Below are 144,179 nucleotides of genomic sequence, written 5' to 3'. Positions count from 1 at the left end.
AGGTTGGACTTTATGAATGAGATCTCCAGAAAATCAGTTTTTCTCTGACATGTTTGTTATTTTTCTTTCTTTCTTTTTCTTTCTTCTTCACACATGCCAAAATCTGTTCGTGATTTTAAATTGCTTTTCATCTTCTTCTTCTAGTGATCGACAAGAAGATCTTCTTCCTCTGCATTCATGAGCTGAAACTCCCACATTCACTCGTGTTTTTTTATTGCTTTTAACTTTGCATTCGTTTGTTTTTATGCCATTCTTCTTCATTGTTTTATGTGTATTTTGTGTGCAGGAGGTGAACAATCATTTGTTGGCCAACTTGACAGAGCTGGGTAAAAAATCCGGATTGTCATCTTTGGAAATTGTGAGTTGGGTTTTTAGTTTTTCACTCTTTCATTCAAACACGGTTTCATTTTTGTGTTTGACTGGTTTATGTTCGAATCAGTAATAAGAATGTTGAACAACAAATACAGAATAAACTGTCTTTGAAATCTGAGACAAATGAGGCTCTGGTGAGAAAACAGGAAAAGAAGTATCCAAAAAATAATAATAAAAAACAGAAGGACAATTCAGTTGACTTCAAAACTGCTCACTTCATACCCTCGTCTCTTGTTATTCATAAAAAGTGTTCGGCATCAAGCTCTGGGGACCCGCTACCGAACTGCTGAAGACTGCAGACTTCATGGCAGCCACCGATATGACGGCCATAAATATCGAACGCAGAAGAAGAAGAAATAAAAAGTGTTCAACCAGTTGACCAAACATCTTTGCCATTGTCTTTGCATTTTATGACAAAATGTAAACAATTTGCCTAAATGAAATATTTTGAAGAAAAAAAACATCTCCCACTATCACTCCTTCACAGAGAAGCCGATAGATTTACTGACAGATACAAACAAACGGATCGACAAGTCAGAAACTTAACAGACTGACACATGTAAAAGCTCTCTGATTTTGCTTTCCCTTGGTTTAAACAAGATTTTATTCAGTTGAAACATGATGCAATGATAACAAGAAAAACAACAGGGGCACAAACTCCAGCAGATGTTTATACTACGTGACCCCCTCCTCCTTGACAATCCCCAATCTATTTTTCTCTCTCATTCAAACTTGACCTTTCTGTATGCAGGTGAAGGCCATCCACGTATACCCTGAGCTGTTTTCTGTGGAGAATGGCCTCCTCACGCCCACCTTCAAGTCCAAGCGACAGGAGATGGCCAAATTCTTCCGGCCGCAGATTGAAGAAATGTACAGCAAGCTGGGATAATGATCCGCAATGCGCTGGCATTGACATGAACTTTTAGGCACTGCAGTGAGAAACACTGATAGTGATAGTTCAGATTGTGAAAAATGTGCGCTCAGTCGGACTGTGTGGTTGGGAAATTGTGGATACAGACCTATGCTCCTTTGTTGTGAAAGAGGGAGTGAGTGAGAGGGGGAGATAAAGAGAGACAGTGAGTAAGGGTGTGTGTGTGTGCATGCGTGTGTGTGTTTGTTTGGGTGTTGGTTATCCACATTCAAATATATTTGTACTTGTTGATGTATGCTGTGAATAGACTGGAATGTGCTTTACCAGTGTTGAGTGTTTATTTACTGGCTAAAGAGTGCATGTATCAGAATCCATGTGAATGTGTGGCATGCCAGCTGGAGCATATGTACAAATGTTTGCAAGATTTGACTGGATGAGTGACAGTGGTAATTTTGTACCAACGTACATGATGAATAATGTCATTGGTCTAGTTGAGTTCTTATGAAAAGGTTCAGAGACTAGCAGAAAGCAGGCATATCTAAAATAAAATGTGTCACTGTTTTCATTTGTGTGCGTGTGAGGGTCAGTATTTACTTGTTTGTACGGACACAGTTAAACCTGTATTCCAAGAAATAATTTAATCAAAGACATACAAATCATTATGTTTCTGTTGCTTATTTATTGTTCAAGATCATTATAGAATGTCAATTGTAAGAGTTGCAGCAATAGAAAACGAAACTGGTTGCACTACAACCACAGAGCTTGAAATACACACCAAGAGGTTATTTTTGATTAAGATGACCACAGAACTGAAATGTACAGGAACACAGAGTGCTGTTTTAGGTCATATCTTGAAAATTGCAGTGTGGAGTTAACACTGCGGCCAAAACATTTAAGGACATTGTACTGGTACAGTCATGTTAGGTTAGCTTTGTTTCCATTAAACATTAATTTTGACAAAATGTATTCGGGCGGGGATGTAGCTCAGTCGGTAGCGCGCTGGATTTGTATCCAGTTGGCCGCTATCAGCGTGAGTTCGTCCCCACGTTCGGCGAGAGATTTATTTCTCAGTCAACTTTGTGTGCAGACTCCCCTCGGTGTCCGAACACCCCCGTGTGTACACGCAAGCACAAGACCAAGTGCGCACGAAAAAGATCCTGTAATCCATGTCAGAGTTCGGTGGGTTATAGAAACACGAAAATACCCAGCATGCTTCCTCCGAAAGCGGCGTATGGCTGCCTAAATGGCGGGTAAAAACGGTCATACACGTAAAAGCCGTGGGAGTTTCAGCCCATGAACGAACAAACAACAAACAAACAAAATGTATTTATGAAACAACCTACCTTTCTTGTTTTTTGACTCACATGCGAAGCAAAAGTGAGTCTATGTACTCACCCGAGTCGTCCGTCCGTCCGTCCGGCCGTCCGGAAAACTTTAACGTTGGATATTTCTTGGACACTATTCAGTCTATCAGTACCAAATTTGGCAAGATGGTGTATGATGACAAGGCCCCCAAAAACATACATAGCATCTTGACCTTGCTTCAAGGTCAAGGTCGCAGGGGCCATAAATGTTGTCTAAAAAACAGCTATTTTTCACATTTTTCCCATTTTCTCTGAAGTTTTTGAGATTGAATACCTCACCTATATATGATATATAGGGCAAAGTAAGCCCCATCTTTTGATACCAGTTTGGTTTACCTTGCTTCAAGGTCAAGGTCACAGGAGCTCTTCAAAGTTGGATTGTATACATATTTTGAAGTGACCTTGACCCTGAACTATGGAAGATAACTGTTTCAAACTTAAAAATTATGTGGGGCACATGTTATGCTTTCATCATGAGACACATTTGGTCACATATGGTCAAGGTCACTTTGACCCTTATGAAATGTGACCAAAATAAGGTAGTGAACCACTAAAAGTGACCATATCTCATGGTAGAAAGAGCCAATAAGCACCATTGTACTTCCTATGTCTTGAATTAACAGCTTTGTGTTGCATGACCTTGGATGACCTTGACCTTGGGTCAAGGTCACATGTATTTTGGTAGGAAAAATGTGTAAAGCATGTGAGTCGTATGGGCTTTGCCCTTCTTGTTTATTCTGAATTTTGGAACGTTAGCAGTCTCTTTGTTTTTGTATTTTTTTGGTATTTATGAAAGGAATGCAGATCAGGGATATGTAGTTGTCTGATAGAGTGCTTATTTTGTTGAATATTTGAGTGAACTTGAATGAATGAGTTTAGAATTAGCTGTGTGCTATTTTTTAGTCGTCAAACGTTGCACTTGGGTTCTAGTCTTGAAAGCTTTAAAGCAAAATTGTAAAAAGTCTTTATTTAGCAGACCATGTTGTTCTCTCCTGTTTGCAGTTAGTTGTCTCCTAGTGATCAGGAATATTGTTATTGCGTGACAAGTTTCTTTTTTTGTGGAAGATAATACTGGATGTGACAACTTAGTCCAGCGACTTTTTACATTAACTTTTTTTTTTATTAGACTTCTTCCCTTTCCTGGGTAATTACGGTACACATTTAAAACTCTGCCATGCTTGATGGAATACAGATAAATCATATGTATTTTAATGTATCCAGCCAGGCAAGACAGTCAAGTAAGAGTTAATCATGTTTCTGTCTTGTTTATTCGTTAGCACCTTGTAGATATTTTCTCCCACACATTGACTTTGTTGAAGCTTTTACAATTTTATGACAAGACATACAGGTTTCTTTGATGGCAGATTAAGATTTTGTTTCCAAATAATAAACCACTAAATCACCATCGCACGGATATTGAAACGCCACTGTGGGACAACAGATGTAGCAGACCATATCTATTTAGCTGCAAGAAATGGCTTCTTCTACCTAAGTGGATGCATATGTGTGTAGTTTTTATTTTGTGTTTTATTCCTGTTAGCATTGAACTGCACATTTTGAGGCATTACAATTCTTTTACAGCAATGTAAAGATTTGACTTTGGAATACCTCTGACATTTGTTGCTTTCGCTCAGTTCATTTCTGCAATTAATTGTAATGAAGAAGCAGGAGAAAAATACGACTGCTCTTGAATCAACTGAAACCACACACATCATGATGACTTTGAGCAATTGGTAAAATCATCGAAATGTATTAATGTCGCAAGCCACAGTTTGAAGTACTTTATATTCCACATTGGATACTTTACACAAGAGCATGCAAAAGAAACTTTGGATTACTTTCCTGTGTGCCAGTTCTATCTCCTTGTTTTTGCCAAAATTTGTTTTTGTGAGCTCTTTTTTTTCTACAATAAATGGTACTGTTATAATGTTTTATTTTTCATGTTTGTTCTATACGAATGTGTCTACCCGGTTTTTTGTATCTTTCTGTTAGGTATGATTCTGACGTTTTGTTTAATGATGATTTTGTGAACAGTTTGTAGACGTGGTTTTGTCTTGAATTTATTTTGTGACTAGGTTTTAATTGTTAAGGTTAATAAAATGACAAGAGTGTTTTTTGTTTTTTTTATGAATGAAATTCCATGTAACACTGAAGAGGTTATAACTTGATTAAGTGTGGTTGTATTGCAACTAAAGGGAACCCCAGGCCATATATATTTATTCAGCTTAAAAGCATGCATACAAGTTGCTTCTAAGGGTACTGTAGTAGTCGTCTCTCTAGAATGTTGTCTCCTTTATCAAAACCCAAAAGGTATGTTCGGTACTAATTTTTTTTATGGCACGTGAAAAGTCAGCTCAAAAACCAGATTTACCATCCTTGCATATGTGTGTTTGTCGGTCTGTCAGTCTATGTGTGTGTGTGTATATGAGTGTGTGCGTGCGTGTGTGTGTCTATTGGCATTGTAAATTACATTAATTGTCAGTGTGTGTACATGTATAGTTTAAATGCAATGGTAGGACTATATGGTACATTTACTGAATTAGATTTTATGTAGTCAAGGCACACATAAGAGACAAAGGAATCAACATTATAGAGTATGTGGAACTGTTAACAAAAAAATAGGGTATCATGCATTTCGAAATTTTGGGTGTGTCTGGGAATTTCATGTACATGTATTGGCATTAAACAGTCATTTTTTAGATTGTATAATTGGAGTAAGTAAATTTGTGTTTTTCAAAATAAGCTGGGTTTTCACATACCTGCTTTTGATTATTAATCCTTCATATTTTTAGTGGGAACATTGTGTACTGCATTAAAAAGCAGTGCGTTTGCTGGAGTAAATAAAGTGGAAATTCATTTACCACAGAATTAATCACAAATGGTTATGCATTCCGATTAGAAGAGTTTGAATGTCCTACTCTCAGGAAAAGTTAATTTTGTTTAAGTCCTTTACTTGTGTAAGTTGTGTTTTTGAGTTTAACGTATTACCACTGTAAAAAAAAAAAAAAAGCACAACTGTATCATGAAACGTTCATTTGTGAAAGTTTTCCCTCACAACGCTGTCTTTTATTACCATTTGTGTGGAAAATGTGTTCTTCTTTCTCTTTTTTATTTTGTGAATTGATACATACTTCCCACCAATTAATTCTTTAATTTTACCTCCTTCACCCTCCACTTTCGTTTGTATTTAAGACAACGCTGTGTAAAATTGTTTTCTCTACATAATGAAAAACCACCATGGAAGGAAATGTTGACATGAATGTGGCGAGTGTTCTAATAGGTTAAAAAGTGTTTGTTAAATCCAAAATGTGCTATCGTCTTCGTACATGGATTGGTTTGCTTTGGTAATATCAAGTTTGCTATGTATAGGCAGCACAGGTAAATGTATTTGCTTTACTTAGAATGAAGTCAAACAAGTTGTCACTCAGAGATTTTTTGTGTAGGTAGAACAACGTTGTTTGTGTACATATTAAGATTGCTTTGTAAGCAAATCAAATCAATACATTTTATACAAGCACAGCTTGAAAAAGCTGTGATAAGTTTTCAAACATTATGTGTTTTCTTTGAAGTTCGATACTGTGACGCACAGACGACAAAAAGGCACATTGCTTTACTTATGGAAATTGCTTCATCGAATGGTGTAAACTTCCCACGAGAAAGGGTGTTCAGGCATGGGAATTGTCTGCCGAAAGGCAAATTTCCGCCAAATTTTTAATTTGTTCGCCGTAAAAGCTAAAGTGTCTGCCGAAAAAATAAATGGGGGAGGCAAAAATGGTTCTGAAAACTGAAATTAATGGCAAACTTGGAGCTCAGGTGACACCAAATTGCACAATTTGGGTTCTTTGGAGAACATTTTTCCGTGGGAGTATGCCCCCGAACCCCCTAGTAAGGCTAGGCGCTTTGTGCCGTCGACTTTGAGCTTACTTACAATTGTTCAGCCTTTTTGACTTTTTTCAATTCCCATGCCTGGGTGTTAATGCTTACCTTGGCAATGCAGAAAGATCAGCTTTTGAGAAAGAAGGTGACTGTTAAGAGTGTAGGAAATAGTGAGGAATAACTTAGACCTATCCTCACTCACAATAAAGAAAAGAAAAGAAGAGAAAATGTAACTGAGATGAGGAATTTGTAAATGATAGTTCAATGCCAGTGAATGTAACATGGAAAGTTGATCTAAACAACTAGAGCCTCGTAGTACTGCCCCCTTTCAAAACAAGAGAGAAAAGAAAACAATAAAGAAGAAGATAAAAGTTGTGACTAATGAATCTGCTGGTACGGGGCATTTTTAACTGATAGATAAGTCTTTTGTACCTGATACTGATAGACACACCTTTGTAACTGATCGAAGAAGGGTTGGGTTTTGTGCACATACTTGCGTGAGTCCTGCTGCATCTCTAGCTAGTGTATCATATTCTCTTCATATCTATGATGACGTAATAGGAAATGGGTGCCTTGTCGTAGCTTACCTGTACTTTGTTTCCTAGCAACCAACACTATTTTTTTTTACACTTCATCCTTTTTTATTCCTTCAATTTCCCCATTTTGTAATGTGTTGTTTTTTCCCCCATTGATTGCTAGAAATAAATTGTTTACCTGGTTGATCAGTTTGCGTCATATCTTTGAAAAGATTTGCTTCTTGTGTTTTGTTCATATCACCTACAGTTTCCTTGTTTGCCACCGTTTTACATAGACTATCACATACATTTATGTATGAAACAGATCAAAATCTTGTACTTTTAATTTCTTAATAAGATTGATGGAGACAAACTCTTCTTTTCAAATTAAATGTTTTGTTGTTTTGGGGTTTATGTGTGTCATGTGCCCTGCATGTTTCGGTTCCACTGTGATTAAGAACAAATAAAAGAAATAAGCAATGATGCTGTGTTTTCCATCTTCCTAGGGTGAGTTTTTCACCCAGCTACCTGTGTAATGCCTTTTTAATAAGCAAACTTGTTCTCTGATTTTCTTGAACAATAGACAATTTTTATGGGTTGTGGAAGCTGAGCTATATATAGAGATTGTACATGCACCCGTGTGTGTGTAAGGGGGAGGTAAGGAAAAGTTAAAACAGAAAACTTGATCAAGAAGTGCATGCACGCATGCTCACCATTTTCAGACCAATAATTTTTCATATGCATTTATTCTTTATTATTGCAAAATATCTGCATTTTAAAGATAAATTACAAATGCTCACAAATGTATTGCATTGCGCATCTTAAGCTTTCTGCATACAAACATCCACAAACACAAGACTAGGGAAGCACCTGTGTGAGACTGGACATAAACTTCCATTATCATCCACATAACTGCATTTCAAACTGTCACCTTTCATGATTGTTAAAAATGTGTGGATCAAGCATACAGTAACATACAAAATCTGAGCCAGCTCAAGCAGCAGAAGTTAAACCATAAAGCTTCTAAAGATCACAAAAGACTGCTAACCACACACTTTCAGCTAATTATAAAAAATGCCAAAAGATCCATTAATACCCCTAAAGATGTGGAAAAAAGCGCATGTAAGCCCACTCTTTGGTACAGAAAATTATGAAAAGCATAAAGAACATAAGCTATCTCAACAATGACAACATAAAATAACAGTTAACAAAATTGAGAAACGTATGAATAATACATGTACACACAAAGTAGGATTTAAGTAAGCCGATCAGATGTCGGTTGCAGATGGAAAAAAAAGCACAAAAATTCATATTAGTTAAGGGAAGACACCACAGTGAAAAAAGTGATTTTTTTGTTCCCTGGTCATTTCCATTTTCTTTCTGATTTTGGATTTTGAACCTCTTCTGGTTACTCTGATATACTGATTTTAGATCAGAATTAATCATAAACGGTCAAAACGGCTAAATGAACAATGTATGTGTATGCAATTGTGTATTGAACAAACACAAAACAGCAAAAAAATGCGTATGTTTGAGAGGTGACTGGGAGTCAAACACATCGTCAACGGTGGTCACATTAGCATGACTGGAATGAGTTGTCTTTTCTTTGCTGCGATCAGTTCATACCGCGTACAACGGGAATTTCCGTTTACGGATTTCGCGCCGTTAGTAACAGCAACTAGAAGACATTCCAATGAGCCGAAGAGAACCGATGAAGATTCCGGGAAATTCCGTATGAGCAATTTTCGCTGCTGACCAATCGAATCGCGGATATTAAACTTCGTTTATGCTCGGTCTCGTTCGGTTCGATTCGGCCTTCCCAGAATGCAATATTCTTCATTTCCGCCAGATCTTGCCAAAGGCGATGTGAAATATCTACAGCTGCGATTTTCCTGGGATATCTTTGTGGAAACTTTAGTTAAATACACGTTTTGCCCCGATTTCAGTGCTTGACACGCAAAGGAGATGATTATCGAGTAAAATCAGATCAGTTGTAGAGGCTGCCGTGACGGAAGTTTAAAAAGAAAGTGCGAGTCGATAGTGTCGTCTGCTATTGCTACGAACGAATCGGAAGATCAAGTTTGTGCATTCTTCTTCGTCCAGAATGAAAATTGGCTGGAAACTATGCTGCTGCCCTTGCAACAGCTGGGACGGAGCAAGAAATCACCAGCGGTGGTGTACGTTTGAAGCACGTTGCCATGAGTGTTTTGAGCCACGACTTATTTTAGAGTTGCTGAGCGGAATGCGTACGGCAATAAGGACAACACGGAGTTCGCCATTTATGGCGACGAGAAGGCAGACCCTATATATCTTTTCTCTGGAAAAAGCAAATTAACTGCTTAGAAAAAGAACACTTTGTTCAGCCATGGTGCAACACCATGCATCTCCTGGGAAATCTGGTGCAGTTGAATACTAGCCCAAGCAGAGCAGGGAAGATTCCAAGCAGCTGATAAGCAAGATGGTAGTAGGTAGGTAATTTTTTCTTCTTTTGACAAACATGTAGAAGTTTATATATTTGTTTGGTTATGTGTGCGGCTCTGGCTCTGTGTGTGTGTGTATGTGTGTACGTGTGTGACTGTTATATGCTGAAGAACAGAATATAAGTAACAACACCCTGATGCAAAGAAACTGAATAGGATGCAAAGTCTGTTATGTGCTGCTACTGTGAAGCTTGGTTGTCACAAGGTTTGTCAGGGTTGGAGCAAAACATCTGTTCTTTCCTCATTTATTTTCTCGAGCATATTATATATAGGCCTATAGCTTCCTCCTGTGATCACAGTTTTCTTGTGGCTCAAACAAACATGCATTCACATGGCTCAGTGAGTGAACATTGCTTGTGGTCATACTTCCCATGCAGACCATATGGTTTCTGCATGCAATGTATGTGCAATAGCTGTAAACCAAACCTGCACTGCCTTCGCAACATTCACATGATTTGTCAACATCTTTTTGTTCACTGCTTGACTATCAGCACTGACATGTGCATGCGCCCAAATATCGTGTTACATGTATCACATTACAATATCTTTTTTCAAATGTGTGTGTGGGGGGGGGGGGGGGGGGGGGGGGGGAGGGGGGTCATTGTTGGGAAAATGTGAATAGCAGTATTTGAGTTTGTCACAGACATATTAATTTTAAATTTATGTTGTCTCTACAGATGCAGAGGTGGAAGCTGGAGAGGAGCTTCCAAAGTACCCATGGCATTGCAAGGCAATTCACAGAAGTCAACCCAAATATTGTAGTATAGAAAGTAAAGGACACTGCCATATGACTCCCTGATTATTCAAAGCAAGTCCAAAAGAGGTCCAAGATAAGAGGCTTCACTGGTAACAAGTTGGGAATTATGGATGGGCATACTTTACGCAGCGTGCACGTAACGGATAAGAGTTGATCATTGTGACCTTGGAACAGGTTCCTTGGTGCTTGCTGAACACTGGCTGGTTTTTTTTTAAATTTTGTTGAATTTTGTTTCCGTTTTTCTTGTGGAACTAAGCAATACCTGTTGTTTTGTTAGTGTTGTTTTGTTACATGTTTCATAAACGTTTGTGTAAAAAAAATACATTTTCTTCACGTTTTGTGTATTTTCTCAAAACTACTTTTTTGTCACTTCAAAAGCCTAAGGCTTTTTTTCTAATAAACTTGCGTTGTTGAAACTTTGCATACATCTCGAGTGCGTTATTTCGCAGATTTTGTTAGAGCGTTTTGTTGAATTTTTTTTTTCGTGAGAAGTTATACCATTTTTGGGGGCGGTTTTTCATAAAATTCAAGGTCACTCATTTTTATCACTGATATCTTTTGAATGACTGTAGATTTCAAAAAAAGCCTCTAACAAAAGTTGGGTATTGTGCTAATGTATAAATAACAAGCACCAAAACAAAATTCCTTTCGGTTTTGTAAAAGCCTTAGGGTTTTAAAAAGTGGCAGTTTGGTGGCCATCTTGGATTGCTACCAAGGCAACCGGTGATCCAAAAAAAATAATTTTTTCATTTTCTCAGGAGATGGACTGAGTTCTTTAATTGTGCAACAATTTTTGACCCAACACTTATGAAACAAAAAAAATCACTTTTAACACCAGTGCCTGCCCTTAATCTGACCAAAATTGTACAGTTCTAGTATCTAAAACAGTGACATTTTCCCCAGTTTTGTTTCACTCTCAATAGCAATAATTCATTCGCCAGAAAATGGAAGCTAGTACATGTTTTCAAACAAAAGGCAAGACATACACAAAACGCGCAAACATATAAATGTGCCACAGAAGGGGAAGAGGCATTTTCAACATTTAAAGCTTCTTGTGTCATGGTTTAAACTACATTTGCGTAAATACTGAAATATGCTGCTGTCAGACTACAGAAAACTGTCAAATCCTACATACCCATGCACTTGAGCTTACACACACACACACACACACACACACACACACACACACACACACACACACACACACACACACACACACACACACACAGACTAATGTCCATTATTTCCTACACCAACTTGTTCTCAAAGCATCTCACCCAGTCAGACACACGCAGAGGCATGCATGCACTCGCACAAACACATGCACACATTACAGTGCCATCTGTACTCAAAAAGCAGTGCTTGGCAATATACTTCATACTTTGTCAAAGGACTCAAGTCTTCTTACAAGCAGAGATGGGACCAGACAAACATGTACAAATCTATGCTTCACACCAGGTATGATTTCTTACTGAAAGGTTTCAATAGATTTAAAAAAGACAACCCTGACTCTCCAGCACACCACCAATAATCTTGCACAATGTACTGCACTAAGTACTTTCATTTTGATTTTGCAAACAATCAGAAGCCCTTACAACCCCTTTGTGAAAAAACAAAAGGAATCTAGAAAGTAATTAAATTACATATTATTACCCAACTCACATATAGCAATTAACTCTAGTTCAGTGCTGGTAACGCTGTACGCGTTCCCCTTGGTAACAAGGGAGACCACCCTAAAAAAGAGTGATCCATCCCATAATATCAGACCGATGTCCGGTCCAACATCCGTATGCGTGCGCATACGCCGCCATTTGTATCATTCTCTCTCAGCGGTTCAACTGGGAAGGACGCTCCTGATGTACGCTCCTGCTGTCTTCAGCTTTTCGCCATAGTCTTTGGCTTTGGCATCTCCCCTTGGTCGTCGCCTAACTTTACACCTGTACCTACGCTGTGTGGTGAGATCTTTCCATTTTGTTATAACTTTAGCGACGTTTTCGTCGCTCGTTTGTACTTGTGAAATTTTTCTGAAATTGTTTTTCTGTGAAATTTTTCGTGAGTTGTTTTGCTATGGCGGAGGCTGCGCTTGTTGATAGCGCTAAACGGAAGCCTAGTTCAAGGCAGGTACCTGACGATACGCCTCCAAAAAGAAGCTCGAGGAGAGATAAGGGCGCTGGAAAATCCGCGTCTGTTTCATCCGAGTCAACTTCTGTTAATTCTCCCGTGCTAGCAGACGGCAAAGTAACTTCCGGTCAGACTTGTTTAAACCCTCCCGCCTCCCCGCTGTGGTGGTATTGGGTTCTAAAAAAGTAGTGAGTTGGGCTTCGTTCGAATGATACAAATGGCGGCGTATGCGCACGCATACGGATGTTGGACCGGACATCGGTCTGATATTATGGGATGGATCACTCTTTTTTAGGGTGGTCTCCCTTGTTACCAAGGGGAACGCGTACAGCATTACCAGCACTGAACTAGAGTTAATTGCTATATGTGAGTTGGGTAAGTATATTAATTAAATGAAAATTTATTATTAAAATTTTGGAATAATGACACCTGAACACATTTATAACAAGTTGCAGAAATAAAACTTGATCAATAAATAGATGACCAGAACTCTATTTCAATTCCTGAACAATAACCTGAGTTCTTACAACTGGGTAATTTTTTTTTTAAAAGACATTTTAACTAATCCTCAGCGCCAGGCTAAAAAGACAAATGATAGATTATAATACATATGCGAAGTATACGAGTACTCTTATTACAATTTAAAGTAGCGATAGCCCGACCACAAAAAAATCAACAGATTACAGAATTAACACACAGATAGTGTCTCTCGTTGTTTCTTTGCATTCTTCCTTCCTTGATGTCATTTAATGCATAATATTTATTTGTATGCACAAATGAACTAACTTATCATGCAGGATACACATCAATTTTCTTCACGCATTAATATAAACATGTATAAATAGCATCAATATCACCATTTGTTTAAATACACAATGATGTATATACCAATAACCTTGCTGATGCTTTTAAATTCATAAAGATTACAGTATTCATCAAAAACAACTGTACAAATAAAATTAATGATTTTTATATACTCTGTTGATTTTCTTGAACACACATTCTATAAAAGCAATCAGTGAACACACGCACACACACCCACACACTCTCTCTTTGTAAACACAATTATTCTTCACTTTATACTCTGTTCATTTGTACTCTGACCATTCAATAGACTGGATTTGCTTAAAGTTGAATATAAAAAAAATGCTTTACATACACTGACAGAACAAAGAATATGCAATAATCTACAAGAGAAGCACACAGCAAAATTTATATTCTACCAACAAACATATTCTTCAACAACTCTGTGCGATAACTTTGATCTGGGGTGTAATTGTTCCGTCCTGAGTTACACTGTACACTGTCTCAATGTGAGAGATTAACGTAACGGTCAACAGAAGATTTTTTACAGTGTGATCTACAAGATCATGACAGCCTTTTCTTTTTGTTGGCTTTGAATGAGGATGAATACCACACCCTAAGTGGCGGATGATTTTGTCCATGGGAGCTCATATTTACATTTATTCGATCTCGTTTCTCGCCTGTCCTAACTACAGTGGTACCTGGGATGAGAGAACAATTTGGAACAAGGATACTGTGGTTACATTTTAAATGAGAAGAGAAAAAAATGATGCAAATTCATAGAATCTAATGCAATCTTCGGAGCAAACATTGATTTTTGGAGCTATGAAAATGCCTGAAACCGGCCAAATGTTATGCTTGAGAAGTGTTTTAGTCAGTTCTGTCTTTGTGTGCTTTACTTTTTCTACCCGTTACATAACTCCCTGGTTCACACATACCTTCTTCTTCTTCTTCTGCGTTCATGGGCTGAAACTCCCATGTACACTCGTGTTTTTTGCACGAGTGGAATTTTACGTGTACGACCGTTTTTTACCCCGCCATTTAGGCAGCCATACGCCGTTTTCGGAGGAAGCATGCTGGGTATTTTCGTGTTTCTATAACCCACCGAACTCTGACATGGATTACAGGATCTTTTTCGTGCGCACTTGGTCTTGTGCTTGCGTGTACACACGGGGGTGTTCGGACACCGAGGAGAGTCTGCACACAAAGTTGACTCTGAGAAATAAATCTCTCGCCGAACGTGGGGACGAACTCACGCTGACAGCGGCCAACTGGATACAAATCCAGCGCGCTACCGACTGAGCTACATCCCCGCCCGTATACATTTTGTTAAAATTAATGTTTTTTTCTACCCGTTACATAACTCCCTGGTTCACACATACCGCTGATGAGAGGTCACATTGTTTTAAGACCATGGTGTGTGCCTGTTAGTTAAACTGAAAAGTCCTAGATAAGTGTTACAGAAAACTATGCCTCATTTCAATGTCACTGGCAAGTTCTCAGAGTACTTTTCTTTCAAACGAAACGATAAAATCAATCTTATACATTGCTTAATGCATTATATTCCCCCCCCCCCCCCCCCCGAAAAAATTATGCAAAATCACATAACGAGGTACAATGTGGTGCATGATCTCAAGATTGACATCTGGAGCTTTGAAAACGCTAGAAATCTACCCACTGGCAGGCAAAAATGTCATGCCAACTTGTTTTCCAAGAAAACCTTTCATCATTCTGTTCTGAACTTACTCAGGAAAAAGACTGTCAGACCCCACTTTATAGCAACAAAATCAAAGAATTTTTTTACCACTGAAAGAGACATGATATCGATAAAAAAAGAAAAAAGTTCAATGTCCCTTTTTTACCCTCTGTTTTTAAGTGAAATCTCGGACATCAGAAGCCAGTCAGAATTATTTTATAACGTGAATAATGGCATCATGTAAACATTCTGTCACTTCTTCTGTATGTCTTCCAAGGAAGTGACAAGGAATTTCAGGTGTGTCTTGGTGACTCCAACATATCAGCAGCAAAAAATTAAATTAATGGTAAGGTCACCACCAGATTGTGCATGTATCGGTATCATACATATAGTGATTTTATTTAAGTGTTTTTTATTTTCCTTTTGTTGCTGTTTGCTTCTTACTCCATTTTCACCTTTTGTTAGAACAAAAACATTTGGGGTTTGGATACTGAGAAGCAATCTCAAAGATGTTTTCAAGAATAAAGAAATGAAAATGAAAAATGAAAATATAATAAGATCTTCTGAGAAAAACAAATGAACACAGTCCTAAGCAAATGTCTTATCTTTGTTCAAAGCATCATGATTGAAGCCTGTTTCCAGTCAGTGCGTTTACATTCTACCCTGGTCTCTCTTAGTGCATCTGGATGGGAGGTGTCTTCCACCAGAGCATTCTGTTGGAAGCATTCTCTTCCACCGGTGCATTTTCACGGAAGACATTTTTGTCAATTTGGAGGCTGTGAGGAACACTGAGATCATATTTCTCTCCCTTCCACCAAACCAGACACACTTCTCTCTTCTTCTGCACATGTATTCAAAGCGTACATCGGCCTACTCTTTTGTAATTCACTCTTCACTTCTTCTGCACAAGTATTCAGAGTGTACACATGTCCAACTCTTTTGTAATGCACTCTTCTCTTCTTTCTGCACATGTATTCACCGTGTACATTTGCCTACTCTTTTGTAATTCACTATTCTCAAAGCATACATCTGCCTTCTCTTTTGTGATCACTCTTCTCTTCTTTGGCACATGTATTCAGAGTGTACATAGGCCTACTCTTTTCTCATTCACCGCAGCCACACTTCATCTTTGGAGGAGAGCTCTGCTCAGTTGTCATCAGCGAGAGCATCCTGCAACCAGGATGGCACAGGAAAGTTGAGTTTGTTCAGCAGTTTGGACAAGTTGGCGTTATGTTTGCGGTAGAAATGACGGAGGAAGGTGGCACTGGTCTCGTCCATGGCGTCGTACATACGACCCTTGCCACGCCCCAGGCATTTGTTGCGGTTGTCGTTCATGACTTGACAGAAGAAGCCTTTCTGAGGATCAAACCTGCGGAGCAAATACAAACATTCTGGTCACACCACTTTCTACAACTGTTTTGAAGAGAAATTTGTTTTTACTGCGCTTGCAAGTTAGTCTCCCATTCCTGAAACTTAACATTTCTATCAAACAATTCATGCATTCGTGCCCCAATGGAGGCTATTCTACTAAAGCTATCAAAGTGGTTTCTTCTTCTTCATCTTCGTTCATGGGCTGAAACTCCCACATACACTCGTGCTTTTTGCACGAGTAGGTTTTTACGTGTACGACCGTTTTTAACCCGCCATTTAGGCAGCCATACGCCACTTTTGGTGGAAAGTGGTTTATCACCATCAGCGTCTTTGCGTCACACTTTCGAAGCGTTTCTTGGAGGTAAAACGTTAAGACTATGTTGGCAATTCTTGTTTGGTACAAGATATAGACAAATACAATTTAGATCCTGCTCAGCAGTGCTTTTCAAAACTATTGTAAGAGGAAATGTAACAAGACAGGACAGATGCTACTCTGCATTGCTGGTCAGAACTATCTTAAATCACAATGTTAAAAGATGAAGGTACAGATGATATAAACAATTTATCCAAAAGGTAAGGCAAGTCGCATTTTAGGTCCGATGAGCTTAGTTCCCCTGCAATTTCCGTTGCCTTCCCTGGGGAAAGCGAGCTGCCATACTAACGGGCTACTTATTTTCTTTTGCGTATACTTTTGTTCCTAATTTTTTTTGCCCTAGGTTGTTACTATAAAACTGGGATCTTCAGTGCATAGAACAGGGATGTCGTTAGGCGTCGGACATCGGACACAGACCGATTAAAAGGCTCAAATGTCCGATTCACATAGCCGCATGGTGGTCAGATGTCCTATCGTTTTGAACTGAGCGCTGTCATTGTCCAATAAGAACTCCATTCCTTCGGACAGCGCGATATTTTCCCTTCAAGATACACCCATTTTAAAAACGCGACCGAGCAGTGCGGATCTTGCTTTTTCAGGAATTCCGAACAGTTTGTGACATGAGCCGTTTGGCACACTAAAGTTAGGAGTACGGGAAACAACTCCAACTGATTACAAGTCTTACGTCTGCGTTTGGTTTTAGTTCGAGACATTTTGAAGAAGCGCATTGAATTATGACACTGAAATAAAACTTAGGACTCCCAAAGATCGACAAAAGCTGAACACCTTTGTCTTTCAACGGCATCCTGTGCTACGTTTGGGTCAAAAACAGGTGAAAACACGCTGAGCGTCATTCTTGAAAATGACAGTGCCAATTACAGTGTCGCCACTGAAACTGACACAACTACAAAAAGAGAAGTTTTGTCATTTGTACAGGACATGGTGTCGGCACAGCAGGAAATTCGCAGAAATGGTCTTTTAACAATTCATGGCCGACCCTGTTTGGTTGGTAAGACCTTGACATCAAAGAGACCATACTGCTTTGTCAAATCTGTGTTGAAACGGACTTATTTTATTTCTCAGTATTTCATTTTCTAGTCAAATCTTGCAATTTGTGAGACAATCAAAAAAAGAGTGCTGAACGTTTTTTTGCTTTTTAGTTGTTTGTTTCTTTTTGGTTTAAACAGTGTTTATTCAACAATTCATAGGTATTTGAACATGATACATGTTTCTTTTTGTGTGTGTCCTATTTGAAACAAAATGAATAAAACAATGTATGTAAAAAATATTCGGTGAAAATACTATATATGTGTGTGTGTTGAGCATGTGTGTGTGTGTGCACATGATTTTGGAGCCATTTTGGACAGTGCTTTTCACAAAATTACAATGTCCTATTGACATTTCTGAAAGCGGTCAAATGTCCTATTGATGCTGAAGAGCTCAGGACATTTGTCCTATAGGTGTGAATTTGTAACAACATCCCTGATAGAAGGCTGCATGTACACGAGGGCACCTGAACGCCGGGAAGGAGTCTGCACGGAAGCTGCTTCTGGAAAATATATTCTGTATCCAGCGTATCCAAATGACAAAACACAGGTTTTTATACAAGACAAGCTATAAGGCAGAGCGCTGTTTAGAGATCAGATAAACAAAGGGAAGTAAGCGCTCTATACTGCATCCATGTGTGTGAAGGGGCGGGGATGTAGCTCAGTCGGTAGCGCGCTGGATTTGTATCCAGTTGGCCGCTGTCAGCGTGAGTTCGTCCCCACGTTCGGCGAGAGATTTATTTCTCAGAGTCAACTTTGTGTGCAGACTCTCCTCGGTGTCCGAACACCCCCGTGTGTACACGCAAGCACAAGACCAAGTGCGCACGAAAAAGATCCTGTAATCCATGTCAGAGTTCGGTGGGTTATAGAAACACGAAAATACCCAGCATGCTTCCTCCAAAAACGGCGTATGACTGCCTAAATGGCGGGGTAAAAAACGGTCATACACGTAAAATTCCACTCGTGCAAAAAACACGAGTGTACGTGGGAGTTTCAGCCCACGAACGCAGAAGAAGAAGAAGAAGAAGCATCCATGTGTAATAGACTAAGTCATGTGTAATTGAGGATGAAAGTCGCTTGTTCATTTCACTGCTTGTTATTGCCTCAGGTGCCAGGAGAATGCATCTGAATAACTCTCACTTACTCTATCACACATGTCGTATGCATTTTAGAATACTTGCTTCCCTTTGTTTATTAGATATATCCATGTTTACACCAGAGAGTGTAAGAGTTGCTGACCTGAGATGCTGGCTGTAGTCGAAGTAGGGCTGTATGTGGATGAACTGCTGCAGCTTGTGCATCACGTGGATAGGGTTGTTACGCAGCTGCTCCCCGTCAATGATAAACAACTGAAACACACACCAGTATCAACTTGAACACGATGAAAAGAGAATAAAAAACGAGAGAAAAAAAAAGAAAAAAAAAAGAATCTATCATCAAAGATAAATAACTGAAATACACACCAGTATCACCTTGAACACAAAAAAAAGAGAAGAAATATATAACTGAAACAACAACAACAATGAATCTATCACCAATGATAAACATGAAATACACACACGTATTACCTTGAAGACAATGAAAAGAGAAGAAACAAACCACTAAAAGAACAACAGCAATGAATCTACAGCAGTCCCTCTCATGAACGGACACCCTTGGGCCATAGCAAACCTGTCCGTACATTGCAGGTGTCCGGTCACGGGAGGGGTGACCACACCACCCCCTCCCCCATACACTCACACAGAGACACACAAACAAGAGGATTGAGTCTATGCTAATCACTTCTTGTGGCTACTAAACAATAACAATAAACTCCTAATACTTCTTTAAACGTTCTGTAAAAAGGATTTGTATGAAAAGTGTTGAAAAGAAGAGATAAAATAAATCCTCAAGGCAGTGAACACACTCACCATGCACTGACATACGAAAGCAGCCACACAAACACAGCACAGAGGAGCGTGTGCAGATGCTTTGCAAGAATAAGCTTGAAAACCAGTTTGAATAAATAGCAGATAGAGCTGCATGTCATAATCATGTAATTTATTTGTTTCTTGTCTGGCTTTATTGACTGCATGCCGGCATGGCAGTGACTTTTCACTCTTCAGTCGGAAATACACTGTACATAACACAGCTCCCACTCTCCCTCACTAATGCCTACCCCAAGCCGTGACAACTGATGCTTGGAAATTGTGTGGAAGAGTACACCTCTCTATTTCTCTCCAATGCTCTTCCTGCTGACATGCGGTGACACCGGACACCCCACAGAGTTTAGCCAGCTAACCCTCCACCCCCCCCCCCACCTTTCTCTCTCTCACTCCCTCCAGCCATGTACTGTTGGGGGCTGTGGCCAGAGAGGCCAGCTGCACTGTTCACTCAGAGCAAAACCAGTTGACTGTGTTGTAACTTTTGACAAAGCAAGACAACTGAAGGGTTCATAGATTAGGCAACCGACTCACTGGTCAAGGCTGAGGGGAAACAAGAGTATCTTGTCAATGAAAGAGGTTACACACAGACACACGATGGGTACACGTGCACTCAAGTTATCAGTGACTGTCATCACACCATTGCGGCTGTGATCTTTGTGCCAAGAGCCGGACTGCTCTGTTATCGATTTTGTTGTGGTGAAAATTTGACGATGGTCTGTCCGTACATTGGAGGTATGACCTGCTGTTGGGACCGAAAATGAGTGTCAGCGTCCACGTTTTGCAGGTGTCCGTTTAAGGGGGGGAAAAATATAGAAGGAAAACACTCCGTGCCAAGCAAATGTGTCCGTACATGTCAGGTGTCCGCTCACGCCGGGGGCCGTACATTGCAGGGACTGCTGTATCACCAATGATAAACATGAAATACACACCAGTATCACCTTGAAGACAATGAAAAGAGAAGAAACAAACCACTAAAAGAACAACAGCAATGAATCTATCGCCGATGATAAACATGAAATACACACACTTATTACCTTGAAGACAATGAAAAGAGAAGAAACAAACCACTAAAAGAACAACAGCAATGAATCTATCACCAATGATAAACATATGAAATACACAGCTGTCTCTGAATGAACAGAATGAAAAGAGAAGAGACCAAAAAACAAAACAAACAAAAAACACCCATAAAAATAACAACAACAGGACAGAACAACGATCCCCCCCAAAAATAATACGTTTTAAAGTTCTTCAGCTTCCCTTGATGCGGTCATTTACCATAAACATTGCTCACAGTATAGATCTTGTGCGTTAACTTTTTTCTTTGCTATTTTTGTGTGGTCGCAGTGAACAATGTTTTCTCATTTTCTTGAGAGTTAACATGAAACTGTACCTTACTGACCTGTCTAGCGGGGAAGTAGTCCAGCCAATGCATGAGGTGCTGTGCGTACATGCCAGGGTCCAGGCATCGATTGCGCAAGTCTCGCACCTGGCGAGGCATGCGCTCGTCTGCCATCAGCACAGCGTTGAAGCTGTAGTTGAGTGCCACTGGATCTTTGTGGGCTCTCTGGTGCTGAACCAACAAGAAAGCAAAACTTGGCCTATCTTGGGACAGGTAAAGGTAGGATGTTGTGTGTATTACTACAGTTAAGAGCCCCCCAATTTAAGATTTTTTCTTTCAAGACCCGGTTTTCTCAGATGTTCTGTTCATAATCTCTGTAAATTTACCCCGATTGTTAAGACTCCCTCCTTTTTAAGACCTGATTTTCTCATAGTTTTGAAAGTCTTAAAAGGGAAAGCAAAACTACAGTGGAACCCCCCTTTTAAGACTCCCTCCTTTTTAAGACCTGATTTTCTCATAGTTTTGAAGGTTTTGCAAGGGGGGTTCCACTGTATTACAACACATGATGACACAAAGACAGCGATCCAAGCCGTCTTCATGCTGTACACACGCCTCCAGTCACACTACCTGTTAACGTGTGATTCACATACTATTACAAAGTGAGAGACTAGTTGAATTTTACATCTTCTCAGGACCAATGAGCGCTTCTGGGGTGATAACGCGAGACAACTCCTGTGATCTTGCTGCGAGGTGGCGCCAGTTACCAGCCGAAAGAAAGAAGGGGCATAACCTCACCAGAACCGACCATTGTCTGTTTACTGTATAAAATGCACGACTTACACACGAACTGTTACCAAACCGATATGCTATTTGGGACCAATGCAAGTTTTGTTTCCTTTCTTGTGTGATCTTGCCGCGAGGTGGCGCCAGTTACCAGCCGAAAGAAAGAGGGGGCATAACCTCACCAAAACCGCCCGTTGGCCTATCTTGGGACAAGTAAAGGTAGGATGTTGTGTGTATTACTAAATGCATGATATACTCATACCTGTGAAAGTACTTTAAATGTTTGGAATTTTCAATAAGATTTTAATAGAGAAAAGCATGCCTTTTTTTTTATATATCTTGATTTCACAGTTCCTGTTGCAAAAGTAAAGTGTAACTGCATGCAAATACATGTAACAGAATTCACCTTGAGCACTGGTGGAACGGTTTCAACTGCTGTGTACCTAAAATCTCTTTAGTCCTGACCCCAAAAGAGCACTTCTAGTCTGCTATTAAAGACTATTAATTAAAAGCTCTCAACAGATGCAGAAAGAAAGAAAGAACAAAAGAGAAAAAGAAGAAGAAAAAAATGTGTTCATGTTCCTATGATACCAACATCTGATACCCTACCTGATATGCCCCTAATGGTTTAACACTTTCTACCCCACCACCTATGTTGACCAAGTTTTATTTTAGCCGAGACCAGCTGTGCTGCAGCAGGTCACTCAGAATTGTCGTAACTGTGTATCAACAAGCTGGAATGCAGGCGTTAGATCAACATTACAGGAAGCGACTGAAACTAACAGTCTGAGCGAATATATCCGTACCTGGTCAGATAGAGCCAAATGAGTGGGTACGGATATATCCGTACCTGGGAGACAATGAGTTAACAGTGAGGGCGTTAAACAACATCTATCATCACCTACCTGATACCAGGAGTAAGCCCTCTTGGCTGGGTCAATCAAGATGCAGATAATCTTGGCTCGTGGAAGCAGGCTGGACACACGCTGTGGCACAATTTCGTGATCAAAATAGGTTGCGCTTTTCTCAAACAGGTAAGTCCCTGTCGAGTTTTGAGGCACAGGGAAGAACTCCATGTACCTAAAATGAAGAATTTAAATGTTGAAACAAAGACTACTTTTTCATAGTGTTTGTTATTGCTGTAAAAGAAATGGAAGGGGAGATAAAACGAAGGAAAGAATAGCAAGGAATTCAACAATAGCAGAGAATTCAACAATAGCAAAGATCAACAACAGCTCTGTTCTAAAGAAACAGAGTTGTAAGTTTGTCAATGGAGAGAGCATTCTAAATTATGCATAAAGCACTTTATTTGATGATGACAGATGACCAAAAAATTCACCAACAAAATCGGCTGTTATCAAATTAAGAGAAGCTTAACAAGCACCAAAAAAATCACCAAATTCCGAATCAAAAAACAAGAAAGGTAAGGTTGTTGGAACGTTTGTTATTGACAAAACAATACATTCACAAATATATCGACCCAACAGTCTTTAAAGTGCACAGACAAACAATGAGTAACGAGAACTTACCTTGATCGAATGTTTCGGCCGCTTGGGACTTTCCAAACAAGCGGCCGAAACATTCGATCAAGCTAAGTTCCCGTTACTCATTGTTTGTCTGTGCACTTTAAAGACCGTTGGGTATTTGTGAATGTATTGTTTTGTCAATAACAAACGTTCCAACAACCTACCTTTCTTGTTTTTTGATTCAGCTGTTATCAAATTAAGAGAAGCTTAACAAGCAGCTAATGTGAGAAGAGTTTCCTGTCCCAGTACACAATGTACAGAACCATGACAGAACCCACCAACCCACTGAACATAGCTCCAGTCCAACACTACAAGCTCACCAGTACACAATGTACAGAACCATGACAGAACCCACCAACCCACTGAACATAGCTCCAGTCCAACACTATAAGCTCACCAGAACACAATGTACAGAACCATGACAGAACCCACCAACCCACTGAACATAGCTCCAGTCCAACACTACAAGCTCACCAGTACACAGTGTACAGAACCATGACAGAACCCACCAACCCACTGAACATAGCTCCAGTCCAACACTACAAGCTTACCAGTACACAATGTACAGAACCATGACAGAACCCACCAACCCACTGAACATAGCTCCAGTCCAACACTACAAGCTCACCAGCACACAGTGTACAGAACCATGATAGAACCCACCAACCCACTGAACATAGCTCCAGTCCAACACTACAAGCTCACCAGTACACAATGTACAGAACCATGACAGAACCCACCAACCCACTGAACATAGCTCCAGTCCAACACTACAAGCTTACCAGTACACAATGTACAGAACCATGACAGAACCCACCAACCCACTGAACATAGCTCCAGTCCAACACTACAAGCTCACCAGAACACAATGTACAGAACCATGACAGAACCCACCAACCCACTGAACATAGCTCCAGTCCAACACTACAAGCTCACCAGCACACAATGTACAGAACCATGACAGAACCCACCAACCCACTGAACATAGCTCCAGTCCAACACTACAAGCTCACCAGTCAATTCCTTTGTAATAGTTGTTCCCGTTGAAGAACTGCACCTCCTCAAATGTTGTGGCACTGTCATAGTTACTGACCACTGCTGGATGCATGGAGAGGAATGTGTAGAGAGCAGTTGTGCCTGCAAACACAAACATAAAAGTGCATAGTAATCATCAGAAATGATTGAAGTTATTTCCCTTTAGTTCATTAAAATGTGTTTTAAATTTCAATTTGTGTTGAAATCATTTCTGAATAATGTATGTTTAATAAAATCTATTTCTCATAGAACCCGCAACCAGAAACTTCTCCCAAAATATATACATGTATTCAAAACAAGTAAACCACAGCATTCAACAATGCCAATGAAGCAGTTGTTACTTCTAATGAGATGTTTTCTGAATAGTTTACAGTCAAGCGCAAGTCTCTTGCTGCTTTAAAAAAAAGTTCTGGAAACTGCAGTACATAATTATGGACAGATTCGCTGAGGGAAGGCAATTCAAATGTGACTTTATAATCCCATAAAAGAAGGTTTGTTGATAAACTCTGTGTAAGACTGTTCAAGCAGCGAGTCATGCTTACAGAGAAGAATAACACTGACGCCTTGACTCATAGTACAGAGGAACCCCCCTTTTGAGACCCCCCAGTTTAAGACTCCCTCCCTTTTAAGACCCTGTTTTCTCATACTCCCTCCTTTTTAAGACCTGATTTTCTCTGATTTTTTTAAGTCTTTAAAGGGGGGTTCCACCGTAGTACAGATTTCGTTCCCCAGGAAACACCAGTTGCACAGATGAGACATACTTGCACAACTATCAAAGAGTTTTCAATTTGCCTGTTCAAGATTATTGTAGGATCTGTGAGACTTACCAGTTTTTTGTGGCCCCACCACGAGGAACCTTGGAAGACGTTCACAGGACTTGTTGGCTGACCAGATAGCTATGTGGCGCTTGTAGTCACATGGATTCTGCAAATAGACAAACAAGTCAACACATTCATAACTAAGAGAATTTACAGCACCATCAAAATGTAAGCAATCCTTAAAGTACATTTTACTCCAAGAGTGCGCTAACAGTTTTAGCGCATCGCCATTAGCCAATCAACTGGTTCACATCAGTCATGTGACACCAGTACTTACTGACAATTAATATTATTATTATTATTATTATTATCATAACACCTCACCTGCCACAGTGGATCTTTCTCCTCAGGGAACATGTTGAAATAGTTGATCCCAAGCTGCACTGGGGGCACTGAGATCAGCCGTAGGTTGGTCCAGCACTGCAAGAATTTCACCATCCCCTCAAATGTGAACAGGGCCACTCGGTCGTTGCCGTAGTTGTTCATGTGGGTCATGAAGATGTTGAACTGCAAACAAATCAAAATTGCAATGACGAGAAATGGACATTTTCACTGAACACATTTTGGATATTCTCGCTGTACACTCTTAGTCAACAGAAAGAAGTGTTTTCTACTAAGTGATTCTAGAAAGAAGTGTTTTCTACCAAGTGTTTCTTGAAAGAAGTGTTTTAATAGTTAAATTGAGGTGAGTATTCTTAGAAATAGTCATTTTACTTGTAAAAAATACATTTTCTACCAAGTGTTTCTTGAAAGAAGTGTTTTCTACCAAGTGTTTCTTGAAAGAAGTGTTTTCTACCAAAGTGCTTGCTGCTCAAGCTGGTGACAGTTCTTCTGCAGGTCGAACAAAAACTATACATGGCTTGAAAACTACCGTACTTTTCGGACTATAAGGCGCTGCCGTGTATAGGGCGCACCCCCTACTTTTTAAAAAAAAAAATGAAAAAAGCCTAGAATAAGGCGATGCCATGGATAAGGCGATGGTGTCGTGCATAAGGCGATGGGATGAAAGAAAAAAATGAAGAAAAACATCGTACATAGAAAAAAACAACAACAACATCAATGATCAAACATGGCGACCGCTCAAAATCGGCAGGAAACACTGTTTCAAACAGTGCGGGTCAGAGGCATGTCAAATTGCAGCGGCACCTCGTCCATGTTTATAATCTGATCGTGACCGACACTATGTTCCGCGATCACTTCGGAAACAAAATTTCGGAAACTGACAAGTTTCTCTTCAAAGTCGGGCGGTAACTGTTGACACATTGTTGCCTTCATGCGAACCGACAGATTCCTCCGCCGCATAAAACGAAAGCACCATGACGCACTCCCAGTGAATTCGTCAATATTCTTCGCCGCTGCCATCTCCTTTGCCTTCAATCGAACTTGAACGGTTGAAACGCCTCGACCATCGGCCCTTTGAAGATTAACCCAGTCCTCCAACTCTGCCTCAAGCTCTGGCCAGCGTGCACCTTTTCCGCGGAAAGACTTGCGTGACTTTTTACATCCCAACAGCTGACCTCTCTGTTTACGCCATTTGCGAACCATGGATTCATTCAGGCCTAGTTCGAACGCTGCCTTTCGGTTGCTCTCCAGTCGTATCGCAAGATCGATGGCTTTAATCTTGAAGGCAGCATCGTATGAAGCTCTCTTCGTTTTCGGCATCTTGACAGTGACAAAGTCGAAGTGCAAGTTGAAGCGGTACCCAGTTGAAGTGTCAAGAGACCGACTGTCGACTGTCGTGTTTCAACGCAACTAGTGTTCAGGTAATTTTTTCGGCGATCAACATTGCTTGAATTGTGTTCACTTAAATGGTTGTTAGTTGCTCATTGATTTCAAGTTCACAGTGCTCGTGAAACCTATTTTATCCGAGAATAAGGCGACGTCGTGTATAAGGCGACCCCACGATTTTAAGTAAAAAAAAAAAAAAAAAGTATCGCCTTATAGTCCGAAAAGTACGGTAGTATGAGTAAACACTCACGCTTTAATACAGGTCTTGAAACGTTAATGTCTCATAACATCTAAATTTCATTCTTATTGCTTTGCCAATGCCTTTTATGTGTTGAAACTGGATTGGACGTCGATCAAGAAGTAAACGATGAAGTTAACAAAAAAGTAGTAACAGTTTCTTGCTTATGAGGATCGATATTTACAGTTTACCCCATTATCAGCTGGGGGTAGGGGAGAACTCACGACTCAGAACTTTTTTACAAAAGGATAAAGGTTTTAGGCAAAGCCTAATCTTACAACCTGTCCCTTATACAAACACTTAATACAGACGCACACTACATTGGGAGAGGGAGGGAGGAGGATAAAACAAACAGAACAGCTTACAGGAGAGTAGAGGACTGTCAAGAAAAGCTCCCCTCCCTTGAAGTTTTCCTCCAGTCCCTGTAGACCGTCCTTGTAGTCAGTGACAAACACAGTGTGTGTGAACAGCCCGCACGTCTGCCTTGGTAACACCTTCGACACAATATGATGATAATAATAATAATTGTCAGTAAGTACTGGTGTCACATGACTGACGTGAAACAGTTGATTGGCTAATGGCAATGCGCTTAAAACTGTCAGCGCACTCTTGGAGTGCGCTAACTTTTCCAGAGAGCGTATTCTTCCGCCCTTTGCAAAAGCGAGGCTGTGCCCCTTCTTTTGATTTGAGAAGATTCTTCTCATCCTCTGTGTTAGTGACATGCAGCTTATCTTCTCCACATTATCAAATGATGCTTGACCCTAAATTTCCCGCGGCTAAAAGCAGAAGTGTTTTTTTCTGACAGATTTCATGCGCCTGTGCCACAGTGAGTTTGCGCCTCTTCTTTCGACTTGCGAAGATTATTCTCATCCGCTGTGTTAGTGGCAAGTAGCTTATTGTCTTCACATTAACAAACAATGATGCTTGACCCTAACATTTCCCGCGGCTAAAAGCAGAAGGTTTTTTTCTGACCGTGATTTCGAGCTGGACAAAGCAGCATTTGGAAGTCGACTGATTCAATAGACTGTCCTACTCGTATATGTAGCAGATGACTCCTTCAGTTGAGGACTGAAATGAAAGGTTTTCGCATATTTCAAGACAACTACGATGTAAACAGAACACGCGAAGGCTTCAAAACATTCTTACCATGCAATCATAGCACCAACCTCCCATGCAGGTACCGTATTTGACGGATTACAAGACGCACCGTTTTATAAGCCGCACCCCCGACTTTTAACAAAAAAATTGGGACGAGCCACGTATAGGCCGCGTCACTATATTAGCCGCTGTCGAAAAAAATATAATCAGATCGTGTCAATCAATCAAAACAACCAGGCAAACGAAAGTACGGTATTTGGCAAAATCGGCTCCGAGAATTAACAAGTGAAACAAAGAAGAAAAGAGAAAAAGTTTGAAGAAAAATATCACACACACACAATTTGTAACCAACACACACATGTAGTCCCGCCCGGAATAAGCTTTTTTAGGATGATTTACGACTTTTGCGCACATTTCGAGCAGACGAAAACACAACATGGTGGCTCTCGCTCCTCCAACTATCGCGAGACACAAAAAAACCGAAATCTCGCGCGCGCGAGATCCTGATACATCCGGTGTTTCTCTGTACGCTATCTTGTCACGACGACTTGTTGACAAACGAAGATTCGCGAAAGAAAGAGAAAAGCGCCGAGTCTTGAGTAGAGAGCTAATAAAGTACCGGTAATCGCTATTCGAGCGAAATGAAAATCCGCGGTGACTTCCATTAGGTGAATGCTATTCAAGTTTAGGTAACGTTTTAGCCGCATTTTTTTATAAGCCGCAATGCGATTTTTTTTTTTAAAAGTAGCGACTTGTAGTCCGTCAAATACGGTACATTGCAAGAAATAACATGCCAACTTTATTTTTTTGCGAATGAGGGAACGAACGTGTCACTTTGAATCGTTTGACATCAGGGGACACCACTCAGTTGTAGGGGTTGTTCATTTTTGGGGGAACATAGAACATTTTGGTACATGTTTTTTTTACCAATAATTAATACTTAAGTGAAACTGTATGCTGACGGGTACATTTCGCGCAACTGCAACTCATACTGTTAGTTGCTAATAGATAAAACAGTACAGAGGGTAATCAAATCGAAAAATGCATGGTCGGCGATAAAACCGTCAATACCCCCGAAATGGGCAAAGACAACACACATACAAAAGTAGATCTAACTCGACCTGTCCACAATTTATCCAAACGCTGGCAGAAAAATGTGCCTTTTCAAACGTTCTAATCTATTGTCGTTACTGACAATATCGTTAGTGAAACAATCACAGTGCGCTAAGAGATTTATAGAGCAAATCTTGAAAACAATTATTGAACTCAGCACTTTGTTCAATAATTCATTTTCTCGATTTGCTCTATAAATCTCTTAGCGCACTGTGATGTCTCAATAACTTAAATAATACTACTAATGAGGATACTTATATGGCGCAAATCCTAAAATAGTTCTAAGGGCCTCACAAAAACATACATAAATAAATTATTCTGCATACAATTTCCAAATCTAATCAGAGAGAAACAAAGACAGTGTGTGAATGTGTAAGAATGCGGGCAACCATTATCTTCATTGTGAGGAAAGTGTGCTTATTTTTGTTGCATATATTGTGTAATTCAAGAACCCAACTACCCCCATCTTTTGATACCAACCATGATCCCTCGATGCACGAATCCCCGACGGCCCCAAAACGGATACAGGAATGGGTATTCTTCTGTGCTTGTGACCTTGATATCCCAAATCTTTCTCCAAGCATCGTACAGTTCCTCATGAACTGGGTAAACTCCAGAATGGTGCGGAGCAACTGCATAATGCTGATCAACTGGGATAGCATTGTCCTAAATAACACGTGTAAAAAATAAAACAATCAATTCAACAACAAAAAAGTAAAAACATTTGGTGTAGGAATTCTTGAGTTTACTGCTTTGAGAAATGACTTACTTATTCTAAGTCTAAGTCACTATAAAATGCTGATCAACACTTGTATCTACAAATGTTGACTCAGATAACTAGCATACAATCAAACTGCCATAGATAACCTAAATGAAAGGAACAGTCTAACAAGAACATCAGTAACAAGAGGCGAAGCCTTCAAGGCTCACGTAAGAAATCGACAAACAGTAACACAAACTCAATCACTCCGTCACACATACACACACACACACACAGTAAGCATAGGTGACACTGTGCAAGAAAGCGAGACACTAGATCTAGATCTGTCTGTCTGCATGTAGCCTACTTACAGGGACACGACTGCCAACTAGTCTCGGCCCGCTCAAAATAACAATGACCGAGACTTTCAGTAATTCCTTCGCGTGACGTCTAACCCTCTTACATCATAATGTGACGTCTTCAAATGACGAAATGTTAAAGTTTCTACCACAGACATACACACGCACGCACACACGCACACGCACGCACAGACAGACAAAGTTACGATCGCATAGGCTACACTTACGTGAGCCAATAAAATGATCCAATAGGAAAAAACATTAAAATATGGATATATATCGCTTTACACAAAAATGAAGATGGCCTGTATTTCAATTTTCAAATGTTTAAAAATCTTACCTGTGCAAATTGTTTATTCAGTGTCATGGATAGTTCTACGTTCCTAACATCAAGGCTGTGTGCCTGTTCATGCTTGAACATGTGACCAAACCACCAGAAATGATGACGGTACTCTGAAACAGATGGAAACACACTGACGTTAGACCAAAACGGTCACAGCCAATTACTTCTGTGTATGTAAGTATGATTTTTACCCAACGGCTTAGCTCTCTACAGCCATAAACAGTTACTATTATCATGAGCAAAAATGAATGCTTTTTAAACACAAATTTCACAACGGATGCACCTTATTCAACACTGTTGATCCCAGGGTTATGATCAATAGTCAAATTCCGGAAATAACTCTGTCGGGTTTGCATGGGTTCTGAAAGAGTGAGTACCCTTGCATTTGCACAGACAAACATTGCCATGTGCTTCCTGTACATGTGTTTGAGACGTGTCACCCTCTCGCTAGTTTTCCCACATGACATTATTTTTCACGTGACCATATAGGCCAGTCACTAGCGAGAGGGTGTGTCACAAACATGTGCACAGGAAGCACATGGCAATGTTTGTCTGCGCAAATGCAAGGGTACTCACTCTTTCAGAACCCGTGCAAACATGACAGTTATTTTCAAAAATGGTCTATTCACGAGGTAAGTTAACATCAAGGGAAAGAGTAAGTCTATCATTCTCTGTTGGACACTATTTCTTGCCATTGGCATGTTGTAAGTGCTCCTGGATTTTAAATCCCTCTCAGGAACACTGATGGATCATAATTTATATGGTCAGCCAAAAACAACCCTCTGCTAAATAGCTACATGTACAGTGGAACCTCTCTTCGAAGACTACTTTTTCCAGATTTCTAGTTATTAACGTCTGAAAATGTGCCTCCATTTTAAAACCTGATTTTGGGGGGTCTTAAAAGGGGGGTTCCACTGTACCACAAAACAGAAAGACCAACAATTAAGAGAAAGACCACCCATAAAGACTCTTTTGGGATGTATATACCAAGGAGTTTTTTGTCCCCTGCGTCTTCTTCAGCATTGCCGTGCAGGTAGAAGCGACCGGAGAAGCCAAGGTTAAAGTGGAAACCCTCCATCACAGTTTGCAGATACTTCTGGCTGGATAGCATTGCCTGCACACAACCACAGTGATATAGTTTTTAATAGTCATAAAGTACATATATTGTTCTCTTTCCCATTGTTACTGTGTATACATCTGTACACACTTCTGTGCAAGTGTATATATCATCAAGCTCTGCTGAGCATGGGCCCATTAATAAGCGAACATTGTAACTATTCTCATTTCAGCTCAAAACTAACAAATGTTGTTGATACTCTAAGAAGTCATGACTAACTGACACAAATCAGGACATGATGTGTCGCTTCATCTTGTTGAGTGGGGACGTAATGTATCAACTAGCACTTCCATTATTTGTACTATTCCCTACAAATTAACTGCTACAATAAAAAAATTTAAAAACTAAACAATACTCTAACATTCTCTAGTGCAAACAAAAAACAAAGATGAAGCCAACAAACACTGGGGACGTAATGTGTCAACTAGCACTTCCATTATTTGTACTATTCCCTACAAATTAACTACTACAATAACTTTTTTAAAAAACAACATACTGAAACATTCTCTAGTGCAAACCCAAACCACAGATGAAGCCAACAACCTACCATGACGTCCTCCACCTTGACACGGACCCCCTCCTTGCCCACAAAGATGTCGTCGATGTCCACCTGGATGTAGCGATCCAAGGTGATGGACAGCTTGCCGTGTGACAGGTAGGATAGGCTGTCCACAAACATCATGTGGTGCATCCAGAACTCTAGACCGCCGCCAAACAGAATGCGCTGGATGCCGTCCAACTGCCCCGTGTCATGGATGGCTGGTACCAGACGTTTGGGTTTGGAGTCCGCGGGGTTTGCGCTGGGGTCCTGGTTGAGGGAGGACTTGAGGTACGAGTAGGACAGGGGCTGATAGGTGGCGTGGTTGAAGTGGAACACAGCCCAATTCCCTGCCAGCTCCCCCTCGTACAGCCGGCCCGGTTTCGACATGCGCCATATCGTGGAGTAGATGTTCAGCTTGTAGTTGACCAGAGGGATGTTGTACTCCACGGTGAGAGGGAAGTCGTTGAGGTTCTCCAGGAACACGTCATCCCTTTTGGGCTGGATGAAGGCGATGATCCCTACGTTGTAGTTCTTGCAGTACTTGTCCAGCAGCTGCCGGTTCCACGAGTCCATTGTCAAATAGGTGGAATAATTCTCAAAAATGATCACAGCAAACTTGCCTTTCTCCCCGTGAGTCAGCATAGGGAGATTGTTCCCTATCGTCTCCACTTTGGAGTCTATCCTTAGAGCGTCCAACACATTGTGTATACCTTTGCCCGTTTTGGTGTACTGATTCTCTACGATGATGAGTGCCCGCCTACCTAAGTGGTTGCGTTCTTTTGTTCGATGATCTCGAGGCTGGTAGGTAAAGTTTGGGGGTATGTCAGGATCTGGGGGGCAGGAGACCTGAGGTTGTGGAGAAACCAGCGTTCGTTTACTGCTGGATATTTTAAAGCTCATTAAGTGATAGGAGAACAACACAGATGTAAGCACGCTTAGCAGCAACACACAGCCAAGCGCACGCATGAGCGTCATGCGTTTGAGGCAGACGCAGCGCACAAGAAAATATCGGCAAGTGCTCCACATGTTGAAGTTTTTCCTCTCTTTGGTCACAAGAGAAATAAATATTAATTGTTTTGTAAATCTGACTTATGATAATTCTTGGAACTCTCCTTTACAACTCTCTTTCAAACATATAAATCTGAAATTTTCATATACAACAGAACATTCTCACAGAAAACGGCAAGACTAGCTAGCACCATAATTTTTCACAACCATTTTGGACTGTTCAAACGTATATTCACAGACAGGTGTTTTCAGGTGCCATCCAGAAAGGAAGACGCGAATCCTATAAAGAAATCCATGTCGGCAGTGAAAACAAAATCACTCCAGCGTCCTTGAATGAATTACTGCCGGCAGAAGATGCCATTGGTCGGCCTACTTGATGAGGGTGTTAAACAGCAGTGTGCTGGTCTCTGTGTTACCCGCCATGGTTTCGCTCAAGCGTGTGACATTGCCTGTAACAGATTAAATAAGTGTATTAGCAATGCATAGCAGTTTATATAGCATCTGTTTATGGTGCAAATCCTACAATCGTTCTAAGCGCCTAACAATGAATATTCCTAAATCAATTGATGAACTAACATAAGATTCAAACACATCGAAGTTAACTATCAGTATCAATTACAAATTTGCTTTACATACCGAGCAATATTGCATTAAACCTACTACAGCCACACACACAGACAGTATAAACCATCAAGATTACTAACCATCACTCTGAACATAAAACGGAATGAAAAAAAAGTCTGCGTTACAACAATAGAAGTTAAAGCAAGTAGGCATCAAACCACTCCCCTTTTGGTACAAACGGTTTCACTAGTAAGACACAACCACAGGATAAAAACTGACAACACTAAGAAACAAGCTGGCCATAACTCGAAAATTTTTATCTAAATTTTGATTTGATTAATATACTTACCCGAATCACATGATTTGCATTGACCCACTTCGATGCTTAGGTTATGATAAAAGCTACCCCGTCTAGGTATAAGGGGAGCAACCCCAACTAAAAAAGTGACTGCACCAGCATGACTGGCACCCTGGGTTACGTCCCATGTAGCACACTACGTCATCAATGGTGCTGGTCACGTGATACCCCTTCAATCGACTAATAGAACATGAAAAAATCGAGCGGGGCAGGAGGGAGGGAATTACTCATGTGATTCGGGTAAGTATATTAATCAAATCAAAATTTAGATAAAAATTTTCGATTATAATTACATATTCTTACGCCGAATCACATGATTTGCAGATAACTCCAACCAGGCGGTGGGTAAGATCAAAAAAGTTCAAACTCACCATCAATTTCTGGAAAAGCACTGGCCCGCTGCCACCAAGGCAGGCAGGGACCTTGATCCATCGTTACAGAGCGAAGCAATGTCTCTCAGATAAAAGCTGATGAATACATCGTCTGATCGCCCATAAGCTGTATTCAAAACTTCGCTCATTCTGTGGGACCGCAAGACGGCCAAGGAAGAGGCCCAAGGCAGCAATGTCTCCCTATTAAACTGATAAAGACAAAAGCCGAGCACCAGTAAGCTGTGTGCAGGACATCATCCAACCTCCCAGACCGTAAAACGGCCGAGGAGGAGGCCCAGGCCCTGGAAAAAGAGCTCGGGCTGAACCTAGGGGAAAGATAGCCGATAGCTACGCCAAGGCGGAGGGGAAGAGAATCCCTCGCCAAAAAACTGGCCCACTGCCAAACATCAGGGAAAGAGCCGGTGAGAAAGAAAACATCTAGCTCACTCTAAAACCCTTGCCAGGAACTGGCCCACTGCCAAAAGACAGAACGAGGACCGAGAACCAACCTAAATGACAGTCGCAATGCCGCTCAGGCAAAAAATGCGAAAGACAGCATCAGAGAGCCCGTAAGCTGTGCTCAGCACTTCTTCCCATCTCCTGAACCATAAAAAACAGCCCAGAAAGGGGCTCAAGTCTTGAATAACCCGAGCCGAGTAGAGGGACAGACAAGCTGCCCCCCCCCCCCCCCCTTACTATTGGAAGGAAATGCCAAAAACCCTGGAAACGACTAAGCGTAAGGTTGACCGATCATAAATGAAAAGCACCAACCTTCCCCAGGACCGTAAGACAATCATGCCAAAGAAAAAACCTTGGCATGGAGAGAGGCCCGAAAGGCCGGAGAGATAACGGTCAGCTCCAGAGAGGAGTGACCTGTTTCCTAGAAAGAGAGAGAGACGTCTGAGTACAAAAAACCAGAGTCAAACTCAAAGAAACAACTCAGAAGAGACGGTCACCAGAAGTCCACTACCAGTCCATGCAGAAGCACAGAGGGAGGTAAACAGAGGAAGAAGCGGCCTACGAAAAGTGTAAGCCGCCAGCAGAGCGGAGAACGCGGTGGCCAAAGCCTGATGTGACCGGTGACTCTAACCGAAAAGACTAAAGTCAGAGTGATCACAAAGCAGTCTGCTTGTAGGTAAATGAAAGAAAATCAAAAACCCAAAACAGAAACGAGACTGGAAAGGAAAAACAGAAAACTGTGAAGCTAACCAGCCTTAAGACTCCCTGAACGAGAGTTCTCAAGACGAAGGGCCCGAAGTAAATTCCGCGGCCGACCGAGCCCAGAAAAATCCTGAGTCTGGCTGAAAAACCAAACACGTCTGATACCTCAGAACCGAGAATCAGACACGGAACACAACAGGCAAGAGTCCGTAATAGATGCAAGCGGTAGAAGGGTGACCTTAACAGGCAACCCACCCCACCGGAAGTCGACCCGACTCGCCTCATGGCAGGATGAGGGAGAAGAGGAAGACACAAATTCTAGAGACACGGAGACCGTAGTCGCCCATGCCAGGCAGGAGACTATTACACGAGCTAAGGCTGAGAGCCGGAACGCCCGTAGACCTGCCATCAAAGATGCTGGGCTGAAAGCCCGCACCAAGAAACCAGGAAATTAACTAGACCTCCACCGAAAGGGGAGGGTTAGCCAATAAAGCTGAGAAAAGTGATAGGCCACAAGAATGACCCCTCACCATGCATTGCTAAAACCAATGCAAACTCAGTAAAATCTGAATGTAACTTCCGAGGCCAACTCAAGAAACCTTAAGTTTGGACGAAACACCAGAACAAGTCCGATCGCTAGAGAAAGACTCTAAATCGGCGAAAGACCCACAAGGACCGAGTCCAAAAGAGCAAACAACAACCACCACCACCAACGGAAGAAATGGCTGTTGTACCAGCCGAGGCTAAAAAACCCGGATGCCCTAATGCCGGCTGTTGTTCCCAAAAAACACAGACTAAGACGTCTGTGAAAGGAAGAACCTCTCCGGATAAACCTGAGCGGAGGACTTAGCCTGAAAAAGCTGAGTCTGCTTAGGTAGAGCCCGTTTTGCTGCTTCAAAGCTTGAAGAGCAAAAGAAGAGACCTGAAGGTCCCCACAAATCTTTATCTCCTTGGAGGCCAGGAGGCCAGGGAGGCCTTGGAAGCCAGGAGACCTTAGAGGCCAGGAGGCCTTAGAGGCCCAGAGGCCATGGAGGCCTAAGAGGCCAGGAGGCCTTGGAAGCCAGGAGACCTCAGAGGCCAGGAGGCCTAGGAGGCCTTGGAGGCCAGGAGGCCATGGAGGCCTTGGAGACCAGGAGGCCTTAGAGGCCAGGAGGCCTTGGAAGCCAGGAGACCTTAGAGGCCAGGAGGCCTAGGAGGCCTTGGAGGCCAGGAGGCCTTGGAGGCCAGGAGGCCTTAGAGGCCAGGAGGCCTCGGGGGCCAGGAGGCCTAAGAGACCAGGAGGCTTCAGAGACCAGGAGGACTTGAAGGCCAGGAGGCCTTAGTGGCCAGGAGGCCGAAGAGAGACCCATCCACCAAGGGTGAAGAACTAAGGGTGTCTCATTGATTCCTCACAAACTAGGAATGGGCGAGGAACAAGTCCCGTCTGTACATGACCGTATGGGCATTGTGCAGAGAGGAAGGCCTTCTCCGTTCTAAATTCGCCCTAGCAAAGGTGGAGAAAGCATCCCCTGCGTCCTGCTCTTAACTGAGTGTAAAGGGCGCAAAGAACTCCGTAAAGGAGTGTCTCCGAGATGGAAGCAAGTTCCAAAAGCTGTCTGCCCACTTCCTCAGAGGGGAAGAGAGTCTGCTCAGAGAGCAGGGGACTCGAAACGTTCCCCAAAGAAGAAGTTCCGGCGTGACCGGCAAAGGTGCACGCAGAGGGGCAAAAGACGACAGCAAATTCCGGGACATCTTGGGCAAAGGCAACCTCCTCTGAGCCGCTAATGTCCCGAAGCTGGGAAGGCCGGAGCCTGAAGCCCCTTTCCTGCAGGTCAACGGCCAAACTTCACCCCTGACTAAGAGGAGGATGAGAGGCGTCGAAGACCAAAGGCACAGGAAGTGAGGAGAACGGCAGAACCCACTACCGAAGTGTGTGGTAGCTGCTAATCCGCCTGAGGCAGGGAGCCTGCAAGCCCAAAGGGCACTGCTGACGAAAAAACCAGACTCAAACCAGATGGGACCATAGCAGGTCCACTATCCAGTGAGCCCCCACTTCCGGCCGGAGCCAGAAGCGCAGAGGTCGCGCACGATCGCCGACATAAGGCAAGGTTCAAACCGAACGTGACCATAGTCTGTGCACTAACCAGTGAACCTACGCTTCCAGCCGGAACCAGACGCAAAGCTGTCGCGGACGACTGCTGAAGTAGGGCAAGCTCGAACCAGAAGTGACAGCAGCCTGTGCACTAACCGGTGAGCTCACACTTCCGTCCGCAGCCAGAAGCGCAGAGGTCGCGTACGACCACCGCCGTAAGGCAAGGTTCGAACTGAACGTGCCAGTAGCCTGTGCACTAACCAGTGAACCGATACTTCCAGCCGGAACTGGAAGCACAGCCGTCGCGTACGACTGCTGCCGTAGGGCAAGGCTCAAAACCGGACGTGACAGCAGTCTGTACACTAACCAGTGAACCTACGCTTCCGGCCGTAACCGGAAGCGGCGCTGTCGCGGACGACTGCTGAAGTAGGTAAAGGCTCGAACCAGAAGTGACAGCAACCTGAGCACTACCCAGTGAACCTACACTTCCGGCCGGAACCGGAAGCCCAGCTGACGCTGACGACTGCTGACGTAGGGTAAGGCCCGAACCGGACGTGACAGCAGCCTGTGCACTACCGGTGAACCTACACTTCCGGCCGGAACCGGAAGCGCAGCTGCCGCGGACGACTGCTGACGTAAGGCAAGGCTCAAACCGGACGTGAACGTAGTCCGAACACTAGCCAGTGAGCCTTTTACTTCCGGCCAGAGCCGGAAGCAGCTGTCGCGGACGACTGCTGACGTAAGATGTGGGACGCACCGGACGCGACAGCAGGCTGCGCACGAGCGGAAGAACCACTGCTTCCGGCCGGAGCCGGAAGCCCAGCTGTCGCGTACAACTGCTGGTGTAAGGCGGGGTTCGGTCCGGACGTGAACGCAAGTCGCTCACTAGACGGTGAACCCCTACTTCCTGCCAAAGCAGGAAGCCCAGCTGTCGGAACCGACTGCTGGAGTACGGAGAGGTTCTGACCCGACGTGAACGCAAGTCGCTCACTAGCAGGAGAACATCCGATTCCGGAAACCGGAAGTGCAGCTGCCGTAAACGGCTGCTGCAGACACCAACCTTGAAGTGGCCGGATCCCCGGAGGGACATGCACTGTTGCGCTACCGCAAGCGGAAGGCAACAAATGCCGGCCAGGAAGAGGAGAAGAAGATCCCCAAGGGACCGTCCAGAAACATCGCGGTGGACAGCAGCCTGGTCCGGAGAAGACCCAGAGTCTGAAGGAGAGAACGTCGCCTAACCCCCAGGCGGGGGGCAGAGCTGGCGACGAAGTCCGCCGCGGCAAACCTCGCGAACGAGGGAATCTATTTCTGGAAATAAGCAAAAGATAAGTGCAGACCCCAGAGCCCTAGACTCTGGAGCCGAAACAGACGTAAAACGACAGCCTTAGAGGCCAAAACGGACGGCAGAGAGCCAGACGGCCAATCGTCCGTAACATAAAAAACGGCACAGAACAACGTAAAAAATTGCCTAAAAATGTGCCAACATGAACAACAACGGAGTTCTTCAAAATAAGAGGCTGCTGAGGGATAGAGCTTAGCAGGGCCCAAGCCCTAACCCTCGGCCTTAGCTCCCTCTAATTCTCATTAACGGCCATGTAAGCACCAAGAGAAAAATAATCAAACAACTGAAACTAGCAAAGTCCGAAAGGACGCCAACCTTTCAGAAGCCAGCAAAGAGGGCAGCTAAAACCAGTTTAGGAGCTACCAAAGGCAGCTAAACAACTAGCTATACGAAGAGTTAAGCGTCCGAGTACGGACGAAAAATCAACATAACAACAACATGCTAGCTAAAAATGGCGACCAAGGAGGAAGCCACAAGTCTGAAAATAATAAAGTCCGTACAGACACAAACATTTCAGAAGCAAGCAAGCAAATAGATAAGCACGTACGTAAAAGCTACCGACGGCAGCTACAAAGCAAGCTACGACAGCGTTAATAGACCGAACCCGGCTAAAACAACAGAAGCCAGACAACGTGCTAATGCAAATGGCGACCGTGAGGAAGCCAAACAACTGCTGAAAACTTCAGAGTCCAACGGACATGCGAAATTCACAGCAGAAACAATAAAACATTCAAGAAAAAATGAACGATCTCACCAGCTGCAAGCCAGCAAGAAGTAGACGGGGGCCGAGGCCGGTGGGTGCCGTAGACACAAAACCAGCCAGAGCAAAAGCAAACACAACCGTCACCCTTGAGTGATAGTAGTCGATTGAAGGGGTATCACGTGACCAGCACCATTGATGACGTAGTGTGCTACATGGGACGTAACCCAGGGTGCCAGTCATGCTGGTGCAGTCACTTTTTTAGTTGGGGTTGCTCCCCTTATACCTAGACGGGGTAGCTTTTATCATAACCTAAGCATCGAAGTGGGTCAATGCAAATCATATGATTCGGCGTAAGAATATGTAATTATAATCCTAAGTTATATAGCCTGTATCACACAATGATCCTATGCTCTCCAAGCTTTTCGACAAGATAGACAGACAAAGGGACAATCAAAGATGTCTTTTATCAGGAGGTTTCCTCCCATGGGAGGAGGCCTCACATCACAGGTACTACTTTACACTCGGAGTCAAAGTGATGTTGCACAGCTTCCCTCTTATTCTTCAACACAAGTGAACTTTTCACATCCACTGGTTTCATCCAGCCTGCTGGGCAGAATTGACTGGGCAAAATTGACTTCACCCTGAGGGGAAGTTTTTGTGGAAACCACTTGATGAGTCACAAGGCACTGAAACTGCATTACAAAACAGTGGAACCCCTACCCCCCCCCCCCCCTCAAAAAAGCTTTAAAAAAATCAGGTTTTATATAAAAATAAAAAAAAGAGGGGGTAGATTTATAAGGCATATGAAAAAAATAAAAAAGAGAAGACAGGGTCTTAAAAGGGAGGGACTCTGACTTAATTCAGAAGGTCCTAAATAAGTTAATTAGGTACTGAACTTGTCAAATCCAGGTGCACGGAGCCCCTGGGGCTTTTAGTCATACCTCAGGCAGCTATCCGTTAGAAGAACTACCAAGTTTCATTGACTTGCACCCAAAGAGTCAAGAACTGCGATTTTTTTACGAATTAATTTCGTACTCGGACCCGGCTGGTCATGGCCTATTTTCGGATCTAAATTTAGATCAGGTAGATCACCACATCATGCACAAAAAGACACGTCCCTAAAGCAAACTATGTCAGACGTCATCATGAGTTTGTGTAAAACAAAATGGAGGCCGGAATCACTCAGTTGAATCGAACTCCGACCAAACACCAACGTAATAACTAGGTTAATTTATGCACTCGCGTGAACAAGAAACTGTCGAGCTTCACAGATGTCGTCGTTGGGTAGTTTTGGGTTTGTTTTACTACCATAGGAGGATTTTTGAACTGTAAATGCACTCAGCTGCAACAAAAACGCAAAACGAAGGCTGTGAGCTGCACTGTGCCTTTAAAAGGTAGGTTCCACTGCACAGCTAATGAACACACCTGAAACTGCACAACTTCCTTCACCAGCTGATGCAGTCAAGGAAAAATACTTAAAACAAACAGACACAGCCAGGGCTAAAACTGAACACAGGAATCTTCAAAAGCAAAAAGGCTTTCTTTTCTTACATGAGGCCTTGAATAAGATAATTCACAACTACAGCAGTCAGATCACTAACTTTGCATCGTGGTTTTTTCTTTCTGAAATGAACAATCATTCGCCTGACTAAACATTTCTCCAAATCCAATGTACCATGTTTTTCACAACCATTACTATTCAATCATTTCCGATGTAAATGTACAGTACATCATCAGAAAGAATCCTTCACCAGGCTCAATAATATACAGTAGACTCTTGAACAAAAATTAGCAACAGAACTGACAGCAATCAATTATTTCATGAATCTTTGGGTCATCACAAGAAAGCAATGTAAATGCTGATGTCTAACAATGCATGCTTTGTGTGCAATCCTCAATTAATATCCACATGTCAAGGAAACAGCAATGAACAGTACACTTTTCAACAGCCAAAGGAAGTGAGCGCTCAAGTTTCAGGTCAAAAAGAGAGGGATGGTCAACTTCAGGCTACTAGGTGTGTTCTCGAGCAGTAATATAACATTTCTATGGATCTGAGTTCCCACAGCTACAGACCTAACTTTGTTTCCAGCTTGCTCTAAGTCAGTAAGCGCATGCATGACCTTTAATCTTGTCAGCAGTACTGATCCCCTTCTACTGAAAGAAATGATGGCAAAGGTCACAGTCAGGGAGAGTTTCTTATGCGACAAAGAGAGATAGAGAGAGAGAGAGAGAGAGAGAGAGAGAGAGAGATGGTGTGTGTGTGTGTGTGTGATGTGTGTTTGCTCATGCATGGGGATAGGGTGAAAGAGAGAGAGAGAGAAGAGAGAGAGAGAGAGAGAGAGAGAGAGAGAGAGAGAGAGAGAGAGAGAGAGAGAGAGATATATATCTCTCCTGGGAACTTAACAGTTCAGTCTGACTGACTTTTCATGAAAAATTCATGTCACTGTCCTGTGCATTTACACTAACTCAATAACACTGTGAGCTCAGAGTCAGAGGGGAAAAAAAAGACCTCAGACTGCATCACAAATGTGAAACAATTCTAAAGCTAGAGCTACTATGATGAAGAACACTGGATACATTCTATCTAGTCCACAAGCACAGTTTTGAGCACCTGAACATTTGTATGCAAGGGAAGGGGACACAATGACAACGACAATTCTTTATTTTACCAGGGTAACAGAATAAGCATAGGAATACTTTTTTGCATCTGGCCCTCGCCCTAAAGAGGGACTAAATCTACTATCACATCCATTGTGTGTAAACAGCATGGTATGCAAGCAGTTGACTCTGCTTTGTTGGAGAGAGAGAGAGAGAGAGAGAGAGAGAGAGAGAGAGAGAGAGAGAGAGAGAGAGAGACATCTGACCAGAAAGAGAGAGAGAGAGAGAGAGATACATCTGACCAGAAAGAGAGAGAGAGATATATAAATCTGACCAGAAAGAGAGAGAGAGGGTTGGGGAGGGGGCTCTGAGGATGACAGAGAAAGGGATAGAGAGACTAACAGGAGAGAGACAAACAGGTTTGACCAGTTTGCACACACATCATGCAGACTGCAGCCCAATTGTGCTACAGTTGCTAAGAGTTGGATCCTCTGAGCTAGTGTTCTAGCCAGAAACCAGCCCTAACACCATCCAGCTGAGACAACCATCACAGTATTCACATCCATTGTGTGTAAACAGCATGGTATGCAAGCAGCTGACTCTGCTTTGTTGGAGCTGTTTGGTTCCTTTGGCTGGCATAAACATAGGAGTTTTGCATGTAGAATATATATTATGATGTATACATGTATGCTTAATCTTGTATGTGTTCTTCTTTACTTGCCAATGTGACAAAGACATTCTGATGTCTTTGTCAGTTTGTGACTTTTGGAGAAGAAATATAATGGATCAGAACTAAAGGGGAAAAATTCAATGAGTCTTCGCAGCATCAGAAAATAGGCTGTCTTTCTATACATGTACATGCGCTTTATCATGACAACACTTTTGTTAGAGTAATACTTCAGGACTTTTTCCTCTACTGCTGTGATTTTGACAAATCTCCCCTCTCCCCTTTAAAAAAAAAATAAAAAAAAAGAGACAAGGGTAACAACACCAACAAACAAAAAATGTAGTACATGTACATGTAGTACCCTTAAAAATAGATATAAATAGAACAAATAAAAACAAAACAAAGATTGCACAAGCAGTACTCAAATTTCAAGTGTCAGAATAGGGTAGCCTGTCCTGTTTTTCTTTTTTTCAAGAAATGTTTGCTTCACACAGTATCTAGGCCTTTCATGTAAATAAAAAAGAAAGGAAGAAAAAAGCAAAATACAGCAGTTAATTTCCTCCTCCGCTCCTCCCCCACCCCCCAACCTGGTTGCCAATCTGCAGAACAGGTTTCACAGGTGTGCAAGTGTTTGTGGCAGTCTTACTCGCACAGCTGTTCCAACAACAGTGAAGTTAGCAAAGTTAAAACATGTCTGTAAACAGTAATAATAAAATGGCCCTCTGTTAAAGGCACAGTGCAGCTCACAGCCTTCGTTTTGCAATTTTGTTGCAGCTGAGTGCAATTACAGTTCAAAAATCCTCCTATGGTAGTAAAATAAACCCAAAACTACCCAACGACGACATCTGTGAAGCTCGACAGTTTCTTGTTCACGCGAGTGCATAAATTAACCTAGTTATTACGTGGTGTTTGGTCGGAGTTCGATTCAACTGAGTGATTCCGGCCTCCATTTTGTTTTACACAAACTCATGATGACGTCTGACATAGTTTGCTAGTGAGTGTCTTTTTGTGCATGATGTGGTGATCTACCTGATCTAAATTTAGATCCAAAAATAGGCCAAGACCAGCCGGGTCCGAGTACGAAATTAATTCGTAAAAAAATCGCAGTTCTTGACTCTTTGGGTGCAAGTCAATGAAACTTGGTAGTTCTTCTAACGGATAGCTGCCTGAGGTATGACTAAAAGCCCCAGGGGCTCCGTGCACCTGGATTTGACAAGTTCAGTATCTTTAACTTTTAAGACCCACGTTTTAAGACTTCAGCGAGGGTCACCATGGGGGGGTCTGTGCCTTCAGTTTCATTCCGTGAGTTCGATATTGACACGCCAGATTAGCGCGGTGGCGTATTGTGCTAAGCAGGAAAGCGCGCTTTTCTGTATTCTTGTTAACTTTCTGAGCTTGTTTTGAATACAACCTATCATATCTATATGTTTTTGGAATCAGGAAATGATAAAGAATAAGATGAAATCATTTTTGGATCGATTTCTTAAATTTTAATCGTAAGACTAATTAATCTATTTTCGTTAATTGTGATCACATTTTAAGAGTAAACATGACATATGTATATATTTTTAGATTCAGAATATGATGAAGAATATGATGCAATCAATTTTTAATCTGTCTGCGAAAAATCGATTTTAATGACAACTTTAATGAGCAAACTCATTAACTAAACTTTAAACCTCCAAGCTGAAATGCAATACCAAAGTCCGGGCTTCGGCGAAGATTACTTGAACAAAATTTCAACCAATTTGGTTGAAAAATGAGAGCGTGACAGTGCCGCCTCAACTTTCACGAAAAGCCAAATATGATGTCATCAAAGACATTTATCAAAAAAATGAAAAAAACGTCTGGAGATACCATACTCAGGATCTCTCATGTCAAGTTTCATGAAGATCGGTCCAGTAGTTTAGTCTGAATCGCTCTACACACACACACAGACACACACGACCCTCGTCTCGATTCCCCCCTCTACGTTAAAACATTTAGTCAAAACTTGACTAAATGTAACAAGGTGATGTATGTTACTTTACACCAAAATGCCCCAACAGTGGTCCTTCTGAGGTAAATTTTGTCATTCAGTGTACTTGTTTTCATGTTGAAACAAAGGTTTGGTCTTGCTGGTTGTCCTTAAGCACTGATAAGTTATCTTCTGTCTCTAAAACAAATTCACTGTCATTTTCAAGTATGTATCAATCATGTTACATTCACACCCTTGTCAGAAGGCCTCACTTAAGTCACTCTACAAGCCAACAGGTGTAAGCACTAGGAATCCTGTGACCATAGTTTAACTACCAGGTGTCTGAGGTATAAGAAAACACACACTTTTGTGTATTATGGTATTATTTAAAGACTGTGACAAAACTTGTTTGGGCAAGTAGGTAAAATTTCATTTACACCAAACGCATATTTTTAACTTAGAAGGACAATTAAATTACATCAAACACAACTTTTTCGCTCAATATCTTTAAAATTACAATCATCCTACCTAATGACCTTCCTCTGCAATGATTTTTAAGTAAGTTTGACCAGAAACATTTTTTTAAGATAGTTTCCATTTTTTCATGATTATTTACACCAAATGTAACATACAGACCAGCTAAAAAAGAACGCTCAAAATCCAAAACCTATTTTCAGATCAAACTTTTAATAATCTAACATATGTTTCTCCATCCATTTCTGGACCTATTAAAAATTAGATTGAGATGATACCCTTATCAGTAACTTGGTTATTCAATGCACAATGCACCATGCGTTTCGCGTGTACGCCTTGTGAAGTTGTGTGCAAAAAAAGGTGCTTTTTATATTTAGTCAAGTTTTGACTAAATATTTTAACATCGAGGGGGAATCGAAACGAGGGTCGTGGTGTATGTGCGTGCGTGTGTGTGTGTGTGCGTGTGTGTGTGTCTGTGTGTGTGTGTAGAGCGATTCAGACTAAACTACTGGACCGATCTTTATGAAATTTGACATGAGAGTTCCTGGGTATGAAATCCCCGAACGTTTTTTTCATTTTTTTGATAAATGTCTTTGATGACGTCATATCCGGCTTTTCGTGAAAGTTGAGGCGGCACTGTCACACCCTCATTTTTCAACCAAATTGGTTGAAATTTTGGTTAAGTAATCTTCGACGAAGCCCGGACTTCGGTATTGCATTTCAGCTTGGTGGCTTAAAAATTAATTAATGACTTTGGTCATTAAAAATCTGAAAATTGTAAAAAAAAAAAAAAAATTTATAAAACGATCCAAATTTACGTTTATCTTATTCTCCATCATTTGCTGATTCCAAAAACATATAAATATGTTATATTCGGATTAAAAACAAGCTCTGAAAATTAAATATATAAAAATTATTATCAAAATTAAATTGTCCAAATCAATTTAAAAACACTTTCATCTTATTCCTTGTCGGTTCCTGATTCCAAAAACATATAGATATGATATGTTTGGATTAAAAACACGCTCAGAAAGTTAAAACAAAGAGAGGTACAGAAAAGCGTGCTATCCTTCTTAGCGCAACTACTACCCCGCTCTTCTTGTCAATTTCACTGCCTTTGCCATGAGCGGTGGACTGACGATGCTACGAGTATACGGTCTTGCTGAAAAATGGCATTGCGTTCAGTTTCATTCTGTGAGTTCGACAGCTACTTGACTAAATATTGTATTTTCGCCTTACGCAACTTGTTTTCTTGAACAAAGTCAATTTTCTCAGCATCCAGGCGACTGACAGACATAAATTTGGTATGGATAGAATCTGCTTGAGGAATACTTCATAACTGTATTGTTTATATTGTAGTCATTTAAAAACAGAACAAAATACAAAGTGATAAAAGTATCCAGAACAGGATTTTTGCATTTGGACACCTTGACAGATTCCTGACCATATTAGGTATGGGAATTAAAAAAAGTAAAAAAGGCTGAACAATTGTAAGTAATGGCAAAGTCGACGGCGCGAAGCGCCTAGTCCTGCTGGGGGAGTTCGGGGGCATGCCCCCCCGGAATTTTTTTCTCCAAAGAACCCAAATGGTGCAATTTGGTGTCATCTAAGCTCCAAGTTTGCCATTAAATTCAGCTTTTAGAACCATTTTTGCCTCCCCCATTTATTTTTTCGGCAGACACTTGCTTTTTCGACGGAACAAAAAAAAATTCGGCGGAAATTTGCCTTTCGGCGGACAATTCCATATGTGTGCTTTGCCCTGTGTTCTTCTTTACTTGGCAATGTGACATTCAGATGTCTTTGTCAGTTTGTGACTTTTTGGAGAAAAAACAACAGATGTAGCCAATATACGACCTTTGCTGGATATATCACATGTGCTTAGAGTTAGGTATAGTTTGTTATGTTTTTGTCTTTTTCATTTTTTGCAAATGTGACACGTTACTGTACTGCTAGTTAGGTCGTCATGTTGTCATCAAGGCCACTATGTGTCTATGGGTCCCAATATCATTTCATGTGTGTCCAATGATACTAAATTTTTACAACATAAGTCCACTACACTGAATGTCTTGGGCGGGGATGTAGCTCAGTCGGTACCGCGCTGGATTTGTATCCAGTTGGCCACTGTCAGCGTGAGTTCGTCCCCACGTTCGGCGAGAGATTTATTTCTCAGAGTCAACTTTGTGTGCAGACTCTCCTCGGTGTCCGAACACCCCTGTGTGTACACGCAAGCACAAGACCAAGTGCGCACGAAAAAGATCCTGTAATCCATGTGCGAGTTCGGTGGGTTATAGAAACACGAAAATACCCAGCATGCTTCCTCCGAAAACGGCGTATGGCTGCCTAAATGGCGGGGTAAAAAACGGTCATACACGTAAAATTCCACTCGTGCAAAAAACACGAGTGTACGTGGGAGTTTCAGCCCACGAACGCAGAAGAAGAAGAAGACTGAATGTCTTGATTGCGAACATACATACATGTATTAGAGTTGCATGCATGCAGCAATATCTGCTAGCTAACATTTAACAATTTTTCTCACTATCTAACATTAACAATTTTTCTCACAATCAGTTATAGTCCCACTTTCATGGATCATTCATTCTTCTGGTTGGCTTAGGAGACACTGCTAGTGCTGCGGTTACACGTACCTGATGTTACACATGTTTGAGTTTTCCTTGTGTGTGGCTGTGACTTAATGCCTGCATGATGTGAAACCCTTTCTCAAGTTACTGTGTGTGTGTGTGTGTGTGTGTGCATGTGTGAAACTGTCAACAGAATCTTGGCCTGAGTTTTACTTCCAACTTACACATTCCCCTTACAACTACCAGTCTGCAGCAATATAACAAAAGTCTCATTATTTCAAGTAAATGTTGTTCCCCATTTCAAAAGCCTCTTTTGCAAACTTCACGGTTCCACACACCGAAGACTAGAGCCTAGGTAAAAACACCGAAGTGTCTGTCAAAACGTCACGATAAATTCTTCTGTGACCACCATCGATTTTCACAGCTACACACGTTCAAACTGAAGCGATACGATACCAGTTCACTCGCACAAAATTGATTTAAATCATTGCTCTTGATCGTTGTACCTACCAGAATCACACAGCCACAAATATTGCTGCACTGAAGTAACTCTTGTAATGCACTAAGTTAGCAAATGCGTTTTGCGCATGATCGTCCACGAGTTCCGGTAGATTACCTCCCTTGAAAGAGGGAACGGGGAAACCGAAAGTAGCTTTGTCACCAGTCCTTTCTGCGTTTCACTGCGGTCTGGGTTGGTTGTAGGACAGTGTAAATAGCCTTGCCATATTGATTATATTATTGATTAGTATTCATGCAAGAGGTCCGTGAGATGCGCCCAATGATAAATTGTCCTTGTGAACCAATGGGGAGACACACACAAACACATACACTCACACACAGAGGTCAAGCATGTTTTTTTTCCATTTGATAAAACAATCCTTTTTTGGTGATAGTTGCATACACTCCCCCCCCCCCCAGTTTAAGCTCATGTTACAACTAAAACAGAAACATAACATTCAACAAAACAATAAAAGATACATCCAATAAACAAGACAGTTCAGATGGTGAAATAACATTTATTATGTCTTTGATAATTCTTATTTACAAATGACAGGCAGTGTTCAAGCAGTATTCAATAAAGACAACTCAGTTGTTTTTATTCCTCACGAGATATGGCCAGCTTTTCACAAGATATTTCAGACAATTATAATTATAAGCTAATTTGCTTCTGCTAGGCGATGTCAAAGAATTCTGTTGATGAAAAAAACACCCCAATAAAAACAGTGAAATCACAACTGAAGATTATGCAAGATATAAATGCACACACACACACACACACACACACACACACACACACACACAACAAAATTAAAAGATTATCACTGAAATATGTTTGACACACAAGATAATTATGTCTCCAGTTTGCCTAGACCGGCACACATCAAGTGACAAGTCAACCTAAACCTACATTTTGTTGCATAAAACTGACGAAGAATGACATTTAGTCTGTGACAGGGTGAACTGTCACCAATTATAGAGTAAAGCTATTGTCATTGTCCAGTTAGTCTTTGTTGCCGATCAGTTTGTTTTGTGTCTATTCATTATCTGTAAACTAAAAGTGCTGGTATGCGCTAGCCGTGTCTAGCTGCAGGCAATTAACCGTCTGTCCAGTTAGAAGAAAGTCTCTTAATCCCTGTGAAGTAGGCCGACACCTTGGGTCCGAGGGACAACCTCGGGTACTCTGCAGGTGGTGTTATGTAATCTGTCATCTGCCCGACGCCATATATCGGCATTTCGGGGGAAAGCGGGGAAGTTCAAGGAGGTGTCAGTTCTTTAATACGGGTGGATCAAGCGAGCCAGCTGGGATGTGACTGGGAGGTTCTTATTTAACCCCCCCCCCTTTTTCTTGTCTTTAGCCAATGAAACAGAATGTGATCTTAGAATGTTGTGTAACTAATAGTTACTAAGGATTACGATTGGATGTCTGTCTGCTTCTTCAGCAAAAGTTAGATTTACTTTGTACATGATATGTGCGAGAGAGAACTTTGCGAGACATGGGAGAGAGAGGACGTGTTGTGAGATCCACTAACTGACAAGATGTAGTGTATTGTGCATTGTGTTGTGCCACCCGGCTTCGGTCGGGTTGACAGTATTCTGCTGTTTCACAATTTCATCTGTTGTGGACGAAATGGAGAGAAAGACGTGTATGTCTTTGTATGTGTGTGTGTCCATGCAAGTCAGTGATAGTCCAGAGAAAATCCTCAAAACATCAAAGAGAAACATGATCAGCTATTCAATCAAGTATTGAACCAATACAAATGGCAAAAAGAATAGATCTTGTTTATCGAACCTTCACAAGTAAAAAAACAAAAGTATACAGTACAACAGAAAAACAGACAGATTCATGAGATAGCACCATGTTTCAAAACATTTTTGACCGAACAGAGCCTGCAGTGTTTTTGTCTTCAGCAAAGGCAACATATACAGTCCTTCAATGAGAAAAGATGCACACACGCACATCAGTACACACACTCTATCTCACTCTCAATAAATAACCAATTTCTCTCTTATCTAACACATGTAAGAGTAATGGTGTTTTGGGAACAAGCAAGGATGTGGGGATTCTTATTGCGTGCTGAGTAAACACACACACACACACACACACACACACACACACACACACACACACACACACACACACACACACACACACACACACACTCTCTGTTGTTTACCATGCTTTTCTTTCTCTCATCGTTCAGACATATTAGAGTGATGCTATTTCTAAGGAGGGACATAAGGGTGTGAGTTCTACACTGCTTGCTAAATAAACAGAAACCATTCTTTCTCCCCCCCCCCCCCCCCTTCTCCCCAATCCCATCACCCCCCCCCCCCCCCCCCCCCCACATCGGACATATGTGATGCTATCTCTGTTTGGAGGAAGCAAGGATGTGAGTTCTGTACTGCACACTGAGCCCTGTCATCCAGAACTTGAGGAGAGGCTTGTCTTCCTCCCTGGCGCCAACAACCTGCAGGAGTTTCAGGGTCTCGTCCTCGGAACGACCTCCTCCAGCCTTGGTGAACTTGAACAGTACCTTTACTTTGCTGCAAAGATGGGAGGCAAATGTAAATATATGTAGATATACATGTATTGCTACAATCATGATTGTTTTCTCTCTGAAATGTCTCAAGTGAGCACAAAATAGAAGACAACCATTCGTGCATGCAAAAACACAGACACTGAAGACACGCAATTACAAAGGCTAAAAAAAATACAAGGTTTAGAAATCCCACCAAAAGCCTTATCCAGTTTACATGAGTATGTCAATTTTGACGTTCATCTATGGTAGACCATGAGCTTCCATTTTTACATTTAGTCAAGTTTTGACTAAATGTTTTAACGTAGAGGGGGGAATCGAGACGAGGGTCGTGGTGTATGTGTGTCTGTCTGTCTGTCTGTCTGTGTGTGTGTGTAGAACGATTCAGACTAAACTACTGGACCGATCTTTATGAAATTTGACATGAGAGTTCCTGGGTATGATATCCTCAGACTTTTTTTCCATTTTTTTGATAAATGTCTTTGATGACGTCATATCCGGCTTTTCGTGAAAGTTGAGGCGGCACTGTCACGCTCTCATTTTTCAACCAAATTGGTTGAAATTTTGGTCAAGTAATCTCTGACAAAGCCCGGACTTCGGTATTGCATTTCAGCTTGGTGGCTTTAAAATTAATTAATGACTTTGGTCATTAAAAATCTGAAAATTGTAAAAAAAAAAATTTTTTTTATAAAACGATCCAAATTTACGTTCATCTTATTCTCCATCATTTTCGGATTCCAAAAACATATAAATATGTTATATTTGGATTAAAAACAAGCTCTGAAAATTAAAAATATAACAATTATTATCAAAATTAAATTTTCGAAATCAATTTAAAAACACTTTCATCTTATTCCTTGTCGGTTCCTGATTCCAAAAACATATAGATATGATATGTTTGGATTAAAAACACGCTCAGAAAGTTAAAACGAAGAGAGGTACAGAAAAGCGTGCTATCCTTCTCAGCGCAACTACTACCCCGCTCTTCTTGTCAATTTCACTGCCTTTGCCATGAGCGGTGGACTGACGATGCTACGAGTATACGGTCTTGCTGCGTTGCATTGCGTTCAGTTTCATTCTGTGAGTTCGACAGCTACTTGACTAAATGTTGTATTTTCGCCTTACGCAACTTGTTTGGTTTACTCTTGCTCCTTTTCTCTACCCATTCCACTAACAAAATATCCAAATTCAAAAACCCCTTCGTGTATTTGAGTGTGGTAAGAAAGCACAACTTTGAAGCACAATGTCTGCATGTTTAGCAGAAAACAAGAATTAAACAGAAAATGAAAACAAGAAAGAAAAAAACTCACTTCATCCATTCCTCCTTGAGGCAGACGAAGAACTGCTCTGCCACTTTCTCTGTCAGATTCTCATTCCTCAAGGCAAGATGCATTTTAGCCAGCACTGTTGGCACTGAAACAAAGAGAGACAGATAATCAATACTCTGCATCAGATGTTTAGTTTTGTTGATTTTCTTTTTGTTTTCTTTCTTCAATATCTTCACTATCAATATTATTACAATATTAGCAGATATTTACTTAATCTTATTTTGAGGCATCAATTTACGCATTACTTTTCAGGGATTGCAGTCATCAACAATTCTGAGGTATTTTGCCGATTTAAAGTCTGAAAGTATCAAAAACAACCCACACCAATTAAATAAAATAAAAATAGCGCTCAGTGTTGTGTTGAGGGTGCTGCAGTTCACATTTGTGTGGCTTCCATCTTCTAAAGCTGCCAAGAGGTACAGGTGTTCTAAATCAACTTACTTCTTTCAGAAAGTGGGACAGGGTTGATTATCCTGAATTCATAACTCTTGAAATCCTCATCCATGTCGGACAGATCTGAGTCCAGTGAGTTGAAAGTCTGTTCTGAAAGCGGAACAATCTCAACCAGCAGGAACCTCTCTGCAGACACCAAGTGATCTGGCAGGACTGTGTCAGGCTTCTGTCCCAGAAAGTTGCATTTCCATGATTCTTCGTAGAAATCACTGTGATAGATGATACTGCAGCACCCTCTGGGCAGCAAAACCTATTGAAAAGCATCAGAAGGATGAAAGATCAATATGACTCTTCTTAAACGTCTTTATTACTGTACTGACAACCAGAATTATATGTGAACATTGCTATACAAGTTGCAACACTCAGAAAATCAGCAGCAAAGAAATGCACTAAGACATTGATTTACTCATTTTATCATTCATACAAAATCCCAATGTCTTTGAGAATCTTCCCAAATTATTTTTTTTTAGTGCAAATACAAATCCTCCCTCACTTTCAAAGCATTGAAGAAAGATCGCACCAAGTCTTTGTCAGGACAGCAGACAATGATCTGGTCACCGATCACAACATGCTGAGTGAGGATCCTGAACTTCTCATTGCCAAGCATCTGTCTCAGAAAGACAAAAAAGAAACTTTTGAGTTTTCTGGTCCACCCACGCCCCATAATAATAATAATAATGCATAATATTTCTAAAGCGCATGTATCCAGGATTTAACCTTGCTCAAAGCGCAAATAGACCCCCACCCCACCCCCAAAAAGGACAGTCTTCTATTTCTCATGGCTGCCTGCCTGTACTTGGGAGCAATTGCATGATTATTGATCCAAGCATACCCCCCACCCTTACCGCAGAGATAGTGCCTCTAGGAAGTAATTAAATCTCCTTGCACTCCTTGCATCAATTATTCATCAGGTTTTCCCTGGCATTCTACAGCTTGAGAGGGCAAAGCAATTTGAAAATAAGGCCAGAGAACCACCACTGACTCAGTGACTGACCAAGAAGGCAAGTACAGAAAATTGTGCAATGAATCATTTTAGCACACACTATAACCACACACAATCACATACAACTGACACTCGTTCTTTTATCTGTTTTCTTAAGGGTTTTATTGTTTCCTCATTTTGCTTGTGAGCATGTATTTGATTTTAAGTGCTACATTCAAACCTGACTATAATGACCACCAAAGGGACTGACCAAAAGTTTGTTACAATACAGAGAATTACATGCAGAAAACAAAGTTTGTTTGTTTGTTTGTTTGCTTAACGCCCAGCCGACCACGAAGGGCCATATCAGGGCGGTCTCCCAAGTAAAAAAGTACCACACTTTGTACTATAGTATACTATAGTAAAAGTACTATGAAATACTATAGTTTACTACAGTAAAAGTACTATGGTACATTGAATTGTACTACAGTATACTATAGTTTACTATAGTACAAGTACTATGGTACATTGAATTGTACTATGGTAAACTACAGTTTACTATAGTACAAGTACTATAGTATACTATAGTACAAATAGTACTATAGTATAGTACATTACTGTGTACTATAGTACTTTGTGGTAAATGTACTATAGTATACTATAGTAAACTGTAGTACAATTAAATGTACTATAGGATTTTGCACGCTTTTGTACCACACTGTACTATAGTTTACTATAGTAAACTATAGTTTACTACAGTACATGTACCACAGTTTACTGCAGTTTACTATAGTAAACTGCAGTACAGCGTGGTATTTTCGTAGCAGTACAATTGTACTATAGTACTTTTACTATAGTTTACTACAGTACAGCGTGGTATTTTCGCCGCGGTACATTTGTACTATAGTACTTTTACTATAGTTTACTATAGTACAGCGTGGTATTTTCGTAGCTGTAAAATTTGTACTATAGTACTTTTACTATAGTTTACTATAGTATAATGCAGTACTTTCTTGTAAAAGTACCATAACCTTCCAAATTTAACGGGACGTAATTGTGACCCTAATTTTTGCTGAATCAATTGTTTTGTGTGAATTGAATGTGTGCGTGCATGATCAGGCCAGTGGCTGCAGTCACTCTGTCACATTTGGCAAGAAAGTAAAGGTTCATCACATGTTTATTTTAATTTTTCGGCCGAGCATTAATAATCAAAATTATGTAACAACATTTCTAAATATCCACTCACATGTAAAAGACACAATTTGTCAATTAAATAATAATTTTAAAAAAGGTGTCTATCTTGCACAGTGAGTTACCAAGCTGTTGATTTTTGGTAAATGTCCCAAAGCAGAGACAGTTTTAATTCAATTTTGTTATAACCCTGTTAACCAGAACAAGTAACAATAAAATGCACAAAAGAGATTTAATTATTATAGCACTCTTCTTTGTGGGAATTCATCTTTAGCACAACACATATTTTATCAAAATTATCTCCCCTTCAGCCAAGTTAATTTCTATGATTAGCTTTGAAAGTGACCATGCCTACATGATAACATCAGTACATGAAAAAAACCTGTAACCTGCATCTGGACGTGACAAGAACCTAACTCTGAACAATCAAGTGAGACAATAATTGTCACTATTATTGACCAGAACTCTACCCCAATCTGACCTTGAAATTGATTAATGCAATATATCAAGCTGACTTGATGTCATCCAACCCTGTATGTGTGTGACTTTACATAGAAAAAGTTATTTAGTTACAAAGATCTTGCTTCAAACACATTGAAAATAATACTATTTCTCTGTTATTATTTTTTTTTTTTTAAAGAACTCAACCCCTCTGTGAACTTAAAAGTTTATGAGGGTCAACTTGACATGGGTCACATCTAGAGGTCATCCAACTTCAATAGCCTGTGAAGTATCAAAGATCTAGCTTTAAAAACATTTCAGAAAAATATGAACACATGCTTTTGCAACACATCCTCGATATTTGTCAAAAATGTGGTTTTGAAAAAATGCCACATGTGGTCATGTTTGAAATTGATCAAACCATAGCAGTGTGTTAACTTTGTAAATTCTACCTTGAAAACCATCCAAGCAAACAACAATGTTCAATTCTGTCTACCCATTGTAAGTCAGCCTGATTAGTCACCAGGGCCGGAATGTATGTGTCCAGGTCTATCTTAACCCGGGATAAAAGCTTAGCTCGGTCTATCTATCCCCAGGATATCATCGATACTTTAGCGCAATGCATGAGTCGAGACTACAGAAAAGATAACTAACCCAAGCATTCCCCTCAATCTATTTTTGGCATGGGGATTTCCGAATCTCTGCGCATGATAGAATGTCAAGGTTGTTCTAAATTCAGGAATCCGCGTTCGAAAGGTGACGTCGCTCTGTTCTAAATGATCAATGTAGACGTTGACATCATGAAAAGCGTGACGAAATGTTTTTTTGAACTGGGTTCCGGTCTTGTTCTCGTGCCATTGTTTTCTTCGCGTTGTTGTTTTCTTGTGCAAATTCACATTAGGTAAGGCAAAATGCGGTCCAACAAGGACATTTGTTCTAGGATTCAAGTGAAGTAAGTTGGAGGGAAAGGGAGGGGCTGGGTGGATCGCCATTTCGACTTGAAGTTCAAATTCGTTTTTAACACCGGCAGTGGTCACACAAATCAGCGCGGCAAAACCGAAAAGTTTTTAACAGTTCATATACATCAAACAGGTTATTCCTGTGTGTGAAAACACGGTTTCTTAGCACTTGAAGTGCGACCGCCGCCATGTTGTTTTTGAACTAACCCCGGGATAAGAGACTTATCAGTTCTCTATCCTCGACACATACATTCTGGCCCAGGTGAGTCAAAACTCACTGAATGTTCAATGGAGAGTATTCAGCATGCAACCAGAAAGTATATAGTGTGGCTTATGTCCCTTTTTTCCAAACAGGGTTACAATCATATATGGCAATAATCAAATGCAATGTTCTCTGTCCTCCACATCTGTTTGATTTGTGATTGGTGTCCAGATTATTTGCTACAGGCATCTGATTAAGTTTATAGTAGCTGATGTCCGGTTCCCTTAGCCAGTGACATATGCTTTCCTGTTCTGTAACTTGTATTCATGTTCGCCGATGGCACCCGCTGAACAGTTCTGGTTGTTCTCTAATGGTATCTGCTTTGACGTCTGTAAGTGGTATCAAGGTCCTTCACCATGCACATATCTGCCGGGAAGTCAACAGGAGGCTCTCTTGCATATGACACCCACACCAGAGCATGGAATGGAACCTGCAATGACAGCAGTATGACTATGAGAAAGCATGCTAACTGAAGCAAATAGGGCCATACTTTAACACTTTCTACCCCACCTATGTTGACCAAGTTATCTTTAGCCGAGACCAGCTGTGCTGCAGCAGGTCACTCAGAATTGTGGTAACTGTGTAGGAACTGTGCTGGAATGCAGGCGTTAGATCGACATTACAGGAAGTGACTGTGTGTACAAATATATCTGTACCAGGTCAGATTGAGCCATATGAGTGGGTACGGATATATCCGTACCTGGGAGACAATGAGTTAAGAGAATGATAATGAAAGCTAACTTAAAAGTGTTGTGGCTTTCAGTGCATATCTAACTTATAAAACTAAGGGCTCCGAAACAGCTGCACCGACTGAGACGGTGGTGGTGGTGGGCGTTTGAAACGTGCTGGTGCGTGTGTTTGTGCTTGCATGTGTGCAGGCGTGAATGTGTTTATCAGTATATCTGTGTGTGTGTGTGACAATTTATTAATACAATAAATGTATATACATCTATACACACCCAAGAAGATAAGGTGCTCAGCAGGTCTGCACTCATGTACGTTGATCCATTATGTCGGAAACAGGCAGAACTGGATCCTCCACCCGACAGTCACTGCTGCAGTGCTGCTCTCAGCTATAAGCAAGAGAAAGCAGCTTGAGTGTTTCATCGCATATAATTCAAGTGTTTGCATACTCCATAGCACCCCCCGCGGGTTAGGGGGAGTCCCATATTGGTTGGGACGAGAAACAATTTACCCGATGCTTGCCAGCATGTTGTAAGAGGCGACTAACGGTTCTGTTTCTCCTTTTACCCTTGTTAAGTGTTTCTTGTAAAGAATATAGTCCATGTTTGTAAAGATTTTAGTCAAGCAATTTTTAAGAAATGTTAAGTCCTTTGTACTGGAAACTTGCAATCTCCCAGTAAGGTCATATATTGTACTACGTTGCAAGCCCCTGGAGCAATTTTTTGATTAGTGCTTTTGTGAACAAGAAACAATTAACAAGTGGCTCTATCCCATCTCCCCCCTTTCCCCTATCCCATCTCCCCCCTTTCCCCGTCGCGATATAACCTTGAATGGTTGAAAACGACGTTAAACACCAAATAAAGAAAGAAAGAATACTCCATAGCGATTAGCTGAAACTAAGTTTTCTATTTAGCTAAAACTATTAGAGGAATACCAAAGGGGTGGCATATATGTCATCCAAAATGTAAGGCAATTTAAAGTGTGATTGACGGACAGAAGCGTTTCAATGATACAAATAGAGAACACTACATGGCCTACTGTGTGTTACCAGGTTTACAAAAGTAAAAGTGAATATTTCAACATTTGAAAAGCAATAAGTGTAAATCTGGTGCCACACAGCAAGCCATGTAGTATTCTGTTTTCATCCTATGTACCGGAGAGATAACCCATGTAATAACTAAACCATACACCCACATGTGGGAATATCATTGAGGTCATGTCAATTTAGCTAGTCTGGCAGGGACCTCATATTCCACTGCTCATGATTACAAAGTCACAGATGCTAAGTCATTCTTGCAACACTTTTGGGCTTGCCATGAGAATGAAGTTTGTCTCGGAGATTTTGCATAAGCAGTGGAAAATGACATCCCTGTCAGGCATGTTGTTTAAACCAACCTCATTTACATGATAGACACGCCTGTGAAGAGATGGTTCATTTATCACATGGGTGGTATCTCTCAGGTAGGCAGAACAATATATCTAATTGCACCAATTTACCTCAAGTACTCAGCAGGTCTGCACACATGTTGATACATTAGGTCAAAAAACCACCAGAACTCGATATGTTGCCCAAAAGTCACAGATACCATGGAACCCCCAACTAAGGATCCTGAAAAAATAATTAAAAATGAAGAGCCAACACTTGTACAAATGATCTGTCTTTGTACATACAAGCACATGCACAAATAAATCTGCTTGCACTATGCCGGCTTATAATAGGCATGTGTAATAAAAATGATTTTGGGGGAGCTTCTCGATTCAACGGGAACTTTTGTTGTTGTCAAAAGCAATTTATGCCTCACACATTCTCTCACTCTAAGACTGAACTATGCATTCAAAATAACAAAGGCTAGTTTGTGAAAAGACACTGATTTAAAACGAAAATTTAAAATCAATTATTATATAATCTGTTCTGGGGCTTTTTTCCAGGTCTTTGAATAGGTAGCGGCAGTCAAAACTTGGTTTTGAAGTGAGAGTGAATGTTTTGTGATGTCTTGAAAGAAAAATAAAGTACAAGCAAAACACAAAAAAAAGTAAGTGGATACCTTTATTAGTTCCTGAGATTTTGATATTTTAGTACATACGCTGTCGCGACTCTGCTTAAAACTGTAAAATAGGGCAACTTCAGCAGCATGTGGGTACCACATAGTTATCCTCAGCCCTTTCAACTTTTCAGGATCTGTTATCAGCAACCAAGAATAGAAAAAACACATAGTTCTAGCCCTCTAATCTCATATGGCTTCTGTCAGCAAGCATGCAAACTTCATGAAAAACACAATTAAACCCATCGCAAAATTGCACGGGAGGGCAACTTTGGGTCATCACAATTCACACAATATGTATAGCAGCTGTCTGAAACTTTCACATATTCCAAACAAATGTGTGTAGAACATGGCTATTTTTTTTCAGACAGCTTAGTTCAATGCTTTTGGAGTAAAAGAGCCTCAAAAATGTCAAAAACCTCAATTTGTCAAGCGGAAAAACAGGAAAATTACAGTTTTTCGCACTTCAAGGCCAATAATTAAGAAACTATTTAAGATACAACGAAAAATTTTGGTGTGTAGATAGATTACAGTGTAATCTTTACAGACATCAGTAAAATTCAGTGTAATGTTGAAAATAATCCCCCAAGAGTGGACAAACCCCCCCCCCCCCCCCCCCCCCCAGAGGGGGGTAGCACATTTCAGATTGAAATATTTCAGAAACTACTGAAAATACAGCCATGATTTTTGGTGTGTAGATTGATTACAATGTTATCTTCACAAATATGTGTTCAATCAAGTACACTACATTGGGGTGTGCACGTTAAAGATCCCACGATTGACAAAAGGGTCTTTCCTGGCAAAATTGTATAGGCTTAGATAAAAATGTCACTGTTATCCCTGCGCCTTGAATATGTGCGCGATATAAATTGCATAAAAAATTTTTTTTTTAAATTAAAAAAATATATATATAAATCCCTGCGCTTAGAACTGTACCCACGGAATATGCGCGATATAAGCCTCATATTGATTGATTGATTGAAGTAAGATCTAGAGAATACTACATGGCTTGCTGTGTCGTACCAGATTTACACGAGTTGTTTTTTGACTCACATGCGAAGCAAAAGTGAGTCTATGTACTCACCCGAGTCGTCCGTCCGTCCGTCCCGGCGTCCGCCCGGAAAACTTTAACGTTGGATATTTCTTGGACACTATTAAGTCTATCAACACCTGATGTGGCCTGATGGTGTATGGTTACAAGATCTCAAAAAACATGTGCGGCAACTTGACCTCACTTCAAGTTCAAGGTCACAGGGGCCGTAATTGTTGTCTTAAAAACGGCCATTTTTCACATTTTCTTCTGAAGTTATCGAGAATGGCAACCTTAGCTATGTATGCTATACAGGGCAATGTAAGCCCTATCTTTGGACACCAGTTTGGTTGACCTTGCTTCAAGGTCAAGGTCGCAAGGGTCCTTTAAAGTTGGATTGTATACATATTTTGAAGTGACCTTGACCCTGAACTATGGAAGATAACTGTTTCAAACTTAAAAATTATGTGGGGCACATGTTATGCTTTCATCATGAGACACATTTGGTCGCATATGATCAAGGTCACTTTGACCCTTATGAAATGTGACCAAAATAAGGTAGTGAACCACTAAAAGTGACCATATCTCATGGTAGAAAGAGCCAATAAGCACCATTGTACTTCCTATGTCTTGAATTAACAGCTTTGTGTTGCATGACCTTAGATGACCTTGACCTTGGGTCAAGGTCACATGTATTTTGGTAGGAAAAATGTGTAAAGCAGTTCTTAGTGTATGATGTCATTGCTAGGTTTAGTTATTTGACCTTGACCCTGAAGGTCAAGGTCATGTAAAGGTCAAGGATGTGAGTCGTATGGGCTTTGCCCTTCTTGTTTAAATAGTGAACTGCGAAAGCGAGCTGTTTACGATTTGAAAAAGCAACGAGTGTAAATCTGGTACGACACAGCAAGCCATGTAGTATTCTGTTTATCCTACATTATATACTGTGCCAGATCTAACTAAAAGTCACCGACAGCGATATTGCCTTTGGATCAACCGCTTTAGAACTTCAAACCACTTTACTCAATTTGACATTCATTCCTCCGCCATGACACACACTCTCAAACTAGGACAAAGTAGTTCGCCTTTGTCAACACTGTTAAGTTTAATATTCGAACAATCAAAACCGAGTACCTGCAAAACCGGTAAAATCCGTTGCGTTGATCGCGAGTCATGGCGGAGTATTCGAGCGAAGCAATGGTGACGCACGCTTCGAGACAATTTGTGGAAGAAATCAAACCCATCACTTCAAAATATACCAGATAAAAAGAAAAGCAGTGGCCACAGGATAAAAGAAACCAAAAGGAACAACAACAGCAAAGCATATCCTTCCTCGATAGGATTAGCTTGACCTTCCGGTTTATCCCATGTACTACTAATTTACATAGCTTGACCTTCCGGTTGACCTCATTTACATGATATACACACGTGTGATTTGAACGATTTTTATCTCACGGTTATCTCTCTCACGTATGTGGGATAAATTTACTAACATTGTTCACAGTTCTCTGGGGAAAACTAAATTCTTGCAAAGTGCACAGTCGGATGAGAAGTGACAGTCAAATGCATATATACCCCTTCTTCAAAGTCAGTCAAACAAAGTTGTCAGTCAAGTACTGCTTGAAACAGGTGTACATGGCAGGCAGGTTTGCTGGAGATTCGACTGTGAATGTTCTGCCAGAAGAAGAAAATGGTGCAAGCACAATGTTGTGTCCAAAAACAACCGATGCAGGAATCTGGCAGAAGTCAGCGATAGGTTCTCCTTTTTGTGGAACGATATTAGATCGAGCACCATGCCATTCACAAGTTCTGATGGACGGTCAAGGTCTTCCAGAAGGTCCGGATTGAGCAGGTGGTTTCTTGTGATCCTATGTTTCAGCAAATGAACCCCAACATTCCGGCCCATGATGCAACGCCCTGCGTCGATATCCAAAAATGCTTCTAGTTCTAATCCAGTCTTATTCCCCAGCTTTGTTGCTTCTTTCACTGTTCCCTCAATTTCTGCCTTGATTTCAAGTCCTTGCAGCAAGTTCACTCAAACACTTTGGGGAGAAATTAAACCAGGTCACTCCAATCCCTCCCTGTTTCCAACCGAAGCAGATCCAGCTGCAACAATAGCTTGTTGGTCAGTGGTACCAGCTGAAGTTTGGGTGGTCGACCTCTTCCAGTTGCTGTGAGTGTGAAAGCAGACTTCATTTGCTGGAAGTGAGCATCATCTGTAACACGCACAAACAAAACAAAAATGTAATACTATGTTCATAATATTTTTGTACTGAAACCATGAAGGCTACCAGTAAGTTCGTCACGCGGTAGATTCGTCACCCGTGACGAAATTACTGGCAGGGGTGGGCGGGTGTTAAGCTTAGAGCTTATGCTTTCAGATGTTTGATTTGTGGGAGAGATTCAAGATTCACTGACATTTTTTAGAGAGAGAGAAAGAGAGAGAGAGAGAGAGAAAGAGAGAGAGAGTTGTTATTTTAAAACCCGAGATCTACTCATTGTGCAGTTCTCAACTGAGCAGTTTTCAGACGACACAGTCCGAGCGTTGTTATTTTAAAACCCGAGATCTACTCATTGAGCAGTTCTCAACCCGAGATCTACTCATTGAGCAGTTCTCAAAAGCATGTAGTCTGAGAGAGGGAGCGAGAGAGAGAGAGAGAGAGAGAGAGAGAGAGAGAGAGAGAGAGAGAGAGAGAGAGACGGACGGACGTACATACACCCATATCCATGACACGCACGCACACACACGCACGTACAAACGCACAAACACTCACACACACCATCGCACACACACCCACACACTGACTAACACCCACACACGCGCGACCAAGAGAGAGAGAGAGGGAGTCCTATGACTTCAACCTCACTGTCAAGGAGGCAGAGAAACTCAATGTGAGGAGAGGGAGGGGTGGAAGGAGGTGAGAGAGAGAGAGAGAGAGAGAAAGAGAGAGAGAGAGAGAGAGAGATAGAGAGAGCCGCGCTCGGACTACTGTGGCGAAGTTACCGGGACCGGTGACGAATCTACCGTGTGACGAACTTACTGGAAGCCACCATGAAGGCCTGTTTACTTTCAGTTTTACTTTTGTCCCAAAACAAAAGTTTGCTTTGTTTTTCTGTCATGTATTTGGTTATTTTTTAACTCGTTTCTAATTTATTATATCACCTTGCTTGTCATGAGAAACAAATTAGTAATCACACAAGTTTGATGGACCATAAACTCTGATTAACTGGGGGGAAAAGGAAGAAGGAATGGAGATGCGCTAGGGTCAGTGCATGTAAGCTACGCTACTCGTTGCTAGGCCTAGTCTTGCACTTCCGGTTTTAGCAAAGGAACAATTATTCCTTTTAATCCTAATTTAATCCTCAAGAAAACAACAACTGAGAAACAAAAACCATCGGAGTAATAATTCAAGATTAGTTTGAAACAAATATATCACATGTACGGCGAAAGGCAAAAAATAACTTAGGTCGTTTATCGAGTACCCCCATTTCAACACCCAATACAAAATGACCCAGCACAAACTACTATCATCAAAATGAAAACTACGCACTCAAAACGCTAAATTCAGCAGAATGGTTCGACAGATCAACTTCTAAACACTAAATGAACAGAAAAACATCAACACTTACCAAGGATGGGTTTGATTTCTTCCACAAATTGTCTCGAAGCGTGCGTCACCATCGCTTCGCTTGAATACTCCGCCATGACTCGCGATCAACGCAACGGATTTTACCGGTTTTGCAGGTCCTCGGTTTTGATTGGCTCGCGCTTCGCGCGCATGAATCTTAAACGGAAACTTCCATATTTGGAGGATTCACAAGAAATCGGACTTTCTAGCGCATCTTTTACGACTACGATCGTTTGAGTTGTTTTTAAGTTACGAAAGGTTAAAGTTGGGCAATTTTTTATTGTCCATGTCTAAAATCCACCATCGATTTAATCTAAAAAATACCCCCCCTAGAAAGAAAAGGGACTCTTTCTTTAGCAGTCGACACTGGTTTCCGATCGTTGAATGAAACTATTTTTAGAAAATACAACGCCGAAAGGGAAACACCACAAAAAGTTGAAGAGCAAGTAGTAATGGCGGTCGCGTCACGGCTGTCCGAAAATCCGGAGAGAGTATTTGTGATTCACGCACACGCATTCAATCCAAGCACATTTTGCAAACAAATGGCATGGGGTAAAAGACAAAGAATCCAACTTCATTTCTGTAGTTTCCATTTTCAATAATATGCCATATATTGAAAGCTGTCGGAAATTGAAAACGTGTTATTTTCAGCACAGATCTCGCTTTCCCGCATGGGACTAGCGTTACTGCCGCTACCTACTTTTAATTGAAAAAAAAAATGTCACAAACGATAACGGACACATTTTTCAATCCAATGAATCTTTGCAGCACTGTTGGCCGGACAGAAATGACAATATGTTGACAAAGCCGTGTTAAAGACATAGCCAGTCCTACCTTGGCGCAAAGAAGTATGAATGGTCTCTGTGTACTCTACAGTCTCTGAATGTGGCCCTATGTAAAGCACTTGCATGCTTTTCGCTAAGGCGATTCTTGACAGATTCTTCTGGATTTTAGCTTACTGATTTGCCGTAAATGTGTCTAAATTTATGCCAAAATGCAAACAAATCAGCAAAGAGGCATAAGCGAAAGAAAGCAGTTTGAGCTTCATGGCTTAAACTTAAAACTTAAACCAGAGTTAGTATTGCGTTCTAGTTTAAACAATCCTTGGAGGGTATAGGAACTGCATGTGTCATACAAACTTTCAGGCGATCAAAGTGGGCCTTTTAATAATATAGATACAAATATGTACACACCCAGGAAGCTCAGGCGATCAGCAGAATCTGCATACATGTTGATCATCCATGAGGTCAGAAAATGAGCTGAAGTTGATCCTTCACCCAACAGTCACTGCTACAGTGTAGCCAACCATTTAGAACTCTGAAAAATATTTAAAGTAAATCTATTAAAAAGAAGAGCAAATATTTGTACAAAATATCTGCTATTGCATAATAATGAGGTTGTTCTTTGCTACTGGTGACAAGTGGGGGTCATGCTGCTCACACAAACATGCACATATTTCAATACAGTCCAGGGGAGAAACTGGTCACAAAGCACCCAGTACATAAAAGAGAGATAGTAAAATCACCACAATCAAAGAAAATACTACGATCATTCAATACATGTATGCGAGTTGTTCTTCAGTACTACTGACAGAAAGGGGGAAAAGTGGTCAAAATTCAAATCTTTAGTTTTGTTTTTGAAATATAGCTTTTCAGAAAGCAGAAATACTGCAGAAGCAGAAGTATCTGATGTACATAAGAAAAAATCACTGGTTCACATGGTTCTTAAATAATCTAACTTTTAAAGCTGGTTCTTGTGTGTCTGTGTGTAAGTTTGTATGATGACGATAGGACCCGAAACGGCTGCACGGACTGAGACAGGAATTGCAGAGAATGTTCTTTGCCACTCGAGTCGTGTCATAAGGTAGATCTACTTTTGGAATAGTAAATTTGAAAGGATTCTTTAAAAAAACAGCGGAAAACATTATATACCCTGTGAGCTATCGAGGATCCTCCCCGTCTGGGCTGTCGAAACATGGTCTTGTTAAAAGACGTTTTCAAATGGTTAACGGGGAGATACACTCGAAGCACATGTAGCGAAGTTATGTTGCCAAATCATGACAGATCAACATTTCACTACACGGATCGATGCACACAGTCGAAATAGATGTGACTTTCAGACGACCGAAGACTACTTACTAGCAGACGACAAGATCTAAATATTTAGATCAGTGAGAGCAATCCGTTGAAGAACAGTTACTCCGCTTATTCGTCTTCAGTTAAGCTTATTTCCCCTGCCATAAGTTTCCTTGCAGATCTGCAGTCGCGTAGTGAAATGAACTAGTGTCATCGGAAGATTCTTCTCAGTCAATGATCAAAGCACAGTAAGTTCTATGCTGACAAAAGTCACTTTTGGAAAACACGACCATTGACTTCATTTATGAGCCCAAAGGTAACAATATCGACAAGAATGTACGCATTTGACATTAAATGAAACATTCATAGACAGTTTCCAACTCACCAGATATGCCAAAGAGCCTTCATTCGTGAAAAACAATGATTTTAATCCGACAGGTACATGTATCGGAAACAATCTCTTGGTAACCAGCCGCGTTTCTCCTTCGGAAGCGACGTGACGGCGCCACATTTGTTTGTTTATGGCTGTTTATCGCGAAACAACACAGTTGAAAATTGTGTGTAAAATATCATAAATGTGTGGCGTGTAATCTCCGAATCAGTTCATTATCCGCGTTTCGATGGTAATTCAGTTAGCGTGGAGTTACTTTGAATCGAAGGCGAAGGTAACCTGCGTTGCATGTGGGACCGCGTGAGCAAATTTAATTGCAATATTTTATACAGGAAGTAAATTTCAATGATTCTGGTTCAGTCTTGTAGATCTGTTATGCAGTGTTTTGGAAGTGTATCTGCTTTTCTACTATGAAGCACATTTGGAGTGAAACGCTGATCGAAGTGGGGTACCCTATGTGGGACATCAGCCGTATGAAGATTACACCTCAGAACACTCTCGCATTTCACAAAGACAACAATAATTTGCAACATTTCTAGGACTGCATCCGTTTTATAAGATACTATTTAAACAAAAACAGCACAAACACGACTATTATCAACAACACAGAATGGGAGGTAAGTCTTCAAAGACGCACCAAGTGTGCGTTCCCGTTTTTGGACGCCATTTTTGCTAGCATTTTCACAGTAAATCTTAATATTTCCATATTTATTGAATGAATTTGGTATTTTCTTGATTGTGCCGATTCTCCTATCTCTCTGTCATGTACTGGGTGCTTTGTGACCAGTTTCTCCCCTAGAATGTATTGAAAAATGCGTCCGTGTGAGCTGACCCCCACTTGTGACCAGTAGCAAAGAACAACTCATATGGTAATATTAAAATCTATTGTGAAAATGGTAGCAAATGTGGCGACCCAAAATGGAAAAGAACACTAGGAGTGTCTTTGCCGACTTACCTCACGTTTTATGTTGTTAATAACAATCGTATCTATGTTCTTATTGTTTAAATATTATCTAATAAAACAGAAATGTTGCCATTTATTAGTGTCTTTGTGAAATGCGAGTGTGTTTCAAGGCATAACCTGCATAGGACTGATGTCACACTTTGAGTACCTAACTTTGATCAGTGTAACGCTCCAAATGAGCTTCAAAGTAGAAAAGCATATACACGACCAAAACACTGCATTCAAAATCTATAAGACTGAGCCAGAATCAATTAAATTTACTTCCCGTATAAAATATTGCTATCAAATTTGTTCATGCCGTCACACATGATGCGCAGGCTACCTCAACTCACACTGAATTACCCTGGGAACGCACTGATTCGGAGATTACACGCCACACATTGATGATATTTTATACACAAAGTTGAACTGTGTTGTTACGCGATAAACAAACAAATGCGCGCTGTCACGTCGCCATGGAGGGAGATGTGCAGGTTACCAAGAGATTGTTTCTGATACCCGTCTGATTACAATCATCATTTTGCACAAGTGAAGGCTCTTTGGCAGCTCTGGTGAGTTGGAAACTGTCTATAAATGTTTCATTTAATGTCAAAAGCATTCATTCTTGTCGATATCTTTGCCTTTTGGCACATAAATGAAGTCAATCATCATGTTGTCCCAAAAAGACTTCTGTCGGCATAAAATGTATGGTGCTTCATTGGCCGAAAAGACTGGACAAATCTTCCACTGCAGGGATGTCGTTAGGCGTCGGACATCGGACATAGACCGATTTAGAGGCTCAAATGTCCGATTCACATAGCCGCATGGCGGTCAGATGTCCTACGGTTTTGAACTAAGCGCTGGCATTGTCCGATAAGAAATCAATTCCTTCGGACAGCGCGATATTCGTTAATGTTCCTTTCAAGATACACATTTTCAAAAAGCGACCAAAGCGACCAAGCACTCTCGCATACAGGTGCACTGAAGTTGTGCAGTGCGGATCTTGCGTTTGGGTGACACCCGTCTGCAGCACATTAAAGTTAGGAGTATGGGAGACAACTCCAACTGACTAAGTCTTGCTTCTGCTTTTGCTTTCAGTTCGAGACATTTTGACGAAGCGCACTGAGTTATGCCACCAAAAAAAATCTAAAGCCTGCCAAAGTTCAACAAAAGCTGAACACATTTGACTATTCAACGGCATCCTGTGCTACATTAGGGTCAAAAACAGGGGGAAACACGGCGAGTGTCATTCTTGAAAATGAAAAAATCCTGACGTCCTATTGAAATTTCTGAAAGCGGTCAAATGTCCTATTGATGCTGAATATATATCTAGGACATTTGTCCTTTTGGTATGAATTTGTAGCAACATCCCTGCACTGACACTAGTTGCTTTCACTACATGAATTACAAACCACAGATCTGCAAGAAAACTTAAGTTGGTGTCACACGGGCGATTCAATCGTGAGATTTATTCCCGCGATCCAATCAGGAGCTGATCGCAGATCAAATCGTAGGCCAAATGTAGTTCAAACTTGTTGAAGATCGACTGTCCTTCCCTTTCTTTAAACACTCTCGTAAATCACAAAACATCTGCTGAACCTGTTACATGATAATTGTTATACTGACGGGCGCTGTGGCGTGGTGGTAAGATGTCGGCCTCTTAATCGGAAGGTCGAGGGTTCGAATCCCGGTCGCGGCCGCCTGGTGGGTTAAGTGTGGAGATTTTTCCGATCTCCCAGGTAAACTTATGTGCAGACCTGCTAGTGGCTTATCCCCCTTCGTGTGTACACGCAAGCACAAGACCAAGTGCGCACGGAAAAGATCCTGTAATCCATGTCAGAGTTCGGTGGGTTATAGAAACACGAAAATATCCAGCATGCTTCCTCCGAAAGCGGCGTATGACTGCCTTAATGGCGGGGTAAAAACGGTCATACACGTAAAATTCCACTCGTGCAAAAAACACGAGTGTACATGGGAGTTTCAGCCCACGAACGCAGAAGAAGAAGTTATACTGCATCCTACAATTGTACGTATGTGCTGCTGTAATTGAACCAGGCTCCTTTCTGTGCACAATTGGTTTTTGTTACACCTGTGTCAGAATGCAAAATTATCTCATATTTTTTTTAAACATTTTACACATAAAAAGAGCAGCCAGGTCGTTGAGGTTGGTATATTTCCTGGAAGGATTATCCTTTCCCGTGTAAAATATTATATTGGTCTCTCAAGTGATTTACAAGAGAGTGAAAACTGAAATACTCACACATGTTCACTGTCAAACAGAAGAGTGCAAATTGTTCCATGACATTTGCTTTACACCCTTGGAAGTCTCCCAATCATTCCTACTTGTTTTGCAGTTTCACAACCTGCAAAATAACAATCAAACTAAGGTAATGATCTTCTTCCTCCTCCTCAGTCTCTTTCTACAATAGAATAAAGATTAAAAATCTAAACTAAAAGAGTGTTTTAAAGTAGTAATTATATCAAATATAACTGTTAATCAAAACTGCACACAGTTAGAAATCTGTACGTATACAACAAACTTAACAAAAACGAATTCCTAAAGAAAAACTGCCAAAACACCTTTGAGAAAGAACAGTTCCAACAGCCAGGCTGCATATCTGCATACACAGCAGCAACAACAAACAACAACAGCTGCGAACGGTTACGTTGTCGAAGCAATGCTAATGCAGCAGAACAAATCAAATCAAAGAGTAAATCATACAACTGAACTTCGCTTGGACCAACGTACAGGGAGGGGGGGTTTGCGGTGTGTTTAGCGGGCTGCGCATGCAAACTGACACAAGATCAAGATGATCATGTGCCTGTGGAAAACACAAACGCAGACCAGCAACAACTAAATAAAGCGTACTGCACAAAAGACATCAACTTGATCAAGATATATATACATACTGCAATGACTCGGTGCTCTCTTGTAACCAGTAAAGCCATTATTATGAAAGAAGAAAAACTGCTCAATAGGAACAGGAACTTCGCTCGAATGTCGCCATTACGAATCGCAACGAACGCTTCTTTTCTTGACAGACTTGTCAGCTGCTAAGTCACATGACACATTTTCGATCACATGTCTTCTGCTATGATTACATTAGGGTCGCTTGGTTCAGCTTGATGCAAAAAAATGAAACAAGTCGCGTAAGGCGAAAATACAATATTTAGTCAAGTAGCTGTCGAACTCACAGAATGAAACTGAACGCAATGCAACGCAGCAAGACCGTATACTCGTAGTCCACCGCTCACGGCATAGGCAGTGAAATTGACAAGAAGAGCGGGGTAGTAGTTGCGCTAAGAAGGATAGCACGCTTTTCTGTACCTCTCTTTGTTTTAACTTTCTGAGCGTGTTTTTAATCCAAACATATCATATCTATATGTTTTTGGAATCAGGAACCGACAAGGAATAAGATGAAAGTGTTTTTAAATTGATTTGGACAATTTAATTTTGATAATAATTTTTATATATTTAATTTTCAGAGCTTGTTTTTAATCCGAATATAACATATTTATATGTTTTTGGAATCAGCAAATGATGGAGAATAAGATAAACGTAAATTTGGATCGTTTTATAAATTTTTTTTTTTTTTTTACAATTTTCAGATTTTTAATGACCAAAGTCATTAATTAATTTTTAAGCCACCAAGCTGAAATGCAATACCGAAGTCCGGGCTTCGTCGAAGATTACTTGACCAAAATTTCAACCAATTTGGTTGAAAAATGAGGGCGTGACAGTGCCGCCTCAACTTTCACGAAAAGCCGGATATGACGTCATCAAAGACATTTATCAAAAAAATGAAAAAAACGTTCGGGGATTTCATACCCAGGAACTCTCATGTCAAATTTCATAAAGATCGGTCCAGTAGTTTAGTCTGAATCGCTCTACACACACACACACACACACGCACACACGCACACACACACGCACATACACCACGACCCTCGTTTCGATTCCCCCTCGATGTTAAAATATTTAGTCAAAACTTGACTAAATATAACAACTTTTATTGGTACACGGCGAGTAGGTGGTGTGCTTTCTGCCAGCTACTGAAGCCGCGCGCGAGGCAATGGGGCGTTGCTCTACTCTGACCTTTTATCGGCCACGCACGGTCCGATCAGTACATCCTCACTGTTATCCCCCACCCCCCCCCCCCCCCCTCCCCTTCATTTTTCTCCCTATGAATTTTGTGTGTGTGAAAACATGTAACAGACAGTCCCAGGATTCGTATGTTTAAAGTGAGATGATATGGCTATTGGTAAGCAAGTAAAACTGACCATGCATACAGCCTTTATCAAATTATTTTGTTACCTTTTTTCCCCCTCCAAACTATACTTTTATTTCAAATATAAAATTTTCGTTCTTTTTAGATCGGGCCAGGAACTCCACACGCAAATTTCGTATACTTTCGCCGGATCAGTTTTGAAAGTTCCCAAATGTAAAATATGCAACTATGATGCTAGTGACATACGATATGAAAGACAAAACAAATCCTTAGCAGAAAAAAACAATGCTTCAGCGGATGATGACATTATTCAAAGTTGCTGCAGAAAAACAATTTTCTTCTGCAGCGGCATTTGTTTTTCTGCAGAATAACCGAATAAAGTCATAATCCGCTAAGGATACAAAACGATAGGGAGAGAAACACAAAGAAAAAGAAGAAAAAAAGGGGGAGTGTATCAATTGAAACCTTTCTGAGAAAACAACCACCCAACCATTATTGAACTATGATGTTCTTCGTGCAGCAGGGCATAAAGCCATCACAAGTCCATCGTCAGTCCTCATCGAGGTGCCGGCTGTGGGGTGTGTGTAGAATCTGCGCAGAAATTAAACAGGCAACCTGAACAGCTGTCAAGCCATTATATTGTGATACACACACACACACACACACACATACACACACACACACACACACACACACAGTAACTGTACACAGCATTGTGAAATGATTTAGAAGAGAGAGAGAGAGAGAGAGAGAGAGAGAGAGAGAGAGAGAGAGAGAGAGAGAGAGAGAGAGAGAGAGAGAGAGAGAGAGAGCACGCCAATGCAATCGTATGTAAGCATCATGTGGTGGTCGAAGCAATGTCGCGGTACACTGTGAACCAGTCGGTTACAGGATTTGAACCCCCCATGAACCCATGCACCAAAAGATAACACAAAAGGAAATATGACCGTTTTCTTTCTTTTTCTCCTTGTTAATTTCTTAGTGACACTGTTTTATGTATTAGGAAAAGCAACTGAGTACGGGGCACCATGTGTTTATTAATTCTATATTGTGCATTCTATGCATGTAATGTGTTCTATGCATAGAGAATGCATTCTATACGCATAAAATAGCTTTCTTTGTGCATAGATCTAGAATGCATTATCTGCCCACAGAAAGCATTCTTTGCATAGAATGCTTTCTATGTGCATAGAATGTATTCTTTAGTATTATGCATTTTGTATGTGAACCAACAATTCATTTGTATAACATAAATGTTTATTCTCTACGTCGAATTGAATTATATAACAGGGAATGACATTCTTTACATTGAAAGAATTCTATGTTATAGAACAAAATTCCCTGTTATAAAATTCATTTCTATGTTACAGAATTGATTAGTTTGTGATAATACTGATATATCAGTTATCACAGAATTTGATTCTTTGTGTACACAATAATATGAAATGTTCACAATGTATTCCATGTGTACATTATTCTTTGTGCAAAATGCATTCTATGTGCCGCGCCGCAATTCATTCTGTGATCACCATAGAATGCATTTTACAGATATAATTTAATTCTATTGCAATAGAATTAAATTCAACTACTTTTTTTTTAAACAAAGAATCAAATTCAAATATATGAAATCTTACTCTGTAACAAAGATTCAAATCCTGTAAGTATAGAATTGAATCCAATGTATAGAACTACATTCTATAGCATTTATATAATAATATTTCATGTTATACAAATAAATTCTTTGTTCAGATACAAATTTACGATTGACACAGAATGCATTCTATGCACACAATGCATTCTATGCGCATATAATGTTTCTAAGAACATAGAATGCCTTCTATGCGCATAGAATGCATTCTATGCATATAATGCTCAATATGCAATTAATGGACATATGGCGCCCCCATTTCACAAAGAAACGGAAAAAATGATTTTTATAGCTACTGTAGTTGATATTCATGAACTTGACGTAGTAGCTTTCACTCCAACGTGCTCTGTGGTATTCTGTTGGGAAGCTGCAAAGACCAAATGCAATCAGAAATCGTCTACTGATAGCGCAGCAGTAGAATCTACTGAAAGTGTAGCAGTAGAAGATGAAACTGTGAAGAGAAAATGATGTCGGTAGATCTATACACAATGACTCCCATCGTCCGTTTCCCCGTTCATCAACTCTCTCAGGGACATAGACAGGCACAAACACATAGTATACTAGGGACACACACACACGCCGCACACACACACACACGCACGCGCGCATACTTCATACATTATCATTGAGTGGAGACCCCGAAGTAGTTAACATACATGTGTACAATCTATGATCACATAAACTTACATAGAACTTACCAGCTAGGGTTGAGAAATTATTCTGCCAACTTCAATTGAATGGTTCTGCGTCCACTGTGATTCACTTCTTATCTGTTGACTGGACGTAGATCTAACTCTGGGCGAGAACCGGGTGGCTGAACAGAGGTGAACACGGAGTAAACAGGGAGTGACTGCAAGCGAGATAATAAACTAAGAGTAATACCTAATATACTGGACTCGCAACGAAATATATAAACAAATGACAATGGACAACGTTTCGACCTAAAGGTCTTCAACAGGTAAAAAAAATGAAAACAACAATACATTTATAACAAAACGACTTATCAGAGAAGATGGCGATGCTTCACAGCGCATCGCCATCTTCTCTGATAAGTCGTTTTGTTATTTGTATTGTTGTTTTCATTTTTTTTTAACCTGTTGAAGACCTTTAGGTCGAAACGTTGTCCATTGTCATTTGTTTATATATTTCGTTGCGAGTCCAGTATATTAGGTATTAGTCTACTCTTAGAGGTGAACACTTCAAAGTAAAACCAAAGCTGTAAATCAGTCAACAGTGTGTTCAAACAAAAACAAACTGCACATCTTGCTTACCACACTGGGAAGATCGAGATTCGACCACATGATACATGTACACTTTGTGATTTCCTGATTTACTCCTCAACCGTTTGTTGTGACCTCCCGTTTGTTCACAGATCTAAATGCGGAATGGCATTTTCGGCTAGAGAAAAATAAAGATGTTGATACAATCTAATCAACCCGTACTCCTCTGACTGTGTTTTAAATACAACTCTTCAATCATAATTTTGCTATCCATTTTGTCGGACTTTCTAGCAGCAATTCAAACAGAAAATAATGAATGCATGTTGCATTAACTAAAAATATCACAAGAAAAAATGGAGTAGATCTAACGTAACTATGAACAAAAATGACAAGACGTTTCTCTACAACATGCCCACAAATGTTTGATCCCAGGTAGCACTCACATTAGGAAATGGGCTTTTGTTATAACATGGACACAAAAATTATATATATACTGTCTCACTTACCTTGCAAGTGTGAACAAACAAACATGAGTTGAACAGCGCGCTCTCAGACTTTAAAAAACAAAATGGCTGACAGTAACTCACAGTTGTCTGTTTACCGCATTTTACTGTGTGAGCAGAGATGAAGTGCTTGACATTCATTCTTGGAAAAGTTTCCAAAAGGACTAAAAAATGAAATTGAATAAATCATAAATATAAAAACAGTATTATTCTGCAGATGTATTCATGTTACATGCACGTTTGCAAAATGAATAGTGCATGTCCTTCGCGCAATGATACGTAGTACTTTTTGAATAAAGTACCGGCAGTCTCCTGAAAGTACTACAGTAAGCGTAGTACTTTTACTTCAGCTGTGGTACTTGTACTTCACCAGGGTACTCTCGGTACTATAGTACAAAGTACAAAGTACTCTAGTGTACCACACAGTACTATAGTACATGGTACATTTACTTCACAGTACTATAGTACAAAGTACTTTGTACTATAGTACAATATGGTACATACTATAGTACATGGTACATTTACTGCAGTTTACTATAGTACAGGGTACATTTACTATAGTTTACTATAGTATACTATAGTACATCGTGTGGTACTTTTTCAGCTGGGCTGCTTTGGCATATAACGTGCGCCACACACAAGACAGAAGTCGCAGCACAGGCTTCATGTCTCACCCAGTCACATTATTCTGACACCGGACCAACCAGTCCTAGCACTAACCCCATAATGCCAGACGCCAGGCGGAGCAGCCACTAGATTGCCAATTTTAAAGTCTTAGGTATGACCCGGCCGGGGTTCGAACCCACGACCTCCCGATCACGGGGCGGACGCCTTACCACTAGGCCAACCGTGCCGGTAGAAGAAAACAAAGTGTCCTGGATCATTTTCGTACGGTTGTTATTGGCAGGTGATCATTCTCGAGAGGTGTTCACAAGGGCAGGTTCAATGGTATTTGTTGTCTGTTTCACTTTGCATGCAATCAATTTTCAAAAAGTTTCATTATTATATTACAAGCATTAACAATTTACTTCACCAGCTATTGTTTTGTCGCTTTATGATGTCATACCTTCATAACATGTCGCAGAATTCTGATGGGTGGTTTTTCCTCTTCTGGAATGGGCTCTGATGCAGCCGCTCCTTCTGCCTCAGTTTCCGTGTCTGTCAGAGGCACCTTCCTGAAAGTGTTGTGATAACTGTCCGACTGGGAAGTAGGAGACTGTAGGTCCTCTGCTGGCGTTGATGATGGTCGGGCTTCCTCCAATATTTTTTTGGTGTTAATTTTGATGAAACCCTCCTCCGTTTCTGAATAGAAACAGTTAAAATATATATATGCTAATCACAAGGGTGCTAAATTAAATCTTGAAGATGTTCTTGTCTCCTGTAAGCTCCTCCAGTGATCTGGCTGGTTTGTATGCTAATCACAAGGGTGCTAAATGAAAAAGAAATTATTGTTTCTCAGATAGCAGTATACAAAGACTTTGAACAGAATATGCACAATGACTTCTGTTTGACATCACTCACCGATCTTAAGGAATTTATTCCATTTCATATTCAAGCTTTAGCTTTCCAGGAAAAGTGAGTAAAATGATCATACATGTACATATTTTCTTATAGCTAACCACAAATAGGGTGACCACCAAAAACAAAAGCCACCCATACAAATTTTAATAACTTCTACGCGTCTTTGAGCAAACTATTCCCATACTGAATTATGAATTATTGTCTCGCTTGTGTCTTCCGAACGAGCTTCTGGACAATTAGTCAGATAAGTTTCTTTTCTTTATTATAAGTGTTCATCTGTCTGTCCAATTTTAAAGAATGCTGGGTCAAAGATCAGTGACAGTAACAATTTGTTGTCATAGTTAAACATTCCCATCATTCTTAGTTCTTTATTCTGAATTTTGGAACGTTGGCAGTCTCTTTGTTTTGAATTTCAGGCTATTAGACCTACAGACTGGAATGATCATTCATAAGGTGAGCATAAGGTAAAGTTAAGGTACGCCACATATGACGCTACTCGCTGAACACAGGTGGAAATTATTAACATTTTTGTGGGCGGTATTTTGGGGGGTGTCACCCTGTATAATCACACAAAATAATAGGGCGGGGATGTAGCTCAGTCCGTAGCGCGCTAGATTTGTATCCAGTTGGCCACTGTCAGCGTGAGTTCGTCCCCACGTTCGGCGAGAGATTTATTTCTCAGAGTCAACTTTGTGTGTAGACTCTCCTCGGTGTCCGAACACCCCCGTGTGTACACGCAAGCACAAGACCAAGTGCGCACGAAAAAGATCCTATAATCCATGTCAGAGCTCGGTGGGTTATAGAAACACAAAAATACCCAGCATGCTTCCTCCGAAAGCGGCGTATGGCTGCCTAAATGGCAGGGTAAAAACGGTCATACACGTAAAAGCCGTGGGAGTTTCAGCCCATGAACGAACAAACAAACAAACAAAAAATAATGTGGCATTGAACTGTACCTGCACAAAGACACACTCTCTCTCTCCCCTTTCTCCCCCTACCATCACCCCATCTGCATCCACTTTCCAAATGTTTCTCTTACCTTCCTGATTCTCCATGTCAATGATAGAGTCCTCAGTGGGTGGTCCCTCCAGCAGTGTTTCGGTCAGTCTGCTGCCACAGGCTTTGAGGGTCCACACGAAGGCCACGTGCAGCATCTTGAAGATGTCCTTGTCTCCTGTAAGCTCCTCCAGTGATCTGGCTGGCTTGTTGTTCACCCCTTTCTTCTTTAAGAAGTTGCGGGGTTCAAGACTAGAAGTACGGTTGACCGCTTGGGGCATCTTGTCAACCTCTTCATCCATCACCTAGAAGTAGAAATAAAAATGTTTTAACTCTTATTCAGTTCAGTACTATAAAAAATCCAAGCCAGCAAGCTAAATGCTCTACTGGAAAGTGGTATATTGAATGTCTGGAGTTACTTGTATTCATCTTCATTCACCAACTACAGTCACTTTCTAAGCTCAGCTAAAAAGGTAAAGGTAAAGGTAGTCCCATAACCAATGTTAGTGATCTCAACTACTCTCGGGCCAACTTTATGAGGACGGTGCCCACTTCTCTCCCTTGCTGTCTTTGTCTTCCCGGCACGGAATAGGGTCAGGTACCCATTAACAGCTGGGTGGACGGGAGAGCACGCAGAATAATCAGTGATCTTGTGTTCACCCTGGGTAGGGATCACACCCACAACCTCTATCGTAAGAGGCAAGCGCTCAGCTAAGTTAGATAAAAATAATGTAGACAGAAAGTCAAGCGAATGGTATTTTAGAATGTTGACTCTATTTGAGGATGAAAGTCGCTTAATCACACCGGGGGAAGTGTTACGGCAGAAAAATTGTCGTGTTACGCTAGCATTCTGCAGTCCGGTAGTCAACCAAAAAAATACACATGCTCTTTTCCTCAGCCGATGACACAAACACACTTGCATATTGGGACACTGCTATTGATGCATTTCAGTTATAATACATCACATTACCTAATCAAATGACCTTTGTTGCTTCAAGCCTCTTGTAATCTCCACCATTTAAAAAAAAATCCCCAAATCGAACAATATCAACAAATACGACGCTGTCACAAATCTAAAACAGAAGCCTCAAAAATCAAACCCATAACATGTTAATCCTCATGCAATCATGAATCCGCTGAGACCAACTCAACGTTGCTGGCTTTGATAATTAAGACACAGTAATTATTAATTTAGAAGTTACACACCTTTCGCACTCGAAACCTGGTTGACTACCGGACTGCAGAATGCTAGCGTAACACACAGCGACTTTTCTGCCGTAACACTTACCCCGGCGTGTTAATTGTTCCTTTCAATGCTTGTTATTCACTCAGGTGCCAGGAAAATGGTTCCGATTAACTCTCACAAGTTTATATTCTATGACACATGTCGTATGCATTTAGAGCGCTTACATCCCTTTGTTTATAAGATTTCTAAACAGCGCTCTGCCCTTTTTGTTTAAGATTCCAACTCAAGATGGGCTGCAACAGTACCTTTTGTGCCTTCTTTCTGAGAATTTCAATGGTAGTCTGCAGCTGAGGCACCAGGAAGGGCCAAGAGTTTAGCAGGTAAATTCTGTCCATCATGAAAACAACAATGCTGTACAGCCTCTGTCGACCTCGGGCCTGGATGTCAGGAATGTGAAACGTGTGACTCAGGACATTGCCGTTTTGATCATCACCATAGAAAATGGGACCCTCCTGACCTGGGCACACCTGTATTAAAAAGAACATTCAAAAGTTTTAAAGTTGAAATACTAAAAGTGTTAACAAATGTTGTTTTAAAAATGTTTAGCTTGTGATTACCACAAAGACACAGGGAGAGAAACACACACACACACACACACACACACACACACACACACACACATTATATACATGTATATTCATTTAATCCTTAATAACAGAAGAACCCCAATCCAACTACACGATCCCCTTCCCCCTCTCCCATACTCAAACCACAAACTTACAGAGTTAAAACTTTACAGTTGACACACAAAAAGAAGGCTTACCTCACAACTAAGGCTTCGAATGCAGGCTTGCCGCATCCGTGTAAAGATCTGAGGGATGTGTGGTTGTTGGGTGCTGATATAGCTGAGGTGGGCTTCTTCATCATGGCTCACATATCCTGTCTTCACTGACTTACAGCCCTGAAAGCAAACGAGTATGTACTTATGTTAATCACGGCAGTGAATATAAAGAAAAGAAAAAAAATCAGTAGGGTCTTTCAGCCTCAAGAACGCTAGCGGGGTAACAATACTAACATCCGGTCCTGCTGATTACTGTCAATTGCCGTCAACTACCGTCAACTGCCGTTACGGAACTATCGTCAACTACCGTCAACTTTTTGTGTGTCTTGAACTTCTTTTTTTTCTCCCTAAATGCAGGTGGCTGAGTTCGAAAAAGTGATTTGCGAAGGTAGCGGAATCGCCATTTGGGGCGGTACTACTTGTCTCCGAAAACCTCATCAGAAATAAGAAAATTCGTCCTTAGATCGTGTTTTGTTACATAATTGTTTGCAATCATGACTTATATTTGCAACTTTCACCGTTCATGGCATTATTTTCGTGTTTGTGCGAGGATTTACGAAGGAGCGGAAGCACTAATCACATGACGTCATCAATACTTGTGCTTTCGAGTAACAAGAGTTACCTCCCTTGCATTGAAATTGTTGCATCGATTTCGTCGATAATTCGGCTCTCAACACAAATATAAGGGTGCATGTAGACTCTAGCATGAATCAGGCTTACTTTTCACAGGCATGTCCAATACTTCACTTTGTCCTAGTCATCCACTTCTCATCCACTTCTACTTCGTGAATCACAAAAATCCCGTGCTTATCGCCCCAAATGGCGATTCCGCTAGCTTCGCAAGTTTCGAACTCAGCCACCTGCATTTAGGGGAAAAAAAAGAAGTTCAAGACACACAAAAAGTTGACGGTAGTTCCGTAACGGCAGTTGACGGTAATCAACTAACAGAGGATTCTAGCTAAGGTTTCAAGCTTCTCTAGCAACAACATACATCAATATAAGGAAATTTATTTTCAGCAGAGAACAGATCTATGCCCAGGCTGGAGTGAGAGAGTGAGCGAGAGAGAGAGAGAGAGAGAGAGAGAGAGAGAGAGAGAGAGAGAGAGAGAGAGAGAGAGAGAGAGAGAGAGAGAGATCAAATCAAATCAAATCAAATTTTATTTTTCGAGGGTTGTGGCGTAAGCAATACAACGAGCTTTTTTTCAACCAGCCCTCGCCCAGAGAGGGGACTAATCTAATCACATATCACAGAGAGAGAGAGAGAGAGAGAGAGAGAGAGAGAGAGAGAGAGAGAGAGAGAGAGAGAGAGAGAGAGAGATCGACCCACCTCGCACAAAACTTTGGGAATTACTTTGGGAACTGAAGCGTGTGATGCAGACGCGATGTTGGTTGTGCTAGTCGATTCGCCTGTTGTCGAGGCACAGCCCTGGGCGAGCGAAACTGACTTAAGTCGCTCTGAAAGGCTGGCGACACGCTCTCTAGGAGCAGCCGACACGGCTCCATTTTCATCTCCTTCTGAATCGCCCGGCTCTTGAGGTCGCAATGTCTGGGTGCAGAAAAGGATCTTCGGTCCATGAACTTCACAGAAATGACATAGGGATATGATGGCGTTCATCTTCAACGACAGGCAGGGGCTAAAACTACAGCCTGAAACAGACGGCTTCTTCTGCTGTTTCGCTTTTCTGGAGTCATGTGACAAGTTTGTTTTGATCCTGAGTCATCAACAGTTTAAGAATAAACCATTTAACGACAAGTATTTTGTCCGGTATAAAAAACATTTCCTGAGTACCTGGGATTCTATGCTCCGTGATTTTGCAGAAAAGCTGTAATAGGATACGAAATATAGATTTAAAAGAAGATTTTAAAAAGAAAAAAATGATATGAATAGGTTTTCTCAAATGGTACGAAGCACATGTATTCCGTGTCATCTCGCTTTTGTCAGTAGGTTGTTGTATTCCAATCTCCGATTGGTTCAAATCTGGAAAAAGAACCAATCACAGCAATATTTACATTCTACATATGGCTTGCATGACATCGAATTTTGTTTCAAAATGGCGCGACCCGACTGGTTCAGAAAGTGGAACCAGGCGCCTCAACTTTTTTGATGACATTATCAAAGAAATATATCACACAGTATTCCGAAATTAGGTAACGGGTAATATATTACGTGTGTCTGAACTTTTTGCTTTCATCTTAGCGCATGCATCGCTTTGTTTTTTTGTGTTGACATTCTCGTCCAACAGAAATCAGAGTTTCCATCGTGCTCAGACATGAAAAGAAGATTCAGTCATGCCATCCTGAATGTTACAGTTGGCACACATGTAGCATAAACACATGCACAGACGACGATCAAATCCTGAAGTTTAAGCCTGGACTGGGTTTTTGTGGACGAATCCAAAGCAAATGTGACTCCACGCATCCTCAGTTGAAATGGCAAAATAGGTTGCTTTGTCAACTGTGTTGCGTTTTGCCAGTACTGGCCGATTAAGCAGCAAGGATGGACCCGTCAGAAGAGGTAGGCTTTCCATCATAAAGATTTTAGTGTTGTGCTCAACATTGATGTCAGCACCCATTTTTGTTTTTCTTCAGTTATTTGCAATGTATTATAATTCTCAATACTTGACACTGAAAATCATACTCGTACTCGTAGTAATAATGTATCAATCTTGGATACATGTTTATGTATTCTCACACTTTTGTTCTTTGCATTTACTAACCAAAGCCTGTACCGCAATGTTATTCAAGAAAACGTAGTGCACATTTATATCACAAGTTTAGCTGCAACTGAAAAATAGCTTGATCATTTGGTTTGGGTCACTTGTGAACATGCAGTTGGTCCATCTAAATGAACATATGGCTCCAGACGGGCGCTGTGGCGTGGTGGTAAGACGTCGGCCTCCTAATCGGAAGGTCGAGGGTTCGAGCCGCGGCCGCCTGGTGGGTTAAGTGTGGAGATTTTTCCGATCTCCCAGGTCAACTTATGTGCAGACCTGCTAGTGACTTATCCCCCTTCGTGTGTACACGCAAGCACAAGACCAAGTGCGCACGTAAAAGATCCTGTAATCCATGTCAGAGTTCGGTGGGTTATAGAAACACGAAAATACCCAGCATGCTTCCTCCGAAAGCGGCGTATGGCTGCCTAAATGGCGGGGTAAAAACGGTCATACACGTAAAATTCCACTCGTGCAAAAACACGAGTGTACGTGGGAGTTTCAGCCCACGAACGAAGAAGAAGAAGAATTACATATGGCTCCTCTGGTGAGGCTTGTCAGTGTTGTATGGTACTGTTAGTAAACAAAACCCTTTGTTGTCTCTGATGTTGATGCTGTGAGACAAATTGCTGTTTCGACTGGTCATGTGACTGTGAGATTCTTTTCCTCATTTGATAAAAATGTTTGTTCCTAACGGATACATGTATGCATACAACTTTACTGTTAAGCTAACAGAACTGGTATTTAAGATCAAATCCATGATGACATTTTTCAATTAAATGTGTGTAATAAGTAGAGGTTACATGCCGAGTCTCAGTGATTATTAAAAATAATGGTCGAAGTTTGCGGATCATGAAAAATGCGAGCTTCAGCAAGCTTTTTCATGACCGCGAACTGAGACCATTATTTTTAATAATCACTGAGACGAGGTATGTAACCTCTTTATTCCTCCTTTCTTTAGTTATTCAAAGAAAAGAGGAGTTTTTGTGCGAAAGTTTGATCGAATCCAATTCACTCAACGAGTCTACCTGCGCAGGCGATTGAATAATGCGCGGTTGTATAGTTCAGGGAAAATCAATTAATTCTGTTAACACGTCTTCTTGTCAGATTCCCTGTTTTGGACTAAAATCAAGTACACAGTTATGTTGTTATTCTGCTGTGGCGGTAAAGGCAGATAGTGTGTGTTCTGTTCATGTTTTGGTATCGCTTAGGAAATGTTCTTTCTTCGAATGGGACAAGTCACAAGCAGACGGACTTTTGCACCCGTGTTCCAACGTTTAAAAACTGTATGAAGTTCAGTTTTCTGGGGCAAAATAGTGTATGAAACCGCTGTATGTTCTTTAAATTGATGAGATGTGTGCATTTGGTTGCGTGTGATCTGTTTATAAAATGAAGTATACAACTCTCCTGTGTTCACTTTCAAGTGAATAACTATCGTTCTGATATCATTTTAAAGTGAAGCTAAAGAAACCTGGTATCGCCACTGCTGTGCATCTCCTATGATCTCAATGGTATCAAGGCACGGGTCATAGCCCTTTGCCGCGACAAGGTTTGCCGATACCGGCACTTGTCTTGTCTAGACAGTGACGTCATTCATAGATGACGCCAATCATAAATGACGTTTGTCAAGGGAACTTATGCTTTCAAGTGTTGATGCTTCCAGTGACAGGAAGGTATAGAGATTGATCATTGTATACAATCAATTTATCATTGTATACACAAATTACACAAACGTCATCTTGTGAGGGACCAAAAAATATTGAAACTCTCGGATGATTTTTTTGTGTGGTATCAACCTCGACCTACGGTCTCGGTTGATACCACAAAAAAATCATCCTCGAGTTTCAATATTTTTTGGTCCCTCACTCGATGACGTTGTGTAATCTCTATGTATTGTCGAAAACTAACCGTCGGATTGCAGTCTTTTGTCCTAGCAACTCAGTTCAGAACATTTTGAAGGGGAACTACTCTTGTCGCTAGACAGAGTACGAGAGTTACTTGCCTTGGGAGTTTGCTTGCACTTATAAGAGATCTAAAGCGAGTTTCTCTGCACTGATCGTTAGATTTGGATTTAGAAAACAACCAAACTCGTGGATTTTATATGGAGATTAATGTGTTCAAGCCTGTAGTTGCCACTAGTTTAAATGCAGTATGACTGTTTGGTCTAGAGATGTATATTTCGTACATTGGAGCGTTCGAAACTTTTCAGTCGCTAAAGTAGTTCCCTCAAAGTCTAACTCATCAACCTGTGAGCTATCGAGGATTCAGGCCCGTTGTTAGGTAAGTGATTTTGGTTGTTGGGTAAGTTACCGAAAAATAACTAGCCCTACACGTTTACAGAGAGAAAGAAGCAGAGGGGGGAATAATTAATAATAATACTGTACTATGAATTATTTGATATATATATACAAATCCCAGACTTGGAGGACAGTATGAATAGGTCCAAAGTCATGGCTAAAACAGCATTGTTTTGTCAGAACACCTCCTACCTGTCAAAACTATCCGACTGTCGACTGCCTAGGGGTCAGATAAAAAATGTATGCGTAAATGACCAAAGACTGAGGCCACTGTGTATAATAATGGTATTTGAGGTTGTTTCACTCTTTTACATTTAGTCAAATATTAATGAGGGCAGAGGGTGAGGTTTGGTGACGTCATATTTGACCGTTTGCAAAAGTTGAGGCTGCACTCTCACAACTACAGTTTTTCATCAATTTGTTTGAAATTTTCGTTACATCATCTTTAATTAGTGCGGACTATGGGATTGCATTTCAGCTTGGTACCTGAACAATTCGTGTATGAAATTTACACTCAAAATTACCTGATTTAGTAAAAATCAATATTTGAATCACAAAGGTGACATCATTGCCTCCTGTATCCGAAAATATATCGTTTTGTTGTGTTTTATTGAAAAATGGGCTCAAAATGAAGAAAACCGTTAAATAGCGATTTTCTTTATAGTTGGAAGATCATTTCTCTGTTCCTTATCATTTGCTGATTTCAAAAATATATATATATGGTTTATGGTGTTTGGCAATGAAAATTTGCTTTAAATGCAGAAATTCCTTGAAAGGAAATAACACTTCCAGCCTGTATTGATTGTACACTCTGTTCGGCCGATCAAGATAAACAATATAGAATATAGTCAATTTTTGTAAAGATTTTAGTCAAGCAGTATGTAAGAAATGTTAAGTCTTTGAACTGGAAACTTGCATTCTCCCAGAAAGGTAATATATTGTACTACGTTGCAAGCCCCTGGAGCAAGTTTTTGATTAGTGCTTTTGTGAACAAGAAACAATTGACAAGTGGCTCTATCCCATCTCCCCCTTTTCCCCGTCGCGATATAACCTTCGTGGTTGAAAACGACGTTAAACACCAAATAAAGAAAGAATTTATAAAATTTAATTTTTGTTTTTTGTTTGTTTGTTTGCTTAACACCCAGCCGACCACGAACTCAGGGCGGTGCTGCTTTGACATTTAACGTGCGCCACACACAAGACAGAAGTCGCAGCACAGGCATCATGTCTCACCCAGTCACATTATTCTGACACCGGACCAACCAGTCCTAGCACTAACCCCATAATGCCAGACGCCAGGCGGAGCAGCCACTAAATTGCCAATTTTAAAGTCTTAGGTATGACTCGGCCGGGGTTCGAACCCACGACCTCCCGATCACGGGGCGGACGCCTTACCACTAGGCCAACCGTGCCAGTATATAAAATTTCATCAGAGCTAACATCCACTGAAATCTTAAGAACCAAGTGTATACAAAAACTATGGTATTAAAAATAAAATGATCATTGAAGTTAGTACACCTAAGGTGCCATTTTGGAAAACTTTCTGACGAATTGGACCTTAAAAAGTTCAAGGGACATTCACTGTACTGTAATTTAGAAACACCTGCAAAACTACTTGGAAACAATGCCAAATAGTTAAATGAATTGTCATTTGTACTTGTGGAGAATGTTGTAATGACAACCGACTGCTATTGTCTCCTGGAGTGCTCAAGATTGCAAGCCTTTGTGTTCACATAGCAGTTTTTATTGAGCTATTTGTTGAGCCCAAACTTACTCCTGTTCGACTGGCTTTGCCTTCAAAGGTAATGCCAGTGTTTTCAAACGCTCAGTTACATTCAGCGCTAGCGAGCAGGGATGGGATTGGACATGGTATGATCAGAAATGGTGTCATCGCCATGATTGGTACATTTTCATGCTGTTCCCATCCCAACGAACCTGCAAGGACTTAAAAATCACTCAGCGGGTCTATGGTTTAGAACTTTTAAGGGACAAAGTTCATTCAAACGGGGGCGAGTGTGACAGGGTGACTCAGTAGTCTCCCTTCACAGCAGCTCTGCATTGACATTCGTCTGCCGGCCTTGAAATTATTTCATGAGTTTTGTCATTAAAAATCTCAAATTTTTAATTTAAATCAAATGTTTGGTAATTGATCCAAACATGATTTCATCTTTTTCTTTATCATTTCCTAAATAAAAAAATATATAGATCTATATGTTATGTTTGGATTAAAAACAAGATGAGAAAGTTAAAAAGAATAAAGAAAAGCGTGCTTTTTAACCTTCACCGAATCACACTTTGGACTACACAGTCCAGATAATGTAAGTCATGTTTGACCCATACTTTCCAAAGAAGGATTCAACGTAAAAAGTGTGGTTCGTACAGCAGGATCGGCAAAGCAATTGTCTTCGTGAAAAAACAGTGCGTTCAGTTTCATGCTGTGAGTTCCACAGATTGACTAAATGTATTAATTTTACTGTACGCGACTTGTTTAATGATTTGTCATTTTGTATATAAATTTATTAACTCTTGCCAGTTCGGGGGTTTTAGGGCATATTTTACAGTGCTGTCGGTGCCTACTTGCCGAGTGGCTATCTGGGGTCATATTCTAAATGAAATATAGAAAGTTATATATCAAATGAAAGGAAAATGAATAAGCTTTTCATATTTTCAAAGAGAATTGTGCTATCTTTAAAGGTAAAAAATGTTATGGGGGTGACAACATGATTTTTGTTGAAATTTGTACGCCCATTTTTTGGAACACGTGACAAACACAAAGAAGACATTTTTTTTGTGTTCAGTTTATTTTAGATATGCTGCTAACTAGTCTGTTTAGGCATTCATTTTACATAACATAGCAAAGTTTTATTGGGTTTTGCTGATAAACAAAAAAGTTATTGTCACATGAATACCCCCATCCAAATTTCAAAGTTGGACGTTTCATGACATACGCATGCCTAAGGCACACAAAAAAATAGTCTGTTTACGGTATCCCGACCGACCCTATTTTTTCCCGCGACCCTAGACTTTTTTTTGGCATTTGGGGGAGAAAAAAAAATGTGACCCTCCACCACGAAATGAGTCGCATGTCACCTCACGCGGTTCTCCGCTAGGCATAATATAAGTGCGGGGGGTGTCTAGTAACAGTGTGAGGGTCACCATAGTCACAGGCTTATAACTCGAAAAGTGTTCACTCTTTTCTAAAACGGGTTTCACCACTGGATAGAGAATAAAAAACTCTTTAAGAAAATGTAAAAATATGAAAATCATGAAAAGGTGACATGCGACTCATTCCGTGTTGGAGGGTCACATATGGTTTTTTGAAAAAAAAAGAAAAAAAAAGGTCTTTGTTTTTTGGCAAAATAACTTACAAATATGTTTTTGGGGGAAAAAAAAAAAAAAAAAAAAGTCCCGACCTACCGACCCTTTTTTATTGGCCTATGTTACCGTTAACAGACTTTTTGTTGTTGTTGTGCCTAATAGTAATAATGCATTCCTATAACTAACTTATAACAAAAACCCAGCTTGTTTCTGTCATAAAGTGTGTCTAACATATGAGTTTATCCACTGTCCGACCCATCCAATGTAAAATAACAAAAATTTGTTTTTGATAATTAGATAATTGGTCAGTGGAAAACTACAGGGGGGGGGCATCCTAAGCTTGCTTACGATGGGTAAGGGAGCAAACTGGTAAGAGTTAAGAGTCACCAATGACTTCGGAAAGAGCCAGTTTTGTGTTGACATATATTGTATTTGACATACACACTGCTTGAAAATCAAGATCTGATGTCCTTAAAGGGATTATAACCTACGACAAAAGGCCCTCAGATCACTTCCAAAGTTATACCATAAAACTCCTCCGAAAACCGCGTATGGCTGCCTAACTGGCGGGGTAAAAATGGTCATGCGGGTAAAATCCGTGGGAGTTTCAGCCCATGAATGAAGAAGAAGAAGCACCATAAAATTTTGCGTTACTGTACAAGTAATGCTACTGCGCTTGAGGACTGCCTTCACTTTGCAAAAGCAAGTATTTTAAAAGCTTTATTAAATGCCCTAAATAAGGCAAAGGAAGAGCACTCTTTGTGAGGTTTACATCCACTGAGTTACTTCTCATACATGTTTGGGTACATGGTGCGGGCATAGAGCTAATATAGGTCCCTGGTGCGGGTAAGTAGGGGGCTGCGTCATACTCATCGCCATGAGGCACTGCTTCTTGAACATCTTTTTTCCTCCATGAACTTTGCTGTTTATAATTATATGATGCTTTAAACATTTCATAATTGCAGCCAGAAGTTTAAAGTGTGGCCTAATCCTCCTGTGTGAAAAATAATTAAATTTGTTGAATATCTAGATTATTGAACTATTAAATAAGGAAATTGACCTTTGTGGGTTTACACTGGAAAAAAAAACACAACAGAGTTTTCTTCACATTCTGAAAGTGAACATGACGGTCACAGACCAGGAAATCAATGTCACGACTGTATATATATTTTAACTTTTAAAACCTGTGTCATATATCTATTTGTTTCTTACTCTTCAGTCTTTCAAGCAGATCTTTAGTAAGTTTTGATTTTGAAAACAAGACAGAGTTTGTCTAATGTGATGTAGACAATAATTTAGAAGTAATTTGGTACACTATAGTTCACAGTTTTCTGAAAATTGTGAGACCAACCTGTATTCCACTCCCTCCTAATCCAGTGCTGCTGTAGAACTGGTAATGCAGATGGCAGTGCTCAGCAATCTACATAAGCCTAGCTGTACAAGACATTAATTTCAAATAATCTATTCAGCTGGTAGTATTGCCTACTACATGTAGTACTATGTTGTGTGTTTTGAAACGGTTCCAACTTTCACAAGAGGGTCGTTGACTCCGTTAAGACCCCATTGGACTCTTTATCAACAGTCCCCGTAGGCCTTTGTCAGTTTGTGACTTATAAAGGACTGGCTCTGGGGCCTTTCCTGCCAAGAAATCGTGAGTGAAGATTATCAAAGTGGCACCAAGAATAAGACTGGTTCATGGCAAGAGTTTGACCCCAGCAGAACAATGTATACAAGAATCATTGGCCTGCGAAGTCACAAGGCAGTAAGCAAGGCGTCTGTCACAGGGTTTAGCATTCTGACTCTGCCAAGTTTTGGTCACATGGCGTGAGTTTTATAAATAGCAACATGGAGTAAACGTTCTTTGTTTACTAGGCTGGGCACCAGTGCTAACAACTCAGTCTTTTAGTCAGAGCTTAGCTGTGACACATGGTTGTTTTGAATTCTGACTTCAAATAGATTTCTTGCATTCCTTAACAGCACTGCAAAGGGAGTACAAATAGCTGTGCTTGTTTTGAAGTTTACTTTGAACTTCTGAGTTATGAACCTGACTCCAGTAAAAAAAGGAAAAAAAAAGTTGTGAGCTGAGACCAGTGAGAGTATAACAAAGAAAAGAGTTCAACATGAAAACGGGTGTTTCAGGAGAAATTAAGAAAAATCATGTGGAAATGAAACAACAAATACAAATCATGGTAAGATGAATGCATTATTGTTTATTTATGAACATAATTGATTAAGTTTATCTTGTGTTTCTGTGTTAATTAGAAGTAGAAATTACATTTTTTTTAAACATGTAGAATGAAGATGATGGTTTTTTTGTTTGTTAAGTGGTCCTAAACAGTCAAGTAACAGCATTCCAGTGTAAGAATGTTACTAATATAAGGAAAACGTGTTGAACAAAGTCATACGGGACACACCACCTCTGCTACCAAACATTAGGAAACCAAAAAACTAAATAGTAAAAAGTCTTTAAGCATTACTCCATGCAGATATGAATATGTTTTTAGATTTTATAGAATTTGTATGTATATATTGGTTTGAAAGAACCTGTTACTAATTCTTCAAGTTAGCTTGGATTTAAATCTGTTGCATGCTTGCACACATGACACACAAAACACATGCATACACACACATACACACACACACACAAACACAAACACGCACACACTGATGCATTTACTAACATCAATCAATCAATATGAGGCTTATATCGCGCGTATTCCGTGGGTACAGTTCTAAGCGCAGGGATTTAATAAAAAAAAATGTTAAGCAATTTATATCGCGCACATATTCAAGGCGCAGGGATTTATTTATGCCGTGTGAGATGGAATTATTTTACACAATACATCACGCATTCACATCGGCCAGCAGATCGCAGCCATTTCGGCGCATATCCTACTTTTCACGGCCTATTATTCCAAGTTACACGGGTATTTTGGTGGACATTTGTATCTATGCCTATACAATTTTGCCAGGAATCGTGGGATCCTTATGATGCACACCCCAATGTAGTGTACACGACTAACATGCTTTTTATTGTGTAGGGGGGGGTGTAGACAGCTGGCTGCCGGCTGCTAGAGGAGACCTGAAATGGGCTAGGGACCGGGTTGGGTCGTCTTGGGTCAGTGCTGAAATGGTTACTTTATCCCCGAGTACGCTAGTACAAGGTCTCAGCAGACTTTAATTGTGTGTCTGTGTGTGTGTCTTTCTCCACTTAACAGCTTATTGCTGGGAAACTACTGGGCGCAGTTCGTTCAAAAGTTGATACACTAACTTGATAATAGGTCCGATTGATCGTATTAAAACTTCATAATGTTACCTGGGACCTAAATGCGAAATAAACCACAAAAACGACTTGGCCGTATGAGGAGTTCACACCGGCGGGGCAACACGCAGCCATTGACCTGATAGAACAGCCGAACGCGTCACACAAAAATACGTCATGACAAAGTTACACGCAAAGCGAAAGAGACTTTGACGTCATTTACTTTTGTTCAGAATTTTCCGTCTGTTCCTAGCTTGTCAGCGAAGACCTGACGTGAGTAAGCTTACCCAAAACGTCTTTGTTCTCTATTCTCATTGCAGCTGTGAAATAATCAGTCTTGTGTCTCGGTCGTGTAGGTACAGAGTTTGCTTCTGCAATCATTGTGTTCGTGTTGATGACGGCTTCATAAGACAAAATAATAAGCGAATCTATCGCGAGGAAGACGTTTATGTACAAATCACCGAACCCAACCCATTTTTTTGTGTGCATTTTTCTGAAGAATGAACCGCATGTGGTTAATTTCATCCGTTTAATGCTTGTCGAAACATATCTGATCACAGATGAGGTCGCAGTTTGTAGGTTGAATCTATGAATCGGCCAGAGATAGATCTGCATTTCTGGTCAGAAACCAACATTCACACCACAGACATTCCAAACATTTATATTTATTGAGCGAGCCTGAAGAGTACTTGGGTCCAGCGCGAGCGTTTTTTATTGGCTGTTGGCCGAACGGACACCCGGGCTTCATATTTTTGCATGCATGTATTCGTGTTTCCAAGGCCTGAGGCTTTCGCTCTGACCCTGGGATCTTTATCGTGCGCATGCGTGCACACGGGGGTGTTCGGGCTGCTTACATAGAGTATGATAGACCTACATTAAATTAAGTCACCACCGAGTGGTAGACACAGACGACATTTGGTAGCACTGACTGCCAGCTTCACGGTAATGCGTACCCCTAGCGCGGCTCTGCTTGGGTGGGAATGTTCTGAGCAAAACACTATGTGTTACTCCATACCCCCCGCCCTCCATGGAACTTCTTGACCCTAACATATAGGGTGGAGAGTTTGCCCAGTCGGTAGAGGCACTGGCTTTTAAACCGGTTGTTACTATTAGCGTGGGTTCAACCCCCAAGTTCGGCGCGGGATGTGTGTCCCAGAGTCAACTTTCTGTTGATGTTATTTTATGTGTGGTTTTACAGATTGTACAAAACTTGCTCTGACTGGGTTGTTTCATTGAATACAAACACAAGACAGACATACATGTACATGTATACGTAAATGTATTTTGTAATGTAAAATATTGACACTACTGCTTTAACACTTGGTTGGCTTGGTGCTTAACTAGTCAGCAAATAACGATCGCTCCAGTCTAAAAGTGCTGTTAAGCTTTGTTGTGTTTACATGTACTTGCATGAGAAAGTACAATGAATATTATTGCTGTACGTATACATTATGGAATAACTTAGACTGTTGAGAAAATATGTCTTTTGTCTTTTGTCCGGTATTATGACAAAAGTTGAAAAGAGATAAAACTGTGTAAGAATATCGTGGGGGGAAAGAATAAGGGTGTCAAATAAAATGCTTTCCTTGTTCATTTGCTTGGGTCTGCTGTCCAAGAGAGTTAATAGTACACATGCTTCAATGGCATGTTTTAGCTTTGCCTGGTTATTTATTCTGTTGTTAAAGAGAGAGAGAGAGAGAGAATTGAATTGAGTTGAGTTGAACTTTATTTTACAAAGAGAGAGAGAGAGAGAGAGAGAGAGAGAGAGAGAGAGAGAGAGAGAGAGAGAGAGAGAGAGAGAGAGAGAGAGAGAGAGAGAGAGAGAGAGAGAGAGAGAGAGAGAGAGAGAGAGAGAGAGAGAGAGAGAGAGAGAGAGAGAGAGAGAGAGAGAGACCTACTATGCTTGACTGTATATTCTCTGCTTGTTTTACAAAGATAACTAGAAGAATATATATTTTTTGTTGTTAAAATGGTTGCAGCCAGCTTTATTATGAGAATAGCAGACTGATCGATACACCAAATCCCAAGCAGTGAGATTGAAAATAAGTTTGTACTGGTTTCATCTGTGCAATATTGTGTGTTTGTGTGAGTGTGTGTCTGTAATGAATCTGATATTCTTGCAGCTTTCAAGTGCTTTTATTTGAACAGAAAATACCCCATTCTCTTTCTGTTACACTGTACACATCATCTGGAAGCCTTGGTCAGAATTGTTTGGCAAGATAATTTTTTCATCTTTGAATTGCCTTGGAGTCTTGTTGGTAAATTCCATTAATGCTGTGAAAAATCAACAACAGAAAATTGTCTCTCATTGCAGTTGGCTTCCCCAGCAGCCATGAAGGAGCTGATTCAGTATTTTGAGACACACGGCCGATTGCTGGATCGCCAAGACCTCAGCGAAGAATCTGCATTGCAAGCATCACGGGATGTTACCTCCTTTGTCTCCTGTATCCGTTTCAACGGAGTGCCCATTCTTCCACCTGTGGTAAGTTTACAAGCTGTAAATAAGAATGTGATGAAATCATGTTGCTAGAATTGTGTTTTTTGTTGTTCTTCAAATTATGCTGAAATCGTGATACAAGTTTCAGCCGTTTTTTAAAAAGTTTACGGCAGTCCTTGGTGTCACAAGCTTTCTTCTCCTCCTCAAAGAAAGGTCAACAGTTTTACCGAAGTGAAGGCAAAGTTTGGGGTGATTTGGAATAAGTTGTGCCTTTTCGCAGTGCTGCTGATGCCAAACAGTATCCCTGTGTCATGCTTCTCTCTTGTCTTGCTTAGTTTCAGATGTTTATGGTCAACTGGGATATTTGTAGAGCATCCCTGTTTTCATGGTGGCTAGTCAAACAGAAATAGAAATTGAGGGTACATTGTATATAATGTATCATGTACAGTAGAACATAACTATGTGACAGACTGATGTTTCCAGCCATGACCTGTTGCACATCAACATGTATGCTAATTACTCTCATACTTGAAAACTTCCCTTTTCAGTAGTTAATTGTGATCTGACTCATTGTAAATCACAGATACTGCACAATTATTCCTGAACTTTTAAGTCTGATGCAAGTGTACATAACCATTTAAGAGCCCTCAAATCACTAGGAGAGTTGATTTTGTTGTAAGAGTGAAGTACAGGCAAACCTGCCCCGATGACCCCCTGCCGATTTTCCCGAATGAGTTGTTAATTATTTTCCATATATAATACACCTTTCCATTGCGACCACCTGCTTTAAAGTACAGCTTTTGGTGTGTCCTTTGGGTGGTCGTTACAGACAGGTTGGACTCAATCAATCAATATGAGGCTTATATCGTGCATATTCCGTGGGTACAGTTCTAAGCGCAGGGATTTATTTATTGTTTTTATTTTTATTTTTATGCAATTTATATCACGCACATATTCAAGGCGCAGGGATTTATTTATGCCGTGTGAGATGGAATTTTTTTACACAATACATCACGCATTCACATCGGCCAACAGATCGCAGCCTAACCCTAACCCTAACCGTACGTGTATTGATTTTGTTACAAGATTCTGATGTATTGATTTCTTGTCTTTGTTTTTTAGATGACCAACAGTCGTGTGGATGAAGTAAGACAAGACCGACACAATGCAGTGTTCAAAGAGAAACGTCTGAAAGCCAGGCAGAGGAAACATCTGATGGAGGTTGCCAATCAACTTGTTGAAAATACTGAAGTATGTTTTTGTATATTCTTAGATGATAGCACATGTTAATAATAGAGTGCTGATTGTTATTGTCAGTGATTTGTGACTGATATTTTGACATATAACTCTTATCAAAGTTAACTTTGCACAACATTGATGTTCTGAGTCATAACAAAAAAATTCTGGTGGAGTTTGCATTACAGTGAAGCACAAGAATGAATTAACACAAATTAAACTAGGGGGTTAGGTTTCAAACAAAAGATAATAGGTAGCTGGTACCAGTCGGAAGTATAGCGATACCAAGTATGGATGGTGAGTAAAGATGCTTTTGTGTAAAAACTTTGAAGTGCACTTGAAATCTGTATCAGTCGTGATAATACATCCAACAATCTGAAAACAATGTTGCCTTGAAAGAGAATTGATCTTTAAAGAAAAGAGTTAACAGACCTGGGAACCCATACGATTTCGCCGTATTTTATACGCATGATTGTCTAAAATACGAGCAGTACGGTCAGTTGGAAAAAAATACGACTAGAAAAATTCCTAGACCACTTTTCTTTACATGCGCATCCAAACCTGATCCAATATTTTGATTACAGTTTGTGTCATTAAAAAATAAAAGAAGCGTTTGTTTTAACGTGTTGGTTAACTTTTTTTTCTTTTTCTTTTCTTTTTTTTCTTCTCTTTTTTTTCCCTTAACCTTTTCACCTCTATCATGGACAAATACCAATAATGGACAATTTTATTAAAATATTATTTTTTACGTGTTGGTTAACTTAATTAACGGTGCGACAGACGCGTGTGAAACATGTTTGAAATATTGATGTTCAAATGCTGTGTGGAGTACGCTCATTTTTCTGAAAATAAACCAATTTTGCTTGAGAATACTCCAAGTGCAAAACAGGGGTTCCCAGGTCTGAGTTAAATGTACAGTCGAACCCACTTAAAACGAACACGCTAGTTACGAATTTTGACTTATAACGTATTAGTTTTAAGTTCCCAACTGAATACCTCTTTCTTCATGCTTAAAAAAAATGCTTAAAACGAATTCTTTGTAACGAATTTATGCTTATAACGAGCACTTTTTGGATTCCCAAGCATGCATAATGTCTGTAATTTACTCACGCTTATGACGAAATCTTTAAACTCGTCCCGAGATCGACATATCATGGGAATTTGAGAAGTTTGAATACATGTGTCAAAGTCTTCCCTTGCGTCGACTGCTTGAACCATTGCTCAACCGATCACTGAATAAAGTTAAACTGATTACACTGTACTCACAAAACAATTTCAAATTTAGAATCAAAGTGATTGATAGCTCAGACACTGAACATGAATGACTGACTGACGTTTATTTCCTTCGCGAATACCAAAAACGAAACATCAATGTTTTGAACGGACGCCATTGCCAAAAAATATAGATGCCAGAGTGGTTTCCCTTGGACAAGGGAAACCACACTCTCAACGTTTGCGTTCGCCGGTTCGCGATAGTTTATCAGTCAGTCAGTGCTATCGATTTGGATTTGAACATCATGTTGCAACAAAACAAAAAAAACTAAATTGGCCAAGGTTTGCTACCCGTCGCCAAGGTAAGTGATTCCGGACAAATGATAGGAACACCGCGAATGTGGACAGTGTCAGTGTGTGCGTGTGTGTGACCAAAAACGTAACACCTGGATGAAACATCTGTGTGCTCACTCTCACTCAAACTCAACAATCATCACTCAACATGAGACACACATGAACATGTAACTGAATATGTCACTTTATTGTCTAAACGTGAAGCAGCATGAAAGTTGCGAAAGAAACAAATTGAAACACCATAAAATGTACAAGACTTAAAAAAAAAAATTTAAAAAAAATTAAAAAAAAATAAAAATCAATCAATTTTCTTAATACGAATTTTGGTTAAGACGAACTTTTTTTCCGATCCCCAGTGATTCGTCTTAAGCGAGTTCGACTGTACAGGCTTCCTGATGGAATAATACAGTTTTAACTGTTATAATTGTGTGTAGGGTGGGGGGGGGGGGCGGGGGGGAGACGGAACGGGGGTGTTACAAGAGTTGTAGGACTGCTTTCACTCTATGTACTCTTTTGCAGTCACGAGAACCCTCATCAGGGACCAGAAGCGGAAGAGCAGGTAGTGCCAGGCTCCCGATAGATAGACCTCCTGTATTGAAACCTGTGGTCACATCTGCCTGGGCTTCCATAGCGGCTAGTGGGGGCACAGAATCTTCCGTCCAGAGCACGGAATCTGTCAGTGCCATGGGAGCGTCCAGTGTCGCAAACACCTTTGCCACAGCAGAGCAAGGGCAGGAAGACTTTGGCTTACAGACGCTGGACTCGATGTGCTCAGACTTCATGTCTTTAGAAGAGACGCTGCCCACAGACTTTAACGGTGTCCCGCTGACCTCCGTCAGACAGCAGAAAATTTCCCATGACCTGATGAGAATGTCCAAGATTCTTAAGGTCAAGGACTTCAACTCCACCAGTGGCAGTGATGTGAGTGAGCTCCCTTTGTCAGAATATGTGGGGGACTCCAAGTCAGGGGAGAGTGTGCGAAATGGGACAACCTCTGCATTGGACAATGTGTCTGCCAGTTTCTTTCACGAAAGTCAGGACACAGTAGTAGAGGTGACGCCAGAAACCACAACAGAGAACAACACTTCAGGCTTTGTGGACCACAGTATGGATGGATCTCCCGTAGAGACATCTTCACCGGGCGACGGACATTTTTCCGGTGGCGGGAGCGACAACACTTCAGGGATGAGCTCGGCAAACACCACAGGCACTACTGACAGTCACAGAAGCAGTCGCAGCAGTCCTAGGTCTTTGAAGAACAATACTGTCCATTTTGCGTCCTTTGTCACGGAGTACATTGACACCAGTGCGAGTCTTTCATCAGAAAACATCACTGTGGTGAAGAAGAAACTGCCAGCAGATCAAGTTGCCAAGAACAAGCAAGGGGGGAAGGAGGAGACAGCTTCAGCAACAAACAAAGAAGAGAGCTTGAGTGAAGAAGGTTTGTTAAACAACGTCTCTTTGGCGGAATCAGATTCTCCTGTCACCCCCACCACCAACCCCTCCAACTTGCCATTTCAGCAGTATGCCAAAGTGGACCCGTCCTCCTCTGACAAAGAAAATGATGCCAAACAAGCAAACAAGATGTCCGGGTCAGGGACGAACTCTAAATCATCTCAAAAATCAGCTGTAAATGTGTCACACTCAGGTGGCGGAAACAGTGTCACAGATTCTCAGGGGTCTTCAAGGTCAGACGGGACAGTGAGAACTTCAGGGTCGAGCAACAGCACGCTGATAGAAGATGCCGCCACTGCTGCAAGTCGAGACTCCACCAACAGCTTACCGCTGAACATTGTGGAGTCCAGAGACGATGACAGTTCAGGAAAAGAAAAAAGCAAAGCCGCAGCTGGCGTCCCAACACGAAAGCCAAAGAAACTGCCCCCTGAACCCCCTCAAGAGACTTACCAGCCCCCGTCAAGACAGCTGAGGGTGGTGAACTCTAAAACCGCAGCCAATCAGAGTGGGGCAGCAACTGAAGGTTATCGCAAAGGTCATGTACGCCGAGGTTCGTACACCCTTTCAGAACCGTCCCCTGCCCTTGTGCGTTCCCAGGCCACCACGCAGAGTGGAGGTGATGGGGAGACCAAGAACCCGCAGCGAAAGCTGAACTACGAGGATGAAGAAGACCAAACTAAGCTCCTCAATATCCGACCACAACCTGTAGTGCCTTCAGAGCCTGAGTCGACTGGTAAAGCAGAGCACATCAACAAGTATTTGTCACAGGTGGGGATTTGAACACTGCTGTGCTGTCTGTATTCATGTCTGTCTATGTGTAATAATTTGTGAAATGATAAAAAGGAAAGTTTATAAATATTCAGGTGTTTTTGGTAATTTAAACTTAAAATACACTTTTTTGCACAGATTTTTTTCTTCTATATAATATAACAGATCTGTATATGTGAGACAAACTCACCTGATGTGAAAATGTAACTTTCCTTACTTAAAATGAAATATAAAGTATCACAACAATGGAAAGAAATGTGAACATTTGATCCACAGTTCAAACATCTTGTTCTGTTGTTCTGCCTTTAAAAAGGGAAAGTCTTGAATCAAAGGGTCTTAAAACAGGGGTACCGGGTTCCAGTGTATTTTGATTTGAACAACAATTGCCATCTTTTCTGCACAGGTGCAGCTTATCAGCTCAGAAGATGTCACAGCCTCCCAGGTATCCATGGACAGTGTTCACCAGTCTGCAGCATCAGGTCAGGTCCAGAACAGCCTGAGCCTCATGCAGTCCATCACTCTGTCCCAGGCCAGCGTTAGCTCCGCTGCGGGCGGGGAGGCTGTGCAGCAGTTTGAGTCGCTGCAGCACAACCTGCTACACCACCAGCAGAAGGAGCTGGAGGAGCTGTTCATCCAGCAGAGACGAGAGCAGATGGCCCTGCAGGCCGAGATTGAGGAGCACAATCAAAGAATGAAGGTAAGGATTGGTGAACAGAAGACTAGACTCGAGCAGAGAGTGCTGGAGGAGAGGAAGAAGGGGCGAGGGAAAGATGGTTTGTGTGTGGATAAATAAATGAACAGATTAGTATTCTGCTGGTTGAGGTTGAGGAGCACCAGCACACTGCATTCCACTACAGGTACTGTCAGCTCAAGGCTGGCTCCAGTTAAAAATAACTGGCAAGAACCATTCCCCTCCCGCCTATTTACCCTTTCCTCCCCCATTTCACCCCAACCCTCCCCATCCCAGTGGCGCTAGAAATACGGTCAGACCACTCTTTGTTTGTCTATAGCAGTTAGCCTGGCCCGCTCTGGCTGTGTCTGATAAGGCGGGATGAATGCCGCTGCTCAGCGCTCTTGAGAGATAACGAAGAGGGTAAAAACTGAGAAAGTTTCCTGCAGGGTTCAGAGTGCGTGATAATTGGCCAGTTTTGCCTTTCATGAACTGGTGTTGTCAGTGTGTTTTGCCGGGCATCTCTCAATAGTTATATATATTGCAATGCATGCCACAATTTACAAGACAGAAGAAAGGATAAATGAGAGAATTAGAAAATGTGTGTGCTCCCCACCCCAAGTATATAATTATGCTACTCTTTGCACTCTGAAAAACATGTGCATGCTGCATTTAAAGAAACACCCTGAAAAACATGTGCATGCTGCATTTAAAGAAACAGGAAACCCAACATCTCAAAGCACGGCACAATATATAAGACGGCAGAAGACAACACAGTAAACAAAACATCCTAAATGTGCCACAATAAAAGAACACAAAATAATGAAAGATAAAGACCAAGGTAATCCCCAAGTACATACACATATATATACAACACTTTACAAAATATATACAAACAGAGTATATCGAAATATATACAAACAGTAGAGTATATCGTATTTACATACATATTATGCCAAGGTCTACTAGTAGAAGTCATTGATGGTGCGTATGTAAAGCTTGTTTTGCGTTTATATAATTATAAAATTCAAAATAGTGTAGATAATGTCAGTAACATATAAGAAAGAAAAAAGATCTTACGGGATTCATGTTCATGAAAATTGTTAGCTGCATGTGAATAAAACAAAAAAAGCTTACCTCACGGCCCTCCTATACAAGTCTCACAAACTTGTATATATAATATACCACAGGAGAAAAAAAAGTAGCTCGCGCGCGCTCACCCAAATCCGCGCGAAGTGCCACATGATATTGGCCCCAGACAACACATAGGCGGATAATACATGTATGTCAATAGTATGAAACAAAGCATGCCACAATTTACAAGACAGAAAAAAGGATAAATGAGAGAATTAAAAAAGGTGTTTGCTCTTCAAGTAAATAATTATACCACACCTTACAGATCTGAAAAACACATGCATGCTACAGTTAAATCAACAGGAAACCCAACATCTCAAAGCACGGCACTATCTATAAGAGGACAGAAGACAACACAGTAAACAAAACATCATAATCAATGTGTCACAATAAAAGAACACAAAATATTGGAAAAAAAGACAAAGGTAATCCCTAAGTACACTGATATATACATGTACAACACTTTACAAAATATATATACAAACAACAGAGTATATACAGTCGTATTTAAAAACATATTATAGGCATGCGTATGGTGCGCATGTGAAATTTGTTTTGCGTTTATATAATTCAAAATAGTGCAATTAATGCCTGTAATATAAAAGAAAGAAAAAACGGTCTTTCAATACATGTTCATGCAAATTGTTAGCTGCATGTGAAGAAAACAAAAAGCCTACCTGACCACGACTTTTGACTGGTATCATTGCAGCGCCATACATCAGTAATCCAATAGCAGCACACAAGTCGATTTGAAAGTTTTTCAACACAGTGTTTCACTATTGTTCTCACAAACTTGTATATACCACAGGAAACAAAACTCGTCGATCCGACGACAATTTAACGTTTGTTTCATTATCGCAAACAAAACAGAACAGACAAAACGAAACAAAACAACACAGCACAACAGTTGGGGTTGTTATTTCTCTGAGATGCTTAAGAAAAAAAAAGATGACGTGCATTGTAATGGAATAGAGTGGGTGTAATTTCAAACTAAACGGTTCAAATGTGAGTGTAAACACACTCTTTTCGCGGGATCACATTCCCTCACACGCATATGAAATGCACTAGAGTCGAGTGCCTGTTCCAAACCGTGCATGCACTGATGAGGCGCGTAGATTAACGAAACAAAACTGCTCCAAAGTCAAACACAAAAACATCACGCCGACTTAATCTCACTCTATGACACAGTTTAGACTAAGTACTTACTGACGGCAACATCAGAAACACAGTCGGTGGTTGGTATGAACATTGAGCGTGGTTACAAAATGGTATACAATGCGCACGTTCTGATTCTTGGAAGTACAACAAAGAACGACCTGCCGGTAGAGTCGATAGCAGTATTTCTTCAAAATCAAACAAACCGAATCACACGCTGACCTCTAGTTTGCACATACACAAAGCCTGAATATCAGAGTAACAATATACACAAGATGACGGTAATCCAACCTTCAAGTCACGGAAACCATTCGATTTCATTCGAAGAAATACGATTTTTTTAACACCGGAAAACACAGCTGTACACAGTTCCAGACTATGCCTTTGAGCTGGGATTTCCGCGCGAGAGGTGAAGAGGTCACAGGCTCACAGCGCGCGCTGCGTCGGCTATAAAATTAGCCTTCCTGTTCCAAGTAGAGTTGAGCTGAAATAGCAGAACTGGCGACCGGATGAAATAGTGTGAGCAAAGAATGAAGGTAAGGAGTGGTGAACAGAAGACAGAGGAAGAAGGGGCGCGCAAGGGAAAGATGGTTTGTGTGTGGATTTGGGTAAATAAGTAAACAGGTATATATTCTGCTGGTCGAATTTATGGATGGATGAGTTTTTGCAATGTAGAAGTATGCAAAGAGAGTTTCTTTAGCTGTGAAATAAGAGAAACAAAAACGGATTATTTTTCTACAGAAGCAAACCACACCATCTCAAGTCAATTCTTCACCTGCTCAAAGGTATTTGTGACCCTCCACCACGGATTGAGTCGCATGTCACCTTTGCATGATTTTCATAGTTTTTCATTTTCCTAAAGAATTGTTTATGCTCTATCCAGTGGTGAAAACCGTTTTAGAAAAGAGCGAAAACTGTTTGAGTTATAAGCCTGTGGCTAAGGTGACCCTCACGCTGTTACCAGACACTCCCCGGACTTATATTAAGCCTAGCGCAGAACCGCGCGAGGTGACATGCGACTCATTTCGTGGTGGAGGGTCACATTTGTCTGACATGGGACCTTGTTCTTCCACTTTTAAGATCATTAGGTTGATGTTTGAATTTTATTATTATTTTTAATTTGTGAGATGAGAAGTTTTTTGTAACTTGCCATGTTTTTCAAATTGCCAGAGGAACAAAATATATCTAGCGAATACTTTACATTCATCTTCACAGGAACAGCAAGAATTTCTAGTCTCCAATGCCCCAGAAAACATCAAAGTGCAATCCCAGTCCAACGACGGAGAACTCAGCCCTGACTCCAACACAGGTGACCAAACCAACGTCAAAAGGTTCAACTTTCCCACCCCCAAGAGGACGCAGATCAACCTCCATGGCCAGAGAATTGCTGGCGGAGCTGTGTCACCAGGTCAGCTAATGCTGGACACATCTGTGTCGTCATCAAGTCCCAAAGTGCGTCGTCCAGTGTTGCGGTCACCTGTCAAATTCCTCCCAGGTCGCAGGAACTCTGGCAGAGTTCTTGTCCCTCCTGAGGTGAGGTGTAGGAAGTGTGTGTATGTGTGTGTGTGTGTGTGTGTGTGTGTGTGTGTGTGTGTGTGTGTGTGTGTGTGTGTTTTGTTCTTCTTGTGTTTGTGTTTGTGTGTGTGTGTGTGTGTGATGTGAGGGTGTATGTAGATGTTTAGAGGGGCAATGGCTGACAGCTTTGATTTGAAGTGGTTGCATTAATTAACGTTTTGGATTAATATGCTGCAGTTACTTTTAGCAGTTCTGTAAAAAAGGGATGTGTGTTATTTTGTATTTGTGGAAAAGTTCCACCCAGGTCGCAGGAACTCTGGCAGAGTTCTTGTTTCTCCTGAGGTGAGGTGTAGGAAGTGTGTGTGTGTGTGTGTGTGTGTGTGCGTGCGTGTGTGTGTGTGTGTGTGTGTGTGTGTGTGTGTGTGTGTGTGTGTGCGTGCGGTTTTTTTCCTTCTTGTACACAGTGTTTGTGTGTGTGTGTGTGTGTGTGTGTGTGTGTGTGTGTGTGTGTGTGTGTGTGTGTGTGTGTGTGTGTGTGTGTTGAAGTATAGAGGGGCAATGGCTGACAGCTTTGATTTGATGTGATCAACATTTTGGATTAATATGCTGCAGTTACTTTTCAGTCTTTTGCAGTTCTGTAAGAAAGGGATGTGTGTTATTTTTTGTTTGTGTATTTTATTTGTTTATGTGATTATTTTCTTCCTCTCTGTCTGTCTGTAATCTTTCTTTTCTTTCTTATTCAAGCTTGTACAGTTTTTCTTATGGAGAATGAAGAATGATGGCATTATCTTGAAACAAAATTCTGGACGTTTGTTACTCAAAAGGTGTAGTGATCGGGGGAACCAAAGTTGCAGCTTATTAAAATGTCTGTGTGACTGTTTGCAGGCGTATGAACCAGAGATGAGGGTGAAGTTTGAGAAACTGACAGCAGCAGGTAGAGGATTTCTGACACGCTGCCTTCTACAGTCTGACAAGGTTCAGGAGCTGGTCAAGACAATCAAGGTATGAGCAACAACTGCCTACATATTGTGTATGTTTAGACAGCAATTAAATTACATATCTTATCCCAATTCACATAAAGCAATTTACTTCAGTTTAGTGCTAGAACGCTGAAACTACGCTCAACCCTGGTAAGGGGGGAAGTAACTCTAAAAATAGAACGACCTTGACGGTCACATGACAATGCCAGGTCAAGGCTACCTCCCAGCATGCATTGCGCACGCGTGTTCTCGCCGCCATCTTGTATTCATTCTACTCTTCAGCGATAGTGTCTAAGGACGTGTTTGGATTACGCTCGGGCTATTTTGTTAGCCCTCTGCTTCTTTGGCAGACTACACCCTGGTTTCGTTTGTATCTTAGCTTTCTAGCTGAGATTGGGTGAGATTTTTCCATTTTCTTTCGTTGTATTTGCTTTCGTTTGCCACGAGTTAGTCTTTGTTTACTTTCGTCTGCAAGACTAACGCCAGTATGGCGGACAGTGGGAAGAAGAAACCCAGCTCTAGACAGGTAGCCAATACAGAGTCTCCGTCTAAGAAAGCGGCTAAGAAGCCCAAGGGTTCTAAACCTACAGTTACGGTGTTCGAGCCAGTTTCTCAGAATACTTTCACGGTAGAAATTGACAATCCTAAGAGTCCGGTAATGCCGGCGCTGAAGCAAGAATGCAAGACAGCGCCGGTTAAGGCTAGCATAGCATCGGAGAAGGAAGATTTGTCAGCAATGTTTGCAACGTTTAGCGATCAAATTTAGGTGCATGTTTTCGTCAGAATTGCGCTCGGCGAGCGAACTTTTGCTCTCTCTTCAGGCAAGAACGGTGGACGATCGCTCTCGGTCGAGGGTTAAGGCAGCGCCGTCAGCCACTGTTACGTCGGCCGACGTTCACGCTGAACAACATTCCGGTGAAGTTTCCCTCACCATGCCTCCACTTCCGGATTCAGCAGCTACACTAAAGGTACTGTGACTGTCCCACAGGGAGATACGCACGGGCGTTCCCTACTTCCGCCCGGCGCCGGGCAGGAAGCCGTGATAAGACAGGGGACCTGCTCGCAGCATGACTTGCAGGCGTCTGTGCTTAGATCGGAGGACACGCAAGTACCAGTTTGCTATACGGATGCAACATCGGTACAGCGGTCCAAACTTCCGCCACGGGAGCGCGAAGTTGTTAAGAGACAGGGGACTTGCTCGCATCACGACTTGCAATCGTCTGTACTCTTAACGGAAGACACGCGAATGCCGGTTTGCTTAGCATCCCTAGCACAGCGTTCTTCCCTTCCGCCCAGGGGGCAGGAAGTTGTTGTAAGGCAGGAAACTTGCTCGCATCACGACTTGCAGGGGCCTGTACTTACAACAGGAGACACGCAAGTGCCGGTTTGCTCAATGAAAGCATCCCTAGCACAGCTCTCCACACTTCCGCCCAGGGGGCAGGAAGTTCTCTCCAGAGAGGATACGAGTAGGGGACATGTCTCACACGGTACCTCTCTTCCGGATGACACTGCCTATGACTATGACAGTCAATATGGCGGCGAATTTCCGTGCCGGAAGGAGAATCGGAATACGGGGCTTCCCTTTCTGAGCACAGGTAGCTTCAAGATACTTTGAGGAAGGAGTGGTGTCAGCAACAAACTTGTCTGCACCACCACCTTCTGCTGTCAGAGATTTTCGCTCAACACAGGGAGAAAAACAAACTTTTAAGTTTCGTGAATCTCCCTCAGTGGCGATGAGAGGCTAAGATTCTGGATAAGAATTCCCGGTCGGGATATGTGCCTTTGGACACAGTGCCTCTGCTTACAGCGCACAGTCTGGCACCAGAGGTAGCACAGCCGTGGCTAGCCTCCACACAGACAACCCCTTAAGTCGGGCAAGATGCTGGCCGGAAGTTCGGGTTGAACCCTATGCCACGCAATCTCTTGGACACTTTTCTCTACCACGAGCTCCACTTCCGGTGACACCGGAGTTAGTGACACTCAGGGAGGATGGCTACAGTAAGGACAGAGCTGTCCCTTATACAGAGTCCGCCCTTGTGGCACTGGAAGAGACAGGGAGAGGTAACCTAGAGTTAGCGTCTCTTTCGGAAACGCTGCCTAGGTCTCCCGTTCTATCGTTACGTTCCTGGAACCGTTTGAGTTTAGACGGGACGCGAGCGAAAAGGACGTAACGACGCTGCTCGCTACTTTGGCCAAGTTTCAGCCGAACAAATGCATGCGCGCAGGTTAGTGTTTCTCTTGGGTTTCATGATCCAGGACAAAGCCGCGCTTGAGGCTCTCAAGTTATCCCCTTTCACGGAGGGTGCCTTGTTGGTGAGCACCCCACCACCTTAATTAGCAATCTGCTTTATGTGAATTGGGATAAGATATGTAATTTAATCGAAAATTTTAATAATAAATTTTCATTTGATTAATATACTTACCCAATTCACATAGTAAAGTCCCTCCCGCCTACCCCTCTTTAGATCCCTAAAAATGAGAGGGCGCTTTGAGCGAATGAATACAAGATGGCGGCGAGAACACGCGTGCGCAATGCATGCTGGGAGGTAGCCTTGACCTGGCGTTGTCATGTTACCGTCAAGGTCGTTCTATTGTTAGGGTTACTTCCCCCCTTACCAGGGTTGAGCGTAGTTTCAGCGTTCTAGCACTAAACTGAAGTAAATTGCATTATGTGAATTGGGAAAGTATATTAATCAAATGAAAATTTATTATTAAAATTTTTGATTTCTTATGATTTTGTTTTTTACTTATATGGTTGTGATACTGGCCATGTCATGTCATCAGTTGATGATTTTTTTGTTCTTTTAGTCAATTATGTTTTTTTTGTATTTAAAAAAAAGAAAATTCATGGTTTGAAAAAGCTTCAGTGTCACATAGCTCTGTCTGTTTTAAGTTCAGCGTAAAGCTGACCTTGTTTCTGACTGTTTTCTTTCAGGACACTCGAGAGTTTGCGTTTAGCTTTCAGTCAGAGACTCCAATCCGAAAAGGAAACCTCTCCAACCAGGACAGGACTCTGCTGGAACGTATTGTGGCGCAGGTACAATGTAGCTTTTTACTTTTGTACTTGTTATTGAAGATACCGTTGGGGGCACCCATACTTGTCTTTCATTGCTGGCATGTTCTCGTGACATGGTCACACCACCTATGTAGATGTTTATTGTATTGTGAAGTGTCTTGCCATTAAAGGGACCTGACATTATGGATACTGCTATTTATGAAATGTGTGTGTCTGTGTTTATGGTGTGTGTTTGTGGTGTATGTGTTTGTGTGTACGTACGTACAAGCGTGCATCTGTGTGTGTGTGTGAAGTAACAGCGATTACAAAGCTTCTTCATTTATGTTTGCATTTATATGATGTTAAGTGATCAACACTGATAACTTGTATCAGAGGAAGATCATACCAGTTTACGTTGAAAGCATAGAGTGTTTGCAGCAAATCATGTTTACTAAATCCATTTTTATTGTTACATTTCAGCTTCAGGCAGCACTACTGGATATCCATGAGATCTTCTTCGATACTCCTGTGATTGAACAGATGGGTCTGATAGAACAAACACGCTTGAACACCAGGGAGAAAAGACTCAAATCAGTGAGTGATGCATCCTTGATTGGACATTTTTGTCCCAGGGATGAAATAAAGCTGTAATGTTTGGAGACGAATTGTATGAAAACGACAACAGTGAAAGAACTGTCTCATCTTTATTCTGTTTAGCCTAAAAGGCAGTGTGTGACCAGAAGGATAATATTCAGGTGTCAATGTATAATTATGCAGGTGTATGCAGGTGTAGGTGTGAAGGGGATAGAGAATATGGGCATGCATTCCTGTAAGTGTTTATTTATGCCCCTGTGCTTCATACATGTGTATGCATAATTCTTCACGCATTTTTCTGACTTTTTTTTTATCCTTTACAACTTTGTTCCTGTTGCAGTCCACAGACGAAAGTGTGAGAGGATCAGTTCCTCGTATCAGCACGGCCACCTTGAAAGCACAGGAACGAAGGAGAAGAGCACAGTATCCTTGTAGCAGGAACCTTTACCTGTTCGCTGCTAGGAAAAATGTGTATACAAAGCATTAGGACAAGATTAGATAAGATTTCATATAATCCTGTGAGGTTACCCTAATGGAAATTCAGGCTGCTTTCTCACCAGGGAAAGTGAGCTGCCATACAGTATGGTGCTACCCATTTTTTTCTTCTTTTTCTTGCATGCATATAGTCATGTTTCCAAGCCCTGAGACTTTCTGATGTCCAACAGGCAGCGAAAGGGTTCATTTGGGGAACTCTGAGGAAGTTATGTAGATACACCTTGTTGGAGTACAAATAATCAGTGACAATATGGTTATTTTGTGATTGGATTAGGGTGAATATCCTGTTTTCTTGATTAGTGGAAAAAGAAAGCAATGGATCTTTCTTTTTTGCCTCTGATGTTCTACAAGCTTAAATTGTGTCTTTAGTGTGAGGTCCCTCATGTGAGAAACCCTTTTCCAAATAAATGTTTTCCCTGTTGTCCAGTTTGTCTATTAACGTGGCCTAAGTTTACATGTATTTATAGCTAATCTGAAAGTACAGCCCATAATCAGGTTCTCAGTGTGAGTACATGTAATCATGTACTTTTGTTTTTCTTTAAAGTTGTTTGTGTTTTCTTCCATGCCTTGTATTTTTTCAAAGAACACTGTTGTTGTCATTGCCGCCCAGTTTTGGGTCATTTAAAACATGTTAACTTTTTTATATCGCCTTAACCAATCTCAGAGAAGCTGAAAGTACTGTTTTTGGTGCCAGCTCTGCCAGACCTCGTACTGCGCCTGCTTCCAGTAACAGTCCAAGGTCAAACGTTTCCGTTGATCTCAGGTAAATCTGTGTTACCATGGTTATTTTGGAAAGAAGTGTAGCCAGCAGCGTTTGTAAAAGAGAGGGCAGCTTTTTGGGGCTTTCAGTTGTATTGAGACTTCTAGTGATTGTATTGGGGGGTGGGGTTGACTAATCTGTAAAAGCTTCAGTAAAAATCTTGTTTTACATATCATGTGTTCTTTGGAAAGGGTATACAGACTGTAATCTCTATCATGTGGTAATTTGAACCTTTGACCTTGTCAGTTTATGCACTGTTTATATTCATCATTGGTTTGTCTTTCTTTGTGCTATGATAATGATAAAAATGATACGAGAATTTATAACACGCACATATCTCACCACAAGGCGACTCAAGGCGCACTCATTCACATTCTTTCGCATTAACAACTCAAGCACACTTGATAAACTCGGTGTATGATGTATGTTATGCTGTGTTTATGTGTATATAAAGGAAATAAAATGTAAAAAAAAAAAAAAAAAACTCAAGCACACTCACATACACTTACGCAAAAATGACATAAAGATGACGAGGCAAAGTTAATGGACAAACTCCAATAATAACTGTTGGGTTTGTATGGGCTGTGAAAGACTGAATACTTTTGCCAAACAAGGCTCCTTGTCCGCTTGTTTCAGACACTTCCCTCGCTAGTGACTGGCCTATAATGTCATGTGGGAAAGTTTGCCTCAATAAAAGCAAATTTTGTCACTCTTTCACAACCCATAAAACCTGCCACGAGTTATTTTTTAACATTGTCTACTTATATCCTTGTCATGGTGGTCAAGTCGTAACTAACACTGTTTTTGTATACATGTCATGATTTTAACCTTTGTTAAAATAAACTTATGTTTATAAACCAACACTGTTTTTCCTTGATGGTGCAGCGGGCCTCTAAAGCGACACTACCAGTTCCTGCTAGCCAAGGCCCGGAAGCCAGCGGCAATGCACGCTGCTCACCTTGCTCACCAGTCTCACCAACACCCCCAGGCTTCAGGGGCCAGGCCGGACACATCCAGGTCAGTCTGTACAAGACATGTCAAGCAGACTTATCTGGAAAAATAACTCATCATTGGTCTCTTTTTTCGTTCATGACTAATTTATAAGTTTGCTGAGATTTGTGAGATTTGGTCTTGGGTCTCCAAACAAAGCCCTGTTTGCATAAATATGATGATCTACAAGTTTGCCAGAGACTGACACAGCTACTACCATGCATAGAGACATACTCACTCACAGCAAAACATACTTATGGACAGGCATAAATGTATGTGCACACACGTACAGATATATATGCACTCACTCACATGCACGCACGCACGCACGCACGCACGCACGCACGCACGCACGCACGCACACACACACACACACACACACACACACACACACACCAAGATGAAATGAAAACTATACTGAACTCCAAAAGAAACGCAAGATTAAGAAATTTAATCTCATTCTTTGGCATTTCATTTTGACGAGATATAATCGAACGAATTTCACGAAAATTGGTACAAAGCATCTTGGGGCAATGTTCTTTGATTGTCACTAACAAAAAAACGTTACCGAAAGAAAGTTCTCATCGCCAGGCTCAGTAACGCGTGTGTCCCCCATTGGCGTTGACAAGGGCCTGACATCTGTCTCTCATGGAGCGCACCAGGCGGTTGACGGTGTTCCTGGAGGTTTCTGTAGCCGGGAGGAACGGTTGGCGCAGGTGCTGACGGTAGATGACCCGGTCCTGGCGAGCAGTAGTCACACGAGGTCGTCCGCTTCTAGCGCCATCCCGGGTGCTGCCGCTGGCTTGGAATCGGGTCCACAGACGACAGATGGTCGAGGTTGCCACGCCCATGACATTTGCAATGGCAGTTGGGCGATTTCCAGCTTGCAATCGCCCGATTGCTCTCTCCCGGTCAATGGCGCTCAGTCTTGGCATGCTTCTACTGTACAAATGGCTGATTTCAGACAGTGGACGGAGACAGGTTTTTGTTCCTTGTGTGAGCTGAGTACTGTTAACGAAAAAAATCAGGTCTGGCAGCTTTTGTGTGGGCTGCGCGAGCGAAAAACAGTCTCAATCTTCAGCACGCTGCAGAGAGCGCACTCTGGGCGCTGCACACGTGATTTTCACAGGCTACGTGCAGGACACTATGCTAACTCATGCTCGTGCAGAATTTTCCCCTGAAACCCACCTTTAGTGCATGAATTTTAACAAAACTTTAAATAACTCTTAACTTGTGTTTCTTTTGGAGTTCAGTATATTAACTCTGTACAAATTGTGTGTGGAACAGATCAGAAAAAGCCCGTCCACAAACAGCACCAGAAAGACCAACCTCAGCTCGCCCCAAGAAACCTGTCAGCGTTCCTGCAGCTTCCAGCAACGTTTTCACATCAGAAAATGGTAACATATTGGCTGATTGGCCCATTTTTAATTCTTACACTAATAATTTTGTCCATGCATGTGAGTGAGCGAGTGTGTGCATGAGTAAGTAATTCTGTGTGTGTGTGTGTGTACGTGTGTGTGTGTGTGTGTGTGTGTACGTGTGTGTGTAAGTGTGTGTGTGTGTGTGTGTGTGTTACTTACCAGGAACGACAGCTGATTGTTCAAAGATGCGTACAAAAGAGCCCAAAAGTTTGATAGCCTTTTAGGTAAATGCCTTAGAAATTAGTGCAATACTTATGAGTCTTGTGTCTTTGTAGCTGAAACAAGGCCTGTGTCTAAACGTGACCTGCAACTGCTATATAGATTTTGAATATAAAGGCAAATGAGAAACAGACTTGAGAAGTAAGTCTTTAAATATAATGGGGTTTATCAGTTGTTCTGCGTACAGATAGGACATTTTTTCAAAGTGTGGGATTGGGTAGGACAGGGCCGGGTAGTCAAAATCATGTGTAATTTAATGTGAATATGTCACATTTCATTCTTTTTTTCTTTCCATCACACAGGCCTAGTACATTAATTTTGTTGTTGTTGTTGACAAATATGAAATATTGCATTGCATGTCTTTTGAATTATTTTTTTCTCTTTTCAGCCCAGTCAAAGTTGAACATCCGAGTAAAGCAGCCATCTCAGCAACCAACTCTGCCTGTTTCAAGCAAGCAGACCAACAAACCATCAAAAACTTCATCCAAATCCTGGAGATAATGCAGTCTGCACCTAAAGCACCCACAGCACCCACTACCATCTGCATCATTGAAACACACATTTCAGCTTGCTTGTTTTGTAACAGGAGTGTATGATTTAATACTCTGCTTATATCATGAAAGAATATTTTGACTCGACTACTCAATAATCTCTGAGGGAAAGGAAGAATGATGTGGCTGTTGAAATGTAGTAAGAACAAGGCTCAGTGAAAGATTTCAGTAAATTGTCATGCTTTGTCTCTGAGTTGTAACTGAACCAGCTTCGAGAGTCTTAATCATATGAGGCAGAGCGCGTTTTTAAGACCAGAGGAACAACGGGATGTAAGCCCTCTAAATGCATACGGCATGTGCAACAAGAGTGAGTAGAGTTATGCGGAACCAGTCTCCTGGCACCTAACATTAGGAGAATGACAAGCATTGAAACGAACAAGTTACTTTCATCCTCTTTTATTTCATGAAGATGAAAGTGGTTTGTTCACTTCAATGAAGGAGTCTGGGTGGCCGAGTGGTAACGCACTTGCGCTCGGAAGTGAGAGGTTGCGAGTTCGACCCTGGTTCAGGGAGTTAGCAATTTTCTCCCCCCTTTCCTAACCTAGGTGGTGGGTTCAAGTGCTAGTCTTTCGGATGAGACGATAAACCGAGGTCCCTTCGTGTACGCTACATTGGGGTATGCACGTTAAAGATCCCACGATTGACAAAAGGGTCTTTCCTGGCAAAATTGTATAGGCGTAGATAAAAATGTCCACCAAAATACCCGTGTGACCTGGAATAATAGGCCGTGAAAGGTGGATGCAGCGCCTATAGGCTGTTGATCTACTGGCCGATGTGAATGCGTGATATATTGTGTAAAAAATTCCATCTCACACGGCATTAATAGGTAACATGCGCCTTGAGTCGCCTTGTGTGGTGAGATACGTGCGCGATATAAATCCTCGTAAATAAAATAAATAAATAAAATAAATAAAAATAACAATGCTTGTTGTTCTATCAGGTGCCAGGGTATTGGTTACGCATAACTCTGACTTCCCCATGTTGCACATGTCTATGTGTTTAGAGCGCTTATGTCTAATTGTTTCTTAGATGAACCAGCTTTTGTTGAAAAAAAAACTAAGTTGCATTTAATGTTTGTGGGATAAGCCTGTACCGTGTATACTCAGGAAAAAGTCCATGCATCTCCCTGCATGCTTTTCTTCTGTATTGTGGAATGCCTGTACCGTGTATACCGTACTTTCCGGGTCATAAGGCGCGACTTTTTTCCTCGAGTTCGACCCCTGCGTCTTGTATAACGAAGCGTCTAATCCGTGTATGAAATACGAAAAAAATCAAAGAGACCGCCTGAGTACCAGTCAAACAACTTGTGATAATGCATGTTTCAGCTACTAGGTACTGCCCTGGCCAAGTTTCCTCGAGCTCTCAAGCCACCCAGCTATCACAATGCCTGCCTTTGATCTGGCCGCACACACAGAGCACACATAATTATTTCCACTCTGTTAAACTCGGTCACTGACCGGTCACTGACCCGGTGCAGGAAGTATTTCCTCTCTCAGATATGACAGGGGAACCACCTCTCATGGCAAAAACTGGGTCATTGACCCCTGGGAAGAAGGTCGTGTCTATAAACAAGGCCACCCAGCTATCACAATGTCTTTGATCTCGCCGCACACACAGAGTTCGACTCTGTTAAACTCGGTCACTGACCCCGAAGCAGGAAGTGTTTCCTCTCTCAGATATGACAGGAACCACCTCTCATGGCAAAAACTGGGTCATTGACCCCTGGGAAGAAGGTCGTGTCTATAAACAATGAACCTGGCTTTGATCTCGCCGGCTTATTTTCATTCTTCGACTACCGGTATACTTTTTCAATTTTGGTGCGCCCTATCGGCCCCCTGCGTCCAATGAGTGACTGGATTACAAATCTTTTTAAAAAGAAGGGGGTGCGTCTTAGATAACGAAGCGCCTTGTCACCCGGAAAGTACGGTACTCAGGAAAAAGTCCATGCATCTCCCTGCATGCTTTTCTTCTGTATTGTGGAATGAGTTGAACAAAAGGAAAAATGAGAGAAATATAAAGCTTCGATATGCCTGTGCAAAGAGAACGCTAAGACAAACTGAATGCTACAAGTGGCTATGTATGACGATAGTTCCTCCATTCTTTTTATTTTGGGGGGCACAACTTTCATGAGTTGTAAGGTACATTTTTATTTCACAGTGTATTCAGTTTCTTTTTCTCACATTATTTCTTTGCTTATTTTGTGTGTACAGACTCGTATATATTTATACAGTGGAACATCACTAATAAGACCTAAAAAAAACTGATAAAATCAAGTCTTAGGATGTATTCTTCTTCTTCTTCTTCTGCGTTCGTGGGCTGAAACTCCCACGTACACTCATGTTTTTGCACGAGTGGAATTTTACGTGTATGACCGTTTTTTACCCCGCCATTTAGGCAGCCATACGCCGCTTTCGGAGGAAGCATGCTGGGTATTTTCGTGTTTCTATAACCCACCGAACTCTGACATGGATTACAGGATCTTTTTCGTGCGCACTTGGTCTTGTGCTTGCGTGTACACACGGGGGTGTTCGGACACCGAGGAGAGTCTGCACACAAAGTTGACTCTGAGAAATAAATCTCTCGCCGAACGTGGGATGTATTCTTAAAATGGAGGTAAGTTATGAACAGAGAATCTGAAAAAGTAAGGTCTTCAAAAGGGGGGGGGTCTTGCATCAAGGGGGGTAATACAGTATATGCATTACTTTGAAACGTGTCATATCGGCATTTTTACTTGCACGTGCTCTGCCAATGTCTTTCTTTTGGAATGCTCAACATTTTTGTAACAAGTACAAGTTGATCAAGGAATTGTTTATGAGAGAAGTATAAATGTAGATCAAGGCACTCTATCTGCTTTCTTATGTATTTTCTCACACACACACACATATATATGCATGCATATAGTAGACACCCATGTATCTTCATAGTTGGCTCACGTAAGTGTAGCCTATGCGATCGTAACTTTGTCTGTCTGTGCGTGCGTGCGTGCGTATGTCTGTTACATTACATTGACGTCACATTATGACGTAAGAGGGTTAGACGTCACGCGAAGGAAGTACTGAAAGTCTCGGTCATTATTATTTTGAGCGCGCCGAGACTAGTTGGCAGTCGTGCCCTGCAGACAGACAGATCTAGATCTAGTGTCTCGCTTTCTTGCACAGTTTCACCTATGCTCTTTCTGTGTGTGTGTGTGTGTGTGTGTGTGTGTGTGTGTGTGTGTGTGTGTGTGTGTGTGTGTGTGACGGAGTGATTGAGTTTGTGTTACTGTTTGTCGATTTCTTACGTGAGCCTTGATGGCTTCGCCTCTTGTTTTTGCTTTGCAACCACTTGTTTTTTGGTAAAAGTAGACGTGATTGTTGTGGTGAATCTAAGATTGATTACCTGAAGAATTAAGAAAAAGAAAATCAATGTAGATACACATATAGATTTATTTTTTGTCACCCAGGGAGACACAGATGAACTAGTCATGTAATATGTCCGCAACATGTTTGTTATTTCTGCCTCCGTAACATACTCTTGTATGTTTCCTCCCGACTCATCAATCACTATTGTGTTTCATTCTCTTCTTTAAGAATGATGTCAGATCTATTTCTGTTGGTTCAAGTTTAGTTGTGCTATAAAACCGTGCCACTGAGCAAAGCTGCTGTTGACAATGACGTGTTTCAATAATTGATGCAAGTCGAACTTAGTGCATTTTACATAAGTGCATGTATTATATGGCTGTGTTGTTATATTTTGTAGATTTCAACCCCACCCCCACTCTGGCACAACACACATACATTCACACATTTAATGTAGGGATAATGGAAGTTATTGAAGCTATTGTTAATCACAGGTTGTACGTGTACAGTGATATATGTGGTATTTATTTCTCTTGTGTTGTTTCTAAAAACTAAACTATTAACGTTTATTTTTCTAATGACATGAACAAAATCCAACATGTGAGATAACTGTTTTGACAGTACATAAGCAAACAAAATGCATACAGTCCCAAATGTTTGCAGAACTGTGATACACTTTCATAAAATAACAACACTTTGAATGGTTTTCTCTGTGTGTGGGGGTGGTTGGTGGGAGGGGTGTTAACTTTCATCTTGCATGTGTTTGTGTGTGTGCGGGGGTGGGTTGTATTGAACACATTTATTAGTGTAAATGTTGTACTGTTTGGTAAAGTTAGGAGTAGAAAACCTCAGTGCATACATTTTTTGTTGTGAAAGGGATGAACCTGTAGTGCGTAACTTCATTGTACTACTGAGAATGAGCTGAATGCTTAGGAAATGAGAAATAATGTCATTTGAATGTGTACACATTGTACCATCGCATGAATGGTGATAACTGCTTCTTGAATTAAACCAAAAGGTATGCAGAGTGTTAAGCAGGAGACTTTGCTTGGGATGCATTCAGTCTTTTTCTGTTTTGCAATTTTGATATTTTGTTATTCTTTGTATTATTGAAATTTGAATTCCAAACAGGGGAAGTGTGCTATTGTACATAATGATACATGAAAACAGTCAAACTGAAGAAAACAATCCCAACTCATGTTCATCGCTTGCTGGCATTACCCAGGTCTGTGTCTTTAGAAATTAACAGAATTCTTTTTACTGATTTAAAGGTATTCGTTTGGAAGATTTTCAAAGCATGTATACCTATATAACTGTATAACTGTTTCCAGACAAAGGCTGAGTCACAACTACTTTTATATGTAAATTTGTAGATTTTTTGGCATGCAGCATATATTGATGTAAAACCTTTGTGTCTGTAATATTTCATGTTTGTTCTTCATTTTTTTCTGTTCATAATCTTCTCCAAAATTTGTTGTGAACATTCATTATATATATATGAGTGCATATAAGTTGTACATATGTATATTTTGCTGAGTGTGTTCATTCAAATGTTTTCATTGAAGAAATTGTTCCAAAGGTTACTCTGAATTCATTCCCACATTGTGGACAAAATTAAAAAAATGATGGCACATTTCAGTCTTGAGGTTTTGTAATTTGTTTTATTTTCAAAAAAACGTTATGAATGATTAATATCAAGCACTTTTCATGCAGTTTCTGAAACAAACAAAAAACGTTAAATCATCTGGGTTAAAATTGTTTGATTAAAAAGCTCCAAAAGGATCAAAAACTTCACCATAAGTTTCTCTCATTTTGTACAAAATATATCAAAGCCATGAAATATCTACTCAACAGATCTACAAAATGAACACTCCAGAATAAAAAGCAATGAGCAATATTTAGTCACTCTGAGACAATAAGGAGAAAATAATTTAATGAGAACATGTTAATTTATATTGTTGAAAAACAACTAGGAAAACTTGGTGTTTGTTTAAAAATGCCCAGATGGAGTATTGCACAACTGATTTCCTTTGATCTGTATGATACATTAACTAAGAATTCAAAATTAAGAATCTGGTTGTGCAATAAACAATCAGTCAAAGGGAAAAAGCGCCATATAGACCAAGGTAGGAAATAGTCAGGTGCAGGTCTCACAAAACAAGAAAATCAATCAATCAATCAATCAATATGAGGCTTATATCGCGCGTATTCCGTGGGTACAGTTCTAAGCGCAGGGATTTATTTTTTTAACAAACAAATCTAAGTCATTAACAAGTGGAGAAATAGTTTGTGCATAGCTCATAAACGAGAATGTAAGGCTTCTTTTTAAGCCTACTGTCTATATGATACTTACCGAGACAGTACTATTCTTGCACATTATCTATTATAGGCCGAAAAAATTGGACAAAACGCTGAGTGGGTACAATTATCTCCCATAACCATGCGCCACCGTGGATCCCAAGCACTGTCCGAGTGCTTCCCCCTTACAGGATGTAGGTGGCGCGTCCTCTTTCTTTATGAGCTGCAGACCCTCAAAAAGCCCATAACATATCAAGAGGGGAGGCGGGAGGGAAACTCTAATAGTACTGTCTCGGTAAGTATCATATAGACAGTAGGCTTAAAAAGAAGCCTTACAGTCAATATAACACTTACCTCGACAGTACTATTCTTGCACAGAATACCAGAGTGGTGTGAGGGTGATATGTAGAGTATTAAACTCCTTAATCAAAATCACTTAAATCCAAGGATTAAGATACCCAGGCAATTTTCGAACAGTACTACCGTAAAAGAAAATATACCCAAGAAACATACCTTAGACTGACGTGACCATGCTAGCAACCACTGCTGTGTGGTGAACTCAATGTCAAAGTCCAGGCCACTCAAAGCTTGAATACCACTGAGTCTACGGCAAGTGGCTAAAGCGATGAGGAACAATTAGTCTTAAAAATCAGCAACTTGATACTGATGCCTGCCAGGGGTTCAAACTCATTGCTACGCAGGAGTTTGAGGACCAGAAAGACATCCCCCTTGGGAAATGAAACCAGAGGTTTAGACACCGCTGCATTGCTAATACCCGAAAGGACATTAGCGATGAGGGAGGACCTGATCAAGTGTTCAGTTCTGCGACCAGTAGCGGCCGCAATCGTGGAAGCGATGGCAGATCTGTATCCAAGAAGAGTCTTAGAAGAAAGACTCTTCTTTTGATACACTTCCACCAGGAAGTTGGCCAAGTCCTGTGTTGAGGGATAAAGCGGCTTTATCCCCTTGGACAAGGCGAAGGTGGCCCAAGCTCTCCAGCGTAAGTCGTAGAGCTGATTAGTTGATCGCCTCTTAGCGTTCAAGGAAAACTCTACTGAACTCTTGTGCAATCCTAGTGCAAGCAGTTTGGAGCGCACAAGAGCCATGCGGTCAAGCACAGACTCTCTGGACGTGGATGAGGGAGGCATGATCGAGGCTGGAGCAGACCTCCCCCGTCCAGATCCAGAGGTAGAGGGTCTACGTGGGTGAGACCGCGAAGATCTGGAAACCACGGAGCTGTTGGCCAGTAAGGCGCGACCAAAATCAGTCTTGGTCGTTCCTGCAGAAAATTTGCCAGCACCCTCGGAATCAGAGATGTCGGGGGATAGGCGTAAGCATCGAGGAGCCTCCACAAGAGAGTGAATGCGTCCAAGTGGAACGCATTCATGTCTCGAAAGGGGCTGACGTACCTGGGAAGCCGAGCGCTGAATCGAGTTACGAACAGATCGATCAGAGGACGGTCCCACCTTGCCCACAGACGCTGTAGAACGTTGTGAGCGATGGTCCATTCTGTGGAGAGAACCTGATCGCCCCGACTGAGAATGTCGGCCAGGGCGTTCAGTTTCCCCGGAACGAACTGGACTGACATCCGGACCTGATTGGTCTGGCACCAGAGCAGAATCTCCTCCGCCAACAGGGAGAGGGACCGAGAATTGGTGCCCCCCTGGTGGCGAAGGTAAGCTAAGCATGTGGTGTTGTTGTCCCCGTTGAAAATCAGAGGGGCCAAGGACAGGCCGAATGGGAGGGCCCGAAACTCGAACACCGTGCCCTCCCAAACGAACCGGAGCAGATGTCGGTACCCCGGGGCCACCAGGATGTGGAAGTAAGCATCCTGGAGGTCCCAGACATGGCCCAATCGTTTGGCCGGATGGCCAACCGGACCGACGAAGGGGTTTCCATCTTGAACTTGCACCTGTGAAGGTACAAGTTCAAGGTGGAGAGGTCCAACACCGGCCTGAACCGGCCGTCCTTTTTGGGGACGGTGAACAGGCGGGAGCAGAACCCCAGAGAAGGCTGAGAAAGGGGGTAGACCGCCTTCTTCTCGACCAACGAGTTCACCTCGTCCTGAAGAGCCTGCCATCTGGCAGGCTCTCGAGGAGGGGGGAACGTCCAAGGTAGAGCGGACAATGGAGGTTGTGACGACAGCGGTAGAGAAAACCCCGACCACACCACCCTCAAGAAAAACTGGTTGGAGACCAGTCTGCCCCACATGCCGCGGGCCCGAAAAAAGGGAACCGCCGGACGAAAGAGGGGCAACTTGAGGGGGCGTCAACGTAGGGCCGGGACTCACTGAAAATTCTGCTGGCGGGCAGGCGCAGGCTTGCGACCACCCCCCCTGGTGGTGCTGCTTCCCCTTACCTGTCTGAGCACCCTTCGTCTTGCTTGGGAACGCAACAGGCGCCTAAGAGGAGGAAGAAGGAGGCAGTGAAACTGGCTTCTTCTTCTTCTTCTGAGGCTGGGAGCTGGAGGTGACTGTAGCACTTCTCTTACTCCCCGCCGCCGTCGCCGAAGCAGCGAGGCCAACCATCAGAGAATCAGTGTTCCTCTGGCGTGTGGACTCCACCACAGAACGAACAGTGTCCGGATGAAAGAGGGAAGAAGGCTGAGGAAACGTGTTCCTCAGACTCTTCCTCATATCCGGAGGCACTATAGAAGTAGGCAGAAAATGATCACGGAACAGGGCCAATAAAGTGGACCCGTGTTCCAATGGCCAATTCTGCCGCAGACGTCACGCACGATCGCACGGCATGCAAAGCCCGATCCACTCGAACCGTGTCAAGGACCCGAGTGGAATCGGACTCTGCCCGATTGGGAGGGTCCAACAGTGTGGACAGCGTGCTCATCCATGTCAAGGCCTGTGATTGGGCCTCGACTGTGGACGAAACGGTGGCCTCAAGATTGTGGAACGAAGCAGAGCTCAGTTCCACCTTCTTGACCGAAGGCACCTCCCCAACGAACACATCACCGTCAGCCCCACCCTAAACACTCGAAGTCTGGAAAGGGAGAGTTCGAGAGTCAAAGGGAAAAGGGAGGGACGAAACAGATTGGACACGAGGAAACAGTGGAGGTGCGCCTCCCAAAGGAAAGCATGGCACTGAACCCGCGTCCTCCCGAGGAACATAGGTCGCGTTTGCACGTGAATCTGTACTCCTCAGGCGATGTGCTGCCGCTTCCACCGTGGCACTTAGACTAGGGTGGAACGCGAATTGCCGGCGGCCGGATCGTTCATAAAACGAGCCGCCGGCAGACGCGGCGTGAGCCTCCCGCGCCCGGGCCGAAGCGGACTCAAAGGACGAGAGGGCGTCTCAGGGAAGGACGTCCTGAAACTGTTCAAACGTCCTTCTAGCTGTGCGAGGACGAGCCTCCTGCCTCTCGTCCTCAGACCCCGGGTCCACGTCCTGTGTGTCAACACTAGACGACAGACGCTTAAGAGAGGCATCCGTGACGTCAAGACGCCGCGTGATGTCTGTCATGTACTGTTGGAAAGTACGAAGCATAGCTTCGGAAGTTCCATCAGAAACCGGCAAGGGTAGAGGTTCAGTGTTAACCTCAGGGCGACCCTGATCCTCCTCCCTATCGTCCTCCGACTCACTCTCCTCTTCACTTCCCGACAACTCCTCAAAAGCAGGAGTGTAGGGAGCTTGAGGGGGAAGAGCCGAAAGCGATGAAGCAGGCTGTGAAGAAACGCCCACAGAAGCAAGAGGCCGCGAAGACCCCTGCCCCAAAGACGAAACGTCTCCAGCAGCCGAAGGGGGAGAAAAACAACAACCCTGCGACTGTTGGGTCAGCCCAGCCAACGAACCCCCGCCATTTATAGACTGAACAGGAACCCATGGGGTCTGATCAGAAAAGAAATGGTCCGGTCCGGTCGGGGGTGCCGATCCGGTCCGGTAGGGTGGTCCGGTCCGGTGCCGTACCATCCGGAGGTCCCGTTCAGCACCGAACCATCGTACCCAACGAAGTGTTCGGGTGGTTAGGTCCGGACGTGGACATACCGTACCATCCGGACCCGTAGGTCCGGTGGTCCGGTATGGTCCGGTTCGGTGCCAGACCATCCAGACCAACAGAGGTGGTCGGGTGGTCCCGCACCGGACCATCCGGACCCGTAGGTCCGGACCCGTAGGTCCGGTACCATCCGGAGGTCCTGTTCGGCACCGAACCATCCGTACGCACAGAAGTGTTCGGGTGGTTCGGTCCGGGCGTGGACGTACGTACCGTACCATCCGGACCCGTAGGTCCGGTTCGGTGCCAGACCATCCGGACCAACAGAGGTGGTCGGGTGGTCCGGACCGGTCCGGTAGGGTGGTCCGGTGTTCCGGTCCGGTGTTCCGGTCCGGTCCCGTACCATCCGGAGGTCCCGTTCGGTACCGAACCATCCGTACCCACAGAAGTGTTCGGGTGGCTCGGTCCGGACGTGGACACACCGTACCATCCGGACCCGTAAGTCCGGTATGGTCCGGTTCGGTGCCAGACCATCCGGACCAACAGAGGTGGTCGGGTGGTCCGGTCCGGACCGGACCACCGGTCCAGCACCGGACCATCCGGACCCGTAGGTCCGGTCCGGTCCCGCACCATCCGGAGGTCCCGTTCGGCACCGAACCACCCGTACCCACAGAAGTGTTCGGGTGGCTCGGTCCGGACGTGGACATACCGTACCATCCGGACCCGTAGGTCCGGTTCGGTGCCAGACCATCCGGACCAACAGAGGTGGTCGGGTGGTCCGGACCGATCCGGTAGGGTGGTCCGGTGTTCCGGTCCTGTCCCATACCATCCGGAGGTCCCGTACGGCACCGAACCATCCGTACCCACTGAAGTGTTCGGTCCGGACGTGGACCTACCGTACCATCCGGACCCGTAGGTCCGGTGGTCCGGTATGGTCCGGTTCGGTGACAGACCATCCGGACCAACAGAGGTGGTCGGGTGGTCCGGTACCGGACCATCCGAACCCGTAGATTCGGTCCGGTCCCGTACCATCCGGAGGTCCCGTTCGGTACCGAACCATCCGTACCCACAGAAGTGTTCGGGTGGCTCGGTCCGGACGTGGACATACCGTACCATCCGGACCCGTAGGTCCGGCATGGTCCGGTTCGGTGCCAGACCACCCGGACCAACAGAGGTGGTCGAGTGGTCCGGTCCCGACCGGACCACTGGTCCGGTACCGTACCCTCCGGACCCGTAGGTCCGGTGTGTTCCGGTTCGGTGCCAGACCACCCAGACCAACAGAGGTGGTCGGGTGGTCCGGTCCCGACCGAAACACTGGTCCCGTACCGTACCATCCGGACCCGTAGGTCCGGGGGGTCCGGCAAGGGCCAGAGGTACTGTCCCGCACCGGACCCTAAGGTCCGGTACGGTCCCGTACCATGGGTCCCGTCCGGACCAAACCCGGAGGTCAAGTCCAGTCGGGACCCGTGGGTCCGGTTCGATCCCGACCCGTAAGCCTGGAACGTTCCGGACCCTTGGTCCGGACCATCCGTCACCCGAACACCAGACGCTAAGGAATGGCGTGGGGTCAAGACGGTCCGGTCGGAGGTGTCGGTCTGAGCAACAGAAACAATGTTCCCGTCGCCCTGACCATTCGACAGAAGTACCACGTTCTGTCGAACACCTCCACGTCCAGTAACTAGTCGGCCGGAGCGTTTCAAGAGGGACAGCCACCAGTCACACGGACGTCAGAGGGAACCGTAGTAGCAGTGGTCGTAGGCACGAAGCCTGAAACCCCTGCCCCCACAGGACCGCCCTGAACGGGGTCAATTCGCATCCCAACCCCAGCGGGGAGGGAATTCAGAGACCCCGTCATCTCCTCCGATCTCCCCCCCCAGGAGGCCGAAACTACTGTCAAAACAGCAGCAGACGACCCAGCGAGGGAGTTCAGAGGAGGACCCGTGTCCCTCCTGGCTTCCACAGCGGTGGAAACCGAGGAGGGCACAGGAGAGGCACCGGAAAAAGAAAGATTTTAATGCCAACTGCACCCGGTGTTCCCAGGCGGTCACCCATCCAAGTACTAACCGGGCCCGACGTTGCTTAACTTCGGTGGTCGGACGAGAACCGGTGTTTTCAACGTGGTATGGCCGTTGGCTGTCAAAACCTGAGTCTCTCCAGTAGCCCCTAGATCGGATTCACCAACCCCCAAAGAGGGTTGGGAATCGACCTGCCCCCGGATTCGAGCCAGGGGGGAGAAGGAAACCTTCCCCCCAGGCTCGAAACCGGGAGGAGCTGAAGCCTGAGACTGAGGGCCGGACAACGGCGTCGAAGGGGGGGAAGCCTGTTCCACTGAAGGAGAAGGAGAAAGAAGCTTTTTCTTTCCCCTCGAACTTCCCCGAACCTTCGACGGCGCAGCCCCGCCCGAAGTCCCAGGCTCAAGCCCAGCCTGTTTGAGCAAGCTCGCATTGAGCTTGCTCAAACAGGCTTTCTCCGCCCTCCCTCGCCGCAAACGCAAAGCGTTTGGGGAGGGAGAGTCGGAGCGCCGAAAGATCCCCTTCTCCGTGCGTAAAACATGACGCTGGGCGCCCGGAGAAGGGTTGCCCCCGGCAGACTCTGGTTCCGTAGAACCAGAGCCCAAAACAGGACGAGACATCCTACCTCGCCCTGTACGTACCCTTAAAGACCGAGAATTAACAAAATTCAAAGAAAATTTAGGTCAATACTCAAGTGAATGCGGCGAAACGAGAAGCAGACGACCGGTCACCACGAAGTAGGACGGGAGGCACGCCGAGTCCGCCACACAAAAACGGAGGCACAAGTTGAAGGAAACACAACGTAGCCTCAAGCCAGAAGTGGAATAACACACAATAATCCAACAGGTGATAGTCCACACAGAAAAGGAGCCTCTTAGTCCAAAATAATCCGGGAGCGTAGCAGAAACACAGCCGGTCTGACACGCGCGAAAAAAGAAAGAGGACGCGCCACCTACATCCTGTAAGGGGGAAGCACTCGGACAGTGCTTGGGATCCACGGTGGCGCATGGTTATGGGAGATAATTGTACCCACTCAGCGTTTTGTCCAATTTTTTCGGCCTATAATAGATAATGTGCAAGAATAGTACTGTCGAGGTAAGTGTTATATTGACAATCGCATCTTGGGAACACAAATCTGAGTCACAACCGTGTTTTGATTCTTTTCTCCAAATAGGTAACCTAAATGTTCAACCTGCACCAGTAGCCATGCGCCACAGGTTGTCAGCTCTAATAATCAACACATCAATGTGTCTATGTCCATGTCTATGTGCAGATAAGACATGGGTTGGGTTTTTTCCTTCTCAAGATCCAGCTTTGCTAATCAAACCCTCACGTGGGTTCGGGATAATTGGCAAGATAAAATGGGAGACATGTCAACCTGGTGGCATATAAACATAATGTGACAGAGAAACAAAGCTGGCACATACATAGAATAATAGCACATAGAATGGTGTCATCTTTATATGCTCGCCAGCCACAGCTGCAGTAACATTAATAAAATAAATTAATAGGTTATTTGATTAGTTACTTAACACCAGTCGTTAACGTGAGTCCAGTTTCCATTGTTTCTGTTTCATATTTCAGTGGTTTTTATTATGTCTATCAAAACACAGCATGCTAAAGCACATTGATCAATAATGCAAAAAAGAAAGAGACTGATACGTACATCACTCATGTAAGCACTGAATAACATGCACATAATTATCTACGCACACACATGTACACAAGGGCGGATCAATTCACTTTGGGGGGGGGGGGGGGTTACAAAATGACTGCGAAGATACAGGCGCCTAAGCCTCTAGGGGGTCCGGGGGCATGCCCCCCCCGAAATTTTTTTTATCCAAAGAAGCAAAATAGAGCTATCTGGTGCATCCTGAGCCAATAAATTACCTCTTTTTTGGGGGGTGGGGGGGGTTACGTAACCTGTGTAACCCCCCCCCCCCCCCCAGATCCGCCCTTGTGTACACACAGACTCTCTTTCTTCCTACCTGCTATTTTCATAACACACCATCAGTTTTTCCATCAGTCTTTCATCTATGTAGTTAATAAATACGCATCTCTGAAGGTTCATGATTCAAATCTTATCTCATTTACATAACTCATCCAGAGGGTCAGTACTGATCTAACAAACAACATCTACTGCATATTCCAAGTCCCTATGAGTGCACTTTGTGTGTGTGTGTGTAAGGCTTCTTTTTAAGCCTACTGTCTATATGATACTTACCGAGACAGTACTATTCTTGCACATTATCTATTATAGGCCGAAAAAAATTGGACAAAACGCTGAGTGGGTACAATTATCTCCCATAACCATGCGCCACCGTGGATCCCAAGCACTGTCCGAGTGCTTCCCCCTTACAGGATGTAGGTGGCGCGTCCTCTTTCTTTATGAGCTGCAGACCCTCAAAAAGCCCATAACATATCAAGAGGGGAGGCGGGAGGGAAACTCTAATAGTACTGTCTCGGTAAGTATCATATAGACAGTAGGCTTAAAAAGAAGCCTTACAGTCAATATAACACTTACCTCGACAGTACTATTCTTGCACAGAATACCAGAGTGGTGTGAGGGTGATATGTAGAGTATTAAACTCCTTAATCAAAATCACTTAAATCCAAGGATTAAGATACCCAGGCAATTTTCGAACAGTACTACCGTACAAGAAAATATACCCAAGAAACATACCTTAGACTGACGTGACCATGCTGGCAACCACTGCTGTGTGGTGAACTCAATGTCAAAGTCCAGGCCACTCAAAGCTTGAATACCACTGAGTCTACGGCAAGTGGCTAAAGCGATGAGGAACAATTAGTCTTAAAAATCAGCAACTTGATACTGATGCCTGCCAGGGGTTCAAACTCATTGCTACGCAGGAGTTTGAGGACCAGAAAAACATCCCCCTTGGGAAATGAAACCCGAGGTTTAGACACCGCTGCATTGCTAATACCCGAAAGGACATTAGCGATGAGGGAGGACCTGATCAAGTGTTCAGGTCTGCGACCAGTAGCGGCCGCAATCGTGGAAGCGATGGCAGGTCTGTATCCAAGAAGAGTCTTAGAAGAAAGACTCTTCTTTTGATACACTTCCACCAGGAAGTTGGCCAAGTCCTGTGTTGAGGGATAAAGCGGCTTTATCCCCTTGGACAAGGCGAAGGTGGCCCAAGCTCTCCAGCGTAAGTCGTAGAGCTGATTAGTTGATCGCCTCTTAGCGTTCAAGAAAAACTCTACTGAACTCTTGTGCAATCCTAGTGCAAGCAGTTTGGAGCGCACAAGAGCCATGCGGTCAAGCACAGACTCTCTGGACGTGGATGAGGGAGGCATGATCGAGGCTGGAGCAGACCTCCCCCGTCCAGATCCAGAGGTAGAGGGTCTACGTGGGTGAGACCGCGAAGATCTGGAAACCACAGAGCTGTTGGCCAGTAAGGCGCGACCAAAATCAGTCTTGGTCGTTCCTGCAGATATTTTGCCAGCACCCTCGGAATCAGAGATGTCGGGGGATAGGTGTAAGCATCGAGGAGCCTCCACAAGAGAGTGAATGCGTCCAAGTGGAACGCATTCATGTCTCGAAAGGGGCTGACGTACCTGGGAAGCCGAGCGCTGAATCGAGTTGCGAACCGATCGATCAGAGGACGGTCCCACCTTGCCCACAGACGCTGTAGAACGTTGTGAGCGATGGTCCATTCTGTGGAGAGAACCTGATCGCCCCGACTGAGAATGTCGACCAGGGCGTTCAGTTTCCCCGGAACGAACTGGACTGACATCCGGACCTGATTGGTCTGGCACCAGAGCAGAATCTCCTCCGCCAACAGGGAGAGGGACCGAGAATTGGTGCCCCCCTGGTGGCGAAGGTAAGCTAAGCATGTGGTGTTGTTGTCCCCTTTGAAAATCAGAGGGGCCAAGGACAGGCCGAATGGGAGGGCCCGAAACTCGAACACTGTGCCCTCCCAAACGAACCGGAGCAGATGTCGGTACCCCGGGGCCACCAGGATGTGGAAGTAAGCATCCTGGAGGTCCCAGACATGGCCCAATCGTTTGGCCGGATGGCCAACCGGACCGACGAAGGGGTTTCCATCTTGAACTTGCACCTGTGAAGGTACAAGTTCAAGGTGGAGAGGTCCAACACCGGCCTGAACCGGCCGTCCTTTTTGGGGACGGTGAACAGGCGGGAGCAGAACCCTGGAGAAGGCTGAGAAAGGGGGTAGACCGCCTTCTTCTCGACCAACGAGTTCACCTCGTCCTGAAGAGCCTGCCATCTGGCAGGGTCTCGAGGAGGGGGGAACGTCCAGGGTAGAGCGGACAATGGAGGTTGTGACGACAGCGGTAGAGAAAACCCCGACCACACCACCCTCAAGAAAAACTGGTTGGAGACCAGTCTGCCCCACATGCTGCGGGCCCGAAAAAGGGAACCGACGGACGAAAGAGGGGCAACTTGAGGGGGCGTCAACGTAGGGCCGGGACTCACTGAAAATTCTGCTGGCGGGCAGGCGCAGGCTTGCGACCACCCCCCCTGGTGGTGCTGCTTCCCCTTACCTGTCTGAGCACCCTTCGTCTTGCTTGGGAACGCAACAGGCGCCTAAGAGGAGGAAGAAGGAGGCAGTGAAACTGGCTTCTTCTTCTTCTTCTTCTTCTGAGGCTGGGAGCTGGAGGTGACTGTAGCACTTCTCTTACTCCCCGCCGCCGTCGCCGAAGCAGCGAGGCCAACCATCAGAGAATCAGTGTTCCTCTGGCGTGTGGACTCCACCACAGAACGAACAGTGTCCGGATGAAAGAGGGAAGAAGGCTGAGGAAACGTGTTCCTCAGACTCTTCCTCATATCCGGAGGCACTATAGAAGTAGGCAGAAAATGATCACGGAACAGGGCCAATAAAGTGGACCCGTGTTCCAATGGCCAATTCTGCCGCAGACGTCACGCACGATCGCACGGCATGCAAAGCCCGATCCACTCGAACCGTGTCAAGGACCCGAGTGGAATCGGACTCTGCCCGATCGGGAGGGTCCAACAGTGTGGACAGCGTGCTCATCCATGTCAAGGCCTGTGATTGGGCCTCGACTGTGGAAGAAACGGTGGCCTCAAGATTGTGGAACGAAGCAGAGCTCAGTTCCACCTTCTTGACCGAAGGCACCTCCCCAACGAACACATCACCGTCAGCCCCACCCTAAACACTCGAAGTCTGGAAAGTGAGAGTTCGAGAGTCAAAGGGAAAAGGGAGGGACGAAACAGATTGGACACGAGGAAACAGTGGAGGTGCGCCTCCCGAAGGAAAGCATGGCACTGAACCCGCGTCCTCCCGAGGAACATAGGTCGCGTTTGCACGTGAATCTGTACTCCTCAGGCGATGTGCTGCCGCTTCCACCGTGGCACTAAGACTAGGGTGGAACGCGAATTGCCGGCGGACGGATCGTTCATAAAACGAGCCGCCGGCAGACGCGGCGTGAGCCTCCCGCGCCCGGGCCGAAGCGGACTCAAAGGACGAGAGGGCGTCTCAGGGAAGGACGTCCTGAAACTGTTCAAACGTCCTTCTAGCTGTGCGAGGACGAGCCTCCTGCCTCTCGTCCTCAGACCCCGGGTCCAGGTCCTGTGTGTCAACACTAGACGACAGACGCTTAAGAGAGGCATCCGTGACGTCAAGACGCCGCGTGATGTCTGTCATGTACTGTTGCAAAGTACGAAGCATAGCTTCGGAAGTTCCATCAGAAACCGGCAAGGGTAGAGGATCAGTGTTAACCTCAGGGCGACCCTGATCCTCCTCCCTATCGTCCTCCGACTCACTCTCCTCTTCACTTCCCGACAACTCCTCAAAAGCAGGAGTGTAGGGAGCTTGAGGGGGAAGAGCCGAAAGCGATGAAGCAGGCTGTGAAGAAACGCCCACAGAAGCAAGAGGCCGCGAAGACCCCTGCCCCAAAGACGAAACGTCTCCAGCAGCCGAAGGGGGAGAAAAACAACAACCCTGCGACTGTTGGGTCAGCCCAGCCAACGAACCCCCGCCATTTATAGACTGAACAGGAACCCATCGGGTCTGATCAGAAAAGAAATGGTCCGGTCCGGTCGGGGGTGCCGATCCGGTCCGGTAGGGTGGTCCGGTGTTCCGATCCGGTGCCGGACCATCCGGAGGTCCCGTTCGGCACCGAACCATCGTACCCACAGAAGTGTTCGGGTGGTTAGGTCCGGACGTGGACATACCGTACCATCCGGACCCGTGGTCCGGTATGGTCCGGTTCGGTGCCAGACCATCCAGACCAACAGAGGTGGTCGGGTGGTCCGACACCGGGCCATCCGGACCCGTAGGTCCGGACCCGTAGGTCCGGTACCATCCGGAGGTCCTGTTCGGCACCGAACCATCCGTACGCACAGAAGTGTTCGGGTGGCTCGGTCTGGGCGTGGACGTACCGTACCATCCGGACCCGTAGGTCCGGTTCGGTGCCAGACCATCCGGACCAACAGAGGTGGTCCGGACCGGTCCGGTAGGGTGGTCCGGTGTTCCGGTCCGGTCCCGTACCATCCGGAGGTCCCGTTCGGCACCGAACCATCCGTACCCACAGAAGTGTTCGGGTGGTTCGGTCCGGACGTGGACACACCGTACCATCCGGACCCGTAAGTCCGGTGGTCCGGTATGGTCCGGTGCCAGACCATCCGGACCAACAGAGGTGGTCGGGTGGTCCGGTCCGGACCGGACCACCGGTCCAGTACCGGACCATCCGGACCCGTAGGTCCGGTCCGGTCCCGCACCATCCGGAGGTCCCGTTCGGCACCGAACCACCCGTACCCACAGAAGTGTTCGGGTGGCTCGGTCCGGACGTGGACATACCGTACCATCCGGACCCGTAGGTCCGGTTCGGTGCCAGACCATCCGGACCAACAGAGGTGGTCGGGTGGTCCGGACCGATCCGATAGGGTGGTCCGGTGTTCCGGTCCTGTGGTCCGGTCCCGTACCATCCGGCGGTCCCGTACGGCACCGAACCATCCGTACCCACAGAAGTGTTCGGGTGGTTCGGTCCGGACGTGGACCTACCGTACCATCCGGACCCGTAGGTCCGGTATGGTCCGGTTCGGTGACAGACCATCCGGACCAACAGAGGTGGTCGGGTGGTCCGGTTCGGACCGGACCACTGGTCCGGTACCGGACCATCCGAACCCGTAGGTTCGGTCCGGTCCCGTAGCATCCGGAGGTCCCGTTCGGTACCGAACCATCCGTACCCACAGAAGTGTTCGGGTGGCTCGGTCGGACGTGGACATACCGTACCATCCGGACCCGTAGGTCCGGCATGGTCCGGTTCGGTGCCAGACCACCCGGACCAACAGAGGTGGTCGAGTGGTCCGGCCCCGACCGGACCACTGGTCCGGTACCGTACCATCCGGACCCGTAGGTCCGGTGGTCCGGTGTGTTCCGGTTCGGTGCCAGACCACCCAGACCAACAGAGGTGGTCGGGTGGTCCGGTCCCGACCGAACCACTGGTCCCGTACCGTACCATCCGGACCCGTAGGTCCGGGGGTCCGGCAAGGGCCAGAGGTACTGTCCCGCACCGGACCCTAAGGTCCGGTACGGTCCCGTACCATGGGTCCCGTCCGGACCAAACCCGGAGGTCAAGTCCAGTCGGGACCCGTGGGTCCGGTTCAATCCCGACCCGTAAGCCTGGAACGTTCCGGACCCTTGGTCCGGACCATCCGTCACCCGAACACCAGACGCTAAGGAATGGCGTGGGGTCAAGACGGTCCGGTCGGAGGTGTCGGTCTGAGCAACAGAAACAATGTTCCCGTCGCCCTGACCATTCGACAGAAGTACCACGTTCTGTCGAACACCTCCACGTCCAGTAACTAGTCGGCCGGAGCGTTTCATAGAGGGACAGCCACCAGTCACACGGACGTCAGAGGGAACCGTAGTAGCAGTGGTCGTAGGCACGAAGCCTGAAACCCCTGCCCCCACAGGACCGCCCTGAACGGGGTCAATTCGCATCCCAACCCCAGCGGGGAGGGAATTCAGAGACCCCGTCATCTCCTCCGATCTCCCCCCCCAGGAGGCCGAAACTACTGTCGAAACAGCAGCAGACGACCCAGCGAGGGAGTTCAGAGGAGGACCCGTGTCCCTCCTGGCTTCCACAGCGGTGGAAACCGAGGAGGGCACAGGAGAGGCACCGGAAAAGGAAGATTTTAATGCCAACTGCACCCGGTGTTCCCAGGCGGTCACCCATCCAAGTACTAACCGGGCCCGACGTTGCTTAACTTCGGTGGTCGGACGAGAACCGGTGTTTACAACGTGGTATGGCCGTTGGCTGTCAAAACCTGAGTCTCTCCAGTAGCCCCTAGATCGGATTCACCAACCCCCAAAGAGGGTTGGGAATCGACCTGCCCCCGGATTCGAGCCAGGGAGGAGAAGGAAACCTTCCCCCCAGGCTTGAAACCGGGAGGAGCTGAAGCCTGAGACTGAGGGCCGGACAACGGCGTCGAAGGGGGGGAAGCTTGTTCCACTGAAGGAGAAGGAGAAAGAAGCTTTTTCTTTCCCCTCGACCTTCCCCGAACCTTCGACGGCGCAGCCCCGCCCGAAGTCCCAGGCTCAAGCCCAGCCTGTTTGAGCAAGCTCGCATTGAGCTTGCTCAAACAGGCTTTCTCCGCCCTCCCTCGCCGCAAACGCAAAGCGTTTGGGGAGGGAGAGTCGGAGCGCCGAAAGATCCCCTTCTCCGTGCGTAAAACATGACGCTGGGCGCCCGGAGAAGGGTTGCCCCCGGCAGACTCTGGTTCCGTAGAACCAGAGCCCAAAACAGGACGAGACATCCTACCTCGCCCTGTACGTACCCTTAAAGACCGAGAATTAACAAAATTCAAAGAAAATTTAGGTCAATACTCAAGTGAATGCGGCGAAACGAGAAGCAGACGACCGGTCACCACGAAGTAGGACGGGAGGCACGCCGAGTCCGCCACACAAAAACGGAGGCACAAGTTGAAGGAAACACAACGTAGCCTCAAGCCAGAAGTGGAATAACACACAATAATCCAACAGGTGATAGTCCACACAGAAAAGAAGCCTCTTAGTCCAAAATAATCCGGGAGCGTAGCAGAAACACAGCCGGTCTGACACGCGCGAAAAAAGAAAGAGGACGCGCCACCTACATCCTGTAAGGGGGAAGCACTCGGACAGTGCTTGGGATCCACGGTGGCGCATGGTTATGGGAGATAATTGTACCCACTCAGCGTTTTGTCCAATTTTTTTCGGCCTATAATAGATAATGTGCAAGAATAGTACTGTCGAGGTAAGTGTTATATTGACTGGGCCTTTTTGTGCATATGCCTATTCATTTGAATGCATATGTGACGGGCACAATGACCTAGTTGACAAGACGCCGTCCTCCTAAGCGGAAGGTCGAGTGTTCAACCCTGGCCGCACCTGCACGGTGGGTTATGGGTGGAGATTTTTCTGATCTCCCAGGTAATTTTATGTGCAGACCTGCTATCGCATTATTCCTTTTCGTGGGTACACACAATCACAAGACCAAGTACACAAGAAAAAGATCCTGTAATCCATGTCAGAGTTTGGTAGGTTATAAAAACACAAACATACCAAGCTGAAGCATGCATCTTCCGAAATCGGTGTATGGTTTCCTGAATGGCGGGGTAAAAACGGTCATACATGTAAAAACCCACTCTTGCAAAAACTTGAGTGAACGTGGTAGTTTCAGCCCATAAATGAAGAACAAAATAAAGAACACATATTATGTGTGCTAAGGCTTGGGCGTTGGTGTGGTACCTGTGTGGGTGAATGTCTCTGTGTGGGTGCCTACATGTGTATGTCTCACTGTGTGTACATGTACACCTACACATGTCTTCTTCTTCTTGTCGTTCGCAGAGGTTACACGATCAGTCCAGCACTGGTGATAAATGTTGTCGTTTTCTCCAACTCCTGTCGACTGCCGTATAGTTTGGTCTGCAAGGGAGTTGGTGACGGCCACACTTCTTTTCGTTCCTCATCTGGTAAGGGACATCGCTGTAACATGTGTTCCGCTGTTTGGTCTTCTTGACCGCAGGCACAGGTTGGTGATGGCGCCAGCTTGAACTTTCGGTTCATGTGAGCATTGAGCCTGTTGTGGCCAGTATGCAGCCTGATGAGGTTGACTTGCTGCTCTCTGGACATTGTGTGGTAGTCATCTCTGTTTGTCCTTGGCCTCATCAATGCCTTGATGATTGTCTTCTGCTCACCTACACATTGTCAGTGTGAGTGTTTGTGGTTGTGTCTGTGGTGTCAGAATATGTACATAACCATAACCTCGATCCTCCAACACATTGCATGCATGGGGAATTAGTATGACTCCTACTTCAGTTAAGCAAGACTACTGTGTCAAAATCAAATTTGAAATTTGTTCCTCCCCATGAGCACCCTTCTCAATGCAGAAAGAAAAGTGAAAAATTTCAGCAATAATATTAACATCTATAAATGCAAATAAATACATGTAACACTCCAAACCTGCTAGTTCAGTAACCACTTGCAGCCAATATCACAAAACCAAAATAACTGTGGTAGAACACTTAACGACAGGCCCTTAGAGTGGCGTAGTAGATAAGACATCGGCCTCCTAATCGTAAGGTCGTGAGTTCAAATCCTGGCCGCGGCCGCCTGGTGGGTTAAGGGTGGAGATTTTTCTGATCTCCCAGGTCAACTTATGTGCAGACCAGCTGCTTGTGCCTTATCCCCCCTTCGTGTGTACACACAAGCACAAGACCAAGTACCTACGGAAACGATCCTGTAACCCATGTCAGAGTTCGGTGGGTTATAGAAACACGAAAATACCCAGCATGTTTCCCCCGAAATCGGCGTATGCTGCCTGAATGGCGGGGTAAAAACGGTTATACACGTAAAAATCCACTCGCGTAAAAACATGAGTGAATGTGGGAGTTTCAGCCCATGAACGAAGAAGAAGGACACTCAACACAAACACTCTTGTCTTAGAATTAATAGTAAAATGATGGATTATGACAAAATATTTCTCCATGAAAGCGGAGCATTTGGCTTGTAGCAGGATGATGATTAAAGCGCTGAGTGAAAGGTCACCTTTTCCAGAGGATCTTGTAGTTGGTAAGAAATTTTCAAACCCTGTATTTCCTCATGAGATTTTATCATTTGAAGTAAAGAAACTTCTGGATTTTGTTGTAATACATGTTCCTTGAATGCTACTTATGCTGTCAACTTAATTAGTCCTACCTTGTATTGATTCATGTCTTTGTTTTGTTACTTCAATAAATCTTATATATAATGTTGTAATCACATTGAAAATGTTATCCAGTACACTATATAAATATATACACTATGCTTTGTATGTTTGTTTGATTTGTGCTAGTTTATTTTAGAATGAATTTGTAAAGCGCCTGAAGCCAATTGATGAGACTCGCGCTATAGAAAAGTTATTTATTATTATTATTATTATTATTATTATTACTATAGTACTATTATATAAAAAGGTTTAGTTTTAAGAGCTCACATATGATGTCAAATGAAATCACAAAGTTAAGTGTGCATGACAGTGACACTGCACCTACACTAAAGCTGTTGCTTTGTTCTGAAATCTAATACACTGTACCTCCTTTCACCTGAACATGCACTTCTTTTACCATTGAAACTGTCAAGTCCCAAGTCCCATATTTACAGATCATTGCTGTCAAACGTGCTTTTAGTCCACGGCGTCTAGTTCAGCATCTCTGGGTGTCAGGAGAACGCTAACGACAGTAATTTCCTGCAGCTGATTGTGAACTTCATCCGAAAGGGGGTTATCCTGAAAGTTGACCTCTGATAGGGAGCTGATGGCTTTCAGGCGATTGATGTTCACTTCTGCAAAACATCCCAAACATGTCTCAATTTGGTTATAAAGTAATATCATCAGAAATTGTGAAAGAAACAATTGAAAGTCAGCAGAGACTTTCCTCCGAGATTTGTTAAAATCTCTTAGCAGAGAAAGAGAGAGAAAAAAGTATCCCTTCACAGACAGCCTATTGGGAGCATCAGACCCTCCTCAAGGGGGACCGAGATTTACAATGCAAAGTCCCTTTGTGGGGGACGTATCACAAGGAAATCTAGTCCTGAGGATTTTGGTTTTTCTGTTCATTTCACCATTCCCAATAACTCTTCCTTATCTTCTCCAGTGTTTTGCGTTTATCTCCCTTCTTTTGTGTGGCGTCAATCCATATTCCCGTTAGTACGTTACTATTTTTAGAAGGTCACTGCACGTTACTATTTTTAGAAGGTCTCCAGTGTTTTGCGCGTTTATCTCCTTTCCTTCGTGCGCAGCCTGGTATTCGGCTCTACTTCCCGGTAATCATCTAGTAAAACTATATATATATAACAAAATTATGGTACATGTAAGCGCATTTAATTGTAACAAACAGAACATGATATTATAAAGGAAATCTTTTTGTAAATACACAGTTTCAAAATACTGCGAACATGATTTTTTAACAAAGCCACCCAAAACTAGCGTTCTTTACAGATTTCTGAGGCAGAAAACATGACTAGTGAAAATTCATGATGGTTACTTACGTATAATAGTTCAACCATCTACCCTTCTGGACGGAATTATATATAACCCTAATTTAATGTTAACTTAAAACTAGACACGTTCTCATGAGAGTTCATGAAACATTACATACACTTATAGTAACTTACCTTTTATTCTATTCTTCTCAGCATTGAACTTGCGTAATGCATCAAAGCGATACACTACTGGTGGTACGACATCAAATTCGTTGTGGGAGATATCAAGTGAGGCCAATCCGGAGACTTGCCGCAACTCATCAGGAAGACTGTTCAAATGGTTGCTACTCAGATTCAGGTCTGAAAAAAGATAAAAACTAAATAAAACTGTTATAAATGAGTTGTACTTTCAGTCAGTCCTATTGTAATTAAAACGCAATGTGTTCATTTTGATTGTTTTGGTTTTTATCATTGTAACTGTTTCTTTTATCCTTTGCGTTGAGTTGTTTGTCATTTCAACCGCAACAGACATGATGAACCATACGTCATATATTGATTTTCATTTCAATCTCAGCACAAGAAAAACGATACTGACTGTCTCGATCATGCCTTAATTTTCATAATATATATAGATACAGGGTCATCAACAAAGTTTAATAGCAACATATTACATTAATGGACTTCATTCCTAGCCTGGTATGAAGCTTTAAGATTTCAAACTGGCCATATACACATATGCCAGTTTGAAAAAACTTGATGGCAGTTACATTAAAGAAAGCTTACCTGTTAGGTTTGAGAACTTTATAGCAAGTTTGGCTGGAAGGCGTCTCAGAACATTTGCTGACAAGTTGCAGACTTCAACTTCAAGTGCTGCGTTACGCATGAGCATGAAAACTGCATCCGGCACATGGACCAGTTCACATTCTGACAGATCTAGGAATAACACAGAAAACACATTCACATTCTTATTTCCTAGCTCATGTATCTTTCTCTGCCAATCTAACACTCCATCTCTGTACTAAATGATGATTGAGCTGCAACAATACCGGAGATAAAGCGTTGGAGCAATACCTCACAAGTAACCAAGTATGAGGGAGGAAAACAGCTGCTAGGGGAGAAAGAGCACAAGGCAGTTGCTGTATGGACAATGATATGGTGCATGTGAACTGTGGCACTCAGGAAAAGGGTTACAGATGCCAGGAGCTTGTAGAGATTTCTCTCGATCTCTCTCCCTGCGATGATTAAAAAAAGCAATAGCACAAAGTATACTTTAAAGCACATATGTATATAGCTGGACGTGAACACACACACACACACACACACACACACACACACACACACACACACTGCTGGTTTATTTTTAGAGCTTTATTCGCACCATAGGCTAACTATGCAGACGACAGAATGATATCAATGTCATTGATCAACAACTACACCCGTCCTTCCTTGCCTTACCTAATCTTTTGCTCTCCTTGGCTTGCTCGCACCGGTTGACGACTTTTGTTACTCCTACTCCCGCCATGGCCGATGAGTTCAGACTAAAACTGGCTTCTTGGAAGTATTTTGCATTTTCAGAGAAAAACTTGGCATACCTTCATGCTTTGTTTACGAAATGAGTCATCCAGCGTTACCTACCCTGCAGCAAGAGCACACAACTCTGTTTTGGCAACGGAGTGGCTCGGGATCCGGCGAGCCGGATCTGGAGCCTCCAGGCGTCGGGCACCGGCAGTCACCAGTATCTCGCTAAATAGTTGAAGCAACGTGTGTCACTGGTCCCAAGGCTGGACTGAAGCAGCATTAATTAAAACTAAATGCAGTAAATACATACTTAACATGGAAACAAACAAAAAACAACAAACATGTTTTATTTATGTCAAAAGATAAATCTACTTCAGTGGCGGATTTAGGGGGCTAAGGGGGCGGGGAAAAAAACGAAAGAAAAAAAAACAAGTCGCGTAAGGCGAAATTACTACATTTAGTCAAGCTGTGGAACTCACAGAATGAAACTGAACGCACTGCATTTTTTCACAATGACCGTAGTCCGCCGCTTGTGCATAACAGAGTGAAACTGACGAGCCTGTTCAGCGGGGTAGTGGTTTCGCTGTGCTGCATAGCACGCTTTTCTGTACCTCTCTTCGTTTTAACTTTGTGAGCGTGTTTTTAATCCAAACATATCATATCTATATGTTTTTTGAATCAGGAACCGACAAGGAATAAGATGAAATTGTTTTTAAATCGATTTCGGAAATTTAATTTTGATCATAATTTTTATATTTTTAATTTTCAGAGCTTGTTTTTAATCGAAATATAACATATTTATATGTTTTTGGAATCAAAAAATGACGAAGAATAAGATGAAATTGTTTTTGGATCGTTTAATAAAAAAATAATTTTAATTACAAGTTTCCGATTTTTAATGACCAAACTCATTAGTTAATTTTTAAGCCACCAAGCTGAAATGCAATACCGAAGTCCGGGCTTCGTCGAAGATTGCTTGACCAAAATTTGAATCAATTTGGTTTAAAAATGAGAGCGTGACAGTGCCGCCTCAACTTTCACGAAAAGCCGGATATGACGTCATCAAAGACATTTATCCAAAAAAATGAAAAAAACGTTCGGGGATTTCATACCCAGGAACTCTCATGTCAAATTTCATAAAGATCGGTCCAGTAGTTTAGTCTGAATCGCTCTACACACACACACACACACACACACACACGCACGCACATACACCACGACCCTCGTTTCGATTCCCCCTCGATGTTAAAATATTTAGTCAAAACTTGACTAAATATAACAAGTCGCGTAAGGCGAAAATACAATATTTAGTCAAGTAGCTGTCGAACTCACAGAATGAAACGCAATGCCATTTTACTCGTAGCATCGTCAGGCCACCGCTCATGGCAAAGGCAGTGAAATTGACAAGAAGAGCGGGGTAGTAGTTGCGCTAAGAAGGATAGCACGCTTTTCTGTACCTCTCTTTGTTTTAACTTTCTGAGCGTGTTTTTAATCCAAACATATCATATCTATATGTTTTTGGAATCAGGAACCGACAAGGAATAAGATGAAAGTGTTTTTAAATTGATTTTGACAATTTAATTTTGATAATAATTTTTATATATTTAATTTTCAGAGCTTGTTTTTAATCCGAATATAACATATTTATATGTTTTTGGAATCAGCAAATGATGGAGAATAAGATAAACGTAAATTTGGATCGTTTTATAAATTTTTATTTTTTTTTACAATTTTCAGATTTTTAATGACCAAAGTCATTAATTAATTTTTAAGCCACCAAGCTGAAATGCAATACCGAACCCCGGGCTTCGTCGAAGATTACTTGACCAAAATTTCAACCAATTTGGTTGAAAAATGAGGGCGTGACAGTGCCGCCTCAACTTTCACGAAAAGCCGGATATGACGTCATCAAAGACATTTATCAAAAAAATGAAAAAAACGTTCGGGGATTTCATACCCAGGAACTCTCATGTCAAATTTCATAAAGAGCGGTCCAGTAGTTTAGTCTGAATCGCTCTACACACACACACACACACACACACACACACACACACGCACGCACATACACCACGACCCTCGTTTCGATTCCCCCTCGATGTTAAAATATTTAGTCAAAACTTGACTAAATATAAACAAGTCGCGTAAGGCGAAAATACAATATTTAGTCAAGTAGCTGTCGAACTCACAGAATGAAACTGAACGCAATGCCATTTTTCAGCAAGACCGTATACTCGTAGCATCGTCAGTCCACCGCTCATGGCAAGAAGAGCGGGGTAGTAGTTGCGCTAAGAAGGATAGCACGCTTTTCTGTGCCTCTCTTTGTTTTAACTTTCTGAGCGTGTTTTTAATCCAAACATATCATATCTATATGTTTTTGGAATCAGGAACCGACAAGGAATAAGATGAAAGTGTTTTTAAATTGATTTGGACTATTTAATTTTGATAATAATTTTTATATATTTAATTTTCAGAGCTTGTTTTTAATCCGAATATAACATATTTATATGTTTTTGGAATCAGCAAATGATGGAGAATATGATAAACGTAAATTTGGATCGTTTTATAAATTTTTATTTTTTTTTACAATTTTCAGATTTTTAATGACCAAAGTCATTAATTAATTTTTAAGCCACCAAGCTGAAATGCAATACCGAACCCCGGGCTTCGTCGAAGACTACTTGACCAAAATTTCAACCAATTTGGTTGAAAAATGAGAGCGTGACAGTGCCGCCTCAACTTTCACGAAAAGCCGGATATGACGTCATCAAAGACATTTATCGAAAAAAGGAGAAAAACGTTCGGGGATATCATACCCAGGAACTCTCATGTAAAATTTCATAAAGATCGGCCCAGTAGTTTGGTCTGAATCGCTCTACACGCACGCACGCACGCACGCACGCACACACACACACACACACACACACACATACACCACGACCCTCGTTTCGATTCCCCCTCGATGTTAAAATATTTAGTCAAAACTTGACTAAATATAACAAAACTTGACTAAATATAAAAAGATCGAAAAACATCAAATTCTAACGATGTCGCTAAGCATCACGTGACTTTCATTGATATTAGCAAAACGCTACAGGAACTACACCCTGTGGTATTCCCTGTATACAAGATTGCCAATTTTAAAGTCTTAGGTATACAGAGAATCCACCTACAGGAACTCGACCTACAGTGAATCCCATTCTTTTGGTCGACATAGACCCCAACAGCATCAGCCTGACCGTGCTGTTGCCGAAATACACGTCTTTCTGAATCCAACGGTGATCTTTATCAATCTTTTTCCACAGTTTCTGAAACTGAACTAAACCCCTACACAAACTCAAAATAATGATTTACAGGGTAAGCGCCCGCGTGAGTGCCGGATCCTGAGCCTAGGGGCTCGAGCACCGACTCGCCGGTGCTTGAGCACCCAGGCTCAGGATCCGGCTCGCCGGACCTCCAGCCATGGCCTTTTCGCAAGGGAGGCGATGCTGACCGAATCTCCAAAGACGCCAAAAAGTGTGAGAGCATGTCAACAGTGTTTGTTCACGTTGGTCAGTGCGGGAACCAAGTCAGCCAGCACCTTTGGAAATGTTTTGAAAAGGATGGGGCTGCATTACAGAGGTACACAGTCCATTCAGAGTTTTGTCTTTGAATGAACTGAAGTGCAGGATTTTGTTTTCTTACATTTCAAAGTGTACATCAGACAATTAATTGTTCTTCACTTCTTGGTTACTTGTTTCCTTGGTCATTCATCCGCTTATTTCAGGTCGGAAAATACTGGGATTCATTGTGCTTTCCTTTACACAAATGTTCGTGTAGATTCATTAATGACTAATTGTGATTTCTGTGGTGTTAATAGTAGTACAGCTGGTAGTTTTAATACCCCAAAAATGGCGCACATTTTTTTTCTTAATAAATTATTCGTAATACTAATAATATATTTGTAGAAGTCTGGTAATTGAGAAATGACTGTCACTCTTCTAATTCATGAGTCTGTGGGTAACAATGAGGATGTCATTTCAGCCGTACATTCACAACACATGATGGATGGCACAGAGCAGTGCATATTGACAGTGAGCCCAAAGTTGTGCGGCACCTACCTAAACTCTTCAAGATCAGGTACACACTTTCTTATACATTTTTGGATAAATTTTGTGTTGACATGTTTTCATAAATTATTGATTTTATTTGATCGGTTTTATTTTTGCTTTGTTTTATATAGCTGTAATCAGATTTGAATGCGGTCTGTTAGTTCCTTGGTGTTATATTTATGCCAGGCATGACCGCAAATGATCCTTTACAACCCAAGTGAGTTAAGCGGAGAATTTATGAACAACATTTCCTTTTGCAGTGAAAAAAATGTCATAACAGGCAAGAGAGGAAGGGGAACCAACTGGGCATTAGGTATGTTTTCCCGTATTACATGGTGCATGCATGAATTAATCTACACATAATCTACACATATCTTGCAAAGTTAGGAATTACGGTATCCCGACCGAGCCTATTTTTTCGCGCGACCCTAGACTTTTTTTTTGCATTTGGGAAAGAAAAAAAATTAATAATTAAAAAAAAGTTTGGTTTTTTGGCAAAATAACTTAAAAATATGGTATTTTGGAAAGAAAAAAAAATCCCGACCTACCGACCCTATTTTTTTGGCCTATGTTACAGTAAACAGACTTTTTTTGTTGTTGGCCTAATTATTGGCAAAAGCTATACGCACTCCAAGTGTACATGTATACAGGATTGATGAGTCTGTATACACTCTGGCAATGATAAGCTCTGTTACAAATTTGTAGCCAATGAAATATGCCCCCTAACAAGTTGTTAGGAAGTATAGCCAATTAAAAATCAGTCCGAAGTATGGACTTCCGCTATCTCTTTTTCGGATTGTCGAGGGTTGGCAAATAATGTACATTCACATAGTGTATAACCGTTTCTAGGTCGTTACACACTCTAAGTGTGTTCCAAACTATGACAATAAACTGCCATGTAGCATCAGTTTCGTGTGTGTGTTCATTTTTGTCTGTGTTTGTTCCCAGCGTACTTTAATACCATGAATCGAAAGTGAAGCGTACCTTCGCAAAATGGCGTCGAATGACGCTCCGAGTGTTGATGCGGTTCAGTGTTGAAAATGTAATCTACCTTACAGCAAAGGCCATGCAGCATCAGATTGTTTTCGTTTCTTTGTACTCTTATAATCAACTGCTCTGCGTTCCTATCGCAAAGTGGTGTCGCATAGCAAATCGCTTTGCGACCGCAAGTTAAAGCCTGAGTGTATACAACATTCTGACCCCTGTATACACTCCGAGTGCGTATAGCCAGTGCATTAATTATTTCTTGCAAAGAAAAGACCTAGCTCCGCTTACAATTACATACATTGACATTTCATCTGATTTTATTGGTGATTGATAACTAAGTGTTATTGTGTTAGTGTTTGTGTGTATGTATGCATATGTGTGTGTGTGTGTGTGTGTCTATAGGTGGTTGAGTGTGTGCCTGTTGGGTGTGCATGAATGCATGTGTGCATGTCTGTTGGGTATGTGTGTGTGTGTGTGTGTGCCTGTGTGTGTGTGTTACAGGCTTTTTCAGTCATGACTTCAGCATTACAGGTGCATATAGCTCCTTTCATAATTTGCCTTTGACTTCATAAAGTTGCATGTTTTTGAATTCCCTATGCGACTGTGTGCAGGTTACCATGGCGTGAAGTCTTCAGGGGATGACCATCTGTTGGAGAACAGCTTAGAAAGCATAAGGAAAGAGGTTGAAAGGTATGCCATGAGATAATTTGAAGAAAAACAAGTTGCGTGAAGCTATATAAAAACATTTAGTCAAGATCAACACCACAAACCAATCATCGCCGAGACTACATTGAGATAGTCTCGGCTAACCATACCGAAGACCGAGACGGGTCACGCTCGCCGCCATGAAGCACGCGTCCGTAGTAATTACTGAACCTGTTTTCTTTCATTCTGAGCACATTTTTAGAGTAAACACAATGCAATCAATTTTTAATCTGTTTCTGAAAATTTGATTTTAATGACAACTTAAATGAGCAAACTAATTAACTTATTTTTGAGCTTCCAAGCTAAAATGCAATCCCATAGTCCGGACTTCGTCGAAGATTGTTTAATCAAAATTTCAATCAATTTGGTTGAAAAATGAGTGTATGACAGTGCCGCCTCAACTTTTACAAAAAGCCGGATATGACGTCATCAACAACATGTATCAAACAAAACAAAATATATATATGGGGATATCATACTTAGATGTGAAGTTTTATGAAGATCGGTCCTGTAGTTTTTTCGGAATCGCTTTATACACACACACACACACACACACACACACATGTCACACACATACATACACACACCATGACCCTGACTTCTCGATTTCCCATTTGACTTA

General features: G+C 42.5%; 5 protein-coding genes, 3 long non-coding RNA genes and 2 other non-coding genes across 19 annotated transcripts in view; 4 read left to right on the top strand and 6 right to left on the bottom strand.

Annotated features, from left to right (window-relative positions):
• Positions 1 to 7,479, top strand: part of LOC138958644 (long-chain-fatty-acid--CoA ligase 5-like) — a 52,012-nt gene extending 44,533 nt beyond the window's left edge. For all 5 annotated transcript variants that reach the window (XM_070329861.1, XM_070329860.1, XM_070329858.1 and 2 more), the window contains 2 exons: positions 287 to 358; positions 1,124 to 7,479. In XM_070329861.1, the coding sequence (XP_070185962.1) occupies positions 287 to 358; positions 1,124 to 1,261 (210 nt within the window). In that variant the 3' untranslated portion in view covers positions 1,262 to 7,479. The remainder of the gene's footprint in view (positions 1 to 286; positions 359 to 1,123) is intronic.
• An 841-nt stretch (positions 7,480 to 8,320) lies between these two features.
• Positions 8,321 to 10,707, top strand: LOC138958643 (uncharacterized). Its single transcript, XR_011453461.1, has 2 exons — positions 8,321 to 9,466; positions 10,156 to 10,707. It is a non-coding gene; the product is annotated as an uncharacterized lncRNA (long non-coding RNA).
• Positions 10,708 to 12,987: 2,280 nt separating this feature from the next.
• On the bottom strand, positions 12,988 to 48,741 carry LOC138958640 (bifunctional heparan sulfate N-deacetylase/N-sulfotransferase-like). 2 transcript variants are annotated; one of them, XR_011453460.1, is made up of 14 exons: positions 48,676 to 48,741; positions 32,319 to 33,769; positions 31,642 to 31,768; positions 30,652 to 30,764; positions 29,733 to 29,918; positions 27,407 to 27,535; positions 25,400 to 25,582; positions 25,085 to 25,181; positions 24,236 to 24,359; positions 22,602 to 22,776; positions 20,974 to 21,144; positions 18,886 to 18,995; positions 14,543 to 16,225; positions 12,988 to 14,098 (listed from the first exon to the last, which is right to left on the bottom strand). XR_011453460.1 is itself a non-coding variant. In XM_070329854.1 (13 exons), the coding sequence occupies exons 2-13, from the start codon at positions 33,336 to 33,338 to the stop codon at positions 16,003 to 16,005; spliced, it is 2,658 nt and encodes an 885-aa protein (XP_070185955.1). In that variant the 5' UTR covers positions 33,339 to 33,769; positions 48,676 to 48,741; the 3' UTR covers positions 12,988 to 16,002. The 2 variants fall into 2 exon arrangements, 1 of the variants encoding a protein (XP_070185955.1); XM_070329854.1 differs by having other exon boundaries at positions 12,988 to 16,225.
• Positions 48,742 to 51,010: 2,269 nt separating this feature from the next.
• LOC138958635 (folliculin-like) lies at positions 51,011 to 81,532 on the bottom strand. The gene is made up of 9 exons (XM_070329851.1): positions 81,022 to 81,532; positions 79,677 to 79,814; positions 79,159 to 79,380; positions 77,711 to 77,972; positions 76,217 to 76,452; positions 53,478 to 53,591; positions 52,973 to 53,234; positions 52,514 to 52,616; positions 51,011 to 51,210 (listed from the first exon to the last, which is right to left on the bottom strand). The coding sequence occupies exons 1-9, from the start codon at positions 81,307 to 81,309 to the stop codon at positions 51,030 to 51,032; spliced, it is 1,806 nt and encodes a 601-aa protein (XP_070185952.1). The 5' UTR covers positions 81,310 to 81,532; the 3' UTR covers positions 51,011 to 51,029.
• LOC138958637 (uncharacterized) lies at positions 55,066 to 75,734 on the bottom strand. 3 transcript variants are annotated; one of them, XR_011453458.1, is made up of 8 exons: positions 75,154 to 75,734; positions 74,126 to 74,277; positions 72,245 to 72,370; positions 69,811 to 69,913; positions 65,335 to 65,458; positions 58,941 to 59,052; positions 57,719 to 57,832; positions 55,066 to 57,189 (listed from the first exon to the last, which is right to left on the bottom strand). It is a non-coding gene; the product is annotated as an uncharacterized lncRNA (long non-coding RNA). The 3 variants fall into 3 exon arrangements; XR_011453456.1 differs by having other exon boundaries at positions 72,270 to 72,370; positions 75,154 to 75,723; XR_011453457.1 differs by having other exon boundaries at positions 72,270 to 72,370; positions 74,126 to 74,241; positions 75,154 to 75,720.
• LOC138958638 (uncharacterized) lies at positions 59,478 to 64,579 on the bottom strand. Its single transcript, XR_011453459.1, has 2 exons — positions 64,143 to 64,579; positions 59,478 to 62,728 (listed from the first exon to the last, which is right to left on the bottom strand). It is a non-coding gene; the product is annotated as an uncharacterized lncRNA (long non-coding RNA).
• Positions 81,533 to 81,758: 226 nt separating the features above from the next.
• Positions 81,759 to 113,992, top strand: LOC138958634 (centriolar coiled-coil protein of 110 kDa-like). Of its 2 annotated transcripts, none has more exons than XM_070329850.1 (14): positions 81,759 to 82,209; positions 93,597 to 93,764; positions 94,842 to 94,970; positions 97,041 to 98,744; positions 99,148 to 99,441; positions 102,919 to 103,236; positions 104,104 to 104,220; positions 107,134 to 107,235; positions 107,674 to 107,787; positions 108,128 to 108,210; positions 108,947 to 109,045; positions 109,928 to 110,059; positions 111,320 to 111,429; positions 112,061 to 113,992. In XM_070329850.1, exons 1-14 carry the CDS (start codon positions 82,192 to 82,194, stop codon positions 112,171 to 112,173), a joined length of 3,501 nt encoding a protein of 1,166 aa, XP_070185951.1. In that variant the 5' UTR covers positions 81,759 to 82,191; the 3' UTR covers positions 112,174 to 113,992. The 2 variants fall into 2 exon arrangements, with proteins under 2 accessions (XP_070185951.1, XP_070185950.1); XM_070329849.1 differs by lacking the exon at positions 81,759 to 82,209 and adding an exon at positions 89,952 to 90,209.
• A 9,824-nt stretch (positions 113,993 to 123,816) lies between these two features.
• LOC138960546 (5S ribosomal RNA) lies at positions 123,817 to 123,935 on the bottom strand. Its single transcript, XR_011454022.1, has one exon. It is a non-coding gene; the product is annotated as a 5S ribosomal RNA (ribosomal RNA).
• Positions 123,936 to 131,960: 8,025 nt separating this feature from the next.
• LOC138960580 (5S ribosomal RNA) lies at positions 131,961 to 132,079 on the bottom strand. The gene has a single exon (XR_011454054.1). It is a non-coding gene; the product is annotated as a 5S ribosomal RNA (ribosomal RNA).
• A 9,167-nt stretch (positions 132,080 to 141,246) lies between these two features.
• The window catches only part of LOC138958642 (tubulin delta chain-like), a 9,234-nt gene continuing 6,301 nt past the window's right edge, over positions 141,247 to 144,179 (top strand). The window contains exons 1-4 of one of the 2 annotated variants that reach the window (XM_070329856.1): positions 141,247 to 141,395; positions 141,798 to 141,893; positions 142,126 to 142,178; positions 143,464 to 143,542. In XM_070329856.1, the coding sequence (XP_070185957.1) occupies positions 141,301 to 141,395; positions 141,798 to 141,893; positions 142,126 to 142,178; positions 143,464 to 143,542 (323 nt within the window). In that variant the 5' untranslated portion in view covers positions 141,247 to 141,300. The remainder of the gene's footprint in view (positions 141,396 to 141,797; positions 141,894 to 142,125; positions 142,179 to 143,463; positions 143,543 to 144,179) is intronic. The other variant, XM_070329857.1, reaches the window with a different exon arrangement.

The sequence above is a fragment of the Littorina saxatilis genome, linkage group LG2 (assembly GCF_037325665.1).
Source record: "Littorina saxatilis isolate snail1 linkage group LG2, US_GU_Lsax_2.0, whole genome shotgun sequence".
Classification (NCBI taxonomy): domain Eukaryota; kingdom Metazoa; phylum Mollusca; class Gastropoda; order Littorinimorpha; family Littorinidae; genus Littorina; species Littorina saxatilis.
The sequence above is the reverse complement of the archived record's forward strand: the minus strand, read 5'-3'. Positions and strand labels throughout refer to the sequence as shown.

Excerpts from the sequence above, each read along its gene's own strand:
- LOC138958640 (XM_070329854.1), bottom strand. The coding sequence starts at position 33,338 with ATGTGGAGCACTTGCCGATATTTTCTTGTGCGCTGCGTCTGCCTCAAA. Across the intron at positions 27,536-29,732 it reads TCGTGCATCGAGGGATCATG|GTGTTACCAAGGCAGACGTG; the intron begins GTTGGTATCAAA and ends ATTGTGTCGAAG. Across the intron at positions 18,996-20,973 it reads ACTACTTCCCCGCTAGACAG|TTGTTTATCATTGACGGGGA; the intron begins GTCAGTAAGGTA and ends TGTGTGTTTCAG.
- LOC138958635 (XM_070329851.1), bottom strand. The coding sequence starts at position 81,309 with ATGAACGCCATCATATCCCTATGTCATTTCTGTGAAGTTCATGGACCG. Across the intron at positions 52,617-52,972 it reads TGTCCCACTTTCTGAAAGAA|TGCCAACAGTGCTGGCTAAA; the intron begins GTAAGTTGATTT and ends TCTTTGTTTCAG. Across the intron at positions 51,211-52,513 it reads CTCAAGGAGGAATGGATGAA|CAAAGTAAAGGTACTGTTCA; the intron begins GTGAGTTTTTTT and ends CCATCTTTGCAG.
- LOC138958634 (XM_070329849.1), top strand. The coding sequence starts at position 90,141 with ATGAAAACGGGTGTTTCAGGAGAAATTAAGAAAAATCATGTGGAAATG. Across the intron at positions 109,046-109,927 it reads AACGTTTCCGTTGATCTCAG|CGGGCCTCTAAAGCGACACT; the intron begins GTAAATCTGTGT and ends TTGATGGTGCAG. Across the intron at positions 110,060-111,319 it reads GCCAGGCCGGACACATCCAG|ATCAGAAAAAGCCCGTCCAC; the intron begins GTCAGTCTGTAC and ends TGTGTGGAACAG.